We start from the raw sequence: 139,666 nt of genomic DNA on the forward strand, positions 1-139,666 counted from the left end.
ATTACTGAGCCTGAGGGTGGCTTTGGGAATGCCCCTATCTGGCAGTTGGAAGGTGGTCTTGACATTGTGGTGGTCATTAACTTTGAAGTTGGCTCTAAACTTCTCACAGATGTTGATGCCTGGCGCTCTCATTTTAGACACTCCTATTTAATTGGTATGGAGTGTGACCCAGGCATTGGGAGTTGTAAATATTTCTGGGTGATGTATGGCAAAACTGGGGAGTCACTGATTATTACAGTCAACTGGTACACCATTGCTCAAAGCCACACAAACATGCTACAATAGTTTGATAAAGGATTAAGTTAAAAACAGAAGTTGATTGTAAATACATCTTCTAATGAGATGGATTTGCAGAGGCGGCAGTTTATGGTGCCTCGATAGAAAGTACATTTGGGAGACTTCCCTGGCGGTCCAGTGGTTAAGACTCTACACTCCCAATGCAGGGGGCCCGGGTTCAATCCCTGGTGAGGGAACTAGACCCCGGATGCCTCAACTAAAGATCCTGCACGCAGCAACGAAGATCCCGTGTGCTGCAACTAAGACCTGGCACAGCCAAATAAATAAATATTTAATAAATAAATAAACAAACAAACACCTGGGTTTCCAAATTCCTCATCCCTCATTATCAGGTTGGGCAGAGAATGTACCATTTTTAAAAAAAAGTTAATGTGGTAAGGCCAAAATTTCAAAGGGTCACTTTGCCTGTCTCTCAAGTAGTCTTTCCCTCTGGGAACCACACAACACAGTGAGGGGCTTTCTTTTTCTGCAAAACTGGAGCGTTACGAGATAGCATTTGGGAAGAATAACCAGTGATACTTCCACCATAGATGTGATCTGTAGCTGATTAATTTGAGAACAGGGAACATAAAAGAGTAGAGAATTTAAAATTATCCGGGTCTTGGAAAGTCTTCATGGACCCCAGTTTCAAGGCCATCACTACTGAGCATGAGTTCTGGAGTCAGACATGTATGAACCCCATGCCAGTTCCTGCCAAGCCCTAGCTGTGCCACCAGGGGACGTCACCTCCCCTTTCTGAACTTCGCAATTTGATGTTTCAAAACACACTTTCCCACAGGATCAAGGATCATGAAGGGTGCTGAAAGAGCTCACACTTCAAAGTACTGGCTAGGTACCTGACATATAACCCAATCTTACAAAGATAGGGAAACTGAGGCACACTGTGATTTGCCCAAGCCCTCAAAGCTGGGAAGCCAGGGTTTGAACTTGGGAGGTTCTGGCTCCAGAATCTGACCTCTTAGCCCACTCTCTCCTATCTTGCCTCCTCCTAAACCAAGGGGCATCTCATTTACAGAGTTGGGCTCAAGTCCTCTGTATAGGATCCAACCTGGCATCTTCCAATCCAGTTCCCTTTGCAGGTTAGGAGAGGGTTCAGGGAGTGTACTCTGCTGGGTACTAAAGCTCTGATGGTGGTGAAGTCATTTCCTACCTGCTTTATCCTAAGGGGTTGTTAGGAGGCCTAAATGAGGTCACCCATGCCAACATCAGCGCTCAGCAAAAGGGCTGTTTTATCATCACACTCACCAGTCAGAGACACAAACCTCCATCTTTCCACTATCCAGGAGTTCTGGCCAAAATCCCTCCTTCTCCAGGTCCAACACTTGCTTCTTTTTGTGACACCACCTAGGAAAGAGGGAGAAAGGTCAAGAGAACAGGGAAGTACTCACCACCGCCCTGGCCCTTGGGGAAGAGGGACTTTCACCTGTAGGCAGACTGGAAGCAGATCTGCAAAGGGGCCCTAGGCATGGCCTCCCAGTTTTCCTCCATAGCCAGGGCACCACAACCGTGCACAACCATCGATTTCTGGAGGACTTCTGTTAGAGAAAAAACGTTTGTGACCAAGTTCCTGGCCAGCCCGCCAGCCCACGGAGAGAACCCATGGGTTTCCCATGAGGCCACGCCACTCCAGACCCTCCCACAGGTTCCCTTGAGGACCCCTTTCCTGGGCTCCCCACCTAGGCCCTTGGGGTTCAGGAGGAGATTGCGTCCTATGGGTCTGCGCTCGCAGAAGCGGCCCAGGATGCAGGGCCTGGGGTCGTTGGCAGGGGGCAGGCAGGTGCTGACGATGGGCCACAGGGCGGCGTGGTCTCAGGCCAGGATGCTCAGTCACAGGGCCTGGCAGTCCACCAGGGCGCGCCAGCGCCAGCACACCCGGCGGCAGCGCCCGAGCATGTGTGAGGGCGTGTCGTGGCTCAGCACCATCTCGAGCAGCTCCGTGGGCAGTTGGCTCAGACCCAGCAGCTCCTCGGTTTCGGGCCCCCAAGCGGGGACTCGGGCGGGCAGGCCCCCAGAGGTCGAGTTGTCCATGGTCTTCTCACCAGGCCCAGCTGCAACGCGGGAGAGCCAGTGTCATACTTCAGGGTGTCAGGGACCTGCAGCCTCTACCAGCCCCGCCCCTGCCAGCCACCCCCAAGACTGTCACCCCCTAAGCCCCCTCAGCCGCCTCCCCATCCTCACCACCCCCAGCCCCATCCTCAAGGCCCCAAACTCCCAACCCGTCCTTGCCAGCAGGTGATCTAAGCCCCTCTCTACCATTTGCATCACAGCCCCCGGCAGCCAACCTCCTCTGCAACCTTGCAGACCCCCGAGTCCTACCCTGCATCTCAGCCAGTGCTCCTCGCAGGCAAGCCTTCATCTAGCTTCATCTACCTCTGCCCTTTTTATTTGCCCGCCCCTCCCTTCTTAATACCCAACACCACCGCAGGCCACCTCCCCTGCCCCATGCTCTTTCTGACTCCACAGTCTCTGTCTGCCCCTCCTTTCTTACTGTCATGCCCCCTCCTCCCTCTGCCTTGCCCCGACTTGCTAGCCAGCCCCTCCTGTGCCCATCTCCTGTATTCTCCAGACCCCCGCCTCCTTCAGGCTGTATTTGGACTGAGGTGGAACTGCCCAACCAAACCTCCCAGCGTAGGGGCTGCCAGGAGCCAGAGTCTGTCGCTCCTTGTGCACACCAGTGGCCCCTTGGAGTCTCCCTAACCAGGCTGTAAGGCCCTTGGTGCTGAACAACTGCTGCTGTTTGGGTCAGACACCTGGGCAGGAGGCTTTGTATTCATTAGGTCGTATAAAATTCTCATCACCTTTAAGGATCCAGCCTCACTAGCTTGGAGATCATTGCACAGGAGAAAACAGGCTCCAGCAGGAGCCAAATGCATTTCTATCTGACTCCCTAAATGAGTGCTGTAACCAGTAATAACCCCAGCCAAACTTCATGGAGCCTCTTACTACCAGTCAGGGTAGCAACCCCCTGAGATAGGTATGGCTATGTCCCCACTTCCCAGGTGAGAAAACTGAGGCCAAGTGACCTGCCCAAATCAAACAGCTAGTAGGTGACAGAGCTGGGATTTGAACCTAGCCAGGGTAGCTCTAGAATTCTTGCTTTTAACCTCTATACCAACTCTGTCCAAGAAAAATAAAAGGGGAGCTACACATACAATTTTCAATATCAGCAAGTAAAACCATCATTGATTTTTGCCCACATGGAACTTACTTTCTAAGGGAGAGAGATATGGTGAACAGGAGACAGATTAAGCAAATTAGATACTGTTAGGAAATCATTAAAAATAAAATCTCCTGCCAACCCCCAACATCCTCTTCAAAAATGCAGAAAAGATGCAAACAGTTTTTTTATGGAGTAAGCATTAAATCAGACTGTAATTCACATGGGCCATGATGAGCAGTAGATGTGACATGGAAATTGTGTAGTATGTTAGAAGGTGATCAGTGCTCTGGGAAATAGAGCAGGGAAGGGGAAAAGGGCCATAAGCAGTTTGGGTGGGGAGACCCTGAATTCTGAGAGATGGATTGAATATTATATGGGTCAAATTTCTTTTCGATACATACACTGTCAACACAATTTTTACCGTTGAAGTTTTCCAACATATCCCAAAGTGGAAGAGTATAACGAGCTCCAGCAGTTAACTCGTGACCAATCTGGTTTCATCTCTACTCCCACCCACTTGCTCCCCCAGGCAATTTAAAGCAAATCTTAGAAACCACACCCTTATGCCCATAGCAATACATTATCTTAATGTAATTTGTAAACTGGGGGAATCAGTTTGATAATGAGATTATGAAAATTGATGATGACCCAATCAGGATTTCAAAAAGTGGTTAAAAAAAAAGTTTGAAAACTTTAAGTAAGATAAAAGAGCAGAGACTGACAAGTCAGTTTCCATTCTTCAATTTCCTCCTCAGACACAATCTCTGTTAATTCCTGGAATTACACCCCATGGTGTACTCCAGTTAAAAAGAAAAATAGGGACTTCCAGGGTGGCGCAATGATTAAGAATCCGCCTGCCAGTGCAGGGGACATGGGTTCGAGCCCTGATCCAGGAAGATCGCACATGCCGCAGAGCAACTAAGCCCATGTGCCACAACTACTGACCCTGCGCTCTAGAGCCCCCGAGCCATAACTACTGAGCCCGCGTGCCACAACTACTGAAGCCCGCACTCCTAGAGCCCGTGCTCCGCAACAAGAGAAGCCCGCACACCACAACGAAGAGTAGCCCCCTCTCGCCACAGCTAGAGAAAGCCCACACACAGCAATGAAGACCCAACACAGCCAAAAAAAATTAAATAAATAAAAGAAAAATATAATTGGGTTCCAAAGGCTTACTGCCTAGAAGAAAAGGATTAGAGAATAATGGCTCCCAGGAGACGAGGGTGTACAAGGCACCCCAGTGGCCTTTTGGGAAAGTTGTGGGTGCATTTTGGTGTCACGGTAATGAGAGTGCTGTTGGGAAGCCATGCACAGGACAGCGCCACCCAGGGGAGAACTGTCCTGGACTCCGCCTCCTAGCCAATGTCCTGTGTGTTTTATGTAGGAGGAAAGCCTGTTAATCTGAGCCTAGAACCCAAATTAGTTTGCCTGTAAATGTAAAGAGTATTAATAGACACTGAATGGTCCAGGAACGCAACTTCTGAGTCAATTGGAAGAGTTTCCTCGGCTTTGTTGGCACTTTACTAGTTGTTACGATCCAGTTCAGGAAACTGCAAAATCTCTTCATCTAGGCAGTGCCAGCTGTGGGTTTTATGGAGCTTTAGGGATCCACAGAGAGTTCTGAACATCCTGGGGATTTTTCAGATACACTGGGGAGGTTTTAAAATCCAACTCTGAATCAGGTCTGCATTTGTAACAAATTCCCAAGGGATGTTGATGGCTGCCCTCCATGGACCACACTAGCTGGATCTTCTTGGGAGCAAGCCCAAGTATCATTTGCATATTGAAATATGTATTCTTTTACTTATAAATTTCTCTCCGTTTATTTCACCTTTACACTATACATATATATTTGGGACATTTTATTAACATTTAAAGATTTCTCTGTGGAGGTAGGTTTCATCAAGTATTTCATTTCAAGGTGGTAAAGGCTGAATGAGAAATTCTTCGCCATAAATGGAGGAAGGTTGTGGTTGGCTCTGACCGAGTGAAGCAACAAGGATGGGCAGGGAAGTGCTGAGTGGGGATGCAGGTGCCTCTCTCTGCTGGAGGAGGAGTGGTTGGGAAGTTGGGGGGAAACCTGCCAGCCTGGTTTGCAGAAGTAGAAAATTCCTGGACCTCAGAGCACTGGAGGCAGGTTGCACGAATATCCCAAGGATATCAGAAGTTCCACCAACTTGGCTTCCCTGCCCCTGGTTCTCCTATCCTGTTAACAGGAGTGGAGTAGCAAGCCTGGGGGTATTTTGATTCCAGGAAAAGAACTGGACTGGGGATGGGCCTTTTGTGTGGATGGAGGGTCTGAGGGATCTTAGGAGGAAGGAGGTAAGTAGTTAACAAAATCTCTCTCAGAAGGGTGGGAGGGATTTGAAGAGAGCCCAGCTCCCTAGCGGTAGGGTTGAGTGCGTCCAGCCCTGGGTGTCGGGTTCAAGCTCCTTCCTCAAGGTGATTCAGCCCCTGAAGGCCTTTCTTTCCTGGAGTAGGGAGGATGTGGGTGGGGAGATGGGATTTCAGGTAAAACCTTCTCAGCTCTCCACCCAACCCAGCCTCTAGGGGGTCAAGAGCAGAAAAGAGCCACAAAACCCACAAAATTTCTTTGCTCTAAAGAAGAAATTCCGGGGCTTCCCTGGTGGCGCAGTGGTTAAGAATCTGCCTGCCAATGCAGGGGACACGGGTTCGAGCCCTGTTCCGGGAAGATCCCACATGCCGCGGAGCAACTAAACCCATGCACCACAACTACTGAGCCCACGCGCCACAACTACTGAAGCCCGTGCGCCTAGAGCCCGTGCTCCACAACAAGAGAAGCCACTGCAATGAGAAGCCTGTGCACTGCAACGAAGAGTAGCCCCCGCTCACCACAACTAGAGGAAGCCCACGCACGGCAACGAAGACCCAACGCAGCCAAAAAAATAATAATAATTTAAAAAAAGTTCTGCCTAGGGCCAGTTTTCTAAGCTCTACAACAAACTAAGAGTCTTTAAATATCAAAGCACCAACCTATCTAGAGAGGACACACACCTAGGGAGTTGTGAAAAGAAAGTCCTGGGCAGGGCAAGGAGTGGGACAGGCCAGGGAGGGCCTGAAGGGAGAGCCCTGGTATGGAAGGTCTGCAGAAGGCAGGGAGTGAGGAGGAGGAGGGCTCCAGCCTGAGGGGAGATGGGCCTGGAGGGTGTGGAGGGGCTGGCCTCCTTCCAGAGGAATCTACCCTACCTGCCTGCCTCTCAGGGGACTGTCTAGCCAGAATGTCCAAAATCGCAGACCATGTGAACATTCCTAATAAGGGTTCAGCCAGAGCTGCCTGCACCTCTGGTGTACCACACCTGGTAGCATTACTGCATGCTGGCAACTGCCCATTTAGAAAATGTAATTAATAGGTGATTCCATATATTTAAAAAGACATTAATAATTCCTTATGTATGACACTGGTATTGCGGTTCCATTTACCTGTTGTATTTACTGCTGTGTCTCCGTGCCTAGCCCGGGGCCTGGCAAACAGTAGGAGCTCGATAAATGCTTGTGGAATTTATGAGTGAATTGCGGCAGTTTCTCACAGGGTTACGGTTCCACTTTAACTAGATTCTTCTGCATGGGGCTCCTGACTGAGGGCAGGCATGGGCCACGTCAGGAAATCGTTATCCACCTCCAGGAACAAAGGTGACGGCCCACATTTAATTCAGGAAGAAACTGAGCTTCTGACAGAAGACAAGTGACTTGCCCAGCTCAGGAGGGGTGGTGCTGGCCACCCTGTGGAGGGGATGGTGTTAGCAGGGATGCGGTGGTTGCCATAGCCCTGTAGAAGTTGTCTCTGCATGGGATGGAGAGGTCATGGGCTATGGGGATTCTCCTTGGATGATGGCCAACCTTTCTTGACCTTTCACCCAGGGAGCATAATGATAATAATAACATCAATAATAACTGTGCCCTCTCCCCATCCCAGGCAATTTGCTGCACGTCTTAGGAGCACTATTTCATCAACTCCTCTCAACTCGCCCTTGATTTAGGCCTCGCTACAAAATGAGAAAATGAAGTTTGGGGAGGGCAGCAGCCTGCCCAAAGTCACACAGCTGAACCTCGGTCCACAGGGAGGAGGCTCCTGAGCCCGCCTCTAACCTGCTGTGCGGGGCATCTGATCAGGGCAGTGACTGGAGGCAGCCAGTATCAGCCAGGAGCCTGGCTCTCGGGGGTCAGGTAGAGGCAGGTGCCCTGAGCCCCAGGCCCTTCTCCACCAGCAGTCCGTGAACTTGGCATGGAGCCTAGAGGAACCGTTAACATCAGTTCTGAAGCTGAGACTGCCAGGTCTCAAGCCTTAGCGGGGACAAACCAAACACTCCATATCTGTCCCCTCCCTCCAATGCCACTCCCCACTCCCAGCCACCGTCCTGGGAAGGCACACGCTTTGGGTTACGTTCTCCTTTTTTCTACATATGTTTGGCCCACAATTATTATATAGCATTTTTTTATGTGTTCTTAAGTTTTATGGAAATCATATATTGTACTCACCAACCCACAGCTTCCTGTTTGCCCTGAGGATGTGTTTTTGGATTAGTCCATATTGTTACCTGGAGCTCTTATCATCTTGTGTGTCAATATTTAACTCTTTTTAAATGTCCTTCAATAACGTTTTATAGATTTTTAAAAATTTTTACTTATTTTAACAAATATTTATTTATTTTTATTTTTGGCTGTGTCGAGTCTTAGTTGTGGCACACAGGATCTTTCATTGCGGTGCGCAGGCTTCTCTCTAGTTGTGACGCCAGAGCACGTGGGCTCAGTAGTTGTGGCGTGTGGGCTTAGTTGCCCCGTGGCATGTGGGATCTTAGTTCCCCCACCAGGGACTGAACCCACGTCCCTGCATTGGGAGGCAGATTCTTAATTACTGGACCACCAGGGAAGTCCCTAGGTTTTTTTCATAAAGTATTGTATGTCTTTTGTTGGATTTATTCTGAGCCACTTTAAGGTTTTGTAAATGGAATTAAAAATTTTTTCATAAAAAATTCTTAATTCATAACCATTTTTGCATTTAGTAATGTTAAGGATATTCACATTGCTGTGGAACCAATCTCCAGAACACTTTTCATCTTGTGAAACTGATATTCTGTACCCACTAATCAGTAACTCCCTGGTCCCTCCACCTCAACCCCCGGCAACCACCATTCTTCTTGCTCTCTATCAATTTCCCTATTCTAGGAACCTCCTATAGGTGGAATCATACAGTTTCTGTCCTTCTGTGTCTGGCTTATTTCCCTGAGAATAATGTCCTCAAGGTCCATGTTGCAGCATGTATCAGAATTTCTTTCCTTTTTGAGGCTGAATAATATTCCACTGTTGGTTTACACTACCCTCTGTTTATCCAGTCATCTGTCAAGGGACACATGGGTTACTTCCACCTTTTAGCTGTTGTGAATATTTCTATGAAGATGGGTGTACAAATATGCAAATACCTTGCATCTCTGGCAGGATGTGACACTACTTTACTACAGCCAGCAGGAGGAAGAAAGATTTTCTCCTTGGCTGGCAAGAGCTCAGCCAATGAGAGGCTGTCACAACTCAGCCAATGAAAAAGTCTCTATACTTAGAATATCTCATTTCCTCCAATGGACTTTTTGTTTATAACAGACCCTCTAAACATGCCCTTTCCTCCATAAAAGAAAAATAAACAAATGGGACCTAATCAAACGTATAAGTTTTTGCACAGCAAAGGAAACCATAAGCAAAACAAAAAGACAACCCAGAGAGTGGGAGAAAATATTTACAAATGAAGTGACCGACAAGGGATTAATCTCCAAAATATACAAACAGCTCATGCAGTGCAATAAAAAAAAAAAACAAAAAAAACCCATACAAAAAATAGGCAGAAGATCTAAATAGACATTTCTCCTAAGAAAACATACAGATGGCCAAAAAGCACAGGAAAAGATGCTCAGCATCACAAATTACTAGAGAAATGCGAATCAAAACTATAATGAGGTATCACCTCACACCAGTCAGAATGGTCAGCATCAAAAAGTCTACAAACAATAAATGCTGGAGAGCATGTGGAGAAAAGGGAACCCTCTTACACTGTTGGTAGGAAGGTAAATTGGTACAATCATTATGGAGAACAGCAAGGAGGTTCCTTAAAAAACTAAAAATAGAACTACCTTATGATCCAGCAATCCCAGTCCTGGGCATATATCCAAAAAAACCCATAATTCGAAAAGATACATGCACCCCAATGTTCACTGCAGCACTATTTACAATAGCCAAGACATGGAAGCAACCAAATGTCCATTGACAGATGAATGGATACAGAAGATGTGGTACATATATACAATGGAATACTACTCAGCCATAAAAAAGAATGAAATAATGCCATTTGCAACAACATGGATGGACCTAGAGATCATCATCCTAAGTGAAGTAAGTCAGACAGAGAAAGACAAACATCATATGATATCACTTATATGTGGAATCTAAGAAAATGATACAAATGAATTTATTTACAAAATAGAAACAGACTCACAGACTTTGGAAACAAACTTATGGTTACCAAGGGGGAAAGGTGGGGGGAAGGATAAATTAGGAGTTTGGGATTAACATATACACTCTACTATATATAAAATAGATAATCAACAAGGACCTACTGTATAGCACAGGGAACTCTACTCAATAATCTGTAATAACCTATATGGGAAAAGAATCCGAAAAAGAATGAAGGGACTTCCCTGGTGGCACAGTAGTTAAGAATATGCCTGCCAATGCAGGGGACACAGGTTTGAGCCCTGGTCCAGGAAGATCCCACATGCCGTGGAGCAACTAAGCCCGTGAGCCACAACTACTGAAGCCCGCGCACCACAACAAAGAGTAGCCTCCGCTCGCTGCAACTAGAGAAAGCCTGAGCACAGCAACGAAGACTCAACGCAGCCAAAAATAAATAAATAAGAATAAATAAATTTATTAAAAAAAGAATGGATATATGTATATGTACAACCGAATCACTTTGCTGTACACCTGAAACTAACACAACATTGTAAATCAACTATACTCTAATATAAAATAAAAATTAAATTAAAAAATAAAACTGCATCTTTTCTACATTTGTGAAGAGGATTTTGGGGGTTGGCAGGGGATTTTATTTTTAATGATTTCCCCAACAGTATCTAATTTGCTTACTATGCCTCCTGTTCACCATGTCTCTCTCCCTTAGAAGGTTAAGTCCCACGTGGGCAAGAATCCATTTCTGGTTTTATTTGCTAATACTGAAAATTATATGTGTAGCTTCCCTTTTATTTTTCTTGGATAGAGTTGGTATAGGGGTTATAAATTTATTTATTTATTTTTATTTATTTTATTTTTGGCTGTGTTGGGTCTTTGTTGCTGCGCGTGGGCTTTCTCTAGTTGCGGCGAGCAGGGGCTACCCTTCGTTGCAGTGCACAGGCTTCTCACTGCAGTGGCTTCTCTTGTTGTGGAGCATGGACTATAGGCGCGCAGGCTTCAGTAGTTGTGGCACGCGGGTTTCAGTAGTTGTGGCTTGTGGGCTCTAGAGCGCAGGCTCAGTAGCTGTGGCGCACGGGCTTTGCTACTCCGCGGCATGTGGGATCTTCCTGGACCACGGCTCGAACCCATGTCCCCTGCATTGGCAGGCGGATTCTTAACCACTGTGCCACGAGGAAAGCCCTGGTATAGAGGTTAAAAGCAAGAATTCTAGAGCTACCCTGGCTAGGTTCAAATCCCAGCTCTGTCACCTACCAGCTGTTTGATTTGGGCAGGTCACTTGGCCTCAGTTTTCTCACCTGGGAAGTGAGGACATAGCCATACCTATCTCAGGGGGTTGCTACCCTGACTGGTAGTAAAAGGCGCCATGAAGTTTGGCTGGGGTTATTACTGGTTACAGCACTCATTTAGGGAGTCAGATAGAAACGCATTTGGCTTCTGCTGGAGCCTGTTTTCTCCTGTGCAATGATCTCCATGCTAGTGATGCTGGATCCTTAAAGGTGATGAGAATTTTATACGACCTAATGAACACGAAGCCTCCCGCCCAGGTGTCTGACCCAAATAGCAGCAGTTGTTCAGCACCAAGGGCCTTACAGCCTGGTTAGGGAGACTCCAAGGGGCCACTGGTGTGCACGAGGAGCGACAGACTCTGGCTCCCGGCGGCCCCTTCCCCCTCCCTCTTTGCTGATTCTGTTTGGACATTGTTGCAGCCACCTATGGAAAATACCACTGTCAGTAGGCCCCCAACTCAACTTTTGAAGGCACAATGGGTCTTACCTCTTTTCCTTCCTACAGGTCAGCCGTGTGTTCTCCAACCTCAAGAAGGGCGTTCGCTTTGTGTCTTTTGAGCAGTGCATCTGGGACCTGGAGTTCAGGAATGAGCAATATGGATTCTCTCTGTCCCACTCCAGTGTGATTGTTTGGGTTTGCCTGTCCTAGTCAAGGACTGTCCTTGCAAACAATCTGACAGTGCCTTCCAGGAGCTGGGACCATTGGCAGGACCATCTCAGTAATCAAGGGCTTGTAGCTCCCTGGCATCCTGGGATCTCCCGGGTCCAGTCGAAATCTTCCTGGGCCCTGTCTTCAGGTTCTGGAAGCTACTACAAGAAAGTTCCTGCATCAGATTTACCAGCTTCTGCTTCTCCAAGGCAGCCCCTGTTCTACTGAGTGGAGACGCAGGGGTGAACACAGGGAAATCCTGGATCGGGAGAGGGCTCCTCACCTTTCCCCGATGTCAGGACCCTCTTGTTCAGCCCCAGTGCCCCCTGCCCTTGTCTCCTCCTGGATCTGCTGCAGAGGCTTTATTGGTCCCTTCCAGGAAGCCCTCTCTTCACCTCTGAACTAGAACCTTATCCCTATGGCTGAGAGAATTCCAGCCCTCTTGGGGTTTTAAGACTGGGACCAAGACTCACAGCAGAACGTCAACTAGCTCAAAAAAACGTTTGGAGACAGAGGGTTCTGCCCACCCTGTGAACGATGAAGTGGTCCCCTGAGCCCAACTCTGCTTTGAATTGTATGGCGTATAAAATTATTTTGTTATTTTTAAATTCTTTTCAAACACGGAGAGGATATTGAGCAATACATCTGCCGATCATAGGTAATAAATGTATTATTTTGCCAAAAGTGTCTCAGCTCTTTTTAATAGAAATACAATGTTACAGCCTTGGTGAATACTTGGTTCAGAGTAAGGAGTTGTTCCAGTTGATGAGGGAAAACTGTACAGAAGAAAACACCAATAGAAGGTGTTCTCCAGTCGAGAGAATGGAAGTGTTAGCACCCTATTTCCCAAGCCCTAAGGAAATCATGGGTCAAAGATTATCAATTAGGGTTAAGAGCATTAGGTGGTGGATGTGGGTACAGTGTCACAGTGACACCACATCTGTGACATTCTTGTCATGAGGCTGAGAGAGAACCATGCAATAGCAGAATTCGACTGTCCTCACCCCAGTCCAGGGGTCGTGGCTAGCCTCACTGCTGCAGGATCCCTAAGGAGTTCCAGTCTCCTGATGTAATGCAGATGAAGCCTGCTGCTGCCTTTGATGTATCCACCCTGAACTGCCCCACCCACCTGGCAGGGAGACACAGCTAGAGGGGTTAGCGTTTTTCCAGTATCCTCAAAAGGGGAGTGTGACAGATTGAAACAGACCTAAGAGTCATGACCACATGTAGTGTGTGGTCCTGGAGTAGATACTGGTTTGAACAATTCAACTCCGGAGGATAATTTTGGGTCAACTGGAGGAATTTTGATAGGAGGAATATGAGACAGTCATGTTCAGGAAGAGAAAGGTGGAGACCATTGGCTCAAAAAAAAAAAAAAAAACCCATATAATTTAATTAGACAACCTAGAAGAAATGGACAAGTTTCTAGAAACATACAGCCCACCAAAACTGAATCAGGATGACATAGATAATTTGAACAAACCTATCACTCTAGAAGTGAAATAGACTGTGTAATTTTAAAATTCCCTACAAACAAAAGTCCAGGGCAGGATGCCTTCACAGGGGAATTCTACCAAACATATCCATCCTTCTCAAACTCTTCCAAAAGATTGAAGAGGAGGGAACACTCCCAAAGTTGTTCTCACAGTTGTCGTTTGTTTGGTCTACACAATAATAATAATAACAAATATACTCTTACAAGTGATCAGGTGGAAAACTCATTTAACTTCTTATTGGACCTTAAGCTGTAGGTACTATTGTTCCTTCCATTTACAAAAGAGTAAATTGAGGCTCAAAGAGATGAAGAGTCTGACCTCAGGTCACACAGTCTGGGATTTGAAACCAGGCAGGCTGGCTGAAAAACCCTTGATATTTTTTTTAGAACTTTAAATTTTGTACTAATTTTAGACTTAGCAGAAAATTTGCAGATATATTACAAAGTTCCTCTGTCCCCCTCACTCTGTTTCTCCTAATGTTAACATCTTGACATTTTAGAGTCCTGAGCCGTTGTTTTTTTGTAGGATATCACTCCTTTGGGGTTTACCTGATGTTTTCTCATGATTGGAATTAAGTGAATTGGATTCTGGATTTTTCTGGCAAGACTATCCTAGTGGGATGTAGTGTCCTTCTCAGTGCATGGTATCAGAGGGTTTATGACACTGACATGGCTTATTGCTCTCACTGGTGATGTTAACCTTCATTGCTTGGTTAAAGTGGTGCCTGCTGGGTTTCTCCACTGTAAAGCTTTTATTCTTTCCTTTGTAGTTAATAAATATCTCGGGGGGTGGGGGGTGGATTCCTTAAGGCTATGCAAATCAGGTTTCTCCTGAAATTTTCGCCCACTAATTTTAGCATTCATTGGTGGATCTCGTCTGCAAGAATTATTAGCATGGGGTTTGCCTAATGGTGATTTTGTTATTTTCTAATTCTCTTTCTTGTCTAATTGAAATTTTACTGTAAGGAAGGGCTGTTCCTCCCCACTCCATTTATTTATTTATTTATTTACTCAATTATTTCTTTATATCAGTATGGAGTTACTGATATATATTTTGTCCCCCCAATTAAATCCAATACTATTGCTATTCATTTTGTGACTCAGGTTGTCCCTGATTTGGTCTTTTGATTTTCTTCAGATGGGCTTCTGGGTTCTTTCAACTCCCCCCGCATCCCCACTCCAACATCATGTCTTTTTTTTTTTTTTTTTTAAAGGGACGACATTTATTCCTTTTCCAAATGTTGCAGTAAAACCAGGTGGAAAAGAATGGTTTTAGCAGTTAGAAAAAAAAAATGTACAAATCTGGGGTTTGGCCATTAAAAGTTATTTACAACAATGGGAGGGGGGAAAAAAAAGACAACAAGAAGTTATTTCACATTACATACCTCCCCTCCCTCACCCCAGAGCTTCATACTTGCTCACCAAGTCAAAAAAGAGACACAGCTGATTCACAAGCTGGAGGTTTGAACTTGAGTTAAGACATTTATAAAAACCTAGACAGGGGCAGTGTCCTCTCCAGCCCAGGTCCCACTAGACACAGCACAAGGGACTACAAACTCAACAGGGGAAGGTTGGACACTCAGGGTGTGGGAGTAGGCACCACCACATCTGGCTCAGGGATTTGGGGAGTAAACAAAGCCTACTTGGAAAAGAATTGGGGAAGAAAACCAGCAACTGCCTTCTGCACAGGTGGGGACAGGGAAGGAGGTAGGGACAGGGGCAGGAGTATTTCACATCACTAACCTAACTTGGGAAACTGCAAGGGACCATCTTCAACTGGCCTTAAGAGGAAGACCAGAAGGATGATGGGAGAATCCACCGGGGGGAGAGGAGGAGAGGGAACGTGGCTAGTGGACAACAGCCCCTTCCTTTCTGGGCACAGGAAGGCAGCCAGGGCACCAGGTCCAGGCAGTGACCACAAGGACAGCACAGTTTTTGCAGCTTAGGGATCACCCACCTGCCCCCACTCATTCTGCTCGCTCGCTGGTGTAGGGCCACTCTCTGGCCCGAGGGAGTGGATGGCTGTGCGCCTGGGGCCCTGCCTCTTCTGTGTCTCCGCCCTTGGAGGCAGCACCGGCCTCTGCCTCTTTGGCCTGGGGCTCCTGGCTCTCAGGGGTGGCGGCAGCCTTCCCTCCCTGGGCAGTGCCTTCCTCGCTCCAGGCACCGACCTCCCCCGCTCCTGCTCTTCCTCTGTGGGTGACGAGGCAGACGGATCACCCCACCCTCCTTCCGATTTCTCTTGAAGGACAGGCCACTCAATTTGAAAGTCTTTTTAAAAAATATTAATTTATTTATTTTTGGCTGCGTTGCATCTTCGCTGCTGCACGCGGGCTTTCTCTAGTTGCGGTGAGAGGGGATTCCTCGTCATTGCGGTGCACAGGCTTTTCATCGCGGTGGCTTCTCTTGTTGCGGAGCACGGGCTCTAGGCACGCGGGCTTCAATAGTTGTGGCTCACGGGCTCTAGAGCGCAGCCTCAGTAGTTGTGGTGCCTAGCCTTAGTTGTCCCACAGCATGCGAGATCTTCCGTGACCAGGGCTCGAACCCGTGTCCCCTGCATTGGCAGGCGGATTCTTAACCACTGCGCCACCAGGGAAGCCCCACACTCCCCTTTTGATGATACTGGCAAAACACTGTCCCCAGTGGGTGTGTCCCATGCTTGTACTGCAGGTGGGTGGGGCAGTTCAGGGTAGTTACATCAAAGGCAGCAGCAGGCTTCATCTGCATTACATCAGGAGACTGGAACTCCTTAGGGATCCTGCAGCAGTGAGGCTAGCCACGACCCCTGGACTGGGGTGAGGACAGCCGGATCCTGCTATTGCGTGGTCCTCTCTCACCCTCATCATGACTAGAATGTCACCAATGTGGTGTCACTGTGACACTGTACCCACATCCACCACCTGCCTAATGCTTTTAACCCTGATTGATCATCTTTGACTCCATGATTTCCTTAGGGCTTGGGAAATGGGGTGCTAACACTTCCATGCTCTTGAGTGGAGAACACCTTCTATTGTGTTTTCTTCTGTACAGTTTTCCCTCCTCACCTGGGACAGCTCCTTACTGTGAACTAAGTAGTCACCAAGGCTGTAGCACTGTATTTCTATTAAAAAGAGCTGAGACACTTTTGGCAAAATGATACATTTATTACCTATGATCGGCAGATATATTGCTCATTTAGTCTCTCCATGTTTGAAAAGAATTTCAAAATAAAATAATTTTATACGCCATACAATTCAGAGCAGAGTTGGGCTCAGGGGACTGCTTCACCGTTCACAGGGTGGGCAGAACCCTCTGTCTCCAAACATTTTTTATGCTTGTTTGACCTTCTGCTGTGAGTTCTGGTCCCAGTCTTGCTTGAAACCCCATGAGGTTAAGTTCACCACCCAAGGGGGCTGGAATTTTCCCAGCCATAGGGATGAGCTTCTAGCTCAGAGGTGAAAGAGGGCCTCCTGGAAAGGACGAATAAAGCCTCTGCAGGAGAAACAGGAGGAGACGAGGGCAGAGGGCACGGGGGCTGAACCAGAGGGCCCCTGGGGGATGGTGGAGTTCTCAGGATCCAGCATTTCCCTGTGCTCAACTGTGGGTTTCCACTCAGTAGAACAGGGTCTGCCTTAGAAAGCAGCAGAAACTTTCTTCTAGCAGTTTTCAAAACCTGAAGACAGGGCCCAGCAAGAACTTCGACTGGACCCAGGAGATCCCAGGATGCCAGGGAGCTACAAGCCTTTGATTATCGAGGTGGCCCAGCCAATGGGCCCAGCTCCTGGAAGGCACGGTCAGGTAGTTTTGCAAGGACAGCCCACGACTAGGACAGACAGACCCGCACAAACACACTGGAGTTGGTAAAAGGGACTCCATATTGCTCATTCCCGAGCTCCAGGTTCGACACGCATTGTTCAAAAGACACAAAGCGAACGCCCTTCTTGAGGTTGGAGAACACGTGGCTGGCCTACAGACAGAAAAAAGTAAGCCTCATTGTGACATAGCCTTCCCCTCAAAAGCTGAGTTGGGGGCCTTCTGACAGGTGTATTTTCCATAGATGGCTGCAACAATGTCTCCAGTTCCACATGTACTTCTAGAATCATGCCACTCCTCACCCAGGAGTGGAGTCTAATTTCTGTCCCCTTGAATCTGGGTGGATTTCCTTGTAACCAAGAGTGTGGTGGAAGTGATGCTGAGTGACTTTTGCCAAGTGATTTCCGAGGCTGGGTCAGAAAGGCAATACAGCTTCTGCTGGTTTCTCCCGAAGCCTCATGGTGGAGGCTTGAGCCACCAAGAAGCAATCTGAATGCCCTGAAACCGCCATGCTATGAGGAAGCCCAAACTACACCAAGCAGAGAGATCCCAAGGCCAAGCTCTGAGACTAAACCAAGAGCTGCTTGGCCAGCTACCAGCTGCTGTACACACACTCACACCCCAACATGCCTTCAGCTCCAGCCTGTGTCTGAAATGCAACTACATGAGAGACCAGAGCCAGAAACTCCCAGCAGAGCCCTACTCATAGAACCCATGAGAGGTGAGAAAATGACTGCTGTCAATATTAACCAACTAAATTTGGGGGCAGTTTGTTATGCAGCAATAGATCAGCATAGGCCCCACTGTCCTTTCCCCAAACCCCTTTCCCCACAGAGACTGACCTCAAAGGGGACTCTCCTCCACCGCCGGATGGGAAAAGGATTCGAAGAGAAGTGATGCAGGACAGCCTGGCTGACGTCTAGAATTTGCACAATTAGCTGATATATACGTATACGGTTAGTGCCTCTTTGTTCCATCCAGCTGTGGGAGAAGGGAAACCTTAAAGGCTGGATTTGCCACCCATTCTCTTTGGGGGTCTGCCTCCCCCACCTGAGTGGCCTTCCCATGTATACAAACCCAAAATGGTGCTGTGGTCCCCAGAACTAGCACCACCAGTGTCACTTGGGAGCTTGGCCCCTCTGCATACCCAATGACTCCATCTGTGCTAAATGTGCTCCCCAGCTGGTCTGCATGAACATTCAGAAGTAATGACCTAGAGCTGTGCTCTTCAACGTACCTCCTCCCATATTATTTCTCATTCCATATTTCACTGGTAGCAAAAGATGTCATTTCCAATGTGTACAATGGTGATGTTTTAAGATACAGTTTTCTTATCAGTCGTTTAAAAGGATCCAGGGGAATCTATCTATGGTAACAGAATTCTGGATGGTGGTACCCTTGTGTTGGAAGTGATGGGGAATGGGGCATGAGGGATGCTGAGGGTGGGGATTGCTGGCAACATCCTGTTCTTGGTGTAAGTGAAAGTGTTCAATTTGTCATAATTCACTGAATTGTACACCCAAGATACGTGCATTTTTGATATTAGAAATTAAAATTTTAAAAACAAGAGTAATTGGCTATATAAATACACAAAGAAGTAACTTCCTTTACAGAGACTTCACATCACTCCACTTCTTAGACTTAGATGTCCATTCTACTTCTCCCAGATTTTGTTCTTATATAATAATATTATGTTCTTTGGACTTATCTTTCATGCTGTTCTGTGCCAACCACACACACACAAAGAATATAATTAGAAATTTAAAATTTTCTTGTGACCATAAAGCTCTAGGTGTCAACATCTTTTCTTTTAGATTCTTACCTACTAGAGGTTCCAGTTATAGCTGCAGATTGGAATCATCTTCATTCTTGAAAAGATATCGTGTAGAAAAAAATTTTGGCTTGCCCAAAGCTGTGGTCTTTGCCCTCTGCTACTGGGATGTAATCTCTGGACCCTTGGAATGTTATGTCTGACAGGAATAACCTTGTTTACCTGCAGACTTGGGTCATAGCGGACAGCCTGCCAGTGTGATTTGGTGGGAGCTGGCCACATCCATATAGATAGTCTATAATGGGGGCTAGCCGCTCCAGGAAGACCAACAATATGACTTAGGATGAATCACACAGTATCGGTTGACCTGGAGGCTGAGATGATACACATGATAAAGCTCCTATAAACTCAGGCGAGCTTCCCTGGTTGGCAATATTCCATGCCTACTGTCACCCATGGAGGCCAGGAGAGTCAGGTGTCCTGACTCCACAGAGAGAGGGCAATGGAAGTCTGGTGTTGGATACTTCTCCTGGATGCTGCCCTGTGATCTTCCCATGGCTAATTTTAGTCTGTATCTTTTCCCTGTAATAAGAGTTTTCATTCAGTTCTGTATATTTCTAGTCAATTACTGAGTCTGAGGGTGGTTTTGGAATTGTGCCCTCTAACCTTGCAGTTGGCTCTAAACTTCTCAAAGATGTTGATGCCTGACTCTCTCACCCCAGACACTCCGATTTAATGAATATGATGTGTGACTCAGGCATCAAGAGTTTTCAGTGTTCCTGGGTGATGTATGGCAAAATTGGGAATCGCAGATTATTACAATGAAAAGCTACACCATTGCTCTAAGCAACACAAATGTGCTCCAATAATTTATAAATGATTAAGTGAAAAACAGAAGTTTATTGTAAATACAACTCCTAATGAGATGGGTTTTCGGGGCGGGGGTGGGGGGGGTTTAAGATGTCTTGATTAAGGCTGAAATTTCAAATGGTCACTTTGCCTGTCTCCCCAGAGGTCTTTACATCTGTGGACCATACATCTTAGTGAGGGGCTTTTTTTTTTTTTTTTTTTTTCTGTAAAACTGGAGGGCTGAGAGATAGGAATTGGGAAAGCATAACCAATGATACTTCCACCATAGATGTGATCTGTAGCTGATGAATTTGAAAACAGGGAAAATAAAAGTGTAGAGAATTTGTAATTTGCCTCCCTTAAAATTATCTGGGCCATGTATCCCTTGGAAAGTCTTCATGGACCTCAGTTTCAAGACCATCATACAGCGCACAAGGGTCAGACAAGTATGAGCCTCATGCCAGGTCCTGCCATCCCTAGCTGTGCCACCAGGGGAAGTCACCTCCCTTTCTGAACTTCTCAATTTGAGGTCTCAAAATACACTTTCCCACAGGATCAAGGATCACGAAGGATGCTGAAACAGCTCAAACTTCAGAGCACTGGCTTTGTGCTCGCCGTCAGTCAGCGCTCAGCCAAAGGGCAGTTTTTATCATCACACTCACCAGGCAGAGACACAAATCTCAATCTTTCCACTATCCAGGAGTTCTGGCCAGAAACCCTCCTCCTCCAGGTCCAACACTTCCTTCTTTTGAAACCACCTAAGAAAGAGGGAGAAAGGTCAAGAGAACAGGGAAGTACTCACCCCCACACCCCTGTCCTCGGGGAATGGGGAGGGACATTTACCTGTAACCAGGTAGGTAGTAGGTAGGAAGTGGACATCACAAGGAGCTGCAGGCATGCCCTTGCATTTTCCCTCCTTTGTCCAGCCGTCCCCACCGCTCAGCATAGGCTGTTTCTGGAAGCCATCTGTTAAATAACAAAATTTTGTGCCCAAGTTCTTCCTCCACCTGTCAGCTCAGGTATAAGTCCCAGGGGTTTCCCCTGTGGTCCATCGCCGCCCCGCCCTCCAAACCCTAGAGGTTGGTCGCAGGCCTCCGCACCCTCCCACCGGGTCACAGGAGGACCCCTTTCCTGGGCTCCCCACCTAGGCCCCTGGGGCTCCGGAGGAGGTTGCGTCCTATGGGTCTGCGCTCGCAGAAGCGGCCTAGGACGCAGGGCCTGGGGTCGTCGGCGGCGGGCAGGTAGGTGCTGACGATGGGCCACAGGGCGGCGTGTTTCCGGGGCAGGATGCTCAACCACAGGGCCTGGCAGTCCACCAGGGCGCGCCAGCGCCGGCACACCCGGCGGCAGCGCCCGAGCAGCACGTGAGGGGGCACGTGGCTCAGCACCATCTCGAGCAGCTCGGCTGGCAGTCGGTTCAGGCCCAGCGCCTCCTCGGGTTCCCGCTCTAGCAAGGGGATCCCGACAGGCTGGCCCCTGGAGGAGGTCTTCTCGCCAGGCTCCGCTGCGACTGCGGGACAGCCAGTGCCAAGATGTCAGAGACCTGCAGCCTCCATCAGCCCCGCCCCTGCCAGCCACACCCCAAGACTGTCAGCCCCCAGACCCCGTCAGCCGCCTCCCCATCTTCACCACCCCCAGTCTTGTCCTCAAGTCCCCAAACTCCCAACCTGTCCTTGCCGGGCTCCCATCCCCTCCCCTCTCCACCATGCGCCCCACAGCCCTGGACAGCCAACCGGCTCTGGGGCCGCGCGGACCCCCGAGTCCTACCCTGCATCTCAGCCAGCGCTCCTCCTGGGTGGGCCATCACCTTGCTTCACGTGCCCTTATCTCTTCCTCCCCCGCTTTTAATTCACCCGCCCCTCCCTTCTTAATAGTCAGCACCACCCTGCGGCCCCATCCTCCCTCTAACTGCCAGTCTCTGCGCGCCACTCCCTTCTCACTGACCTGCACCCTCCTCCCTCTGCTTCGCCGCGATTTACGGGCCAGCACCTCCCGTCCCCGCCTCCTGTAATCTCCAGACACGCTCTCCTCTGGGCTGTATTCAAACGCCAGGAAACTACCGAACAGAATCCGCAGAAGAGGGAGGGGGTAGGAACGCCAGGATGCAGAGTCTCTCGCTCTTCGTCCGCCCCAGTGGCCCCTTGGAGTGTACCTAACCAGGCTGTAAGGCCCTTGGTGCTGAACAACTCCTGTTATTCAGTCAGGCCTCCGGACGGGAGGCCTCATATTGTTGCCGAAATATCGGCTTGCCTGTGCACCGAGGCCGAACGGAAATACGGAGACAGGGATTTTGGAGGAAGACAGGGATAGCTTTATTTTTCGGCCAGGCAGAAGGGAAGACACAGCAGGCTAGCGCCTCAAGAACTGTGGGAATCCTTGGGAATCGGGGAAGATTTTATATGTGGGACTCAAAGTCCGGGGTATATGATAAGGATCAAAGCAGTGAAGGTCTGGCATTCTTCCTTTCCTTTGCATTATTTCAAAACAGTCAGAGCTGGCATCAGGCCGCCCGGTAATTGGGGTCCCGCAGCCTGGTAATTGCGTCCGTTTGCCTCCGGTTTATCGGCTGCTGACCTTGTCTCTGAAATGCAAAAACTATAAGAGGTGATTTGTTACAAGGGGCGTATAGAATATAAGTGCCGCGACATAATAAGGTTAGGGAGTGAGAGGCGGGATGTAACTCACAGCGTTAGGGGTGATAGGTGCCGAATGTAAATTACATAGTGTCAGGGAGTGAGGTTCGCTTTGTAAAGTACAAATCTAGTTACTACAAATTAGTGACAGTTAAAGTAAAACAAGGAGTGATTAACTCTTCCAGGCCAGGTTTTGTTTCTTCTCTAGCCTGTTCGCTGTTCCCTTTGTTTTCCTTGCTCTCAGGAGAAGAAGAAAGAAAACTCTCACTTCTATTTACATTGCAACATGATTAACTCTTTCAGGCCAGGTTATGTTTCTTCTCTAGCCTGTTCACTGTTCCCTTTATTTTCCTTGTTCTCAGGGGAGGGAAAACTTCATTTCTATTTTTGCTGCAACAATATTCCTTAGTTCCTGTAAAAATTCCTATCACATTTAAGGATCCAGCATCACTAACTCAGAGATCATTGCACAGGAGAAAGCAGGCTCCAGCAGGAGCCAAATGCATTTCTATCTGACTCCCTAAATGAGTGCTGTAACCAGTAATAACCCCAGTCAAACTTCATGGAGCCTCTTACTACCAGTCAGGGTAGCAACCCCCTGAGGGAGATATTGCTGTGTCCCTACTTCCCAGGTGAGAAAACTGAGGTCAAGTGACCTGCCCAAGCTCACACAGCTAGCAGGTGACAGAGCTGGGATTTGAACCTAACCAGGCTGCATCTAGAATCCTTGCTTTTAATCTGTATACCAACTCTACCCAATAAAAATAAAATGTGTGCTACACATATAATTCTTCAATATCAGCAAGTAAAACCAGACATGGTTTCTTGCCCACATGGAACTTACCTTCAAGGGGGAGAGACATGGTAAACAGGAGACAGAATAAGCAAGTTATATACTGTTGGGGAAATCATTAAAAATAAAATCTGCCAACCCCCCAAATCCTCTTCACAACTGTAGAAAAGATTCAAAGAGTTTTATTATGGAATAAACATTAAATCAGACTGTAATTCATATGGGCCATGATGAGCAGTGGACGTGACATGGAAATTGAGTAGTGTGTAGTGTAGGTGATCAGTGCCATGGGAAACAGAGCAGGGAAGGGGAAAAGGGCCATAAGCAATCTGGGTGGGGAGATCCTGAATTCTGAGAGATGGCTTGACTATTATATGGGCCAAATTTCTTTTCGATACATACACTGTCAATGAAATTATTACTATTGAGGTTTTCCAACATATCCCAAAGTGGAAGAGTATAACGAGCTCCAGCAGTTAACTCCTGACCAATCTGGTTTCATCTCTACTCCCACCCACTTGCTCCTCCAGGCAATTTGAAGCAAATCTTAGAAACCACACCCTGCTGCCCATAGCAGTACAATTTTTTTTTTTTTTTTTTTTGGCCGTGCTGCAGAATGTAAATTGGTGCAGCCACTATGGAAAACATTATGAAGGTTCTTCAAAAACTAAAAATAGAGTTGCCATATGATCCTGCAATCCCACTCCTGGGCATATATCCAGAGAAAACTATAATTCCAAAAGATACATGCACCCCAATGTTCATTGCAGCACTATTTACAATAGCCAAGACATGGAACCAACCTAAATGTCCGTCCACAGATGGACGGATAAAGGATAAAGATGTGGTACGTATATACGATGGAATACTACTCAGCCATAAAAAAAAGAAATAATGCCATTTACAGCAACATGGATGGACCTAGAGATTATCATACTAAGTGAAGTAAGTCAGAAAGAGAAAGATAAATACCATATGATATCAGTTATATATGGAATCTAAAATATGACACAAATGAACTTATCTATGAAGTAGAAACAGACTCACAGATATAGAGAACCGACTTGTGGTTGCCAAGGGGGAGGGGGTTAGGGGAGGGAAGGATTGGGAGTTTGAGATTAGCAAATGCAAACTATTTTATCTAGAATGGGTAAACAACAAAGTCCTACTGTATAGCCCAGAGAACTGTACTTAGTGTCCTGTGATAAGCCATATGGCTAAACAAACAAACAATAAAACCCCAAGAAGAAACCAGTAACAATCACAATAAATCCGTGTTAGTGAGATTGTGGAGTGATGAAATAAAATGTATATTTTGAGGCAGGACAAGAGAAAATTAAAAATAAAATTCTCTCCGTGTGCTTTTTTGGGCCTCCTCTGTCCCTCCCTAATGTAACGTGCGCCTGCATTATGCAATCAACCAGAGCTCCTCAGAGATGGCAGTGCCTGCTCAATTGTAAAGATCATTTTTTCCCCTTTCTTCTGACGTTCGCAATGTACCTTCCTGAAGAATAGAATTCTTTCCCAGCTCTGTGGGGGTCATGGTGACTTGCTGCTCGTTTTGTACGTTCTTACCTGGACTAGGTATCCTTGGTGAACTTTATGTAAAATATCAGATGTCATTTTGTTGTACAATCCTTTGTCTAGAAAATGTAAATGACTGTACCTTCGACTTCTAACAGGCAGAAGAGTTCTCAGAGCTTTCTGAGAATCTGCTTCCAGCATTATAACCCTGTTTGGCTTGAAGAAAATTCCCTTTTTTTTTTCTTTTTTAACTTGAGAGTTTATTGAATTTTCATCGACATTTTCTTGGCGTAGTCTGCAGGATATCAGAGACACCCACCAAAGGACACCAGGAGGCCCCCACCCTGAAACTCTGAGCCCCACCAGCTTCTTGGTATTCCTCAGGTGCTTCTCCAAGTTCTCCTGATATCCGGACATCATTGCTTAAATGCTGTCCTGGATTTTACTCCATCTCTTTTTCTAGGGACTTGGAGTCCTGAAAGGGTTCAGGTACATTTCCTAGGCAAGGACCTAGGGGGAAATCTGGAGCGAATTGGGTTGTCTTGTCCTTTTTTAAAATTTGGCTTAAATTGGAAAGATTATGTGTATATGGTCTGAACAAACTGTTTGCTAGTGAAATGAGAAACTGAGCCAGCTCAGCTCTGAAGGAAAAGGGACAACTGTTCCTGCTGGCCACGAGGTGGTCTGAGGTGACTGAGAACCTAGGGGAAGTGTCTGAGAATCAATCCTCGTGACCTGTAGCAGCCCCACAGAGGATCCCACTACAATCATTAAGTAAATTCTGCTTGTCATCGGGGCATAATAAAGGCTGATCATGTAGTGCCCTGAGCACCCCTGGCAGTTTTAGACCACTGGAGGGAGAAACTGAGACACGTAAGAGAGTCGAACCAACCCAAGGATAGAACTCCCTTGGTAAACAAGACTCAGAGGCAGCACGCATTCGCCCCATCACAACCGCCCTCAGAAAGTTGTTCAGATCATATCTGAATTAGGCTGCCAAATTAATAATGGGAAACTATGCCTCAAAGGCCAAACACCTCCTGGATGGGCAGCCACTGGCGGGAACTCTGCCTGGCTTCATGTACTATTGGAACAAAGCCAATGCTCGAAAGCACTTATCTTAACTCTTAAATGGCCAGGAGGGAGCTCTTTTCACATTTTAGAGAAAGTCAGCTTGATAAAACACCTTTTCAAAATTCTGACTCCAAGAGAATAAAAGTATTCCTAGGAGGGACTTCCCTGTTGGTCCAGTGGTTAAGACTCCACGCTCCCACTGCTTGGGGGCACAGGTTCGATCCCTGGTTGGGGAACTAAGATCCCGCATGCCGTGAGGTGGAGCCAGTTAAAAAAAAAAAAAAGTATTCCTAGGAGAAAGCTTGAAGTTATAACGTTTATTACATCCTTGAAATGTAAACACAGCCCACATCATCTGAGAATACAGCCTTAGCTCAGTTAGTAGAACTTAAAACTGAAAGGAAGGAAAAAAAGGGAAAGAGGCTTTTTAAGTTCAAGCAGGAAAATTATGAGGTCTCTGTGTCTGTCTGGATGTATCTATGTCTGTGTGTATGTTATAAATATGCTATGTCCCTACCTCCAGACGGTGTTATCAGAATTAATTTGTAAAAGAGCTCTGTTTAACGGACTTAAAAGCAAGTGCTTACAAATCAAATATTTCTAAATGTTACCAAAAACTAACCCAAATTTTTAAAAGATCACGTGATCTAGAATTAATCTTTAATGACCAAAAACAAGTTTAAATTGATGGTTTAATTAATATAGACATGTCTTTAGAGTCATCAACATTAAGTATAATACTTTTATTGTACCTAGGGTTACTGAAAGTCAATAAGCTCATGTTATTTATGTTATAAAATTTGTCAACAAATAATTAATGGTATGATGATATTTTCACAAGTAATAAAATAGAGATAAATGGGATAAAAGCTTTTGGGTGATGCTTTAAGAATAATATGTTTTATTGTATGTCTACCTGCAAACAGTTTCTCCAGATTTTTGGCAGCTTGAAACTTTAGAGTTCTGCTAACTCAAATTAAACGTTGGAAATTCATTGAATGTCTAGATCATTTTTAATAAGATAAAATACTAAAACGTTAATTGCTAAAGAAGTCTCTGTTTACCTACTCTTGACCTCTTATTACAGAGAGACTAAATATGTTTGAAACTATTAATAGATATGTTTTGTGCTTTATTGAAAGATTGTACTATGAAATGGCATATATTTCTAGAAATTAATTTTTAAAAGGGAATACTGAGAAGAGAGTTTTATGCATGATCAAGACTAAGTTTAGATTGAATTTAATTAAATAAATGAATTTTAATATTAAAGGTAAAATGATGTAAAACTAGAATTTGGTTTTTTCTCTGTTGAGAGGACAAAGTTTTCTTGAAATATGGATCTGCTTTTGATAACAGATTGTAAAGTTTCTTTACCAGTGACTTCCTGCACTTGCCTTTGAGATCTTTTATTGACAGTTTGGTTATATGTATCAGTATTGCCTCACAGTGACTTCTGATTCTATTTGACCAAATTTAAAACATTTTGATATCTTTGACAAACTTTCTCAAATCAAATTCTAAATGAAGTTCTTTTGACCTCCAGCTAACTCTGGGATGCTTCAGAGGGCCCCTGAACATCCCAAAGAGAGGTATTAAACTAGTTAGTATATTTGGTATATTAAATGACCTGGAAAACAATGTCAAATGAGTAATAATAAATCTTAAGTTACATTGTAAAGGTAAATGTTATTAATATAAATGTTCTAGAAATTATATGAAGTTCTTAAAATTTCAAGTGTCCTGGTATGATGTCAGTCATCATTCTAGCTGTTATCTTAAAATGTTGTATGTCACAACAAATTTCTTTTTCAGTCTTTTGCATATATAGACAATTATAGTCTTACACTGATGCTTTTACAAAAATGCTGGTAGATGACTTGCTTTTTTCTTTTTAAGGTTTTTGCTTAAATTATTTATTTATTTATTTATTTATTTATTTGGCCATGCTTTCAGGATCTTCCCTGACCAGGGATCAAACCCGGGCCCCCGCAGTGAAAGGGCCAAGTCCTAACCACTGGACTGCCAGGAAATTCCCAGATGACTTGCTTTTATGCTTCAAAACTAAATTAGACTCAGTAGCAAAGGGATTTCCACCTTGTATGATGGTTATTTCAGAAAAGGCTCTCTTCTGGAGGGGTCCTGTAGAGTAAGCTACAGCCATGTGCAACAACATGGACGGACTTTAGAAGGCTATGGATAAGGGAAATAAACCAGACGAAAAGGAGTAAGTGCCTTTTCTCACTCTGTGGCTGGTTATAGACGGAGTCGGGTTACACTTTTCTGTGTGTACATTATACTTCAATAAAAAGGTAAAACAAATATATAAACAAAAAATGAGATTGGCCCCAAGCTGGTAATTGCTGAATCTGGGCAATGAGGACATGAGGTTTGATTATGCCATTTTCTCTCCTTGTGTGTGTGTGTGTTAAAGTTCAAAGTTCAAAAAAATTAAATTCCATATACAATGCAGCAATTCCACTTCTGAGTACATACCCAAGAGAATTGAAAGCAAGGTCTTGAAGAGATAGTTGTACACCCATGTTCATAGAATTATTCACAACAGCCAAAAGGCAGAAGTAACCCACATGTCCCTCGACAGATGACTGGATAAACAGAATGTGGTGTTTACACACAGTGGAATATTACTCAGCCTTAAAAAGGAAAGAAATTTCAATGCATGCTACAGCATGGACCTTGAGGACATTAGAGAAATAAGCCAGGCACAAAAAGACAAAAACTGTATGATTCCACTTATATAAGGTTCTTAGAGTAGGGAAACTCATAGAGGCCAAGTAGAATGGTGGTTGCTGGGGGTTGCAGTGGGGAGACTGATTAATGGGTCCAGAGTTTCAATTGTACAAGTTGAAAAGAGTTCTGGAGATGGGTTACACAACAATGTGAATGTACTTAACATTATTAAACTCAAAAATGGTTAAGATGGTGAAATGTGACATTTTATTACTTAAGAATATTTTTTATTAAAAAAATTTTAAAATTCGGTTTACAAAATCTTAAGGTGGCTCAGAATAAATCCAACAAAAGATATGCAATACTTCATGAAAAATTTAAAAACTGTTATTGAAGAGCATCAAAGAAGAGTTAAGTATTGACACACAAGGGACAAGATCTCCAGGTAACAATATGGACTAATCCAAAAGCACATCCTCAGGGCAAACATGAAGCTGTGGGTTGGTGAGTACAATATATCATTTCCATAAAACTTAAAAAATAAAACAATGGTATATAACAATTGTGGGCCAGGTACTTCCTTGGTGGCGCAGTGGTTAGGAATCCGCCTCCCAATGCGGGGGACGCGGGTTCGAGCCCTGGTCCGGGAAGGTCCCACATGTGGCGGAGCAACTAAGCTCGTGCGCCACAACTACTGAGCCTGCGCTCTAGAGCCCATGCTTCGCAACAAGAGAAGCCACCGCAATGAGAAGCCCGCGCACCGCAACGAAGAGTAGCCCCCGCTCGCCGCAACTAGAGAAAGCCCACGTGCAGCAACGAAGACCCAACGCAGCCAAAAAATAAATAATTAATTTTTTAAAAAGATTTAAAAAAAATAATAACTGTGGGCCAAACATATGTAGAAAAAGGAGAACGTAACCCAAAGCGTGTGCCTTCCCAGGACGGTGGCTGGGAGTGGGGAGTGGCATTGGAGGGAGGGGGCAGATATGGAGTGTTTGGTTTGTCCCAGCTAAGGTTTGAGACCTGGCAGTCTCGGCTTCAGAACTGATGCTAACGGTTCCTCTAGGCTCCATGCCAAGTTCACGGACTGCTGGTGGAGAAGGGCCTGGGGCTCAGGGCCTGAGACCTGCCTCTACTTGCCCCCGGAGAGCCAGGCTGCCTCCAGTCACTGCCCTGATCAGATGCCCCGCACAGCAGGTTAGAGGCGGGCTCAGGAGCCTCCTCCCTGTGGACCGAGGTTCAGCTGTGTGACTTTGGGCAGGCTGCTGCCCTCCCCAAGCTTCATTTTCTCATTTTGAAAATTGGGATGGTAGCAAGGCCTACATCAAGGGCGAGTTGAGAGGGGTTGATGAAATAGTGCTCCTGAGGTAAAGGGATGCCACCTGACTCAGACGTTCACAGGTGTCCTCTGCTGCTCGTAGGAACAGACCTTGGAGGCAGGAGGAGAGAGAGAGATGATACAAGTGTCAGGAGAAGCAGGTGGACTGGACCAGGGCAGGGTCACTGGGGAAGGGCCAAGTGGACGGGTTCTGAAAAGATCGGTAATCGGAGCTGATGGGATTTGTGGAGAAATGGGTGTGGGTTGCAGAGCCACCCTGAGGGTGTGTGGACTCTCAGGCTAATATTTTTTTCTATGGAGTCCCTGTCTATCGGATGATTTGATGGAAAAATGTGTTACAAAATTCATGGACCCATGTGAGGTATAGTGGTTTACCAATGAAGATTTAGAATAATAGGTAGAGAAGAGGTACTTAGGTATTTGCTTATCTTTCAACCCCTGCCAGTGAGATTCTTTGGGACGTCCAAGCACCTATTGCCAGATGTGTCCTGTCTGGCTAATTTAACAGACCTCATCATCACCCGAAAGAGGCAGTGATGTTGTTATTACTCACTGTCCTTGCCTCTGCTGATCTCAAAGGCCATTTACTTAGCTCTGCTGACATTGGTACTCATGACACTGCCTCATCCATTGGGCCATCGTGACCACCAGCTACTGGTGACTCTCAAAGGTTTGACTGAGCTTCGTTGATCATGACCACAAATGCAATTCTTAACCAGAGAATGCAGGAAAGTGTGAGCAGGAATTTCTCTGCTTGTGTTAAAGGATCATGTGTGGGATTAATAGGGTGGATGTAGGACTTGTCTTCTGACCAGCTCTTTCTTACACTCTTTAGGCCAGAATCCCTGCATTCCTAGAGCCTTTCAACCCTGACCATGTCCTTGCTTCCATAGGAGGCAGGAAGGAGGCAGGAGGGAGTTTGTGGAAACCTGGGAAGATTTGTATCCTCACCTGGGTGGTGGGTACACAAGTGTGTTTGTCATAATTCATTAAGTGGAACATTTATGTTTCAGGTACTTTTCTATATGTATGTCATATTTCATAATAAAAAAAAGTTTAAATAGTTAAAAATGACTTGGAAAAGTAGGTTCATCATAGCCTTATCTTACAAACTGGGCAGACTGGAGGTCTAGGGTATAATAGTAATTGGAAGGGATGTGTGTGGCACTTGCTCTGTGCTGGGCACTGTTCTAAGTGGTTTATATCTATTACCTGGTTTAATCCTCACAACAACCCTTTAAGACAGTTACTATTAATATCCCCATTTAACAGATGGAGAAACTGAGACGCGGTGAGGCTCAATAATTTCCCTAAGCTGGTCAATGCTTGAGCTAGATCTAAATGCAGGCCATCTGGCCCCAGAGTAGATGCTCTGTTCACCACACAAGATTCTTCTCTCCGAGGAGGGAATAAGAAATAGGGAAATGGGAGTATATTTCTCAAAACACAAATGTATCTAAAAAGAGAAACTAGAAATGATTCTATGGCTGTCCCGAGAGTAGGGGAGGGCCATGTTTATGATCAGGACAGGGGAAAGGGGCCATAAGCGAGCTATGACTCCTCTTCCACTACATCAGGGACAAAAAGGTACAATTCCAGTAGGGTTTTTTTTTTTTTTTAAATATTTTGTCCAGGCAGCGAAGCATGCAGGATCTTAGTTCCCCGACCAGGGATCGAACCTGCACCCCCTGCAGTGGAAGCGCAGAGTCTTAATCACTGGACAGCCAGGGCAGTCCCCCAGTGGGATTTTTTAACCTGAGTTGGCAGATGGAATTCAGGGGCTGCATGAACTTCGATTGGAAAAACAATTTTCCTTTGACAACCCTTCAACTCAATGGTCCTCAAAACGTGGTTTGGGACCCAAACTATTTTTATAATAATACTAGTATGTGTTCCTCCTTTTCACTCTTTGGAGGCTACCTGACCTGTGATGACATCATCACTGTGATGGCTAATGAAATGTATGCACGTGTATTCTTGTGTTTTAAAAATTTCCCAGTTTGGACTTCCCTGGTGGGGCAGTGGTTAAGAATCCACCTGCCAATGCAGGGGACACGGGTTTGAGCCCTGGTCCGGGAGGATCCCACATGCCGCAGAGCAACTAATCCCATGCGCCACAACTACTGAGCCTGTGCTCTAGAGCCCGTGCTCCGCAACAAGAGAAGCCACCTCAATGAGAAGCCCGCGCACTGCAATGAAGAGTAGCCCCTGCTCGCCAGAACTAGAGAAAGCCCGTGTGCAGCAACAAAGACCCAACGCAGCCAGAGATAAATAAATAAATAAATAAATAAATACTTCCCAATTTTGGGAATTTCCTGGTGGTCCAGTGATTAGGACTCAGTGCTTTCACTGCCGAGGGCCCAGGTTCAATCCCTGGTCGGGGAACTAAGATGCCACAAGCCGTGCAGCACAGCCAAAAAAAAAGAAAAAAGAAAAAAACACTTCCCAGTTTTATTTTCTTACACGGTAAATATTAAAAGATATAACCCACACATACCAAAGCTCTCTGGGGTCCTCAAAAATTTTCAAGAGAGTAATGTTTATGAACTGTTGCTGTAATTGAAATTTACCAGGTCCTTCTGCCATGGTGGGTGGGGGCGAGTGTTGGAAGGGCCAACCACAGGACAGTTAGCAGATTTCTGGCTTTGTCATGAGAAGAAATTACAGCTGTTTTCAAACCCCACTGTAGTCGTCACAAGACTCTCAAACATCGTCTATACACTCAACAAAATTTCTAAATTACTATAATTTTTGGACCTGTCCCTAGATCTTGAAATTTAATGCACTGATAAAGAAGTACATATATTACTGTATTACATATCCAAAATAAATCGTGTATCTGTAATTCAATAGCATCCGTTTCCTTTGTATCCTGTGGTTTTGTTTTTTGTTTTTTTTTTCTTTTTAATGCATGTAAAAACATGATTTGGAGAAGGGCTTCACCAGCCTGCCACAGGTGACTTTAGCAAAAAAAACGTTTGTAACCACAGCTCCTGGAAGACCACCAGAAAAACTAGAACTAAAGGGAAGTTAAAATTGCTGAGGGTGAGCAGGGTCTTGAGGGTATTTGAGTATGGCCAAGAGAGTTGCTTTTTATTACATTTTAAGCTGTAATGGAGACTCCAGGAGGTGGGGAAAAAAATCCAAACAATGCAAAAGCCCATCTTGAACCACCCTTACACCCTCAGTGTCAGTCTATGGAATCAGGGTCCCCCATCTGCAGGCACTGCTATACCTGAATTGACAAAGCCAAACCGTGGAGTCATTTTATCTGCAGACAGGAAGACGAAACAACTAAAACCTGGACCCTCTGACTTTTCCTGCTGCTCTGGGAAAATACCCAAGGGTATTTTGCAGCAAGCCACTCACAACCTTTAAACAGCTCACAAAGGTTTACAGAGAAAATTCTCACTTGCTCCCACCTAGACCCCAGGGCAATTTCTGGAACTCATGCATTAATAATAATAAAAATAACAGCTGATTCTTATCCAGCCCTTACTCTGGGCCAGTCCCTGTTCTCAGCGTGAAATTTCATGTGTCAACTGGTTTAATCCTCACAATGGCCCATAGTGTCCATACTGTTATCACCCTCATTTCACAGGTGAAGAAACCAAGGCCCAGCGAGGTCGAGTAACCGGCCTAGGGCGCACAACTCAGGAGCAGCACTGTCATTCGCTGCACTCTGATTTTCTGTTTTCTGCATGCCCGGGGGCCTGAGGAGGAACCGGCGGGGACTAAGCTTGCAGGGTGAGGAAGGCGGAAGCAACTGCCAAGAATACATAGCAGGCGCCGCGGGAAGGGATGGGAGAATGTCCCCACACCCACCTCGGTCGCAGGCGCAGGTGCCAGCACACCTGGGTACCTCGGGATCCGGCAGGGCCAGAGCTGGGGGCCGGTGTCAGTGCCCTGGGGGCTCCGTAGCTGCGGGGTGGGGCTCCTGGGGGACTAGCATAGACCTCCTGTCCGGGCGCTCACCTGGAGGCCGGCTTGGAGTTGGCGGCAGCAGCTTATCAAATGCACCTAGGTCCCCCTTCCCTCGTCCAGCCCGGGGAGGCGGGGGGTGGGGGTGGGGGGGGTGGGGGGAGGGAGGTGGGCGCGTGGGCATGGGCCGCCCAAGACCGGCCGGACCTGTGGAACCCGGAGCTCCAGCTGTCTGGGGAGGCCGTCACCTGGAGAAGGCAGGCTCTTCCGGGGCTGGGACAGCTGTGGGTGGCGGGATGTCTCAGCACCTACAAACTCATAAAATACTGCTGTCGCACTGGTGCCCGGAGACGCGCATGCTGGGAGTTGGCGCCCCAGAGGGTGAGCCAGGGACCTGGAGGGAACCTCCAGCCCCAGCTCCTGGCCCCTGGACTGACGGTCCCGGCCTGGCTCTGCCCCGGCAGGCAGGCAGGTCCTCGATGAGCTGGAGACCGGACTGGAGCGGGAGGGGAAGGGCTGGGGAGAAGGAGGGTGGGTATACAGGTGCAGGGCCAGGGGAGACAGGTGGAGATGGGGAGGAATTGGGGTCACTAAAGGCAGAATGGGATGCTGGGTAGGGGACAAGGAGGACGGGGCTGCTCCAGGTGGGGTGGAATTCTTGGGCGGTCTGGGGATGGAGGGGGAGGATTGGGGTTACTACGATGGAAATGGAAGGTTGGAGGATGGAGTAGAGGGCGATGACGTCTCTGAGGGCAGGGTGGAATGCTGGGGATGGGGTTGCCAAAGGCGACTTCCTACACTGAGACACCCCAGCCCCACTCCCAAACCTCTTGCATTGAGAGTGAGAGGTGGATAAGAGCAAGGGCTCTGGAGCCAGGACCCCTGGGTTCCAATCCCCGCTCCATCACACCTGAGCCATGCAACTGAATCACTCCATTGCTCAGCTTCCTCACCTGTGATATGGGGCGGATGGTCACAGTGGCCACCACACAGAGGAATGTCGTCAGGTTCCCATGAGTTAATCTATGTAAAGTGCTTAGCAGCCAGGGAGGCTCAGAGGGCATTTGCCTCTCAGTAGTGATGATTGTTTTTGTTTTTTCTCCGGCATCTGGATAACCATCCCTGTGAAGACCTCCCTGCCGTCCTCCCTCCCTCCGTGTGACTTTGCCTGATCCGCCTTCTTTCCCCATCCTCCCCAGCCGCTCCTGCTGTTCTGAAGGGATCTGATACACTTTACACCCTTTCCCTTCCCCTTTCTTTTCCCCACCTTCCCTCTACCATGTGCTCCCTTCGTCCCTGCTGGTCCTGCTGCTATCTGCTCCTCTTTTTCTCCCTGGGGGTCCAGGGGTCCCCAAAGGCTCCCAGCACTGCCCCTGTCCTACCCAGGTAAATGTCTGCGACCTCTCCCTGGGCATTTCCCAGTGAGGCTCAGGAATCCCACACTGATTGCTATGGGAGTCTAGGCTGGTGGTTCTTCCTGAGCCTCATCTGTCCACCTCTGTTAAATGGGGATTATAAGCAGCGGCGCATCTGGCTGTGTGGGAAATGATTCCGGAGCCCAGCCTATAGTAAGCGCTCTCCTAAGGGGGCTGCTGTTGTCCTCGATCATTGGGTGAGTGCTCATTGTGTTCCCACAAAGCTCCCTCCTGGTCCTTGATCTTAGGGTGGAGGTGCAAGGAGGTAGTAAGACCTTGGACTCTGGACCCTCTGCACCCAGACTTCCTGGGTTTTAACCCCAGCTTTGCTGCTTACCTGCCGTGTGAACTTGGGCAATGACTTAACCTCTCTGGCCTCAGCCTCCTCATCTGGAAAATGGGGTAATATTAGTGCGACCTCACAGTGAGGAGTAAGTGAAATATCACCTGCGAAGCAGCAAAAGGGAACTTGGCGTGTGGCAGTGGTTGTCACACGTTTTTGTCTCAGGACGCTTTGGCACAGCTAAAAAAATTATAAGAACCTTAGAGAGCTTCAGTTTATGTGAGTTATATCCATAATAGTTGCCATAACAGAAACTAAAATGGAGGCATTTAAAAATATTGGTTCAATCATTAAAAATGAGCAATAATAAACCCATTCAGTAGTAAGGTAGATGACATTTTTCATGAAAAATAACTACACCTTAAAAAAGAAAAGGAATATAGTGAAGAGAGGCGTTGATTTATATCTTTTTAAGTCTCCTTAATTACTCCTCCTATCTGTGACAATTCCTCAGTCTTTGCTTATTTTTTTGTGTCCTTGACACTTTTAAGGTCGTTTCTTAAGGGTTAGTTGCAATGAGAATCTGAAACCACATGAATGAACTGGTTTTGGCATTTGCTGGCTAAGTGACCTTGGACAAGGCACTTTGCCTGGAGGCCTCTGTAAAATGGAACAAAAATAAAACCCATCTCACTGTGAAAACCCAGTGAGATCACAGCTGTCCTTTGTTTGGCCTACACAATAATGATAATAATAACAAATATACTCTTACAAGTGATTCAGATGGAAGACTCATTTAACCTCTTATTGGACCTTAAGCTGTAAGTACTATTGTTCCTCCCATTTTACAAAAGAGTAAACTGAGGCTCAAAGAGATGAAGAGTCTGACCGCAGGTCACATAGTCTGGAATTTGAACCCAGGCAGGCTGGCTCAAAAGCCTGTCATATTTGTTTTTAAAACTGTAAATTTTGTACTAATTTTAGATTTAACAGAAATTTTGCAAAAATATTACAGAGTTCTTATATCCCCCTCACCCAGTTTCTCCTAATGTTAACATCTTGACATTTTGGAGTACTGAGCTGTTGTCTTTCTGATTTTGTTTGGGTTTTGTAGGATAGTCCTCACTTGGGGGTTATCTGCTATTTTCTCATGATTGGAATTAAGCGTATTGAATTACGTATTTTTCTGGCAAGACTGTCCTAGTGGGATGTAGTGCCCTTCTCAGTGCCTGGTATCAGAGTGTTCATGACACTGACATGTCTTATTGCTGTCACTGGTAAAGTGAACCTTCATTGCTTGGTTAAAGTGCTGCCTGCTGGGTTTCCCCACTGTAAAGCTTTTATTCTTTCCTTTGTATAAATATCTTTGTAATAAATATCTAAGGGAAGATTCCTTAAGACTGTGGAAATCAGGTTTCTCCTGAAATTTTTGTGCACTAATTTTAGCATTCATTGGTGGCTCTTGTCTGCAACAATCATTAGCATGGGGTGTGCCTAATTGTGATTTTGTAACTAATTCCCTCTCTCTGTCTAATTGAAATTTTACTGTAAGGAAGGGCTATCCCCCCCCCCTATTTATTTATTTGTTTGTTTGTTTTGATTATTTATTTTATCCCATGAGTTAAACTCAGTACTATTGCTATTTATTTTGTGGCTCAAATTGTCTCTGATTTGGTCTTTTGGAATTCCTCCAGCTTGACTTCTGTGTTCTTTCCACAACCCCACTCCCATCATGTCTTGAGCACTGCCTCACCTTCTGGCACCACCAATTATTCCAGACTCATCTTGTATATTTCCTACCCGATCTCTGGAATCAACTACTTCTCCAAGGAGCCCTGGTTCCTTTGATGGGAGAATGGGTATTTAGAAACTAAGATCTGAGCACTAGGTGTGCTCACTGCTACTGAGGCATCGCTGCTCCTAGGCCCTCTCACAAACAGAGCTTGACAATATATGTGGGTATGTTGATATGCATATGTACACACCTATATTTCTGTATATATATGAATGTATATATATATATTTATATATAAAATACCATGAGATCATACTGATACATCTGATTTCAGTCCACCATCAAGGGTTTATTTTAGCCTTCTTTCCTTATTTGTAACTTCTTTCTCCACCATTGAGAAACCAAGCTCCCCCTATCTACAATAGACTTATTTATTCGTTCAGTGCTAGAATAAGCATCAAGTGGGTTCAGAATTGTTTGCCTGTATCCCTGTGAGGAACAATTACTAGATGATGGCATTTATGTGCAGTCCTTTTTCTCTGTAGCCTTACTGTCCAGTCAAAACACTAATGCTCACTGTGACTTTTCTTCCCCAACACTTCAGTGTGATTATTTGTTTTTTAATATAGTTACAGCCATTTGTTAGTGTTTATGTTCCATATTGGCTTTCCCCACAACCTGGGTGGCTTTAATTGTTAGTTAATTTTTTGGGGTGTGTGGAGGAACTATGAAACAAGACTATAGCTCTGGGACTCAGGATTATAAGAAAAAGACAGACTCAGAGAAGTGTCCTCCCTCTGCATCCCGACTACCTACTCCATTCCCATTCCCCCTTTTTTCTACCCATCCCCCATCCATCTCATGTAATCCATCTCTTAAGTTTCTGGTGTATTCTTCCCGTATTTCTTCTGTACAAATAAATAAGCAGGTACTTGTGTATTTTCTTATATCCTCTTACGTGAGGAGTAGCTGACTATAGATACTCTTGTGTACTTTGCTTCTTTTAACATTATGTCCTGGGCGTCATTCACCCGTTCCTAGAACTTGTCCTCTTTCTTTTTGACAGCTGCGAAGTGCTCCACGGTATGAACGTTACATAGTTTGCTCAGTCATTCTCTTATGTATGGGCATTTCCGTGGTTTCCAATATTTTGCAATTACAAACAGTGCTGCAACGAATACCCTGTGCACGTGCATTTTTGTATGCATGTTGCAGGAGGAAGACCTCAGGCTCTTTTTTTTTTTTTTAATAAATTTATTTATTTATTTTTGGCTGCTTTGGGTCTTCATTGCTGCGCGCGGACTTTCTCTAGTTTTGGCGAGCGGTGGCTTCTCTTGCTGCAGAGCACGGGCTCTAGGTGCGCGGGCTTCAGTAGCTGCGGCGCGTGGGCTCAGTAGTTGTGGCTCGCGGGCTCTAGAGCGCAAGCTCAGTAGTTGTGGCACACGGGCTTAGTTGCTCCGCGGCCTGTGGGATCTTCCGGGACCAGGGATCGAACCCCTGCCCCCTGCAATGGCAGGTGGATTCTTAACCACTGCACCACCAGGGAAGCCCACTCATGCTCTTAACGTCATCCTATACCACACGGTATTTTTAAAACCTTGATTTGGTTGCTAACGTTTAAGAATTAGGAGCTATCACTTAAAAGTTTGTATATCTACTCTTACATGCTTTGGGGATATAAAAACCACCGTATAAAGATTTGCTCTAGAAGTTGACAGATTGAGTGGTACCGGGCCTGCTTCATTCACAGCAGCCGTCCCCGCTTCATTCACAGCAGCCGTCCCCAGAGCTGAACGATGGCTCCTCTCTGAGACAGGGCAGGCTCTACGCTTTGCCACATACCCCACGTCTCCCTGCTGCCTTCGTCCTTACAGCTGGCCCCTGTTCCCATGTATATTACCTAGCTGGCCTCTAGACATCTGAGTTTACAACCCCTAAACTATGTCATGTGTAAAATATGTGGAACAGACCTGCACACGGTAACGATATTAATAATAATATTCATTCACTCATGTAACCCTGACTGTACTAGACACTGTTCCAAGTACTTTACTTTTATTTATTCATCTAAGCCTCACAGAACCCAATAGGGAAGATACTATTATTATTCCATTTTACTGTGAAGGAAACTGAGGCTCAGAGAGGTGAAGTGACTTGCCCAAGGAAAGCACAGCTTGGAAATGGTGGAGCGGGGATTGAACTTGGAAAGCTCCAGAACCTGTGATCTTAACTACTAAATGTTCAAGAGCCCCTCAGTCTCTCGTTATTGCCCCTCACTCTCCGCACATCCCTCCCCACCCCTGCCCAGGCCTCACCGGCCGACCCCCATTTCCTTTCTCTCCAGGTGAGCCAGGCTGCATGACGGTAACTTGGACCACATGGGTCCCAACCCCCTCGGAAGTGCAGTTTGGGCTGCAGCTATGGGGGCCCCTGCCCATCCGGGCTCAGGGCACCTTCAGCCCCTTTGTGGATGGGGGCATTCTCCGGCGGAAGCTCTACATACACCGAGTCACACTGCAGGGGCTGCTGCCCGGGGTCCAGTATGGTGAGAGGGGCCCGGGGCCCAGGTGTTATGGGGGGAATGGGAAGAGAAGCTACTATTGGGCTAGGGGCTAGAAGCTACTATTGGCAGGTGGCTCAGGTGGGCTGGTACCCCTTCTGCTTATCTGCAAGCCTACTGTATAAGACCCTGGGATGAAAATGGAAGGCTGGGGACCTGGGGTGAGGTGGACAGAAGGGGCGTAGGGCAGACCCATTCAATCCCCACACCAGTTGAAGACAGATGGGGGTGAAGGAGACGTCCTGGGGCGCCCCCCACCCCACTCCCCAGCCGACTGTGACCTTTTTCTTTCCCCTCAGTTTACCGCTGTGGCAGTACTCAGAGCTGGAGCCGTCGGTTCCTCTTCGGAGCCCTGAAGAATGGGCCCCACTGGAGCGCCTGTCTGGCTGTGTTTGGGGACACAGGGACTGACAATCCTAGGGCCCTACTTCGACTGTGCAGGGGCACCCAGCAGGGCAAGTACGACGCCGTTCTTCATGTGGGTGAGGCATCGGCCAGGGTGCGCCTGGAGGTATGGGGTCGGGGAGGGGGAGCTTGGGTGGGAGGCAATGCCAGGACCGCGGAGGGGACCTGGGCCAGGGCTAGCGTGGCTCTGAAGGATGGGGGGTGAGACTGGCCACAGAGACGGTGCTGTGGTCAACCAGGCTGCCCAGGTTAAACTCAGTCTTGACGCTTCAAGCTATGTGCGTTGGTTTTCTCCTCTGTATTATTGTTATAAGGGCTAAGACTGGGTTAGAATTCATAGGGCTCTTGTGATGACTAAATAGGTCGATATTGCCTGTCCTGTTGTAAGTGCTACATAAGTGTTTATTGTCATGATCATTTCTGTTGTGATTTGAGAGGACGGGAACCAGATGGGAGATGGAGATTGGGGCCGATATGGTTCAAAGCCACAGTAGACTCTGGAATTAAGCTCCCAGGGTTCGATTCCTGGATCCTCACTAACCAGCTCTGTGACTTTAAACGAGCACTTAACCCCTCTGGGCCTGTTTCCCCATCTGAAATGGGGATGATAATAACATCCACCTCAGAGGGTGTTTTGAAGATTCAGGTGATCGAGCATGTAAAGCATTTGAAAATGTGCCTGGTACAAAACCAGTACCTGACTAGACTATGTCAGTCTGTTTTTTTTTTTTTTAAGTCACCCTTATATTTTTTTTATTTGTTTATTTTGGCCCCTCTGAGTGGCATGCGGGATCTTAGTTCCCTGACCAGGTATCGAACTCGTGCCCCCTGCAGTGGAAGCACCGAGTCTTAAACCACTGGACCACCAGGGAAGTTCCCAGACTATGTCAGTCTTAACGTTGTGATTACTCTGAGAAGGGATGAGATGGCGGCTGGTGTGCTCAGAGCACAGGAGACCGGCAAGGTCCTGCAGGGGTCCTCAGGGACCAGAGACTCAGGAAATGGTTCCAAGCGCACATGCAGGTGGGTGTGAGGTAGGGATCGGAGAACCAGGATGCCTCACGGTGGGGGCGACCGGGACTTGCACAGCCCGCACGTGACCAACCACGTGTCTCAAATCTGGAGAAAGCAGAGCCAGGTCTGGGTCCTCATTCTCTCCTCCACCCCCCAGGAGACTTTGCCTACAACATGGATCAGGAAAACGCTCGCGTCAGGGACAAGTTCATGAATCTCATTGAACCTGTGGCCGCCAGCCTGCCATACGTGACGTGTCCTGGGAATCACGAAGAACGCTAGTGAGGCCTGAGGGCTTCGGGGTGGGCAAGGACCTGGCCAAAGAAAACAGTCCTTCCTAGTGTCTCACCTTAGTCTCTCGTACTGCAGCAGCTCATTTGTGGAAGTGAGAGGAAAGGAGACGAGGGCTGGGCTGGGAGCCGGGCCTGGCCTGACAGTGGGAGGTGTGGGTGGGCGGGGGCACCCAGACCCTCCCCCCACCGTTTTACTTCCTTTTATCCAGCAACTTCTCCAACTACAAAGCTCGCTTCAGCATGCCAGGGAACAGCGAAGGCCTGTGGTACAGGTAACCTGGAGGGAGCTGGGGGACTGGCCTCCCTCCCCTGAAGGATGGGAGATGCAGGAGAGACCCCAACTTTGACCCCTGCCCTTTGACCCTTCCAGCTGGGATCTGGGCCCGGCACACATCATTTCCTTCTCCACCGAGGTATATTTCTTTCTCCATTGCGGCACCACCTGGTAGAGAGACAGTTTCGCTGGCTGGAGAGCGACCTCCAGGTAACCTGTGGATGTCCCCCCCTTGGACCTGCCTCGCCTCCCCCTCCTGCAATCCCTGCCCCTCACACTGCGCCCTTCTCTGCAGAAAGCCAATAAGAACCGGACAGCCCCGCCGTGGATCATTACCATGGGTCACCGGCCCATGTACTGTTCCAGTGCTGATTTGGATGACTGCACCTGGCATGAAAGCAAGGTGAGGACCCCCTCCCTGGGGAAAAGGTGCTGAAATCCGGGGGCGGGGGTTGGCCCGAGTCACCCCTCACCTCCTTGCTCATCCGGCCCAGGTTCGCAAAGGCCTCCTCGGCAAGTTCTATGGGTTGGAGAATCTTTTCTATAAATACGGTGAGCGACCCCAGGGGACTCCCCAGCCCCAAGCCCCACCTCCCATCTCTCCTGGATTCAGGGACCTGACCCCCCTCTTGCTTTGCATCAGGGGTCGACCTGCAGCTGTGGGCTCACGAACGCTCCTATGAACGCCTGTGGCCAATTTACAACTACCATGTGAGGCCTGGGGTGGGCTGAGACCCATGTGGCTGGTGTCAGTGAACCGCCCCCTCAACGTCAGACCCCCGGGGCCTGGCTGGGTATGACAGGCCCCTCCCCTTTATCCCTTCTCCAGGTATTTAACGGCAGCCAAGAGATGCCCTACACCCACCCTCGAGGCCCGGTCCACAACATCACCGGATCTGCCGTGAGCAGGGTGGGGGAAGGGGGGGTGCTGCCTTTGGCCTCTGATCTATTGACGGCTGCACTTGTACCAGCCTGGGTGCCTCATCCTTTATACAGCTGCTATCTCTTAGGTGGTTAGATGCACCTAGTATCAATAGCATGCCCATTGCACAGATGTGGAAACAGAGGCTCAGAAAGTAAAATACTCCTTCAGAATCACAGGATCAATAAGTGGTGGGGGCAGGGGGTGCTTGCCCAGGTCTACTGGATGGATCCAGGGCAGAGGGCTTATTATTATCATTGTAACTGGACTCCAGAAGGAAGTGTCTGCTGGGTTCTTCCTCTGTAAAGTTGTTGTATTTCCCTTTTTAGTTGATAAACATCTTGAGGGAGAAGCTTTTAGACCCTGCAAATGTCCTGTTTCTCCTCCAACTTTCACCTGCTAATTTTTGAACCCATCAGTGGGTCTTGTCTGTTACAGTGATTACTGGGGTGTTCTACTGGGGATCTTCTATTTCCCTCATTCCTCCTCGATTTATTAATTAGCATCCTCCTATGAGGAAGAGTTGTCCCTTCTGCCCCATTTATTTGGTTAGTTAGTTATGGATTTATACTAGTATGGACTCATGGGTAATTATCTTCTCCCGTGGGCTCTAATCCAGTACTGCCCGCTGTTCATGCTGCTGCCTAGATTGCTCTAACTTTGGCCACTGGGAACTCTTCAGATCAGGCCCTGTGTCCTTTCGATGTGTCCCTGTCGTTTTGCGGGCTCTCTCTTAGTTTTTGGCACTACAGGGCGCTCCAGCATCATCTTCTGTCCCCCTACCCCCACCCGCCGAGCCTTGGAATCAGTCACTTCCACAAGAAGCAAGGGCTTATCTTTTAAGCTGTTTCTTACAAATTAGTGAGATCAAAGTAAGAACCTCTCATGATAAAAATTCAAACAGAACAGAGGGCAGGAGGTAAAACTCTCCACACCCTTCTTAGTCCCACTCTCAATGGTTACATACATCTCGGGTGGCATTTGAGAATATTTTCCATGTATACAAATGAGTCATTGTCTCAATAGAGATGTGTTATGGCATCACCCACTTTTTATAAACAGCTTGGATCATGCTTCATACCCTAGCAATTCTCAGCCTTGGTGCACGTTAGAATTACCTGGGGAGGTTTTAAAACTCCAATGCCTGGGTCCCACCCCAGAACAAACACCAGAATCTCCGAGGGGTCGGCCCTGGCATTGCCACCCCTGTGCGGCCACCACCTGCAGCAGGAAATAGAATGTTATCAGTACAGGTGGCTCCTCATAGCTGTAGGTGATCACTATTCTGACCTTAATCAGTGCAGATTAGCTTTTTTCTTTCATTTTAAATTTTGAAATTATTTTAGACTTATAGAAAAGTAGCAAAAATAATACAAAGACTTTCCATATCCCCTTTACGAAGATTTCCCAAATGTGAACATTTAACCACACTTGTTTCAATCTCTATTTTTGTCTCTTTGTCTCTCTAAGTGTGTGTGTGTGTGTGTGTATACATTTTACTATTATTTTCAGATCCGATGAAGAGTACGTTGCAGAAATGATGCCCCTTTATCTTTCTATCTGTATTTCCTAAGAAAACGAGGACATTCTCTTACATCAGTACAGTATAATAATCAGATTCAAGTAGTTAACATTGATAATATACCATTATCTAATCTCATTCAAATTTAGCCAATTGTCCTATTCATGTCCTTTAAATTAAAGAATTTTTTTTTTCTGGTCCAGAATCTAGTCTAAGGTCATACATTCTACTTCCATGTCTTATCTCTCTCCCTTCCTTTAATCAGAAACATTTCCCCACTCTTTCTTCATTCTTCATGACTTTGAAAAATTTGAAGAGCATAGCAAAGCTGTTTTGTAGGCTATCCCTCAGTTTGGGTTTGTCTGATGTTTGCTGGTGATTAGATTGAAGTTACACATTTTTGGTAAGAATAGACAAAAGCGATACTGTGTTCTTTTCAGTGCACCCTGTGAGGAGGTGCGTGGTATCTCTTTAGCCCCTTTAAGTCTCAGTTTACACATCTTCTCCACCATAGTTACGATTTTCCCCTTTAAAATTAACAAGTGTCTCCTGGAGATGCTTTGAGACTACACAAATATACTGATATTCCTCAAATTTTCACCACTTTGACCATCCATTGATGGTTCTGGCTTCAATCAGTTATTACGATGATGGCTGCAAAATGGTGATTTTTTTTTGTTTTTGAGGGTGGTGGTCCCTCATCCTTTCTGCTCACATTACCTGGCTTTCTACTGCAAGGATAAGCACTTCCTCTCTCCCAGGCAATGATGATTTTAATAGCTTTCGTGGAGGGTCTACTGTGCAGCAAGGGTTGAGAGCCACCAATTTCTTCTATTCTGTGAATTGCATTTTCCCCTTAACCATACGTCTTGGCCATTTTTCTATACCGCCCCACTTTGTGATGGCTACCCTATAATTTATTTAACTGACCCCCACTGATGGCCATTTGGCTGGCTTCCAGATCAGGGCTTTTAGAGAAAATGCTGCAGTGGACAGTCTTGTACAGCCATGCACTGTTCTAGAAGTCAAAGAACCAGGAAGCCTGGTTGGGTCAAAACACTCAACTGTGAGCATTATCAAGGTCAAGTCTTAACTGACTTTGTCTTCCTTGGGGGTGGCAGGGTCCCGGCCTGGCAGGTCTTTTCTGCTCCCCAGTGGGTACTCCACCTGCGCCAGCCCTGGGTCTAAATGATTCTCTCCGGCAGGGTTGTGAGGAGTGGCTGACCCCCTTAACCCTCTTCCCGCGGCCCTGGAGCGCCGTTCGCATCAAAGAGTACGGGTACACACAGCTACACAACCTCAATGGGACCCATGTCCACATCCAGCAGGTGTCTGATGACCAGGTCAGTGAGCAGTGGCCCAGTCACCTGCCTGAGTAACCAGATCTAGCATGCTCTGGAGCCAAGTGGTTTCAAAAGTGGACGTGAGAGCTGGAAATCCTGGGTTCAAATCCTGACTCTGCTATTTACCAGCTGGATGACCTCAAGCAACTTTGAGTCACAGTTTTCCCATCTGAAAAATGGGGATGTTAATAGTTTCTACCTCACAGGATTGAATGGGGGTTGAATGACTTATTATATATAAAGTGCTTAGAACAGTTTCTAAAACACGGTCGATTCTATAGGTATTTATCAACATGAAGCAGGGGAAGAAAAAGGTAGGTTGTGGGAGACAGGTAGAGGGAAAACAATATGATGTGTGTGTGGTAGGGATGGCTTAAGGTTAGATGGACCCAAATAATCATAGCTCACCTTTCTTTATTTCTGCCATTGTAGTTTTATAAAGGTGCTAATAACTATGATTGATTGAACGCCTGTTGTGTTCCGGACTCTGAACTAGATGCCTTATATTTAGTCCCTTTAATCACCACAACAATACCATGCGACAAATTTTCTTTCCATTTTACAGCTCAGAAAGGGGAGGTAATTTTCCCAGGGTCACACAGCCAGAGGGTGCAGAACTAAGATCTGACCCCGAAGACCATATTCTTTTTATGATAAATAACTACTATTTACTGTGTAGCCCATACACCACAGGCAGGCTCTTGTGTATGTTATCTATTCAGTTCTCCCCATTTTATGGAATATGGAAGTTAGGCTCAGAGTAGGGTCATGTGCTGAAGGCCACATAGGGAGTGGCTTTGTTGGGATATAAAGTGAGTTTTGTCTGACTCCAGGGTTTGTGCTCTAATAATAATAGCCTACACTTACCCAGTCCTTGCCTTGTGCCAGGTTCCCTTTTCAGCCTTTTCCAAATATCTCACTTAATTCTCACGATATCTATGATGTAGGTACTATTACTATCATCCTCACTTTCCAGTTGAGGAAAACTGACACCGAGAGAGGTCTAACAGCTCACCCAAGGTCACACAGACTATCAGAGGCAGAGCTGGGATTTGAACTCAGGCCACTCGGCCCCAGAATCTGGGCTTCAGCCTTCATTACCTCCTTTTTTTTTTTTTTTTTTTTTTTGTCCCTTGCAGGATGGGAAGATTGTGGACGATGTCTGGGTGGTGAGACCCCTGCTTGGCCGGATGATGTACCTCTGGGGATGGAGACAGCTCTCATCCGGAACCCTGGGCCTTGCTACCTTAGCTGGGGTACCCAGGCCCGGGAGGGTGTCAGGGAGGTCCTCGACTCCTCTACCTTCCTAGGCCCCATGCGGGGTGGATGCAGCCCCAAGGGAGCTGGAGCAGCTCTCCCCTCCCCGAGAAGTGGGGGTTCCCAACCGGCTGTGTTGGGAGAGCAGCTGTACAGGCAAAGTGAAGCAAGACAGGTCTTGGGTGACACAACCCTGCCCTCCTGCATAGCACTGACTGGGCGGAGTGTCCACAGGGCCTCAGGAATAAAGAAGCTTATGGCTGTGTCTCCGTGGACTCTGAACTTCTGCTGGGGATGCCCCACTGTGCCGACTCCTCTCCTGTCCACCGAGCAAGGGCCATCACCGGCCCCAAGTCAGCAGGGTGGGCATGGCTGTCATGACACCACTGTCCAGCAGGTGGCGTCGGTGACTTTCTCCTCCAGGCCGGCCCTTAGTGCCAATCAGAGGCCTGTCTCCAATGGCCCAAGGAGCGCTAACCAGTGTCCTTCATGCCTCAGTTTCCCAGCCTGGCACTGACTTACCCTGGAAGGGGGGAAGGGTTAACACTCCTAACTTCCAACTGGGGCAGCTGACAAGCTTAGGAGCTCACGGAGCTGCCATTTTCCTCCCTTTTTAAATTTTTCCCCCTCCCCCTGTTTCCCTTCTTCCTTTCCTGTATTCAATCAGTATTTATTGAGCACCTGTCATGTGCCAGGACCTGTTCTCCGTGCTGTGAACAACACAGATATGTCTGCCCTCATGGAGCCGACATTCTATCCAGTGTGTCGGACAGCAAACACAATAAATAAGTAAAACATATAATGGTAAATAGTGATAAATGCACAGAAAAGCAGGAAGGGGGATAGAGAGTGTTGGGGGGCAGTGGCAGTTTTCACGAGGGTGGTCAGGGAGACCTCACCGAGAGGGTGATGTTTAGATCTGAAGGAATCTGAAGGAAGAGCCATGTGAGCAGAGCAATTCAGGCAGAGGAACCGCTAATGCACAGGCCCTGAGACAGACGCACGCCTGTCCTGTCAGAGGGGCAGAGGGAGTGAGAGGAAGAGTGGGGATGAGGGCAGGGAGGTGACTGGGGCAGATCGTGTGGGGCCTCGTGGGTCACAGGGAGGACTCTGTCCTTTATCCTGAGTGACATGGAACCAGGGGAGGGCTCTGAGCTGGGGATGGACAGGATCAGACTCCAGAGGTCCTAGGCAAAGGCTGGGCTCTGGCCCCAGGCCTGAGGGCTCCCCCGAGAGAAGCCTGTGAGCCCCTAGCTCTGCAGGCTGATGGCACACGTATTCCTCCATTGTGCCATGCAGTTTCAGCCTCCTCACATCTTATTCCCGCCCAGGCTCCACTAGGCCCAAGGCTCCTTGCAGTTTCTTTTTTTTTTTTTTTTTATTTACTTGGTTGTGCCTGGTCTTAGTTGCAGCAGTCGGGTTCCTTAGTTGCAGCAGGCAGTTTCCTTAGTTGCGGCTCACCGGCTCCTTAGTTGTGGCACATGGGCTCCTTAGTTGTGGCTTGAGAGCTCCTTAGTTGCAGTTCACTGGCTCCTTAGTTGTGGCATGTGAACTCTTATCTGTGGCATGTGGGATCTACTTCCCTGACCAGGGATTGAACCTGGGCCCCCTGCATTGGGAGTGTGGAGTCTTAACCACTGGACCACAAATTTGTAAATGCTCTTTACATATAAAGGACAGGAAGCTTTGCTTGCCATCTATATATTGCCACTGATCTTTTTCTTTGAGGTATTGAAATTTATCATTTTTATGAGGCCAAATCCTCACTCTCCTCACCTGTTTCCATCTATTGGGGTTCACCTCCTCACCAACCCCTCCAGGAAGCCCACTATAGGAGCCTCTTCAGGCCCGATTTCCTCTCCCAGGGCCCTGAAGTAGAAGGGCCTGATTGCGCATCCTGAGGAAACCCTTGGAGCAGATCTGCCACTGGGCTTGTTCCAGGGCTCTGATCTCTGACTGAGATCCCCAACTAAGTTACAAGAGGGCTTCCCCAAACATGGGTTCTAGAGCCTGATGCCCTGCAATGTGTGCAGGGCATTAAAGAGGCAAAGACTAGATATATGTATATGTGTAAGTGAATCACTTTGCTGTACACCTGAAACTAACACAACACTGTAAATCAACTATAGTCCAATATAAAATAAAAATTTAAAAAAAAAGAGAGAGACAAAGGCTGTACCCGGCCATCCTCCCATCACTGTGACTTGAATAAAGTGCTATCGTCTCAGCTACTAGACTTGCTTGTTTTTGGGGGGGGAGGGTGAGGTGGGGTTGCAGGGTCTGAGTTCCCCGCCCAGGGACCAGGGATCGAACCTGTGTCCCCTGCAGTGGAAGGGCGGAGTCCTAACCTCTGGACCGCCAGGGAACTCCCAAGACTTGTTTTTTTTTAAAACGGAGACTCAGTAAGGCATAAAGACTTCAAAAGAGCACAAGAACAAGATTGTTTAATGCTGGCAAGGGTACTTTAAAGGGCATATTCCCTCTGAACACTGGCGGGTGTGTGAATTGGATCCCTGCAGCACAACTTGGCAATGTGTGTCCCAGGCCGTGGGGAGGCAGCAGAGGGCAGTTAGCGAGAGCCTTACTTGGGCATCAAAGCTAGGGATGAGCCCAGTGTGTGGTTTCGAGCAAATGAAGTTACTTCTCTAAGCCTCAGTTTCCTCCTCTGTGAAGCAGGGATAATCACAGCCCCTGCTGATTAAATTACGCAACTTAGCACCATGTATAGTGCACAGAAATGTTTGAAGCATGGGAACTGTTACTATTATTAAATCTTAAAGATGTACATTTCCTTTGACCCAGCAGTTGCATCTGTGGTAATCTATTCAAAGGAAATAATTAAAGATGTGCACAAATATTTAACTGCTTGGATTTTTGGGGTGGGATAAATTATTTATAATAGCAAAATATTTATCACAGTTTAGATGTTCAACAAGAAAGAGTGGTTCAGACAAATTAGCGTTCACTGATAGAATGGCATCTTATGCAGCCATTAAAACAAATGTTCTTGAAGAATATTTAATGACCTGGAAAGATACTGGTGATATTTATAATCTTGTTTTAAAAAGATACAAAATTCTTTATAAATGTGTTTCCAATTCTGTTTTAAAAGGTAAGTAGGGGGCTTCCCTGGTGGCGCAGTGCTTAAGAATCCACCTGCCAATGCAGGGGACACAGGTTCGAGCACTGGTCCAGGAAGATACCACGTGCCGCGGAGCAGCTAGGCCCAGGCGCCACAACTGCTGAGCCTGTGCTCTAGAGCCTGCAAGCCACAACTACTGAAGCCCACGCGCCTAGAGCCCGTGCTCTGCAACAATAGAAGCCACGGCAATGAGAAGCCCGCGCACCGCAACGAAGAGTAGCACCCGCTCGCCGCAACTAGAGAAAGCCTGCGCGCAGCAACGAAGACACAACACAGCCAAAATTAAAAATAAATAAAAGGTAGGTAAATGCACAGGAAAAAAAGGCATTATGCAATCACTCATTCATTGCTTCTGCAGATATTAATTAAATGCCTACTATGTGCTAGACACTGTGCTGGGGCAAGGGAGATGCACTAAATATTTAAAAGTACCTCTGAGGAGGTGGACTTACAACTCATCCAACCATCCATTCAACAAATGTTTATTCAACAAATGGGCAAGTACAGTGAACAAAACAGACAAAAATCAATGCTCTCATGGTGCTGACACGACAGCAGGGGAGACAGCCAAAAAACAGTAACTATGATTATCTAATCATCTAGTATGTTAGAAGGTGATTTGAGCAACAGAAAATAAGAAAAAGCAGACAAGGTAAGGGGTTTAGTAGCATGTGAGAGGGATGTTTGCTGCATTAGTCAGGATGGGCAGGAACAGTCCCACTGATAAGATGACATTTGAGTAAAACCCTGAAGGACAGAAGGGAGGTAGCCATGACGATACCTGGGGGAAGAGTCTATTCCAGACAGAAGGAAAAGGCAATGCAATGACCTTGAAGTGGGAGAGCACCTGATTTTTTTTTTTTTTTTTTTGGAAGAGCAAACTGGCTGGAGCTCAGTGAGTGCAATCACAGAAAAAAATGTCCGAGTTTAGATTACGGGGTTTTTTTTTTTTCCAAAAAATTTTTTACAAATAAATACTAAAAACAAGCAAACAACAAAACAAAAACAAACAAAAATACCTTATAAAAAGATTAAATCAAACTGTGCCTTGATTCCGGGCCAAGTTCCCGGACTCAGACAGACTGACAGACGTCGTCCAAAACTCATTATTTACTTCCTGTGATCCCGAACCAGCTCGTTCGCCCCTCTAAACCTCAGTTTTATCTGTAAAATGGGTATTAACATACAATACGGCTGTTGTGAGTATTCAGCGAGAAATTTCACTTGGCGGGGTGTCTGACACATAGTAAATGCTTACGAACTGTTTCTGGCCATTATTACCAGTACTGCCTTCCATCCCCTAACTCCTTTTTGAGGGAAGGTGGGAAGCTCTGTTACCAGAGGATAGCCATTTTCCCCTTTAAGAATCCAAGTGGGCTGGGAGCCAGCCTCTCCGCACCCTTTCCAAATTTTCCAATCCCTGCTTGGCATTTTCCGCCCGAAGGTCTCCGATTGGACTATCAGCACCAATCAGAGGCTGGAGCGGCGCTGCCCGGAGCCCAGCTCCGCCCCTGAGCGGGCCCTGCCCCCGGCCCAGTCAGCCCCGTTGCTATGGGGACTGGTGGACGGCGAGGGGGGGAAAGCCCCGGATGTTCGTTGGGGATTCAACATGGCGGCGGCAGTGGCCGTGGTGGCGGCGGCGCAAGAGAGCTGAGGGCGGCTTGAGGGCGCCGAGTTCCGGGCCGAGCAGCTAGGCCGGGAGCGACTGCGGTGCCGAGCCGGTAGGATAAGCGGTCTGGCCAGGGGATTGGGGTGCGCCGGGCGGTTGTAGAGCGTTTAGGCGAGTAGGGGGCGGGGCCGCTGGGGTCAAAGTTCACTTGTGGAGGGAAGGGTCGCGTCCGGGGGGTCGTGAGTCTACGCTGAGCGGGAGGGAGGGAGGTGTATAGGAGGTCAGAGGTCAAACTAACGAAGGGGGCGTGGCGAAGGGGGGCGCAAAATTCGAAATTTGAAGTGGGAGTTCGTTGGAGGGGCACGGGGTGAATGTCAAAAAAGGGGGGTCAAATTAATAATTTGATGGGAGGATGTGCCTACGAGGGCCAGAGGTCACAACCGTGGGGGGGGCGGGTTGGAGTTAAGGCAGCAGCCAGTGGAGCAATTGTAGGAGATTTAGGTTGGGGGGCATCTTTATGGGATCAAAGGTGGGGCGTGACCAAAGCGAGCAAAAATCAGAATCTGATGGCCCGACAGATGATGTTCCCAAGGGTCAAAACTTAAAACCCAAGTGGGACATATTGCTGGAGAGGAGGGGTAGGACATTCAAGAAAGAAATCAAAGGTGCTTTCTGGTGAGGGAGAAGAAAGCCCCCCTCCCGCAGATAGTGAAAAGAATTCCAAGCACTCATAAAGCACTATGTGTCAGACCCTGTTCTAAACGCTTTCCATGTATTTAATCCTGACCACAACCTTATGGGCTTGGTGCCATTATTAAGAGGCTAAGTGATTTGCCCAGGGCCACCTCATGAGTAAGTTTTGCAGCTGAGATTGGAACTCTGGAGTTCTGGGCCCAGAGTTCTATGCTCTGCTGCCTCTTAAATACTAATAATGTTGGTTAATACTTAATGAGGGCTGACACTGTGCTCAGCGCCTGGTCTTATTGTACTACAATCTAGATACACCCACTTTACAGCCACAAAAAGTGAGGCTCAAAGAGCTTCTGCTAAGTGACGGAGGCAGATTCCAGGCTGGATCTGAATGATTCCAGAGCTCCTGCCCCTGGTCGCCACACTGTAGATTGCCAGAGGTCTGTTCGTGGAAGCAGGGGGCTGGGCAAGGCTGGGCCGCTCCCTGGGCAGGAACAGATTGTCTGTTTGGCCTCCGTGGAAGGGTGTGATCTGGGAGGAGAGGGTCCCCTGGGCCAATGGGATGGGGTGTTTGTGGGTGGCCCGGAGTCCACGTGAGTCTGGCAGGCTCCTGTCTGGGGAGGGTGTTGTTGGGTGGTGCCCTGTACAAAGTTGGGTGTTCTCTGTCCTTAAAACCTCAACCTCTCCTCACGATCCTCAGTCACTGCCACCTCCTTTCCTCCTCTCCCGCATCCCTCCCCGAGGTCCAACCACACTGGCCTGTTTGCTGTTCTTCAACTCTGTAGGCTTATGCCTGCCTCCCAGTCTTTGACCTTCGTGTTCCCTCTGCTTGGAATCCCTTCCCCACTCTGCACCCTCTCACGCACGAGCCACTCACTCACAGCCTGACCAGGACCACCCTGCCCCCCAGACACTGTTTTGTGGTATTTTGGCTGTGCTGTGTGGCATGTGGGATGGTTCCCGGACCAGGGATTGAACCCAGACCTCTACAGTGAAAGCGCTGAATCCTAACCACTAGGCCACCAGGGAACTCCCAGCCGCCCTCCACACACACTCTTTATCTCACTATTGTTCTCTCCCAGCCCTTCGCTCGGTCTTTAACTTATTTATCAACACGCAGTTTATTGTCTGCCTCCCACTAGAATGTGGGCCCCTCACAGGCAGGAATTTCTCCATGTTGTTCCTTCCGTGAATCCCCACTTGAAGCACTGCCTGGTCCACGGAGGGTGCTCGGTTGTTGGTGGTTGAATGTTGGGCGTGGTGCTGGGTGCTGGGTCTGCAGCAGCGGACAAGACACACAGAGCCCCTGGCCCCTGAGGGCCCTCAGTGTCCCTTGGTGGGAGCAGACTGGAACCAGACCCCTAGCCAGTAATACATGGCTACATCTCTACCAGCAGTGACGTGGCCTGCGAGGACATGCTCAGAGGACCAGGAGAGTGCCCAGACCCTGGGCCTGGTACTCTGTCCCTTGGAAAGTCCCCTGGGCAAGCTCTGAAGGATGAGTAGGAGGAATGGGAAAGGGTGCGCCAGGCAGAAGAAAAGGCGTGAGTGGAGGTCAGAGATGCAGAGTTGGGGGCTTGTCGGCAGCATGTAGCCTGTGTGAGACCCCTAGGGTTCCTGGCCTTGGAGGAGGGTGGGCAGTGGAGCAGGGGCAGATGAGTAGCTGCCCTGTGTGTGTGGAGCTCCGAGACACTACTGGGGAGTGGTTCAGAGAGCGGACGCTGGAGCAAGGATGCCTGGCTCACATCCATCACTCACAGGCTGTGTGACCGTTGGGCAAGTCGCTTAACTTTTCTGGGCCTCAGTTTCCTCCTCTGCAAAATGGGCATAATGATAGTGACTACTTCATAGAACTGCTGTGGGGATGCAGAGCATAAAGCGCTTGGCCCAAGGCCTAGCACACAGTAGGTGCTGTGTAAGCACTGGTCTTGAGGCCGCTGCTGCTACTGCTACCTGAGGAGGGCCTCAGAGGTGGTGGCCGGGCCTCTCTCCACCTGCCTCCTGGCTTACTCTGGCAGCTACCCCTCCCCCACCTGGCTCTGGCAGGGTCACTGGGTGGGTACAGGGCCAGGCAGCCCTATGAGGCCAGCCAGCCTCAGGCCCTCACGGCGGCAGCTCGCTCAGCATCTCAGGGCTTGGCACAGATAATGGGGGAATGATAGGGCTTTGGCACTAGACACCCACATTTGGGTTCCTGCCCCATCACTTACCAGCCATGGGACCTTGGGCAAGTGATTTCTTATTTGCCAGTTTTGTTCCTGTGATACATTTTAGACTCGGGGAAAAAAGTAGAGCTTTCAATGTAGCAGAACACCCACGCTTCCAGTGTTCAGCCTGGGACAGAGCACACAGTGGATACAGTTAAAGGCCCCTCTTCTCTGCCCCGCCCTCCCCGCCCGTCCTCCCTCCCAGCGGTAGCCACTGGGCTGGATTTGGTGTCCAGCCTTCCTCTGCAGGTTTTCCTACTGTTCCTGCCCTCCGATGGATTCACAAACAATAGAGTAATAGCTCTCAACCCTGGCTACATATTGCAGTCACCTGGAGAGCTTTCAAAAATACTGCTGCCCAGGCTCACCCTAGAGATTCTGGCTTGGTCTGGGGTGGGCCAGCATCGGTACGTGGTTCTGATGGTGAGCCAGCGTTGCCCACTGTTTTACAGTTTCACAGATCATATAAATGGTACCACAGTAAACAGCCTGCCTCTTCTGCTCTGTGTTAGTTTGGCTTTTTCTCCACGTGGACGTGTGTCGGTCTAGAGCAGGTCATTCGTTTTCCCTTTCTGCGTTTCTTTTTGTATTGGTGACACACAGGAGTTACCCGTTCACCTTTCGGTGGCCATTTAGGTGGTTCCCACTGGGACTGTAACGAACAGCACTGCAATGAACATTCTAGACATGTTTCCTTGTGTACCACGGCCAGAGTCTCTCTTAGGCATATGTCTCGCAGTGGAAATGCTGGACCTTCCAAATTGCTCCCCTAAGCGTTTGTACCAATGTGCTTCCCAGCAGTGCTTGAGGGTTCCCTTGCCTCCGTGTCCTGCTTCGGGCAAGTCTGCGACCCTTGCTGAAACAATTTACTCAGCCATGAGGTGGTAGGTTTTATGCCACCTGCCTGCCCCCCTCACCCCAGGCTAGTTGGAAACAGGGGGATGGTTCATGTGACGGGCTTAGCTGGGGCCTGACACCTGCTGAGCCCTCATACCCAGAGGAGAAGGCAGGTTGGGCTTTGACCTTCGCCCTCTAGGGTATCCAGGACAGTGGCTGAAACTTTGACCCAACTCTTCTTGGGGATCATCTCCCAGGGCTGACATTTGGGAAGGGAAACGGTACTGACTTAAACCTTCTCAGGAGGAAGGCAAAGAGGAAGGAGGTGCAGCTCGGAAAGGGATGGGCAAAGCCTTGATACACTCGTGTGTGTCAGATCACTGGTCCCAGTGGTGACCAACACAGTCCAAGCCCGGCCCTCATGGGTTACAGGACAGTGAAGGAGACAGACCTGTCCCCAGACAGTGCCAGCCCACAGCGGTTGGGCTGGGATGGGGATGCACAAGCAGACCGGTTGGGGCTGGGATGGGGGACGCACAGGGACGGTAGGAATCTGGAGGAGGCGTCTGACCCAGCCTGGGGAGCCAGCACAAGGGCTTTCTGGAGAAGGAGACATCTGATTGATGAGAGGGAGCCAGGCCCTGGAAGAGCTGGAAAGAAACAGAACAGGTAGTGGGTATGGAAAGTGCAAAGGCCCTGAGGTCCAAAGGAGCTTGGGATGTTCAGGTCCCACCAAGGAAGCCAGTGTGGCAGAGCTGGCAGTGAGATCAAGGAGGTGGGGAGGTGTGGCAGATACAGCAGGGGGTGACAGGCTAGGGTGAGGAGTGTGGACTTCATTCTGTGTGTAATGGGAGTCATCGGAGGGCTTTAAGCAACATCTGCTTTGCCTTTTATAAAGATTGCTCAGGCTGCCATGTGGGGAGCAGATCAGGGAGGGTGGGGCCCGGGAGACCTGAGGGGAGGCTGCTGGGATAGTCCAAGCAGAAGAGAGTGGGTAGGGCTTCCCTGGTGGCGCAGTGGTTGAGAATCTGCCTGCTAATGCAGGGGACACGGGTTCGAGCCCTGGTCTGGGAAGATCCCACATGCCGCGGAGCAACTAGGCCCGTGAGCCACAACTACTGAGCCTGCGCGTCTGGAGCCTGTGCTCCGCAACAAGAGAGGCCACGATAGTGAGAGGCCCGTGCAGGCCCGCGCACCGCGATGAAGAGTGGCCCCCACTTGCTGCAACTAGAGAAAGCCCTAGCACAGAAACGAAGACCCAACATAGCAATCAATCAATCAATCAATCAATCTTTAAAAAAAAAAAAAAAGAGAGTGGGTAGCATGCGGGTGGCGGTGTTGGAGGAGGGTCCCGTGTGCTGGCCAAGATTGTGAGTCCTATACCCATATGGACTCATTTGATCTTCACAGCAACCTACGAGGTAGGTACTGTTATCAACCCCTTTTTAGAGATGAGAGAATTGAGACCCAGAGAGGTATGTGACCTGCCTAGGGTCACACAGCAGGCTAGTGGCAGAGGCAGGACTTGAACTCCAGGCCTTCGGGCTCCAGAGTCACTGCTTGTTGCAGTTGCCCTGCAGTGTTTTGGAAGTGGTCTTGATAAGACAAGGCTACTTCCTGTTCTTCCAGGCTCCTGTTTAGATAGAAACTCTTCGGGGGCCTGTTCAGCCTGGGTGGTTTCTGGGCACTGGGTCCCTACTTCCCTCAGGACCTCCCACAGCCCCCTTCCCTTTCTTGTCCACTGCCTCACCCTTCCTTGTCCTGCTGGCTCACAGTGAACCAGACTTCCTGGCCAGACGCCGGTAGGGGTGTCCCCAGCAGCTGTTTCTCCCATCACCCAAGCCGGGCGGCCACAGATGCTGCCAGCAGGAAGCAGTCTCCTTCCAAGTCACAGCCAGGGAAATGGGACCCTTCCCGGCCCAGCCACCCATCCGGGGCTGGGGCTTATTGTCTGCCAGCTGCCTTGGCCCACAGGAACGCTGGTGGAGGGGGGCAGGGAGGGTCAGAAGGGGAGCTTTCCTAGGTCCCAGGGGAGCCAGCTACGGCAGATGTGTCAGAAGCTACCACTCACTGCAGCCTGTCTCACGGGACCCTCTGATCCTGCCCAATGGCACCTTCCCTGCCAGGGCCACACATTCCGCTCACACGTCCCTCAGCCCGACCCCCTACTGGAAGAGCCAGAGCGTCCCCGGGCCTCACCTTCCTCACCTGTTAAATGGGCTGTCGGGAAGATTGGAGGAGACCGTGCTGTCGAGTGCTTAGCACATTACCTGGTACATAGTAAGCTCATGGTACGTGTTCCCCTCTGGGCTGCAGCCTCCTCTTCGCCTGCTCCCAGCCCCTCGTGATTCTGTGCTAGCCGCCAGCTCCCTGAGTGCCAGGCGCCAGATGTGTGCTTTATGAGCATCCCGCCGTGGCTCGGCCCGGAGCCCTGAGGAGGAGGTGCTATTAACCTCATTTCTCTTTTCCTGCATTTTAATTTTAAGAAGGCCCATTTTTGCCCTGTCTGCAGGTATTACCTATTTGCCGTCGAGAAACCACGCACAGCGCAGAAGGGTATACAGCGATAAGGTCTCTTTCCCACCCCAGTGGTCGGGCCCCTTCCCATAGACAGCATTGTTCCCGGTTTCTTTTCTTTCTTGGGTGTTTGTTCCTGCACATGTTCTCCCCCGCTTTTGTTTTTGCTCACATGGAGCCGACTTCCCATGTTTGTATTCTGTCCTGCCCCTTGCATTTTTCACTCTTAAGTTGTGTCAGGATGTAGAGGGCTTCCTCGTGCTTTCTGTGGCTGTGTGAGGTTCCATGGCATGGTGTCCCCCCCCGCGCGTGTGAGCTGTGGGCGCACCTCTGGAGGTGCTTGGGGGTCTGAGATGTGTGCCCCGGTGGCTCTGCTGGCAGTGTCGCGGCCTGCCTGAGAGCATGCTCCTGTTCGCACCCCACTCCCAGAGTCTGGTGGCGCCAGGGTCTCCTCGCGTTCTCACCATGTGGATGGGTGTTACCTGATACTTTGACCTCTGCCAGTCAGGCAGGTGCCAAGTGGTCCTTATCGTGGTTCTGATTTTTTAAAAATTATTCTTGTTATTTATTTTATTTTAATTTTGGCCGTACCACATGGCATGTGGGATCTCAGTTCCCCGACCATGCCCCCTGCAGTGGAAGCGCAGAGTCTTAATCACTGGACCACCAGGGAAGTCCCCTGATTTTAATATGAGTAAAGGGGAGCATCTTTGTGTTTGTTGAAAGCCACCTGGACTTCCTTTCCTGTCTATTTGTGATATTTTTGCTTTCCCTAAGAAGAGGAAACTGAGGTATAGGCTGGAAACCCCACAGCGAGTGAGTGGTAGATTTGGGACTCAAATCCAGGCCTGCCTGGCTCCAATCTGGAGCTCTTAACCTGTCGGATGCAGTGGAGATTGAGGGCATAGACTCTGGAGCCAACTTTGCCACTCTTGGCTGTGTGATCCCAGGCAAGTCAGTTCACCTCTCTGTGCCTCCGCGTCCTCATCTATAAAATGGGGATGATAATGATACCTCCTTTATAGGGTTGTTTTGAGGATATAAATGCATACTCATCAGACAAAATGCATGGTAAGTGTTCAAAGACGGATAGCTGCTAGTATTAGTACTCATAGTATTACTCTATATTATTAGTATTAGCAGGCACTGTTTTGTGTGCTTTGAGTGAACGAACTTTTCACATCCTCCTAGCAACCCCAAGATGTAGATGTTCTTGTTTTTTTGGTGGTGGTTGTTTTTTGTTAGCGGCATGTGGGATCTTAGTTCCCGGGCCCCCTGCAGTGGAAGCCCAGAGTCTTACCCACTGGACCACCAGGGAAGTCCTATATGTAGATGTTCTTATTATCCCTCTTTTAAGGGGAGGAAATGGAGAACCTGGGAGACCAGCCTGGTGTCAGAGCCAGCAGGGCTGGGGTTTGGCCTGAGCGGAGGGATTAGAAGGCTCCTCCCTTCCCAGCCGGCTGCAGCGGAGCTCTGGAGGGCACACCTTGGCAGGTGGGGACGCCGGGCAGGGGCCCCACATAGAGAGCCTCCCTCCTGGGCCCTCTGCTCCCGCCCTGGCGCCCCAGCCCGGCCCTGGAAACTCCTGATAAAGCGGCATTGTGTGGCAGTTTCGGCTTGCTTCCCCTGGCGGCTTTCAGCCACTCCCACACATGGGGAAGCCGCCTGGGCCTCCTCCCCCTCCCCCGCCCCTCCTGCCAGCCCTCCACGCGAGTGCTGGGAATGGGGAGGAAGTAGGGCATTGCGGGAGGGCTGGGCTCCTACCGTCCCCCAGGTGAGGACAACCCCCCAAGTCCTGTGCGTACGCATGCGCGCTCTTTCTCGCGCTTTCTTTCTCCCTAGGGACCCCGCCTCTGCTGCCTACAGCCACCTCCCCAGCTCCCTTCTCCCTCCCTCCAAATCTGGCCCCAGATTATTTGTGTATTTATGTACCTTGATAATTCCACCTCTTTAAACCTTCCACAGTAGTGAAGGGTAACATGCCTATAGAAAAGTGCATCAGTGCCCATGTCAGTTTAACAGGTAATTATAAGGTGAGCAGCATTTCACCACACCTAGGCGAAGACTGCGAACACAGCACCCCAGGAGCCTCCCATGCCCTCTTGACCACAACCCCAGTAGAGGCCACCTCCCTGACCTTGGGGGTCACCAGGCCCCTGCTTTTCCAGAGGTTTTACCAGGTGTGCATCCTGAGTTATAGCCTGCCACCTCGCCTGCCTGGGGACTCCACATAAATGGACTCCTGCAGCACATCCTCGTCTGGGTCTGTCCTCCCTCATCCATGGTCTGTGAGGCACAGCCATGTGGTTGTGGGTGTGGGTGGTTCGTTCGCCCTCGTTGCTGGGCAGCCTTCTAACCATAACTTACTTCTCCGCCCCTGCTGCGCGGGGGTAACCGTGCTCTTTGAACGCATCTGCTGGGACCTGTGTGCACGCACTTCTCCAGGGATCACGTCCAGGCTGCGGTGCTCAGCTCAGAGGGTCGAGTCTCACCCGCTTAGCAGAGCCCGCCACGCAGCTGTCCAGAGTGGCCGTGACTGCGCGCCCGCCCAGCAGCGTCTGCTCCTCCTCCCCTGCACTGGGTCTCTCAGACTTTGTAACTGACCTTGGAACATTTTATATTCTCTTCTCCTACAGAAGTAACATGTGTGCTTCTTATCGCTGAGATGAGTCCTCTTGTCCTTTTCTCCTCCCCGGGTTCCTATCCATGCCAGCTCTTACCCATCCCACCTATGAGAATCAAGTGCTTACTCCTTGATAAGCCCTGTGCTGGGGCCCCGGGCTCCAGGACCCGGAGGTGAACACAGCAGGCTCCCTCACTGGGCTCAGTCTGGCAGGCGACCCAGACCTTGACCAAAGAGTGACACGGAGACAGGTAAAGTAGACCAGACTCCCAAGCCCCATCTTCTCCCAGCACCCCTGCCTCCTTCATGGGCACCCCACCCGTCCTCTCGATGGGGCCGGGAATCTGGCGTCATCCTGGCTCCCCTTGTCCTCGTCCTCCACATCCATGACATCAAGAAAGCCAGCTGTTCTGCCTTCAAATTAGAACCTGGCGCCTCCCACTCCTTGTTGTCACCGCCTGGTTCCAGCCACCCTCCCCTCCTGCCTGGACCGTGCTGGCAGCCTCCTCGCTCCCCCGCTGCCCCCACAGTCTGTCCCCATGCCCAGCCAGGGGCTCCCTGCCCTGCTGGGCGCCCTCCCGTGGCTTCATCTCTTTTGGGAAATGCCTCCAAGGCCCCGCAAGATCCTGGCCCAGGTTCCCTGCTCGCCTTCACTCCTCTCCTGCCGCCCTATTCCTGGAACATTCCAGGCTGGTCCTGCCTCAGGCCCTCTGTTCATGCTGCTGCCTTGTGTTTGCAGCACCTCGCATCCCTACATCCAGGCAGATCTCCCTGACTCCCGTCTACAGTAGCGCCGTCACTCTCTCTCCCCACCTTCCCCTGCTTGGTTCTCCGGGTCCACTCAGCATCACTGCCATTCCCTTATGACTGTGGGCGTGTGGGTTAGTGTCCTCTCAGCCCGCCCCCCGCCCCGCCCCGAATAACTTAGCTTCATGGCAGTGGGGGGCGATTCTTGTGTCCCTTGTTGTGTCTCAGGGCTTGACTTATAGTAGTCGCTCAATAAACACTGGTGGGCCGAATGAATGAACAAGCCGTAATAAGCGGAGAGTGTCACTGCCAGAGTGTATGATGTGGGGTGGGGGTGTGTGCTTCCCCCACCCGCCCGCCCTGCCCCCAACGTGAGAATTACAGGGCAGGCTTTCCTAAGGAGGAATTGCCGCATGAAGAATGAACTCAGGGAGGAGGAGGGTGAACAGCAGTTGAGGCTGAGGGAGCTGCCTGTGCAGAGGTCCCAGGCGGGAGAGCGCAAGGCGCCTTCCAGGAGTCGCAGGAAGACTGGCATCCTCCCACTGCTCTGGATTCGAATCTTGACAGCCACGCGGGCCTCTTCATGTCTCAGTTTCTTCCTCTAGAACTGAGGCTCCTCTGGGTGTCCTAGGGCATGTGTAAAGTTCTGCTCCTAACACACTTATCCTAGTGCCTGGCATAGAAATATGAAGGTGATTGGTTTATTACCTTTTTTTTCCAACAAATACTCTGGAGTGCCTGGCCCTTTGTGGCCTCCAGGGACACTGTGGTAGATAAACAGACCCAGTTGCTACCCAGATGGAGCCTGTCTCTTGGACTCTCAACCTTCTGGCCACACCCCCGACCTCCCAGCTCAGAGGCAGGAGAAGGCCTGAAAAGACCTTGGGCCTGGGGAGTCCTTATTCCTGAGGCTGATAATAGGGAGAACTAATCGCGGGTTTGCACATGCCAGGCCCAGTGCCCGCACACAACTCCCATGCTGTTTCTACTCAGTCCTTCCTGGAAGGATTCGACCCATTTCAGAGATGAGGGAGGTGAGGGTGGCACCAGTGGTGAGTGCTGGGTCCATCCTGCCGGCTGGTGCTAACCTGATGTGGTAGTATCTCCTTGGGGTGTTGGAGCAGCTTTTCACATGCTCCTCAAACATCTGGAGTGCCCTTCCTATGAAGGGCCTATTCGGGTCACTTGCCTCTTTTTCCTCTAGCTGGCTGTACTTTTTTTTTAACCACTAGACCGCCAGGGAATTCCCTGTCTGCATTTTTATTTAGAATTTCTGTGAGTTGAATTCTAGATTCTGGTCAAGAACATGTGTTTCCTAGATGGTACTCCTGCCTTCTCTCAGTCCATGGCCTGTCTTTTCACTTTTTTTAAAAAATATTTATTTATTCATTTGGCTGCATCAGGTCTTACTTGCAGCACACGGGCTCTTCATTGCAGCAGTCAGGCTTCTCTCTAGTTGTGGCACGTGGGCTCTCTAGTTGCAGCCACGGGCTCAGTAGTTGTGGCATGCGGGCTTAGTTGTCCCACGGCGTGTGGGATCTTAGTTCCCTGACCAGGGATCGAACCCGCGTCCCCTGCATTGGAAGGCAGATTCTTAACCACTGGACCACCAGGGAAGTCCATTCACTTTTTTTATTGTGTCTTTTGATGAACAGAAGCCTTTAATTTTAATGCAGTCAGTTATCACCCATTTCCTTTATAGTTTTATAGTTCTACTTTTCACATTTAGTCTTCCTTTGTGCTGGAATTGGAGTGTGTATGTGTGTGTATGTGTGTGTGCGTGTGTGTGGTGTGAGATAGGCACCCAGTTTCACATTTTCCATCTGGATCCCCAGTCATCCATGTACCATTTATTACAAACCAGCATATCTCCCCTGCCACCTGTGTCATAAATTCTCTCTCTGTATAAGTGGGCCTGTTTCTGGGTACTTTCTTCCTTTCTCATGCTTGGTTTGCCTATTCCTGTGTCAGTACCCCACTGTCCTAATTTCTATAGTTGATAGTAAGTCTCGATGGTGTGGAGAGCAAGCCCTTCCACATGTCCTTCTTCCCGAGTGTCTCGGCCATTTGACTTTTCATAATTCCATTTAGATATGAGACAAGCATCTTGCCACACACACAGACGTGACATTGAGTCTCCCAGTCCATGAACGTGGTCTGTCTCTCCATTTATTTATGTCTTCTCTGATGTCTTTCAGCAAAGTATCACACTTTTCCGGCCTGGGCCTTGCCCACTGCTTGCTGGATTTATTCCAAGGCACTTCGTGATGTGGCAGGGGGAGCCTGTGGCCTCCTCTCCCACGAGGCGCCTTGTTCACTGGGCTTGGCTTTGCTGGGTGAGGCTCTCACAGCAGAGGCAGGAGCCCACCTCCCCCATTCCCTGCTTTCTCCCTGGCACCGCCCCTGGGCCCTGGCAGAGGGCAGGCAGGGTGCCAGAGAGTAAGTTGTAATTTTCCTGAATGATTTCAAGGGCTAATTAAAGGTCTTCCTTGACTAATCAGCTTACGGTTTAATTATCGGGAAACAGGCTCAGGGATGCAGGAAGCAGCACTGCTGGGGTCTCCTTACAGCGTGGCGGGAAGGAGCCAGGGCCCAGCCCTTACCCCGTGGCCATGGCAGGATCTGGGGATACCCCGGCACCCCCAGGAGGCCAGCTGCGGTTCTCCATCCCTGGGAGAGAGCGGGGTGGAGGGCAGCAGATGCCGGTGAGGTCAGAGTAGGTCCCCGCCCTGCTTAAAATCCTTCTATGGTTCCCACTGCTGGGGTGGTGGGGGACCCAGTCCCGCCTCTGGTCAGCAAGGCCCTGCCCCCCTCCCTTGCCAGCTGCACTTCAGCCTCGCTGGCCTTTTTTTAGTGCTCTCACCTCATTTATTCTTTGGGTCCTGGCCTAAAGGTCACCACCTCTGGGAAGCCTTCTCAGGCCACTCCTGCCTCCAGAGCAGGTGATAAACTCTGCCAGCCACAGGCTGGCTGTCAGCATCACTCCCTCCACCACTGATAAGTGCTTCGCGCCTGGGCTGCGCCCTGTGGTCCAGCATTGGGGTTGCGGAGGAGAAGGGGTTCAGGATGGGCGCTCTGAGGAGAGGGCTGGGCGCGGGCTTCAGGCCCGGAGGACTGAGTGATTGCTGAGGCCTTCCCGGGGGAGGTGGTTGGCAATCTGGCCAGTGACCTGACCAAGGAAGGGCTCTTGGGAGTTTGTGAAGGGGGAGGGGACCTGGAGATGGCCGTGCCAGGCCTGGCTTCATTCCTTGCATTCTTCAGCAGGCCCCAGACTCCCGGTGGCTAAGGTGGGGGAGGGTGGGCAGGCAGAGAGTGGGGCCTCCTGGGCGCTCACCCTGCCCCTCCCTTTCCCTTTCAGCCCCTCAGGCCTACACCCCCATCAGTCTGTCTCACTTTACACCACCCGTCGAGGACGCAGGCCTGGGACTGTGTGTCCAGGCCCCCCACCCCTACTCCCGTGCTCACCCCTGGCCACACATTAGGGTTACCTGGTGCAGGCATCCATGTGGGGGTCCAGGGTCAGACCATTTGAATCCGAATCTCTGGCTGTGGGGCCTGAGCATTGGGTTTTGTGAGGTTTTTCAAAGCTCCCTGGGTGACTCTAGTGCAATTCTGAACTGAGATGAGAGCCACTGGCTTACAGAATGATAGAAAACATGTACTAGCTTTTGCGATGTTTGGGCACTTTCCTGGGTTTCTGACGTGGCGTGATTAAGTCATGTCACCTCCATAAGCACACTATAGGAAGATATGATTATTATTCCCATGTTACTGACAAGGGAGCTGAGGCCCAAAGAAGGCATCCGTGCCTGGCGGTGCAGCCTCTGTCGCTGTCCTGTCTTCCCATCCCTGGGCCCTCCAGGCCCCTGTCTGAGTAGCTCTCTCCTGTCCCCGCCCCGCTCCTGTCTTTCTCTACCTGTGTCTCTGCCTCCTCTCTCTCCCTCTTTCCCTCAATTTCTGCTTCTCTCCTCCCCTGAAGAGGCTTCCTTAGCTTCCCTGTTTAGAGCCAGGATCCTGCTGAAGCCACAGAGGGGAGATGGTTTCTACAGGCCCAGGACAAGGACGGGAAGGATGCTGACGTCACCACACTCCAGCCTCCCTTGCTGCTCCTGGCACCCGGCGTGGGAGAGGGTGGGAGGCAGGGCACCCATCCCACTGATGGTCAGGGGCGGGGGGTACTGGGGCTGGCTCTGCAACCTTGCTGGGAGGACCATCCAGGGGGGTGGAGCCTAACAAATCCCATGGGCCCCAGATCTGGTGTTGTCATCTGTTGCTGGTTACCATTTCAGGCTCCCGGGGGGTGGCTCATGGTTTAATTTCAGGAAAGGTTTGTGCTAAGATGTGAATATTGCATTGCAGGAGCCGTTATTATTTGATGGGAACGAGGGGGACCAAGATTCCAGTGCCCCTGTGTGTCCCCAGTCACCAAGGGCTCCCTGGCCTCCTCTCCCCGACCCCATCCTGGCAAGGGCTGGGCATCCAGCTCCCCCGCCGGCCTCACCCACCTCCAGCAGAGCTTCCTCTGTGACCTGAGGCCAGGCCCTGAGCCCTGGGTATCTCTGCACTGGTTCCCATTTGGAGCAGGAGGAGAAGGATTCTTGTTGCCTCCCAAGGTAGCTGGGAGAATTAAGTGAGTCAGCGTGTGTGTAACGCTCAGCACAGGGCTGTCATCATTATGTCATTCTGGTTACTGGTGCCGTGGTTACTGTTACAGTTATTAGAGGCAGGATATGTGTTTGGATTTAGTAATTAAGGTTCACGGGGTGAGCGATCCATAATTCTTCACTGTTATGACTAGGTCACATTTCCCTTTGCAAAACATTTAAAACCTTTGTATAATTGAAGTGTCCACACATGCTCTGAAGAATGGTCTGATGCCCTCCCTACTTCCCCGTCCCCGTCCCCAGCTTCAGCAGTTATCAGTCACCACCAGCTTTTTCATCTGTACCCCATCCCCACCTCCCTGATTCTTTTGAAGCAATTCTCAAACATCATAGACTTCAGCCATAAATATCTCAGATTTTTTTGCCTATGAGAGATAAGGAATCTTTAAAACACACACACACACACACACAATACCATTGTCACAGGAGAAAAAGAACCAATACTTCCTTAATATCCTCACATTTCCCCAGTTGTCTTATCATCCTTTTCAATGTGTTTGTTTGACTTGGCATCCAGACAAGGTCTGCTTTGCGTTTGGTTGATAGGCCCCTTAAGTCTTCTGTAGTCTATAGGGTTTCCCCTGTCGGCTCTTTCCTGTGCTTGCTTATTGGGTCCTTGATCCATCCAAAACCCTGGTCCTCTCTCCTCTGGAAGTTTCCACACTCTGGATCTCACTGATGCATCCTTGTGGTGTCATTTCACATGTTCCTTTGTCCCCTGTACTTCCTGTATATTGGGCCTTAGGCCTAGAGGCGCTATTGGATTCAGGTTCCCTTATTTCATAGGTGGTGATCTGTAGGAACATCAGGCCAACATTTGTGTCTGAGTGACTATTTTAAAATAAATTAAGTTTTGGTTTTTTTTTTTTTTAAATATAAATTTTATTTATTTATTTATTTATTTATTTTTGGCTGTGTTGGGTCTTCGTTTCTGTGCGAGGGCTTTCTCCAGTTGCGGCAAGCGGGGGCCACTCTTCATCGCGGTGCGCGGGCCTCTCACTGTCACGGCCTCTCCCGTTGCGGAGCACAGGCTCCAGATGCACAGGCTCAGTAGTTGTGGCTCACGGGCTTAGTTGCTCTGCGGCATGTGGGATCTTCCCAGACCAGGGCTCGAACCCGTGTCCCCTGCATTGGCAGGCAGATTCTTAACCACTGCACTACCAGGGAAGCCCGTGGTTTTTTTTTTTAAGTGAGTGGTTTGAAAAAAAAAAAAATGCTTAAGTCACTCCTAGTAAGGCTGGTACCCAGCTACAGCAGAGCAGAGCAGGAGGAACCCAAAGGCCTGACTTTCAGAACGACCGGGGCCTGGGAGCAAAGGGCTGTGTGTGAGCCCCTGGCTTCCAGTGAACCATCGTCATAAGTGCACAGCTTTGGGCTCCTGCTTTGCTGGGACCAGAGGCCCCCAGCTGAGAGCCATCCCTGACCCCGAGCCGCACCCCCATCCTTCAGCCTGGCCTGGTGGTTAAGCTTTAGGGACTCCTGCCCCAGCTCTGCCCTTGGCCAGCAGGGCCACCCTGGGAAGCTTTCCCATCCCCCACCTGCTTCCTCCTCTGTAACATGATGCTGGTAGGGGGACCACACCTCCCTTGGAGGGCTGTGGTCAAGAGGCTTGGGCTCCAGGAGCTGCTGTTCTTCTGCATTTAGTGTAGACTCTCTTTGACCTCAGCCGGGCCACTCTCCCCTTCCACCCTCCCTCCCTTCCTGCCACGCCAGCCTCCTTGGCTGGCCTCCTCGGGCATTCTGGAATGTGCCAGGCAGGCTTCAGTCCTCGGGCCTTTGCAGTTGTGGTTCCTTCCACCCTGAAAGCTCTTCCCTAGATCCGCACGTGGCTCCCTCACTTCCCCTGCTCTTGCTCAAATGCCGCCCCCTCAGACACCCCTCCGCCCACTGTCCCCTCTCCCACTTGTTACGTACTTCTTTGTTTACTTTTGTGTTGTCTCAACTCCGTCACTCACTAGGATGTCACCTCTGGGAAGGAGGGACTAGCTTACTCACTGCTGTATCCCCAGTGCTTAAAACAATGCCTGGCACATACTGAGTGCATAATAAAGAATTGTTGAGTACGGGACCGAATAAGAGCCTGAACGTGGTTAAGTGAGTGGACTCTGGCCTGGGTCAGACCTGCCATGGAATCCTGGCTCTGATACATGCTGTGTGACCTTGGGCCAGCACCTCCCCTCTCTGAGCCTCACTTTCCTCCTCTGCAACATGGAGGCATTCACAGCACCCTGCTCACTGCCTTGTCTTGCACTAGTGTGGTGCGCGCACGTAAGGCTCTGTAGCTGGCCTCGCTGGTGTCCTGTGTCTCCAGCGTCGGGCACAGGTGAGCCAGCTAGGGCTGTCCCCACCCTGGGGACTCTACCAAATCTTAACTAACTCCTTCCACTCTGGGTGACCGGCTGTGGCACCCCAGGGTAGGGATGCCGTGGATAGATACGTCCCCGTGGCCAGAAAGGCTCCACGGGGAGTGTGATCCACGCAGGACACCAGAGTGCTGGGCATGTGGAGAGACCTGGGTGTTGGGGCTGAGGCTGAGTCTGGCTGCTTCCAGGCCTTTGTCTCCTTTGCAGGAAACAGGCCAAGAGCTGCAAGGGGCCAAGGAGGGCTACTGCTCTGATCGCGGCAGCAGTTATAGCCTTGGGAGTGTGTGTGTGTGTGTGCGTGTGTGTGTGTGAGAGAGAGAGGGAGAGAGATGGACAGAGAGAGAGCAAAAGAGACTGTCTGTGGACACCTGCAGGTATGGAGGAAGCTTCCAGCTGTCAGAATTGCTACCCCTGGTGTTTCCTGCACCAGAGTGTAAAAATATGACACATGTACAGAAAACTGCGTAAGACCTCCCCGTTCAGTCTAGTGAATAATTATAAAGCACACGCCTTTCTAACGACCACCCAGATCAAGAACACAAGCGTTGCCAGCACCCTAGAAGCCCCCTCCTTCGTGTGCTCTTTCCAGGTTTATCAAACAAATTCGGCCCTGTTTTCTTCCTTTTAATTGTTGCCTGTTCGTTTGTGAATCATGAAAGATTACAGTTGCCCTCAAGAGATCAGAGAATCACCTGAGGGACTCCCTTGGGCCTGTTGCCCAACTCAGAGAGAAAAACGCTTGCCACGGTTCAAGTCCCCTGGGTCCCCTCCCGCAGGTACTCGCTGTGCTTCCTTGTTGCTTCCATAAACAGTATCCCGTATCGTTCTGCAGGTTTTAAAACTGTATGTAAATGGTTCCAGACCGCCAGCACTCAGCTGCAGCTCGCTCTCAATAGGGTGGATAAGTGAAGTCGCATGCCAGTGGGGATGCTCCCCAGCATGGGTCAGATGGAAGCCCCTCCCCATAGCCAGATGAAAGCAGCCCTGCCCCGCTGGAGCCGCAGGAGGGCGCTCTGGGGCTCCTGTCGGCTTGCCACCCCCTGCTCTAGCTGGGTGTGACACCACTGCCTCACATGAAGGTGGGTTCTCCCTGTCCGTAGAGGGCACTGCCAGCTTCCCAGGTTGACAACTGGGGTTCAGCTATAGGCCCTTGACCTGTAAGGGGCCTTCCCTGACACCTGTTAAGGTGTGAAGGGGGTTCTGGTACCATCCAAGTTCTGTCAGTTCCACGGAGGGGGCTTCCCTGGAGAAGGGTGAGACCCCCCCCAACGTGGGAATGGATTGGGGGCTGGGTGCAGGGAGGGTCTCTTCTCTTCCCCTGCCTCCTCTGCCCCTCTGCTTCCCCTGTTAGCCAGTCTCATCCAGCCTTTCATGGAGAAGCCCTGTGGGGTGGAGATGACTATCAAAGGCTCTGGATCTGAAGGCCTGGGTTTGCTACCCAGCTCCGCCACCTACTAGCTGGGTGACCTTGGGCTCGTGGCTCCCCTCCAGCCCCCTCTCGGCCTCATTTTCCCCATTTGTAAAATGAGATTGTTATAAAGGTTATTTTATCCATGTAAAGCACTCAAAAGAGAGCTAGCACATAGAAACCTCTTAACAAGTGTTAGCTGAGAGTATTATTGTCATTATTGTCCCTCACTCTTTCACTGTGTGCCTCCTCTGAGTCCAGCCCTGTGCTGGCTGATGCCTGGGACAGGATGGTGGCCTGTCTGTCTGAGGCCCTGCCCTCATGTCCAGTGATGGGAGAAAGACACAGCGCTAAGCAGTGACAGCCCAGAGTGACCCTGAGGAAAGCACAGGCCTGAGTGTCATGGCTTTGGCGGAGGAAGCCCCGAGAACTTGAAGCAAGCCCTGGCTCCACCCTAGGAAATCAGGGAAGGCTTCCTGGAGGAGGAGACATCTGAGCTGAGGGCTGTAAGAGGAGTAGGAGTTAGTGTGTGGAAAGCTGTGCGTTCCAAGGAGAATGAATAGCATCTTCTAAGGTGGGAAAGGGTCTGGCATTTTCAATAAATTATTAATATTTTTAATTAAGCTTTTCATTGTGAGATCATTGTAGATTAACTTGGAGGTGTAAGAAATAACACAGAGAGAGCCCCTGTACCCTTTACCAAGTTCCCCCAATAGTAACATCTTGCAAAATTATGGTTAGTACAAGACCACAACCAGGATATTGACACAGATACAGTCAAGATATAGAACATTCCATCACAAGGATCCCCCCTGATGCCTTTTTATAGCCACATCCCCTCCCTGGCCTGTCCCTAACTCCTGGCAACCACTCATCTCTCTGTTCCCCATTTTAATAATTCTGTCATTTCAACGTTATGTAAATGGGATCATACTGTACGTCACCTTTTGGTGTTGGCTTTTTTTCACTCAGCATAGTTCTCTGGAGATTCATCCAGGTTGTTGCCTGTGTCAATAGTTCATTCCTTTTTCTTGCTCAGCAGTGGATGTGCCATAGTTTATTGAACCATTCACCCACTGAGGGACATCTGGGTTGTTTCCAGTTTGGGGCTATTAGAAATAAAGCTGCCATAAACAGTCTCATACAGGTTTTTGTGTGAATGTAAATTTTCGTTTTTCTGGGGCAAATACCCATAAGTGCAACTGCTGGAAAGTAAGGTAGATGCAAAACTGCCAAACTGTTTTCCAGAATGACTGTTCCATTCTACATTCCCACCAGCAGTGTATGAGTGATCAGTTTTTCTGTGTCCTCACCAGCATTTGGTGTTATCACTATTTTTTATTTTGGCTGTTCTAATAGGCATGTAATGATAACTCATTGTGGCTTTAATTTGCATTTCTCTAATGGCTAATGATGTTGAACATCCTTTCATGAGCTTATCTGCCATCTGTGTATCCTCTTTGGTGAAATGTGTCATGTCTCCTGCCCATTTTCTAATTGGATTGTTTGGTTTTTTTTACTGTTGAGTATCGAGAGTTCTTTATCACTTCTAGATATTAATCGCTTGTCAGATATGTGGCTTGCAAATATTTTCTCCCAATCTGTGGCTTTTTATCCTCTTCACGTGGACTTTTGCAGAGCAGAAGTTTTTAATTTTGATGAGGTCTACTTTATTAATTTTTCCTTTTATGGGTCATGCTTTTGGTATCAAGTCTAAGAACTCTGTGCTTAGCCCTAGATCCTGAAGATTTGTTTGTTTTCTAAAAGTTTTATAGTTTTACATTTTATGTTTAAGCCTGTGATCCATTATGAATTAAGGTTTGTGCGAGTGTGAGGTTTAGGTGAAGGTTCATTTTTTAGCATATGGATGTCTGATTGTTCCTGTACCATTTGTTGAAAATGCTGTCTTTCCTCCATTGAATTGCTTATGCTTCTTTGTCAAAAATAAGTTACCACAGTGAGATACCACTTCACACCTACCAGGATGGCTATTATCAAAAGAAAAAAGGAAAATAACATGTATTGGTGAGGATGCAGAGAAATTGGATCCCTTATGGATTGCTGGTGGGGATGTAAAATGGTGCGGCTGCCGTGGGAAACAGTTTGGTGGTTTCTCAAAAGGTTAAATATAGAACTACCATATGACCCAGCAATTCGACTGCTAGGTACATATCCAAAAGAATTGAAAGCAGAGACTTGAACAGATATTTGTATACTTTAATGTTCATAGATGCATTATTAACCATACCTAAAAAGTGGAAACGATCCAAGTGTCTATCAACAGATGAATGGATAAACAAAATTTGTTGCATACACACAATGGAATATTATTTAGCCATGAAAAGGAATGGAGTTTTAATTTATGCTACAATGTGGGTGGACCTTGGAAACATGCTTAGTGAAATAAGCCAGACATAGGAGAAATATTGTGAGATTCCACTTACGTATTCCACCTAGCATAGGCAGATTCATAGAGAAAGAAAGTAGAGTAGAGGTTACCAGAGGCTGGGGGGAAGGAGGGAGTGGGGAGCTATTGTTTAATGGGTACAGGGTCTTTGTTGGGGATAATGAAAAAGTTTGAGGCATAGGCCTTGAAGGTGGTTACACAACATTGTGAATGTATTTAATGCCACTGAAGTGTACACTTTACAAATGGTTAAAAGATAAATATTATGTATATTTTACCACAGTGAAAAAAATCAGTGTCTTAAAAACCAGTTGGGTGTATTTGTAAGGGTCTGTCTCTGGGTTCTCTATTCCGTTCACCGGGCTCTGTGTTTATCCCTACTGTCTTGAATACTGTGTTTATCCCCACTGTCTTGATTACTGTGCCTGTACAGCTGGTCTTAAACTATCGGGGAAACTACTGGGGAAAGTGAGTCTTCCCATTTTATTCACCTTTTTCACAATTGAGTTCTTCTAGGGCCTGGGCCTGGCATTTTTGGAGACCCTCTCGCACTCCCTTGCGTGGAAGATGGCACCAGGGCTTACCTACTTTCAAAGTCACCCTTGGCACCTGCCTTGCCCTCAGCCCCCATATCTGACTCATCAACAACCGTTGCTTTTTTGGGGGCAGACATAGCTCTGGTCTGTGCTCCTCTCTCCGTGTCCAGCCATCCTGGCTGCTTTCATCAGTCTCCTGGAGCACTGCTTCCGTCTCGTCACTTGTCCGCACACCCGCTCAGGCCCCCTTGATCCCATCCTCCACAGACAAGGCAGCCAGAGTTACATCTCCCAAATGCCAGCCCGTCCTCAGCGCCTGCCTCTGCTCCCCCGCCTCCCGCCCTGCTCCAGCCTGGCTCCCCCGCACTCTCCGCCCTCCAGCCACCCGTCTCCGCTGGAATTTCACACTTCATCAGGCGATGCTGGACTGCGGGCCTCAGTGGGCAGGGACCATGCTGCACCATCACACCAGCCGGGACTGGACTTGGTGGACGCACATTGGATTTCTATTGACAAACTCCACGAATGTGGGAAGGAGCCCATGGTTGGGGGTGGTGGTGGGGAGATGAGGCTGGAGATGTGGGGATAGCTGGGGTGAGTTTACAGAGGTCTCCCTGACCCTTGCAGAAAAATAGGCAAAGGCTTTTTTTTTTTTTTTTTTTTGGCCATGCCACATGGCATGTGTGATCTTAGTTCCCCGACCAGGGATCAGACCCGCGCCCCCTGCATTGGAAGCACGGACCCAGAAAGTTCCAAAATCAAACTTTTTTTTTTTTTGGCCACCCCGCACGACATGCAGGAGGCAAAGGCTTTGAAGAGACACTTAGCAGAAAAGGAATTGTGGTGCTTTTATAAATGTTAAAGGATGCGCAATTACTAAGTAGAAAAACGCAAATGAAAACTAGGCCGAGAGGGGCCAGACTTCACCTGTCTGAGTGGGGAAGATGGGAGAGTTTGACAACACCCTGGGCGTGAGGCCGAGGGAGGGGCTGAGAACGGGCAACTTGGCAGTGCTGAGCTTTGCCCGGCAATCCCACTTGTAGGCATTTGGCCCACAGACATGCTGGCACACCTGTGAAATGACATCTGCACACGGATATCATTGCTGCACCCTTTGTAAGAGCAAATGCCTGGAAACCACTGACCTGGCCCCATGGGGCCTGGCTCAAGACATCGTGGCCCTTCCACACAGCTGCTAAAGCAACAAGGCTGTGCTTTGCAGAGATGGAAGCATGGAAAGATCACTAGACATATATATTTTTTTAATTTAAAATCCTAATTTTAAATTATTAGCCTACATAGGGCATAAATGTATAGTATGACCAGTTACTTTAAAGGGAAGAGCCACGTAACCCCCGCCTCCAGTTGAAGACACAGATGGTGCCAGCCCCCCAGAAGCCTGTCCCAAGCCCTCTCGCCCCCCGGAGGCAGCTTCTCCCCTGATTTTTGAGGCAGTCGCTGCCTTGCTTTTCTCTTTGGTTTTGCTACCTCTGTATGTATCCCTAAAGAGCATATTTCATTTTGTCTGGTTTTAAACTATTTTTGAACGAAGTCCTAGGATGTATCGGTTTTTGTTTTGCTTCTTCTGTTTAATATTGTTTATGATATCCATCCACACGTAGCTGTGGGTCATTTATTCTCACTGTCGTGTACTGTTCCGTGGGGCTAGTAGATTACAGTTCATCGTCCGTCTCCTGTAGACGAGCATTTGTGTTGTTTCCAGTCCCTCGCCGATTCAGACTGTGCTGTGTGAACCTTCTCACGTGTGTCCCTGGGAGCAGACGTGGGAGAGCACTTGCCAGGTCCCCAGTGTGTCTTCACCTCGACTGGATACTGCCAAACTCCTCCTGGTGCCAGCGGCGCAGAGGAGCCAAGGAATGCTGTTGGCAAAAGCAAGGTGCAGAATCGTATGTGTGGTGTGCTACCATTTATGGCTTTTTAAAAAGTGTGTAAGCATCTCTGTGCGCGCGCGTGTGCGCACACACGTGTGCATAAGCTCTCTCAGAGAGAAAACAAAGAAACTCTAGTAGAGGTGGCTCCAGGGCTGAGCTGGGGTGGGGCAGGGCAGGAGGGCATCGTCCTGTCACTGTTTACCCTTTGGTGCCATTGGCTTTCGAACTATGTTCCATATTATAAAGGGACAGAGACTGAGACGGAGAGAAGGAAAGGAAAGGGAGGGGATAGATGAAGCCTAAATGTGGCAGAATGTTAATAGTTGAGAATCCGAACGATGGATTTTATGGGGGTTCATTGGTTTAGTCTCTAGCTTGGGGTGTGTTTATAAAGTTTGATAATGAAGATCTGTTCCGGTGTGAGCGGCTCTTGAACCGACCTCTCCTTGCCCCTGAGGCCTGTCCCCAGGAGGACCCCTTGTTTCCAGTGAGACTTCCTCCTGGAGGAGGGGTGCTCCCTCCTTTCTCCCCCCCTCCCCTGTCCCTTCCCTTGGGACCTAGTTTCCCTGGCTGGTCAGAACTGCCCAGTCCTGACCGCCTCCCTCACCAGAGCCCAAACCAGCCGGTCCGGTTTGGGGAGCCTGCCCCATTTGGCTCCTCTCTGGGTGGTTGCCTGACAGGTGCTCCACCCTGACGGGGGAGGGGCTGGCCTGGGATCTGGGGCGTGGGGGGGGGGGGCGGGAGGGGCCAGACCTGCCCTGCCGTGGCCCCAGGCCTGGCTGGAAGCCCCTGGCTTAGTGAGCAGGTGGTAGACAGAAGGGGGTAGATGGGATTTCCAGGCGCTTGGAGCCAGTGAGTCCTCCTGGTCCCCGTGATGAAGCCCTGGAGGAGTCGGCATGGGGCAGCAGCCATGGTAGGGTGCCGGAGCAGGGGAGTGGGAAGGACCCAGGCACCTCTGTCCACCTGCCACCCGGGCCACCTGCTCACTCACTGTTCTCCCTGGGCTCCCCATCAGCGGAGTACCTGCCCAGGGCCCAGGACCCTGCTTGAATCCGGTCATTGCCGCTGCTCACACGACCACCCGCCCCCCACCCAAGTCAGGGAGCAGTCCTACTCTTCCGTCCGCCCCCAGGGCAGGGAGTTTTGTCTGGTTTGTTCACTGCTGAATTGCCAGGGCCTCCGACAGGCTTGCCTGGTATGTGCCAGGAGTGGGGCAAACGTGTGAACCAATGGGGGAGACAGACAGGTCAGGGACGGTGACAGCCTGAGGGTCGGCGCGGGGATGGAGCCCGGGGTGTCAGGGAAGGCTTCCTGCAGGAGGGGCCGCAGTAAAGGGATGAACTGGGCAGCCCCGGCCCCTGACCCCCACAGGGGAGACAGAAAGAAACAGATTTCGTGCCAGGAGCTGTGCCCCAGGCCAAGGAAGGCTTCTCAGAGAAAGTGAGATCTGAAGGGGGGAGAAGATGTGAGGCAGAGGTGGGGTGGGGCCCGCACAACCCCTTCTAGATTCCCTTTCTCTGAGCGTCCTTTTCTCCTGTTCTGCGATAGGGGTTCTGGGCCCCCTAGCCTCCTGCTCAGAGCGGCTGGTCTAGGACACAGGCGCTGGGACAGACGGCCCACTTGGGCAAGTCACTCAGCCTCTCCAGGCTTCAGTTTCCTCTGTTGTAAAATGGGCCTGATAAAGTACCTGCCCATTTAGGGCAGTGGTGAGCTAAAATGACTTAATGTGTGTCGATGCTGAGAGCAGGACCTGGCCCAGAGGAAGTTCTCTGGCAAGTTGGGCCACTTATTTTCAGAAGGGTTAGTTACATCCTGGCAAGACAGCCAGCACAGCGACACGGGAGTCCCAGCCGTCCCCACCCTTCCCTCTCCGCATTCCCGCCATCCAGCCCGGCTCTCACGCCTAGCTATGGCCAGGGCGTGGGGCTGGCGGCTGTTCACCGTGCTCTCCCCTGGTGAGGCCGCAAGTCTCGGGTTCATCCTGATGGGTGAGTGGGGCGGAGCAGGAGGGGCCCCCTTCGTTGCACCCTCTGGGGCTCTTGCTGGCATCGCAGCCTGGGTGTGCGGGGAGAGGGGGACACAGCGAGCCCCAGATCTCCAGCCACCCTCCCCGTCAAAGAGGCCACTCATCCCCCGTCTCTGTGTCCTGCACCACAGCCCCAGCCAGTGTTTCACACCTGGCTGCCCCGCCAGCCACTCTCGGGCACTCAGCCCCAAGCTGAGCCACTGCTTCCCTGGCCCCTGGCCCCTGGCACCTGGCCTGGCATAGGGAGTGAGATGGGGGTGTGCGTGTGTGGTGGGAGACTGACCCTGCCGAAGCAGGGGCTGTAGTTGGGTCCCCTGCTCCTGTGTCCCTGCCCAGCCCCTCCCTCTGCTGGGACAGTTGTGGGCCCTGTGGCCCAGGCTTTCCAGGCTCAGCCCCGCCTCCCTCCGTCCCTCCCTCCACCCTCCACCCTTCCCCTCCCCCTCCCATGGGCTGGAGCCACAGCCAAGCTCAACTCCTGCCAGGGCAGGGCCGCGTCGCCAGCCACTGCCAGGGAGGCCGGGACGCAGGGCCCAGCCAGCTCTCCTCCGTGGGCCAGGGGAACCCCTTGATCCCAGCTCCCTGGTCTTTCAGGTGGAAGCCTCTGTCTGCTGGCCTGCCCCACTGCGGGTGGCCCAGGACAGAGGGAAGAGGATGGTGGAGGTGAGCTGGCCCAGGCCTTGGGGAGGAGTGGAGGAGGGGGAGGGCTGCCTGGGTTGAGGGAGGGCAGTCCGGACACACGGCCACCTGAGCCAGCGTAAGCACGTGCGCCAGGGGCCACACCTTTCTTGGGGCCGGGGGCGGGGTGGCCGTGTGTGTGTCCGTGTTGGCGGTGGCAGGTGTCTATCTGCTGGGGCTTAGCCCACAGCTCGGCGCAGGTCCCCCCGAGCATCTCTGTGGGAGCGCATTCCTGGGGTCTGGTCTGCGTGGAGGTGTTTCCAAGGGGCTGTGCCTCCCTGCCTGGGCCACTGGTGACCCTGGAGTTGGCTGTGGGCATGCCTGGGTCTGTGTGCGGATCTCATGGTTTAACTCTGTCTCAGGAGGGTTTCTAGGTGTGTGGAGGGTCTTGGGGTCTGCCTTCCTAGTGAGTCCAGCCATAACGGAGCATTTGTGGGATTATGTGTATGCAAGCATGTGACTGTGTTTCTAGGTGGTGGCTAAAGTCCGTATCGTTGTGTCATTTGGTTCCCCCAGGATCCTTGTATGTGCCTCTGGGTCTCTCCAGAGTCCCTCCATCTCTGGGGTGTACGGGTCTTTACATTGTTTGTGGAGGGGCTTCTGGGTCCTTGACTTCTTGGGGTCCCAGCCATGGGTCCCCAGTGTTGCGGCCCTTCCGTTCTGAGAACTTCCTCTGAGCCAGGCCCCTCTTAAGACTGCTTTCCCCACCTTCTCCCATTGCCACCTCACAGTTGCCTCCAGCCCACTTGCTGGGGCCTGTGTTCCTGAGGCGGGAGCTGAGGCTCGGGGTGGGATGTTCCTTTCTGCGCCCAGACCCCTGTACAGCCGCCAGCAGGGTGCCCGGGTAGTGTGGGGCAAGCGGCTGCTCCATCTCAGGCTGCGTGGGGACTTTTCCGTGCAACCAGTGTGTGTGTTCTTGTGTGTCTGTGGTTGTGTGGCTGGACGTTTGTGTTACATGTCTGTGTCAGTCTCTGTGTACAGCTGTGCACTGTGGAACGACTTCATTTGCTTCTGTGTCTCGGGCGTGTGTGTGTGTGTGTGTGTGTGTGGAGGGGAAGGACTTAGGTTGGAGGGGACTGGGAGGCCACTGGAGCCTCTTTTCTGCCTGTTGCCCCCTCCCTCCTTCCTGCCCCACCTCAGGGGAGGAATGAATGAAGTCTAATCTGATTTCCCCAGTCCCTGGGGGCTCGCCCACACTCTCAGGTTTGTTGTGGCATCCATCCCCACCCTGGGCACCTCCGGGGGGTGAGGGACACCAGCAGTGCCCTTTGTGTCTGTGCCCTATTGAGCCTGGCCAGGCGGGGAGGGGGGCACCCAAGCCTGGGGCTGCCACAGGAGCCGCCTGGCCTCCCTGGGGGCTTAGAGCACCTCGGGGTAAAGGAAGCACCATCTCTGCATTCAGCCACACTCTCTGAGCTGTGCCTCGCCCTGTGCTGGGCAGGGCTGGGGACACAGGGTGGCTGAGAGGGCCCCAGGCCCTGTCCTTTGGGAGGGCAGGGGTCATCAGAGCATAACGGGGACCCATTATGCTCCCCCATCCCAGCCCTGGAGAAGGAAAATCCTAAGCAGAGATAGTCAGACTGGCACATTTGCTCTGGGAGACCGTACTCAGCATCCTCTGTCCTCTATTTGTTCCTTCCTTTATTCGTTCAGCAGCAACAACAACAGCAGTGCCAGTAATAATAACAGCAGCTAGCCTGTAGTAGTGAGGACCCACTTGGCGGCAGGCACTGTTCTAAGCGCTTTGCATGGGTCATCTTGTTCGATCGTCCAAACACTCCCAGGAGATAGGGACCATCGTTACCCCCAGTTTGCAGATGAGGACACGGAGGCCCAGAGTCACCTGCTCACGGGCACTGCTCACGGGCTTGGCAGTGGTGGAGCGGGCACGAGCCTGGGCCGTCCGCTCTTACTCATCGGCTGCCTTCTGAGTCCTTGTCCGGCACACTCAGTGCAGAGCCCTGCTGAGGGGGGGATGGCACTTATGTGGCCAGAGCACGGAGAGCAGGCCGCTCCTCACTTCCCACGTGGCCGACTCCAGGCCCTGCTCCCCAAGGCTGGGGTGGCCCTCGATCTGTGTCTTTTAATGGGATCTCACCCATCGTGGGGAACGCGGATCTCTGGCGGCACACCCCCGTATGATGTTCTTCCTGCTTCTGGCCAAAATGTACCACCCCTTCCTCCCATTCCCAGCCTAGGCCATGTGGCGGGGAGGGCCTGGGGAAGTGGGCTCACAGCCGGCGCTCCTTGTGTTTGGAACACACACCAGGTCATTCACGAAATAGCCGGATTCAGTCTCTAAAGAGGCTCAGTTCCTTCACAGGCATCAAGGTCAGACTTCCAGGCAGTGTGGACAGGCCTTGGGGACTCCTGGCTGCCCTCTGCCCCACCACCCTTCCCTGCTCCTCCTCAGGGTCCAGCCTCATCACTTTGGCAATGGCATCACTCATTCGTTGCACAGATATTTTCCAGGTAGCTGCTGTGTGCCAGGCCCTGCTCTAGCTGCCAGGGGTACGACAAGAATGAGACAGAAAAAGACCCCTGTTCCTGGGGAGCCCATACTCTGCTGGGGGGAGGGGAAGGAGGGGGGACCAACAGTCAACAGGTATATAATGCCAGATGATAATAAATGCCACGGAGAAGTATAAAGCAGGAGTGCAAATTTTGTCAGGGGGTCAGGGAAGGCCTCTCAGAGGAGGTTGTCTTTGCACTGAGACCTGAAGATCAAGAAAGGGGAGCCATGCAGCTCTGGGCAGAGGGAACAGTGGGTGCAAAGGCTCTGAGGCTGGAACAAGCTTGATGTGTCCAAGACTGAAAAGGAGGAGGCCAGCATGGCTGGAGTGAAGTGCAGGGAGGAGATGGGGCCCCTTGGTGGCAGGGCCCAACTGGGCAGGGCCTTGCTAAGTCACAGTGGGGAGTTTCATTCAGGTGGGAAGCCCTGCAGAGTTTTGTTTAACATTTCTTCAGATTCCCTGCTAACCACAGCAGCCTTTCTGATCTTGGTTTTGGTCATCGGAAGTAGAGTTGTCTCTGTTCATGTTCCTGTCCCATAAACCTCTGAGGTCCTTTGTCTGGAGTTGAAGCTTTGTCTGGAGCCGGGGCTGCTGGGAAGCAGGAGGCTTAAGGGGGCAGTGACAGGCCTTCTCTGTGGGTCAGAGTCGACGCTTTTGTGCCCTGGCGCTGGGCAGCCCTGGGCAGTGACTTCCCCTCTCTGGGCCTCAGTTTCCTCTTTTGGGAAACAGGAGGGAAGAGGACTCTCCACCCACACACCCAAGAACCACTGGGAGGGTTCACTGCGGCCTGGTCCGCATGCCTGGTTCAGGCATAGGCCAGAGTCAGCGCTGAAACACGTGCGTCCCCTCCATCCACCCAGCAGCCACTGAGGGGAGACCTGGGATCCAGCCTGTAACCAACCAGAGCATTGCTCCTGCCTGCGCCGAGCCACCGGCTTAGCAGGGAGACAGCAGACACAATCATAACCATATAACATGTTAGGTGATGCTAAGGGCTGGGAGAGAATGGACTGGATGCCAGGATGCCAGGCTCTGGGGGATGCGGCGATGGGCAAGACCAGACCAAGCCCCTGCCCCCGTGGAGCTCACACTCCAGCTGTTGCAAAAGGTGGTGTCAGTCCTCAGCAATCCTGCCGTCTCAACCTCTACAGGGTGCCCAGAACCTGCCTATTCCTTCCGCCTCCACAGGCTCCACGTGGTCCCGTCCCCCCTCTTCTCCTGCTGGACTGTCGCATCCTCCTCCTCCCAGGTGTCCCTGCTCCTGTCCTGCCCCCACACGCAGCCACCGGGAGCCTGTGCACACCTGCGTCTGGCCACACCCCTCCCCTGCTCAGAACCTTCCTGGTGCTCCGTCTCACTCAGGTAAACGCTGGAGTCCTGGGGACTTCCATGGTGATCCAGTGGTTAAGGCTTCGCCTTCCAATGCAGGGGGTGCAGGTTTGATCCCTGGTCGATCCCTGGTCGGGGAGCTAAGATCTCACATGGCTCACAGCCAAAAACCCAAAACATAAAACAGAAGGAATATTGTAACAAATTCAATAAAGACTTTAAAAATGATCCACATAAAAAAATTTTTAAAAATAAAGCCAGAGTCCTACCCATGGCCCACAAGTGCCTACACAGTCTGCCCTCCTCTCTCACCTCGCTCACCCTGCCCCAGCCACTCGGCCTCCTCTCTGCTCTTTGACCACATCAGGCATGTTCCTGCCTCAGGACATTTGCACTGGCTGTTCCTACTGCCTGGGTGCTCCTCCTCCAGCTGCCCACAGGGCTCCCTCTCCTCTCTCCACTTGGGTCCCTGTTCAAGTGTCACCTCCTCAGCAGGGCCCTCCCTGACCACTTCATTGAAAATTCCCACCTCCCCTCGCCCTCCACACTCTCCTGCTCCCTGCTGTATTTTTCTCCTCAGCACTTACCACCTGACTTACTAGCTATTTTTCTGATTTATCTCATTTATTGACTGTCTCCTTTCCCCTAGGATGTGAGCTCTGCAAGGGCGGGGATATTCCTGACGCTCCTGGCCTCTGCTGTCGGCCCTGCCCCGGGCCTGGCAGAGATCAGTCCTCGGTAGACATTGATGATTGGATAGAGAGGTGGGGGGCTGAGTGTGATGGATCATTTGTGGGTAGAGTAGGTGTTTGCCAAGGAGGGGGCTTGAGCACGTGTCAGTCCCAAAGCGTGAGGCAGGGTCTGGGGACAAGGTGCCAGAGGGTTCCTTGGTGGAACTAGGCTCAGGGCAGGAGGAGAATGCGGGGGCGGGGGGGGGTGGAGGGGACACGCAGGTGGGCAGCAAGAGCTGAGCAAAGGTTTGAAGGAGGAACGGTGTGGGGTTTCAGGGGGCAGTGAGAGCCTGCCGTGGGCCGCCACGTTAAGACAGACTCCCCCTCCATCATCAGAGCACAGCCCAGGGAGGTAGGCGGTAAACTGAGGCAGGGAGGGGGCTTCTGGAGCTGGTGGGTGAAGATCATGGCAGAAGGGTGGGCGGGAACCAGTGGTGGAAGCGCTGAGTGCAGGTGGGGGCCAGTGAGCCCTTCTTCATCGTCCCCTTCCTGCTTTAGTTTCATTTTGGTGACTAGGAAGGGGTGGCCGTGACCCCTGCCGCATCCTCTGCTCTGCCCCTGCGCCCTGGGGCCCTGGCTGAGTCAGCTCCCTCCACTGCCGGGGTGGTGAGGGGGGCAGCTTTATTCAGGGCTGCCGGGGCAGGTGGAGGGCAGGAGGGAAGGAGTTCTCTACACGCGCACGCACACATATACGTGCACGCGCACACACACTCCCTTGACCGTGTTATCACACTAGCAGATCTGGCTCTTTCCACGCGCGCTGATTTCCTTGGTGGGGAGAGTGGTGCCGTTTTTTTCTCATGAAAGGTCAGGTGGTAGAACACTTGAGCATAGGGGGTGACTGGAAAATGTGAAGCTTTTGCTAGGACAGGTCGGAAACTGCCCGTCCCACATGTGAAATAATTCAAAAACTTTTTTTTGATTGAAATAAACATTTTAGAGTAGGATGGAAATGTGCCTGCATTTGAGGGATCAAACACTGGGCTTCAGAGGCATCTATGTCCCGGCTGGTGGCTGCAGGCTGCACCCTGTCCTCCTTTGTTCCGTGTCACTGGGGTCACTGCTTCACCCTCTGCCTCTGAGTTCCAGGGGTTTCTCTGCCAGAGTTTCACAGGTACTGCCTGGGCAGAGTCTGAGGTGTCTGAGCAGGGGTGTAGCATAGCGAGTACAGGCGAATGTGTTCATTCACCAAGTGTTCCTTGAGTGCCTGCCACGCAGTGTTGTAGGCATTGGGGTACAGTGGGGAGCAAGACAGAGGACAGGCCCTGCCCTGGTGGAGCTGACATTCTGGTGGGAGAAGCAGACACTAAAGAATCTCACACACACAAACACATAACATACACAGTATATGGTGAGTGCAATGAGGAAAAATAAAGCAAGGAAAGGGACATAGAGGGTGGTAGGACAGGAACAGGGACATTTGTGCGCAGATGTGGGTGGAGGGAAGGAGGGAGGGAGCCATATGGAGATCATTGAGAAGAGAGTTCCAGCAGGGGGGGTGGGGGGGGCGGTTGTAAGCTGCCAGTGCAAAGGCCCTGAGGTGGGGGCATGTCTGACGTTTGAAGAACAGTGAAGAGGCCAGAGTGGCTGGGGTAGAGTGAGCGAGGGGCCGTGTGGGAGGAGAGCTGATGGGCAGATCTCTCAGGACCTCGTGGGCCACGGGGAGGAGTTTAAGGATGTTGACTCTAGTGGATCAGACTGTCTTCCAGGCCCACCTCTGCTTGGTGACCTTAGTGAGAGATTTCACCTTTGTGAGCCTCAGTTTCCACATCTGCAAAATGGGAGTGAGAATAGCCACTCCACCTAAGTGCCGGGGAGTCGGTGAGCTCAGCATGGGCGTCTGCGCAGGGTCATGGGTCCCCCATGGTGGTGGTGATGGTGGTGGTGGTAGGGGTGTGAGTACTGGGGCTGAGCCTCAGTAAACCACATTTGGTGGTGGGGACTGGCTCTTGGACAGCTTTTCTGCTGCAGACCGACAGGCCAAAGGCCCGTGGAAAAGGCGGTGGTCGGAGCCCCACTTTGTGCTGCCTCCCACACTACCGCTGGGGGCCTGGGCAGGTCAGAGGAGCTGGGGACCCTCACCCCCAGGTGGGGTCAGGGCAGGAGAGGAAGAGCAAGGTCTGGGTGTGGATAGAGAGGGTGGAGAAGGAGTGAGGAGGGGTTGGAGGCCAGGACCTTGATAGTAATGACAAAAACAAGCACCACCGCAGGACAGGTGGGTAAGAGCCTGGACTTTGGTCCCCGACTGCCAGGGTTCAAATTCTAGGTGCCCTGGACAAAGGATCTCCCCTCTCTGAGCCTCAGTCTCCCCACCCGTGAACTGGGGATGAGCGTGCCTGTCTCACAGGTTAGCGGTGAGGGTGGAATGCGATTAGACACAGAACACCAGGCAGGCCCGGGCACACACGAGTCTCCGAGGACGCACCGGCCGTGATTCCGAGAACTGGCGGGGCCCGGGCTCTGTGTTAGACAGGCCTGGAGTCTTGTGTCCACTCTGCTCCCCAAGCTGTGTGACCTGGGCAAGTGGGCACGTGCTCTCTCTGTGCCTCGTCTTCCTTGTCTGTAGCACAAGGCCCAAAACGGCCCCTTTGGGGTCGGGCGTGCAGATTAAATGAGGGACTCCGGGTCCAGTGCTTAGGAGAGGGGCCGGCACGGTAGGTGCTCCCTAAGTGTTGGCTGCTGCTGGGATGGTGACCGACATTCACCGTGTGCTTCCTTGCTGTGTGCGCTTGGCCTTGGGGCCAGGCCATCAGTGCCTGGGTTCTCTGTGACTCCTTATAAGAACTCCAGGAAGCAGGTACTGTCATGGTCCTCTTTTAACAGAGGAGGAAACTGGGGCGCAGAGCAGCTGAGCTGCTAGCCCAGGGCCACGCAGTGAGCACCCACGGTGGGTCAGCTCACCCACACTTCACAGGCAGAGAGCTGGGCTCTTGGCCCTGGGCTGTCTGACTCCTAAATTCTGGGCTTGCCTGGGAACCCCAGCGCCTACTCTGCCCGCCCCCTCTGCTGCTGGCGTAGGCCCCTTTACATGTAGCAGCTCCTCTCCCTTCCCTGTGTGGCCCCCATAAAGTCAGCAGCTCGGGGACTTGGTGGGAAGGGGGGGTTCTGGTCGGGGGAGCCGGCAGTGCTTGGCGCTGCCCCAGGGTGGGGCTCCCGCCTGATCATTATAAACACGGTTGGTTCCTCTGTTTGTCCTCCACGCAGCGCCCAGAGGGAAGGGCTGGCCCCAGGCAAATATCCGGAGGTGTGCCCCTCTGTCCCCTTCCCCTGCAGGTCACACAGGCAGCTGGGGGCGGGGCCGGGGGCGGTGGGCAGAGGCGGCTTGGGGGTTTACGGCAGGGGTTCTGGCTTGGCTGCCCCGTCTTCCAGGCTGCCTCCTGCCCACCCCGTCTGGATCCTGAGCTTCTCCCTCTCCTGGGTTTAGTGGGGGGTCCTGTGGCTAACCCTGTTCGTGCAGAGGGCTTGGAGCTGACTTGGGGCCCGCAGGTCCTGGGCTGGGGGGCGGAGGATGGGCAGGCAGAGTGAGAGAGGCCAAGGTGAGGAGTGAGGCTGGGCCCGGGGCCAAACGGGGGCAAATCTAGGAAGACAGTGAGGAGGTGGTGGGAAATGGGGTACACATCTGGAGTGACGGAGCGGAGCGGGGAAGATGGGGGAAGGCCCCTCAGCGTGTAGGGATGAGGCTAGGAGCTGGAACTGGGAGAGAGTCGAGGGCAGAGAAGCCTGGAGAGAGGACAGGATAGGTCAGGGCCTCTGGCAGGTGGGCCAGGAATGGAGGCCTGGGCGGGCGGGATACGCAGCGTCCTGGGGGCTGGAATGCGGGAGCGACGCTGAAGGGGCTCCTGGCTTGGGGGGTAGAGAAGGGGCTGGGCAGAGGGCCCCCCACCCTGGCCAGGCCTGTTCCACCCCAGAGCAGGCAGGGAAACTGGACCCCTGGGGGAGCCCTGGCTCTGGTCACCTGCTGGCCAGGAGGCCCAGGCCAGTTGAGGCAGGTTGGCTGCTGGGTCCCCACCCGCCTCCCACTGGGCGGCTCCTGCTGCCAAACCGGTTCCCCTGGATCGCTGCCCACTGATGGCCCTACCTCTGGCCTGGGGATGGCGGCCTCTTCGTCCTTACCTCACAGAGCTGCTCCGCGAAAGGAGCCAGGAGTGGAACCAGGGGCTGCAGGGGCCGCATCCCAGACACACGCAGGCATCCTTGCTAGGTCACGAGACTTACTGAGCTTGGGGCCGACCCTGTGCTGGGCACTGTGCCAGGCTCTGGGGAGCCAGCCATGAACCAGACAGAAATCCCCACCCAGTGCATTTCCCCTAGTTCTTTGGGTCTTAGTTCACACGGACCCTCTACTGGGAAACCTCCCTTATCCCCAGCCTGCCATCCCTCCAGGCTGGGTCTGGCGCTCTGTGACCCCAGCGCCGACCACTCTGGGCTGTCAGAGGCTGTCTCAGTCACCGCAGTATCCCTAGCACCAACCAGCACAAGGCTGGGCACAAAGGAGTGAGTTATTGCTGAACGAATGAACGAACAAATGAATGGACAAATGATGTTTTCTTCCCACTTTACAGATGAGTAACCCGAAGCCCCAAGAGGAGACATCTCATGCCCAAGGGCACTTCTAGCACAGCCAGCATCAAACCAGGTCTGTGGGGCTTAGGGCCCGTGTGCGGGTTCGGGGGCAGCACCTGGGCCCCCCTTCCCCAGACATGGCTAGGAGTCATCCTAATCATCAGAAGAGCAAATGCCGACGGGGCCCTCCCTCCGTGTCCCAGCCCTGCACCCAGCTCTGCTCGTATTAACTCATTAATCCTCCCGGCAGCCCTGTGGGGGCTGATCCGAGGCACAGACAGGTTAAGTCACTTGCCCAAGGTCACACGTAGTAGGCAACAGAGAGAGATTTGCACTCTGGCCATCTGGCTCCCCTGCCCATCATTTCTCTGGTCCCCCTATGGGACACCACCATCACACATGTCCTCTTCGGCCCCTTTGGTTTTTAAATCAGCTTTCATTGAGCATTTACTCTGTGCTGGTACTGTTCTGAGTACAGGACTGGAGACCACAGGCCCTAAAGACAGGGACTGTTTAGTCTGTTAGTAACTGTTATGAAGTGGCTCTTTCCCCGCTCTGTGATCTTGGTGAGGAACTTCCCTCCTCTGAGCCTCAGTCTCCTCATCTGTAAAGTGGGCATATAGCAGTGAGGCTGCCTAGGGGTCACGCATAGGACAGGGGCTTGGTAACCATTTGTTGAACAAGTAACCAAAGGTATGTGGTGCTTCCAGCCCAGAGTGCAGGCTGGCAAAGCAGGGATAGTGTCGGCGGGCCTTTAGGAACCAGTCACTGAGCCCATACTGTGTGCTGGGCGTGGCCGAGACAAGGGAGTGGGACGCCAGGAACCTGGGCAGGTGAGACCTGGCCTGGGGCACTGAAAGTCTAGTGATGGGGGTTGTAAACATTGAACTAGTAAACACAAGACCGAGCAGCAGAATTTCCAGAAGTTAAACATGCTACAAAATGTGATGGAAGGACAGTGGGGAATGGGGGCTCTTTTTCTTGGGGTGTTCAGGAAAGGAGTCACCAACGACTCTGACACCTGAAGGAAGGGAGGGAGGGGACCATGTGTGTGGATACTGGGGAAGAGTGTTCCCCACAGAGGGAACAGCCAGTGCAAGTCCCTGAGGTTTGGAAGCCAGTGTGAGTGAGAGGGAGAGATGAGAGCAGAGAAGTGATGGGGCAGGTCGTGTGGGGCGGGCCACCGGAGGACTGAGCTTCTCTCCTGAGTGAGGTGGAGCCACGGGAGGGCTCTGAGCAAGGGGCCTGACTCTGGTGTTCATGGGGTCCCTTGGGCTGCATGTGGGGGACAGACTGGGGAGGGGGCTGAGGGGAGTGGGGAGACCAGGGAGGAGAGGAGGATGGATAGGACCAGGGCGGGGCCAGAGGATCGAGGAGAAATAGCAGGTTCTGGCGAGCCGTCCCCTCCCACAGGCCTGCCGGCAGGAGCCCAAGTCTGCGCCCTCACCACGCTGAGAGCCTGGCGCCATGTTTGGGAAGAAGAAGAAGCGGGTCGAGATCTCGGCACCGTCTAACTTCGAGCACCGCGTGCATACGGGCTTCGACCAGCACGAGCAGAAGTTCACGGGGCTGCCCCGCCAGTGGCAGAGCCTGATCGAGGAGTCAGCTCGCCGGCCCAAGCCCCTCGTCGACCCCGCCTGCATCACCTCCATCCAGCCTGGGGCCCCCAAGGTATGCTGGTGCCCACCACCGCCTCTCCTGACCCACGCCAACCCCCTCGGGGTGACCCCAGCCCTCAACCCCACACTTGACCCTGCGGCCAACACCTCCGCCTCCCTTGCTGACCTCCACACAGACACGGCCCAATCCTCACCTTTCACTCACCCCTCCACCCACTGATCCCTCACTTGGCCTCAGCGCTGACCCCCACCCCCTTACCTTGCTGAGAACCCTACACTGACCTTGACCCTCCGACAGTCCCCCACACCAGCCCCAAGTCGTGCTCCTGTCCTGGAGCCTTGCGCCCTGAGCTCTGTGCTCTGGTCCCCAGCACCACAGACTTGTCCTGGGCCTTCACCGGGCTCCCATCTCAGGGCGAGGGACAGACTCGTTCCCTCATGGCGACTGCCCCAAGTGCTCAGGGCTGGGCTGGGGGAGCCCAGAGGGGGCTCCTGACCAGCCCCAGGGTCCAGGCCAGCCTCTTGGAGTCGGGGACACTGGAGCTGAGCCCCGAGGGCCAAGGACGAGGAGGAGTCATTCGGGCAAATGGTGGAGAGGCAGGGCTTTTAGTGGAGGAAGCGGCCCACATGAAGCATTGGGGGTTTTTTGGTTTGGGTTTTTTCCCTGCCATCTGAGCAAAAGGGCAGAGTTGGGATCTGAATCAAGGTCCGTTTCCAAGGCCCATGTTCTTAACCCCCTTCCTGTCTCCGTGGTCCCAGTGCCGGGCGTGACCTATGGTGAGGCTGGTCTGGGGGCAGGGGGTGCAGCACCCCGCAGCCTGCGAAGCCGGCCTTGGAGCACGGACTTTATCCGAAGGGCAGTGGGAACCGGGAAGGGCCACGGGCCACGGGCACACAACCCGGGTTGTTCGGAGGGGTGGAGATGGGCAGGCTGGTCAGCAGGCTCAGCGCCCGGGGGCAGGCCCAGGGCTGACTCATCCTGCCCCGCCCCGGGCGGGCGCAAGCTCTCCCCCAGGGTCTCCAGCTGGCGGCCCACTGAGGCGTTCATGTGCCCCAGGCAGGGGGCTTTTGGATACTTTGAATTCTCTGCCACTGCCTAAAAAAGCAAGAGACTTCACATCCAAATCTCTATTTCTGGCTTCTCCTGACAGTTCGGCTGGGGCCACTGGAGGGGCAGCTGCCGCCGCAGGCAGGGTGCCAGCTCTTCTGGGCCTGCAGGCCCCACCCAGCCCACTTCAGTTCCATCCCCTACCCGGCCCTGTGGCTGCTTGTCTGCTGGTTATGCCCGCACTAGGGCGCTTCCTAAAATCTAGCCCCTGCTTGTCCTGCCAGCCATGAGCGCTACCTGGGACTGTGTCTGCCAGGAGGAAGGGGCACCTTAAGTCACACAAAGGTGCCACACAGGCTGGCACTGTCCTGGGGCCCCTGTGGGCACTTGTGTTTGCTACCCTCGGCTGGAAAACTCCCTAGTCCTCCCAGACCCTCCCCCAACCCCCAGGGACTTCTCGACCTCTTATTCCAGCACCAAAGCCTGACCAGGTGTCTCCCTTGCTTCGCTGGGCCCCTGGGCAAGGCCAGGCCTCCAGGCTGGCAGCCAAGCCCAGGAGAGGCAGGGGGCAGGGGCTGGCCCCACAGGGGTACGGTGGCCTGTAGGTGGGTTTTGTGGGATCTGTGTTTCTGCACATTTGAGGTGGTTCTGGCTTTAGGATGTCTGGCAGCCCATGTCCCTGCCTGCCAGTGATTGACAGCACAGGGCTGAGGGGCATGGGCTCTGCTCCCCTCAGCCTCCTCCCAGCCTGCCTGCCTTACTCACTCACTCACGGGTTCAGCAAATGCTTATTGCGCACCTTCTGCATACCAGCCACTGTTCTAGGTGCTAGATGCAGCCAGAACGGTAACAGACAGGAGGAAACCATGGCCTCCCTCACCATCATTGCACTGGGGGAGCAGGCCATGGACAGATGTGCGCATGCTTTATGTCAGCTGGTTGTAAGTGCTCTAGAGAAAAGGAAAGCAGAGGAGGGGGATAGGGAGTGTTAGGGGCTGGCGTTTCAGACTGCGGGTGGTCAGCGAAAGCCTCCAGCAAAGACCTGAAAGGGGGGTGCACTGGGGAGGAGAGCTCAGGGCAAACTTGGGGGAAGATGTTCCAGGCAACGTGAACAGCCAGTGCCTGAGGTTGGTGTGTGTCCGGTGTGTTTTAGGAGCAGTTAGGAGGCCCATGTGCCTGGAGCTGAGTCGGGGGCAGGGGGAACCCTGGAGGCTGTGACCTGGATCAGGATGGTGGCCATGGCGGGTGAGGGTGGATTCAGGACAGGCTTTACATGGGCATTCGCATTTGCCAGCCCTGCTCCTGGGGCACTCCTGCCCTCTACTTTGGGCCCAAACCTTTCTGACTCTCCCTTTAACCCACCCTCAGCCTCCAGAGGAACAGAGAGCGTGGTTTGGAGTTAACAGCCCTGGCGGGCTGCAGGGGAGGAAGTGCCAAGCTGGGCCCTGGCCCCAGCATCCTGTAATTTGCAGCTCTCCAGGGCTGATTATGGGGTGGGGTGGTCTCTGCCCTTCTTCCCCTGCACCCCACAGGGCAGGGACCGCCCCCCAGTCTGGAGAGCAAGGAAAAGACAGGGGTGCATCCAGCTGGGGGGCAACAGCCTGACCAATGGGCAGGTTCTCCTTCCGCTCCCCTCCTGCCACCCATGGCTGGGTGCTGGGGGAGGGGCAGCAGGGGCCTCCCTGGTCCTGCCCCCACCCCCCCCCACCCCACCCCCACCCCCGCCCAGCCCTGTCATCATCCCATGGCATTTCTTCATTCCGTCTCTGTCTTGTCTCTGTGTGTGTCGTGTTGTCCTGTCCTCGTGTGTCGGATACACGTCCTGTGTCCCCCTCGTCCTTGCCCGGCCCCCACCCTGCCATTGCCCCGGACCCCAGACCATCGTGCGGGGCAGCAAAGGCGCCAAGGATGGGGCCCTCACGCTGCTGCTCGACGAGTTTGAGAACATGTCGGTGACGCGCTCCAACTCCCTGCGGAGAGACAGCCCGCCGCCACCCGCCCGTGCCCGCCAGGAAAACGGGATGCCCGTGGAGCAGGCCGCCACGGCCAGAGGGGGCCCAGAGAAGGCAGGCGGTCAAGGCCGGGTCGCCGGTCGCAGCGAGGCGGGTGGCAGCAGTGGAGACAGGCGGCGGGTGGGGCCGGACAAGAGGCCCAAGTCTTCCAGGGAGGGCTCAGGGGGGCCCCAGGAGTCCTCCCGGGACAAGCGCCCCCTCTCTGGGCCCGACGTCGGCACCCCCCACCAGCCTGCCGGTCTGCCCAGCGGGGCGAAAGTGGCAGCTGGCCGGCCCTTTAACACGTACCCGCGGGCCGACACGGACCACCCATCCCGGGGCGCCCAGGTAACTGCTCCCCCTGCCCCAGGACCGCCCCACTGTCCCCTTGCCCGGAGCTTCCCCGTTGCCACCCACCGACTCCAACCCGTGCCCAGCCCACCGTCCATCTCCATCCTGACCACCATGTGTCTGTCCCACAGCTGGGGTCCCTGTCCCTCTGGCCCCTCCACTGACAGCCGCCTCTCTTTTCTGTTGCAGGGGGAACCTCACAACGTGGCCCCCAATGGGCCATCGGTGGGGGGCCTGGCCGTCCCCCAGTCCTCCTCCGCCTCCCGGCCCCCCGCTCGAGCCCACGGCCCACCCAGCCCTGGAGTGCTGGGCCCCCACGCCTCCGAGCCCCAGCTGGCCCCTCCAACCCGCACCCTCGCCGCACCCCCCGCACCCCCCGCCCCCGGGCCCCCCGGCCCCCGCTCGCCACAGCGGGAACCCCAGCGAGTGTCCCACGAGCAGTTCCGGGCTGCCCTGCAACTGGTGGTGGACCCCGGCGACCCTCGCTCCTACCTGGACAACTTCATCAAGATCGGCGAGGGCTCCACGGGCATCGTGTGCATCGCCACCGTGCGCAGCTCGGGCAGGCTGGTGGCCGTCAAGAAGATGGACCTCCGCAAGCAGCAGAGGCGCGAGCTGCTCTTCAATGAGGTGGGCCTGCTGCCCCCGCCCCCGCCCTTCACCTCTCCTCCTGGGGCTCCTCCGCCCCGTGGTTTTTGAGGGCACATAGGGGTGAGGATGGGAGAGGGCCTTCGGGGATGGGGTTCCCCAGGGCTGGGTTCTGGGCCCGGCTCCTGTCCTCACTCATCACACCTCCCACCTCCCCAGGCTGTCTCCTCTGTCCCCACGATACCCATGGCCACGGCTGTCCTGTTCCTGGCCAGGCCCTGAGCCCCAGCTCCAGGCTCCCTCAGCCCCCTGAGCCCCACCCTCTGCGTGCCTTCCAGGCCCCTCATACCCACCAAGTCCCATTCTGGCCCCAAAGCGTGTACTCCAAACCTGCCTCTCCTGGTTCCCTGTCTCAGAGAGGCCCCGCCACGCCTGTCCCCAGGCCAGAGCTCTGGACCTCCCTGGCCCCCACCCCGGCTTGTCAGCCCTGAGCCTGTCACTCCTTCCCCGTCCCCATCCCCTTGTAGCCCATTTGCTGCTCGGCCCTGCCCCCTGGGCATTCCCCACACCGCAGCCAAAGGACTGCCACACACCCCTTTACTGCCCTTTGCAGCGCCCCCTGGTGCCCTCAGGACAAAGGCCTGGCCTCTTGGCCGTGCATCTGCGATCCGCCCCCATCTAGGCCTCGCTTCTGTCTGACCTCAGGCTTTGGCCCTTGGGGGCTCACTACCAGTGAGCGTGTTGCAAAGGCAGACCCCTGGCTGCTTCCCGAGAGGAATCTGTGTTGGGAGCAGCCCCCAGCCTCTGATGCAGGAGTCCCAGGAGGATGTCAGGTCCGGGGTCATCCGACTCTAGCTCTTGCCTCCTGACCTCTCCACACTCCTCAGCTGTGCCCCAGTGTAACGTGGCCCCTGTGAGCATCGTGTTCCCCCAGCTCCGTGAGGCTTTGCCTTGCTAGGCCTTCCTGCCCCTGAAATCTCTTCCCCCACCCCCGCCCCCGCCTTTTATCTGACCTGCCTAATACCTGCTTGGCCTTCTGGTCTCAGCCCTGTGCTTAGACGCTCTCGTCCCAGCTCCCTCTCCCAACACCAGCCTGGCCATCAGAGCCGCTCGCGGACCAGCTCAGGGCTGGTCAGAGACCAACATCAGAAGTGTGGGGTGTGTGCGGGGCGGGAGCACCCCTGGAATAGAGTGCAGACGTCAGGCCCACGCTGCCTTTGAGGTCTCTTGACTTTGGCCGTGGGAGGACAGCCCAGGGGGACCCCGATGAGCAGGAGTGATGGGTGGAACCGGACCCGCAGTGTGGCAGGGCCCACACCCAAGCTGAGAGGGAGGCGCGAGGGCTCCGGTGGCGGGGGCTGGCGGTCCTCCCTCCGCCGCGCCGACCCGGCCTCCCACGCCCAGGTGGTGATCATGAGGGACTACCAGCATGAGAACGTGGTGGAGATGTACAACAGCTACCTGGTCGGGGACGAGCTCTGGGTGGTGATGGAGTTCCTGGAGGGAGGCGCCCTCACCGACATCGTCACCCACACCAGGTACTGCTGGACAGCTGGACCCTGTGACAGCCAGCCTGCTGTCTCCCCCGGCTCCCCAGGGTGGACCTGGGTCCCCTCAGACCTCTCCCACGATAGGACTGGCCCCCTCCAGACCCCTTGGGGTGGGGCCATGTCTCAGAGCCAACAGGCTCTGTCCCCATCCGGCCCCCAGGGTGGGGCTATGTCCCCCTCAAACCCCAGGGCAGTGTTGTGTCCCCCTTAAACCCCAGGGCAGGGCCCTGTCTGTCCCCGTCACTCACCCACCCACCCCCGCAGGATGAACGAGGAGCAGATCGCCGCCGTGTGCCTGGCCGTGCTGCAGGCCTTGTCCGTGCTCCACGCCCAGGGGGTCATCCACCGGGACATCAAGAGCGACTCCATCTTGCTGACCCACGATGGCAGGGTGAGGAATGGGGTGGCTTGGCCTTCCCCCGCCTCTCCCCAACTCTCCCTCTGCTGGTAGGGTGTGCTCTGACCCCCTAGTTCAGTCGCGTGCGGAGCAGTAAGTTCATTCGTTCCTCGTGCAGCAGTCCAGAGTCAGGGGTCCACGTGAGTGGGGCCTCTCCCCCTGTGGTCAGGGGGCTCAGGCTGGCGGGGGCTCTGCCGTCAGCACAGGCCGTTGGGAACTGTAGTCTAGCCCTGGGCCCAGAGAGGGGAGGCTCCATTTGGGTGGCCAGCCTCAGCTCTCGGCCACGTGAGAACCTGCTCCTAGCCTGGCATCCAGGCGTGGGCTGTGGACTCCAGTCCTGTCTCCCATCTTCTGGACTGAAGTTCTGAGTCTGAGGTCCATGGATGAGCCTCACAGTGAGCGGAACCTGCATTTATATTCCAAGAGTGAACGTGATTTTCAGTGGGAGGGGGCCCTTGACTTTCACCGAATTCTTGTTGGTGATTTGCCCGCCCTCCCCCAGGAAAGTTAAGCCAGTCAGCAGAGGCAGGGGGTGGGGGGAAGGCTCAGTTTCACCGGGAGTCTCAGTTGGGGTCCACGAACACTGAAAGATGTCTGCAGATGTGTTTGGGGGACATGTGTGAGCATGCTCTCTGCGGGTAGGAGGATCCATAGACATCCTTAAGAGTCCGAATAGCGCCCACGGTTCCAAAAAAGGTATAAATCCTTGGTCTGGGGACGTAGCTGTTGCAGAGGCAGGCTGTGTCCCCTTGTACCCGCCTTGGACAGGGTTGCATCCCTCTCACACCTGCCAGCTGAAGGTGTGCTTCCTGCCGGGAAGCAGGGGCCCAGGGCACAGCGTTGGGAGCCAGCCCCAGTCTGAGCCCCCGCCCAGCCTTTGGTACCCCTGGGACTCGGGCCACTTCCCCCGAGAGCCCCAGCGCAGACCCTGTCACGGAGGCAGATGGTGCGATCTTGGGCAGGTGACACGGCTGAGGGCCCCAGCCAGGAGACGGCAGAGCTCCCCAGAGGCTCTAACCTCTGGGCAGCATCGTGGAGACCCAGCACGTCCGAGGCCAAGGAATCAAATAGGTAGATGCCTCTGCTCACCCTGCCCCCACCAGCACCTCTGACCCTACTGCCTACATCCTACTGCAGGTGAAGCTGTCGGACTTTGGGTTCTGTGCCCAGGTGAGCAAGGAGGTGCCGCGGAGGAAGTCCCTGGTCGGCACGCCCTACTGGATGGCCCCGGAGCTCATCTCCCGCCTCCCCTACGGGCCAGAGGTGAGCCAGAGGCGGCCGGTCATCCCGCTCTCGGCACTGGTTTACGCTGTGACAGTCCGGAACAGCCAGAGTGCTGGGGGTGAGGGGGCTCAGTCCCTGGGGACAGTTTTGGGGGAGAAGTAGGCATGCCTGCGTGCACTCATTGCTGACTGGGTTCTAGTTTGGAGCCAGGCCAGTGCTTAGCAATGGGAACGGAAGGCTGAGCAGAGGTGGCCGTGGCCCTGCCTGTCAGCCTGGGGCAGAGGCCGCAAACTGGCCAATGTGCTCTGAAGACGCCCTTGCAAGCATTTTAAAAAGAGAGCTCTCACGTGAAAGTCTGAATTTTATCCTCTGTCAGAAAACCAAGAGCTCTGGCCACGGGGAGGCCGAATTCCCACACAGCAACAATCAGCAGGTGCTGAGGGCTGCTCCACATTAGAAAGTGCAGGGCGCCTTCATCTTGGCCATAGTCCCCACCCATCCCTATTGCCTACACTGACCTGCTTCACTCCCTGCCGTTACCTGCCTGGTCTTTGAGCTGTGACCTGTGGCCCTGAGGATTCCTCCACAGTCCGTCAACAAGGCTTGACCCAGGGCCTGGCCAGGGTGCCCTTGGAAGCATATCTTGGGGGAACCTCAGGCAGGAGTGGGATCACACTGTGAGGGGAGGCTGGGAGGAGATTCTGAGGGACCATCTCAGTCACAACTGCCTGTGAGTGACAAAACCATCTCGAACGGATTTAGCAAAATGGAAAGCTGTGGGTCCCTAGAATCTTCCCCTTGTAGTCTTCACTCAGGCAGGTGCTCCCCTGGTCAGAGCAGACATGACCCTGGCAACTCCAGGACACATCTCCCTGCCTATGAGCCCTACTGTTTTCCTGAATATCTTGGTTGAAGTCTCAGGGTTGACTGTGACTGGCTCAGCTTGGGTCCTGTGCCCTTTCCTGAACCAATTACTGTGTCCGGACTCTGCTGATTAGGCTACCTGGTCATGCTCCATGGACTGAAGTAGGGGAGAGGGGGTTCTCCAGAGGAACCCAGGGGGAGGAGGGGGGTTAGCAAAAAAGAAGGGGATAGATGCTGGGTGGGCAGAACCCTTCAGAGGGCTCCCTGGGTGAGGAGTGCATAGGGTCCGGCAGGCTGGGTATCAGCGAGGATGTTCAGGGCCCAAGGATTCCAGGAGCGAAGAGGCAAAGACAGAACCAGGGCCATCCCTCTGTGGGTGTCCCTCGAGCACTGGCCATGCCTGCACAGCTCAGCCCTGCTGCCCCATTCCCACCGCAGGTGGACATCTGGTCTCTGGGAGTGATGGTGATCGAGATGGTGGATGGGGAGCCCCCCTACTTCAATGAGCCACCCCTCAAAGCCATGAAGATGATTCGGGACAACCTGCCACCCCGACTGAAGAACCTGCACAAGGTGGGCCCCTCCCGCAGGCGGCAGGCAGGTTGGGGTGGGGGGACAGGGCTCCACCCAGCCCCGAACCCAAGCAGAGCGTTGGGTGCGGGCAGCACTGGGGTATGGATGGCTCCCTCCCAAGGTGGCGCTTACTGTGTGCTGGGTCACCCCCGTGTCCCCCAGGCCTCAAGTGTCTGTGTAAACTCTGTGCCCTCACCACCCCACATCCCAGAGATTGTGCTTAGGCTGGCCTGGCTAGACGCACACAGCATAGCCAGATCCAGGAGAGGGGCCTTCCTGGTGGAGGAATTGCCTGGTGAGAAAGGGGTGCCTCCAGGGCCCAGCTGCTGCCAGGTCCTGCCGAACCTTGTAAATGGGGAGGGAATGAGCCCCTGGGGCCAAGCTCCTGGGACCTCTTTGCCCCCTCCCTAGGCAGTAGATGTTGTCAGCCCATTTGACAGAGGAGGAAACTGAGGCCCCGCAGCGAGTGAGCAGTGGAGCTGGCTCTCAGACCCCCTGACCCTCTCGCCCACCTCCTGACAGGTGTCGCCATCCCTGAAGGGCTTCCTGGACCGCCTGCTGGTGCGTGACCCGGCACAGCGGGCCACGGCGGCTGAGCTGCTCAAGCACCCATTCCTGGCCAAAGCGGGCCCGCCCGCCAGCATCGTGCCCCTCATGCGCCAGAACCGCACCAGATGAGGCCCAGCGCCCTGACCCTGAACCAAAGAGCCCCTTGGGTCACCCCTGCCCTGCCAGAGGCCAGTGGAGGGCCAGCCCCTGCCCCTCCCAGCCCAGGAGACACTCTGTATGGCACTGCCCTCCTTGCTGGGGGGTGTGCGGGACCCTACTACTGAACTGCCGTTTTGATTTTGTGACTTTTAAAAAAACGCAGGGACTTGTGGGAGCACACGAGGCTCCCAGGACCCGCCAACCCTCTGGGACAGGCCCGCCCCAGTGTTGTCCTGTCTCCAGGAAGGACGGGCGGCCTTCCCATCACTGGAAGTCTGCAGTGGGGGCCGCCAGGGGTGGAGACAACACTACGAAAGAGGTGTGTGTGTGTGTGTGTGTGTGTGCGCACGCGCGCACGTGTGTGTGTGTACACGCGTGTGTGCATGTAGAAGGTCCAGCTCCTCTGTCCTCCAGCCTGCGAGTGCGTGTCTCTGAGACCTCGCCTGACCCACAGCCCCTCCCCCCTGAGCCATTGCGGGGGTCGATCATGAATGTCTGAAGAGTGGCCTTTTCCCTTTGCCCCACACCCCTCTCTGTGGCTGGACGCGGAGACAGGAGTCAGGGCTTCCCACCCACCCCCAGCCTCTGCAGAACATGACTACTGCACCTGGGACAGCCTCCTCTTTTCTAGAAGTCTATTTATATTGTCATTTTATAACACTCTAGCCCCCATCTGGGGACAGATGGTCCCTGTCCCGCGGGGTGGCACTGGGGACAGGACCACTGCTTGAAGAATCAGGTTCCTGCCCCCTCAGCGCAGCCCCGCCCGCCCCTCCCTCAACTTAGTTTTACAATTAAACCAGTTTCTTGTTTTGTGTGTGTGCAGTGTGCATAGAGGCCCCCCCACCCCCGTCCAGGCCGCCTTGGGGAGAGAATTGATGGGGAGGGGCTCTAGGGTTGGGAGGGAGGCCTAGCTGACCCCAGGATTCCAGCCCAGTTCAGGGCCAGGGCCGTGTCTGTGGGTGGGCGGGAGCTCCAGGTCCAAGCAGCTGGTTACAGGGCTGGATTGATGCCCCACCAGGCTTGGAAGCAGCCAGTTTACCAGTCCATGTGCCATGATGACCAGTTTGCCAAATCTGCCATTTGCTGGAAACCTATTTTAAAGGTGGTCTGGAGTGCGTTCAGTGGGTAGGAACATCCTTGGTGAGCTGATGTTAGGAAACCGGTCAACAGGCAGATGGGCTGCTGGGGCGTCGGCTAAGACAGATGCACCTGGAGCTGCCAGCCTCAGAAATATGCCATTGGCCGTGTCCTGCCCTCCAGGCTGAGGCTGGGTCTCAGGGAGAGGAGAAAATCTGGCCGACAGGAGACGGCGCTGCTTCTGCATTTTGGGCAGTGAGTGCCCCAGGCCAGTGTGGGCTCGTGTGTGTCCTTCCCAGCACCCTGGGAGGTGTCGGGGCAGCAGCGGCCTCCTGGGGACACTGAGAGACCAAGGAGGGAACCCCCTTCCCAGAGCCCTCCAGGCGTCACCGGCACCAGGGACCTCAGCCTGGTTTGTGGGCTGGAAGTGTGTGGAGAGGAGCCAGAGAATCCGACCTAGTCCTGCCTCACCCCCACTGTCAGCCCCCACCCCCACAGGACCCCTCTCCACAGGCCCTGAGTCCCCCAGGAATCCGGGCACTGTTTCTGTGACAGCCTGGCCAAGTACACGCATGATCTAGATGGATAAACACAGATTTAAAGCATAGTGCAGGACGTCCCTGGTGGCACAGTGGTTAAGAATCCGCCTGCCAATGCAGGGGACACGGGTTCGAGCCCTGGTCCAGGAAGATCCCACATGCCGCAGAGCAACTAAGCCCGTGCACCACAACTACTGAGCCTGCACTCTAGAGCCCGCGAGCCACAGCTACTGAGCCCGTGCACCTAGAGCCCGTGCTCGGCAACAAGAGAAGCCGCTGCAGTGAGAAGCCTGATTCTGATGCCCCCTCAAGTTTGAGAACCACTGAGATCTACAGTTGCTCTTAGTAAGAGGCCAAGGAGTGGGACTCAGTCCTGCCCAGTCAGCAAGGTCCCAGCTTCCTTCCAACTTGCTGCTCCTCCATCCTAGGATTGTTACCTCTCCCACGTGAATAGGAGGGCACACCCCTTCCTTTTAAAGGACGTGACCCAAAGCTTTCACCATTGCCTCTTTGGCCTGAGCTTAGTCACGTGGCCATACCCAGCAGCAAGGGAGGTTGGGAAATGTAGTCTTTATTCTGGGTGACTGTGTGTCTAATTAAAACCTCTATTACTGGGACTTACCTGGCGGTCCAGTGGTTAAGACTCTACGCTCCCAATGCAGGGGACACGGGTTCAATCCCTGGTCGGGGAACTAAGATCCTACATGCCGCATGGAAAAGCCAAAAAAAACAAAAAAAACACTTCTATAGAATCGTGATCCTCTATCCCTGCTATTCACTACATTCGCCAGGCTTCACCCCAGAGAACCCAGAGGCAGACCCAAGTGTATGCAGGAGCAAATCGATGGGGGGAAATAGATTGTTTAATAATAGTGTTGAGGAAATTGGTTCATTTTATGAAGAAAAAGAAAACTGAATCCCTACCGAATACAATGAAAGGGAACCCGAGATCGGTGCTGTGCAGGGCAGTAGCCACGAGCCACGTGTGCCTATTTACTTTTAAATTAAATGAAATAAAATTAAGCATTCGGTCCCTCGGGTGCACTAGCCACATTTCACACGTTCAATTGCTGCTTCTGGCCAGCGGCTGAGGATTAGACAGTAGAAATGCGAAAACCTTCTATTAGCTCAGTTCTGTTTCGACTGTTTTTCTCTAGCTGGATTAAATATCACCGTGGGGACTTCCCTGGTGGTCCAGTGGTCAAGAATCCGCCTTCCAATGCAGGGGTCGTGGGTTCCATGGTTGGGGAACTAAGATCCCACATGCCACAGGGCAACTGAGCCTGCACGCCGCAACTTAGGATCCCATATGCTACAACGAAGATCCCGCGTGCCGCAACTAAGACCTGACGCAGCCAAATAAATAAATAAATAAATATTTAAAAAAAAACAAAACAAAACACCATGAAAGGTAAACTATAAAGTTGATAGAGGAAAATAATTGATGAGCTAGGGGCAGAGAAGGACTTCTGAAAACTCCCCAAAGAAACAAATTATGAAGAAAAAAATCAATTTGATTATACCAAATTAAAAGGCCAACAGGGATGTGCGCAGGTGCTCAAATCCATTAGTAATCAGAGAAAAGCAAATTCAGCGATGAGCTGTCATTTTAACAGTACGAATCTGGTAAAAATTAAAGTCTGGCTTAGTCAGATGAAGTGCTGCACATACGTACCTCCCAGTAATTCCGCTCCTGGGTGACTTCCCAAAGAAATTCTCCCTTGGGACCATGCAGTATTTATGCAGGATCTGAGGGTGCAAGGCAAGGGCTCCTGTGAAGTCATCAGAAGCTAGGGACCAAGTGTGCCCATGGGAATGGGGAACCAAGCCAACCAAGTCTGTAAATCAAAAATTGTGGACATAAAAGAATAGTCCTCATTTGGCAAGACCCAAAAAAGAGACTCATTTACGGAACAGAATGGCTCCCAGTGAGGAGAATGGAAGAAGGAGTGGGATAAAGGGAAAGAATGAATGAATGAGAGAGGGGTCTTGGGAGGAATAAAGGCCTTGAAGGCCATGCTGAAGGTCTGTTCTGTAAGCAAAGGGCAACCCCCTTTGGTGCGGATTGGAGTCTGGTCATAGGCATATAAAATGAGAATTATCCAGGCAATTCTAACGTGCAGCCAGGATTGAGAATGGCAGTTTATCTGCAACAGTAAGTCATTGGTGACCTCAAACTTGTGCCTGCCTCCTGCCAACGCCCCACAACGAGAAGGGCCCAGGAATCATCTCACACCTTCCCCCATTTCACAGATGTGGAGACTGAGGTCCATGGAGAGGAAGGGCCTGCTCAGGGTCACACATCCTACAAGGTCCATGCCTGAAGTCTTGGGTCCCTCACTGGCTTTCTGAGCCAGGCCTCAGGCTGGGCGGTGGGGCTGCAACAGTGAGCAGGACAGATCTGGTCCAGGAGGCTCCAACTCTGATGCCCCAGGGCCAAGCAGGTGACACTGGGGACTGGGGAAGTGGTCACACACACGCCCCTTCGAAGGTCAGTCACTTCTCAGGGCTCTTTGGCCTTGCGGGGGTTTGGTCCAATGATGCAAAATGTTCTGATTTTCCTCAAGAAATCCTCATTTTCATGTGAAAGCTCTTGAATCTCAAAGGTAGGCAACTTATGAAAAACATTTAACAATATCATGTGGGCCAAGCAAAATCAAGGGAATAGTTAACATTCATCAAAACCTTACTGTTTTTAGGAGCTTTGCTGAGCTCCTAGTTTTACCTCATCTAACCCTGTAGTGGGTTAAATAGTGTCCCCTCCTCACCCCCACCCCCCAAAAAAACCAGACGTGTCCCTGTGGAACCTGTAAGTGTGACCTTATTTGGAAAAAGGGTCTTTGCAGATGTGATTAAGGACCTTGAGGTGAGGTCATCCTGGCTTATCTGGGTGGGCCCTAAATCCAGTGACAAATGTCCTTATAAGAGAAAAGCAGAGGTAGACTTGAGACACCCAGAGAAGACCTTGTGAAGACAGGCAGAGATTAGAGTCCTGTGGCCACAAGCAAAACCGCACTGGGAGCCACTAGAAGCAGGAAGAGGCAAAGAAGTCTTCTCCCTCTAAAGCTCTAGAGGGAACAAGTCCTTGCTGACACCTTGATTTCAGACTTCAGCTTCCGGAACTGTGAGAGAATACATTTCTGCTGTTTTAAGCAACCCAGTGTGTGACAATTCATTGTGGCAGCCCCAGAAAACTAACACAACCCTCCTAGCAGCCCTCCGAGGAAGTACCTTCCTTGTCCCATTTTATAGCTGGGAGACTGAGGAACAGAGACTCGAAGTCACCAGCCTGAGGTCACACAGCAAGAAAGTGGTAGAGGCAGGGTTCAAAGCCATCACCATGCCACAGCCTCCTGAAGACTGAGCAGGACCTCCCTTTCCAACCACAACTGAGGGACCACAGGTCTAAACAGGAAAGGGTCAACCTCTGTCTTCCAGGGCCGCCAGTCAACTCAACTAGGCCAGACCCCAAAAAAGGAGACTCCGGAAGAGAGATGGCCTCCAGGAGAAGACTGAGAGGTGTTAGGCCTGGGGGGACAAAATGGGGCAGCAAATAGGGTCCTGGCCTGTCATTTGGGGAGGTGGGGACCCCTCACAGCCTTTCTCCGGATGACCAAAGGCATCTACAGAAGTTTGGGGACCACTGGATTAAACAGAGTTAAACTCTCTCTCCCTTTCTTCCTCCATCCCTCTCTTCCCCACAGCTTTATCCCCGACTTTCTCTCTCCCTCTGTCTTTCTTATTCTATCATTTAATCTTATTTAGTGTTTGAACAGGTAACTGAAGCCCATGGTACAAAATATAGAAGATTCCAAAGGGAATAAATTGCAAAGTCAACCTCCCTTCCTCTGCATCCCCAGCCTCTCGGTCCCCGTCCCCAGAGGCAGCCACTGAGGCAAGTTTCTTGTATCTGCTTTCAGAAATGTATGCATATACCAGGAAATACCTACGTGCATATACTGATATATGTTCCACTTTGCGCAAATGTTAGCATACTGTACACATCCTTCTACACCTTGCTTTTTCGCGACCTAACAGTGTATTCTAGTGGTTGATCCCAGTTGGTACATAAAAAGCAGCCTTGCTCCTGTTAATGGCTGGGTAGTATTCTGTGATGCATATGAACCTTGATTCACTGAAACAGCCTCTGCTGATGGACCTTCAGGACGTTCAGCCTGCGGCTGTTTGCTGTTCTAAACAATGCCACAGGAGAGACCTTGCACGTACGTTCTATCTGGCAAATTTAACTGGTGTGCATACACCTCGCCTCCCCTGCCTGCCCCTGGACTCCCACCTGCCCTCTGTCCCAGGTAATGCCTTGTGGGTATCTCTGACCCTCTGGATCCTTCCCTGGATCCGATCAACTCCGTCCCAGTCCCCATAAGCATCTCTCTTTTTGCCTGTCTGCTTCAGCCTCTCTAGATCTCTCTACCTCTCTTTCCTTCTGTCTTCATCTTCATCACTCTGTCTCGAAGTCTCTTCGTTTTCCTCCTTACCAGCGTCCCTCCTCCTCCTCCTCTCCTCCCACCCCTTCTCATTTCCTTCCTTCTACCCCAACTCATCCCCACCTCTCTGTCGCCCCCTACAGGGTGAAGCTGGCTCAACACATATCCCCACCTCAGAGCCACCTGGCTGGGCTCTCCCATACCCTGCAGCCCTGGTGGAGAAGCCATCTGCTCCTCCAAGCCCTGATGCCCGCCCTCCAGGACATCCCACCCCTTTCTTTCTCTGTACCAGCAGGATTGGGCCCTGGGACGCGCCGATGCTCTGGGGGTGATACTGGTTTTGCAGCAGGAGCCGTGGGAGCTAGACTTGCGCAGGTTGCATGTGGTTCTTGGGCTGGACAGAGCCTCATCCTCCTGTTCGGGACCGGCCTTCTTGCCCTCCCTGCTCAGCAAATAGAGCAACCAGTCAGTGTCAACCCTGAGCTGAGGACAAATAATAAACAAACCCACCCAAGGCCCTGCCCTGGTGAGGTTGACATTCTCACCGGGTGACACAGTTCATGACCAAGTGAACATACCCATGTACTCACAGGTATTTACAAACCACACTCAGTTCAAGAAAGAAAGAACAGGGTGTGGCAGGGGGTGGGAAATTGACCTGGTGGGGGAGGGCCCAAGTTGCTTTATATGAACCAATAGGGAACAATCACCGAGATGTATTGTTAGGTAGAATAAAGCAGGAAGGGTGTGTGCCTTATGAAGAGATGACATCTGAATGGAGATGAAGGCATCCATTGGAGGTGTGGAGTGGAAGGCCTTGTAGGCGGAAGGGGAAGCATGTGCAAAGGTCCTGAGGTGAGAAGGAAGTTGGAGGGTCAAGGCCCAGCAAAAATATGGGACTCACAGTGGGTGAGGAGGAATGCGTGGACCACCTCAAGTGCACTGTGGGGAGGAGAAGATAGCCCCATTTTATAGACTAAGCTTTGGAAAGAAGGAAAGTCCTTTGCCCAAGGAGACATGGAGTAAGGGTGAGGACTGTTGAGCTCAGGCAGCCTCCTGCTCCTCACCACCAAGATCCCAGATCTGCAGCAGCATCACCTCGCGGGTGGGCGCAGGGGTGTGGAGCCCAGAAGCCTGCATTTAACAAGTCCTCCAGAGGATTCCAACACACGATCTTTTTTTTTTTTTTTTTTTTCCTGTTCTAACACACAAACTTGAGAACCACTGAACCAGGCTCTCCTGCCTCCCCCAATTTTGCTCTTGCCCTATGAGGGATCCCTGTCCATTGTGGGTTAACTGATGGTCCCCCCAAAAGATATGTTCACATCCTAATCCCCGGAACCTGTGAGTGCTACCTTTTTTGGAAAGAGGGTCTTTGTAGCTATAATTAGGTTGGGGACCTTGAGATGAGAAGATCATCCTGGATTATCTGGAAGAGCCCTAAATTCAATGTGTCCTTATAAGAGTGAGACAGAGGTAAATTTGAGAGCAAGGAGGCAATGTGACCACGGAGGCAGAGACTGGAGTGATTCGACCACAAACCAAGGAATGCCGGCTGCCACCAGGAGCTGGGAGAGGCGAGGAAGGCTTCTCTCCTAGAGCCTCTGGCGTGAGTGCTGCCTGCCAACTTGATTTCAGACTTTTGGCTTCTAGAACCATGAGAGAATACATTTCTGTTGTTTAAGCCACCAAGCGTGTGCTAATTCGTCACAGCAGCCCTAGGAGATGAATCCACTGTGCAATGGGGCAGACCGAGCAGCAGACTCCAGCCTGACTTCCCACCTCGGGCGGAAGACCGAGCCCACCCAGGCTTCCCTGTCACCGTGCCCGGCACTGGCTTCATCCTGTCATTTTCCCGAGAGCTCTGAGTCTTCTTATGAGTGGAATTCAGAGCTGCTGGGATGTAAAGAGAGGAGCAGGGGTGGGGTTGAGGTGCACTGGGACCAACTCGATGACTTAGAAATGGGGCTGCAAACTAGAATCTTATCTGGGTGGGGGTGGGGGGTCTGAGGAGCCGGGAAGGGTTTCAGGGAGAGCAGAGCCATGGTCAGATGGCTGCTGAAAAGGATCATGATGCTGGGAGTTGGACACTAGCATGAGGAGCTTGGACCCTAACCTGGGCCACCCTCCCCTCCCTGGGGATGCAGACTCTGGGGCCAGACAGCGGGGGTTCAAATCCCAGCTCTGCCACTTTCTGGCTGTGTGACCTTGGGCAGGACACGTCACTTCTCTGTGCCTCAGTTTCTTCATCTGTGAAATAGGTTTAATGATAATACCTACCTTAGAGGGTGCATTTGATTAACAGACATAGACCACATAGTGCCAGGCACACAGTAAGTGGTCCATTATTGCTATTGTTTGTTTTGTTTAGTTGCGGCTTGTGGGATCTTTGTTTCGCAACCAGGGATTGAACCCCAGCCCTCGGCAGTGAGAGCTCGGAGTCCTAACCACTGGACTGCCAGGGAATTCCCATCACCCCTTTAGATGTCCAGTACTGACACCTGAGATAGAATACTTGATTTCCTGCCCACTCTTCGCCCTCAATCTGTTCTGACCTCGTTTTCCCCTCTCTGCAAATGGTGCCACCTTCTTCTGCCCATTGCTCAACCCTCAAGTCCAATCAAGCCTTTCCTCTCTGTCAAATCAGCAAAGATATTAAATCTGTCCTCGACCAGTCACTCTATGGCCCCACCCTGGTCCTGCCCACCCCCATCTTCTTCCTCATTGTTTCCTTGCCCCCTCCCTGCCCTCACTCAGCCAGAGATCAATTCATCACTTCCCAGCTAAAAACTTCCCCATAGTTTCACTTTGCATTTATTACACTTAGATAAATCCTACAGAGCTGACCCCCCCATCCTCTCTCTGATCTCATCTCCCCTGCATTCCCTCCATTCCAGCCACACTGGCCTCCCTCCTGTTCCCCAAACGCACCATGCCTGGTCCCACCTCAGGGCCTTTGCACTTGCTGTTCCCTCTTCTTCAGGTCTCTGCTCAAATGTCACCTCCTCTGAGAAGCCCTCCCTGACCACCTCAGCTAAAACAGGCTTCCCACCCGCTGCTATTCCCTGTCATCACAACCTTTTTTCACCATCAAAGCATTTCATGCTGCTTGTCAATTAGTTACTTGTTGAACTCTTGAAGCCTGTCCCTCCTCCCACGAGGAAGCCCCATGGGGACAGGAATCTGTCTGTTCTTTCACCATTATATCCCCAATGCAGAGGCCTTGGCCACTGTGGATGCTTAATAAGTATTTGTTAAAAGAATAAAAGGTAGAAAGGGCAATGGGAAGTTATGGATCCTTGTTTTCTTCATATATATTTTTTGTTCACACAAATAGTAGCCTATGAGGCCCACTATTCTAGATCTGGCCTTTTTCACTCAATAGGCTTGTTGCTATTTCCTTATTTGTACGTGGAGAGAGTTACCATATCCTTTTTGCTTTGTTTCTTATTGAGGTATAATTTACACACAAGAAAATACACCCATTTTAAAGGTACAGTTTGATGAGTTTTGGCAAATGTATACACCCATATAACTACCACCACAATTAAGATAGAACTTTTGGGAACCTCCCTGGTGGTCCAGTGGTTACAACTCTGCGCCTCCACTGCAGGGGGCATGGGTTCAATCCCTGGTTGGGGAACTAAGATCCCTCATGCCCTGAGGTGCCACCAAAAAAAATTAAAAATAAAAATAAATAAATAAATACACACACACAAAAGAAAGATAGAGCTTTTTTTCTCACTCCAGAAAGTCCACGCCCCTGCCCCGCAGCCCAGGAAACCACCAACCTGTTTCTCTGATTCTAGATTACTGTTGCCTTGTCCAGAATTTTCTAGAAATGGAATCACACAGTACGTGCTCATTTCTGCGGGGCTTTTGTCACTCTGTGTGAGGATTTTTAGGTTCATCCATGTGGCTGCATGTTTGGCTAGTCATTCCATTTTCTTACTGAGAGCATCCCACAGTGTGGACATAGCACGGCTGGTTTATCCACTCGCCTGTCGACGGGCACTTGGGTGGGCTTGCTCTGGAGTCATCATGGGAAAGCTGCATTGGGTGTGGGTCTTTTGGTGGCCATGGCTAAATCCCCAGAAGTGGGATGGCTTGGTTGTAGGGTGGGAGCATATCTGGTTTTATAAGAGATTGTCAATTTGTTTTCCAAAGTGGTCACACCATTGCTCGTACTTTTTAATGTTTCACGACACATGAGAGGTGGCTTGTGGGGAGGCGTGCTGTGTTGGTCATCCAGGCCTTGGCCCTTTTGAAAAACAGCCTTTCAGAGCTTGAGTCTCCACAATGGGACCTTTACCGCTCAAAAGGTGGAGAAAGGAGACGTTTCAGATCTAATGTTGACGACACTTGGCTTTGTATGGCCCTGGTTGTGCCCCTGGATCCCTCAGATTTAAGTAAAAATGTTTCTCATAGTATGGAATGATGGGGTGGGTGCTTCTAAAATTTTAGATTCTGGGGCCCAGAGGGACTGAATTAGACTCCTGGGAGTGGGGCTTGAAAATACACATTTAAAATAAGCTCCCTGGGTGAATCTAATGAGCCCTAAAGTTTGGGAACCACTGAGTATGGGGATATGGGTGAGAGGGAAGGGCATTCTGTGTGGAAAGAACTTTCTGAGCAAAGTCCCTAAGATGGGAGAGATCAGGGAGCAGAAACCTAGGGTCTCTAATGCTGGCAAAGAGCTGGGATTTTTCTCCTGCACTGGGGAGCCATGGCAGGTTTAAGAGGGGGAGTGACTGCCTGGGTTTAACCTTTCGTAAGACCCCTCTGGCTGTGGCGTGTGTGTGTGTGTGTGTGTGTGTGTGTGTGTGTAAGAGAAGGGGGTGAGGACCCCAGGAGGGAGATAATGTGGACACCATGGCAGGAGAGGGGCAGACAGAGGAGGGGTGTTGATCCCCATTCTATAGACTTGCTGCGCTTTTTTTTAGGTTTCTGGCTCCGAGCCACTCCCTGCCCTGGATTCTGACCAGGGGACAGCTCTGAGTCCACTAGACAGACACTCCTTCTCTCTCTGTCCTTTCCTCCTCCTCCTCCCCCTCTTTTCCCCCTCCCCCTCCTCCTCCTCATCCTCCTCCTCCAATGAAGACAGGTGGGCAGGCAGCCAGACAAGGGTGTGGGTTTGTGTGCTTGTAGTGGCCAAGGGAGTATTTCCGGTTGTGCGTGTGTTGTGGGCTCTGCGAGTGTTTGTCTGCGAATTTCCTGGAGACTTCCAGGTGCAGCGGGGCTATTGCACATTAGTTGGTTTGCCCGCTTCCATGGGCCCTCCCTCCTCCCAGGGCCCTGGCTAATTCCCAAGTTTCCCAGGACAGGTCACTTCACCTCTCTTGCCTCAGTTCCCCAATCTGTCAATGGAGGTACTATTACCAGTTCCCACCTCCCAGGGTTGTAAGATTTAATGAGTTAAAGACAGACAATAAATGTAACCATTTTCTCCTGTCTGTTTCTGTGTTGAGGCAGTGTTTCTCTCTAGGGGCAGTTTGAATCTGAATCCCTGTGTATCTCACTGAGACTCTGTGCCAACTCGCCACATACCAGCTGTGCAACCTTGGGTGAGTTACTAGACCTCTCTGAGTCTCAGTTTCCTCAAGCATCATCATTCCGGTGTGAGCTCAATTCTGTATGTCTGCAGTATGTGTCTCTCAGGGTCTTGTGGGAATCTGAGGCAGGAAGCACCCGTGGAAGCATATGGGGTTATCTGGGGCAGTATGGGACCAGGCCTGTGAGGTGGGACTCTGTTTCCTCATCCGTGAAATGGGGATAACAACAGTTCCCCACTCAGGGTTGGTGTGCAGGCGGATGCTGGAGCGCTTGGGCCGGCATGCAGCTCCACACACGTTCTCTATTCTTTCTTTTACCTATAAAATGCCCACAATAGTAGCACCTACGTCGTTAGAGGATGAAATGAACTTGTAAGTGCTTAGGGACAGCACCTAGCAAGCAGAAAGCGCTCACTGTGGCACTTGTTACTGGTAACCTGTGTGGGACTCTGAGCCTGTGCTTACCGGGGCCGGGTGTGGGATGTAGCACGGGCAGAAAGTGGCTGTGGGCATCTGGCCCTACAGGTTCCTCTGCCACCCCACTTCCTCCGCACCCCGACCTCCTGCCCCTACCATCACTCCAGCCCTCACTCCAAACTCCCTATGACCTCCGAGGGAGAAGGCTTTGGCAGCTGTGCCACCTGCCCCAGCCCCAGGAAGGGATGCAAGGCACCCTGATACCCAGGAGGGGTTGCTGCTTCCCCCTCTGGCGCTATCTCAGTGTCTCCCTGATGTTCCCCATCTCTGTGACTCCCCATCTCAGGCTCCAGGTCTCTCTCTGACCTCCACTGCACCCCCACTATGTTTCCAGAACAGGAAATGTCAGGTCCCAAGGTTGTGTCCCATGTCAGGGCAGAGGAGGAACCGGCAGAGGCAGGACCTACCCTCCCACCCCCCACCCCCCACCCCCCACCCCTTACTGCCTAGCTGAGGCGGGTGGGAAGAGGGGGGCTTCATTAATTAACCTCTAATCCTGCCATGTGGGATCTTTTTTTTTTTTTTTTTTTTATAATGAGAGCCTCTGGGAACTACAGTTTTGTCTTTTATTTTATTTTATTTATTTATTTATTATTTATGGCTGTGTTGGGTCTTTGTTTCTGTGCGAGGGCTTTCTCTAGTTGCGGCAAGTGGGGGCCACTCTTCATCGCGGTGCGCGGGCCTCTCATTATCGTGGTCTCTCTTGTTGCGGAGCACAGGCTCCAGACGCGCAGGCTCAGTAATTGTGGCTCACGGGCCTAGTTGCTCCGCGGCATATGGGATCTTCCCAGACCAGGGCTCGAACCCGTGTCCCCTGCATTGGCAGGCAGATTCTCAACCACTGCGCCACCAGGGAAGCCCGCCATGCGGGATCTTAAAGAGGTAGATGTGCCCCGGAGCCCTGGCATTAGCGCCTTGGTCCCACCCCTCTCCCAGGGCTGGTGTCTGGGTCCTCAGCTGGCCCTGGGGAAACTGGGGCAGGAGGCTTGGGAAACGGAGCAGGGCCGGGACCCGGACTTCTACAGTCTGGGAAAAGGAGGCGCTGTGACCTCGACTGTTGGATCTGAGGGAGGAGGGCCTGGGGCCCCAGATCCTTCCCCCAACACACCCTTCGCTTAAATGCCAGCCGAGGCGCTCCGCCCTCTCCCGCCCTGGGTTAACCCCGAGCCCTGCAGAGGAGCCGGGACAGTCGCCCAGACCCGACGGATGGAGGACGTGCGGGAAGGACCGGCGCTCGGTGGCGGGATGGAGGAACCCGCGAGCCCCCAGGAGCCGCCGTCGCCGCCCCGCCCCCGTCGCCGCCGTCGCCCGCGGCCCCCGAGACCCCCGGGCTCCCCGCGCCTGAGCAGCCGACCGAGGCCTACGCACAGCAGCTGCTGCTACAGGAGTGGGCGCCGCCGGGCGGGAGCCTGGAGCTGCCCCCGCGCCTCACCTGGAAGCTGCTCTTCCTGCAGCGGCCGCTCTACCGCAACCTGCTCCGCTCTCCCAACCCCGAAGGTGCGGGACAGAAGTCCGCGCGGGACTGGAGACATCTCCGTCTTCTTCCCCCAGGCTCGCTCACCCAGACCGTCTGTCTCTTCTTCTTTCCGTCTGTTTGCTTGTCTCTCTACTCTGTTTCTCCGTCTTTGTCTATTAGTGTCCCTCTGTCTTTTTATTCCTCTACATCCGTCTCTGTCCCTTTTTGTCATTGTGCCTCTCTCTGTCTCCTTGTGTCTCTTTGTCCCACCTGCATCTCTGTTTCTTTCTAAGTCATGTGTCTCCGTCTATCTCTCCCTGTGTTTCTTTGTCTCACCCTGTATCTCTCCCTCCCTCCCTCCGCCCATATTCTATCTCTTTTTCTTGGTGCCTCTCTCTCTGTCCCTCTGTCTCACCACAACGCCCTCCCTCTCCGAGCATTGTCCCTCTGCCCCCAGGACATTCTCAGGGCTCTCCCAGGGCCATGACTCACCACTCACCCCTGCCTGGCTGGTCTGGTCTGGCAGGCAGGGCACTGATTCCTGCTCTTCCAGCCCGCCCTGGGGTTAGAAACTGGGGAGCATTCGGAAGAGGGGCAGCTTCAGCGCGCCTGAGGCTCTGCTTCCCTGCGCATTTCAGGCATCAACATTTATGAGCCAGCGCCCCCTACTGGTCCCACACAGCAACCCCTGGAGACTCTGGGTAAGCGCTTTGTGGCTAGCCCGGTGCTGAGGGGGTGGCCCTGGAGAATGGGCACATTCTAATCCTTTGCTCGTCCACCCGCCAGGCAATTTCCGCGGCTGGGACATTAAGACGGAGAAGCTCCAGGAGGGCCTCAGGTGAGTGGCCAGGACCCACGGTGGCCTGCCTGTGATTCCTTGTTCCGGCCTTCCTCGCTGTGGGACCTGGAGAAACGGTCTTTGCCTCTCTGGGCCTTAGTCTCCTGCTCTGTAAACAGGGTTAGTCATAAGAGCGTGCCCATAAAACACACGCCATAGGGTCTGGCTGGGAGTAGCCTGCATATAGTAGGTGTTAAATAAATAACAGTTAATATCGTTCCTATGCTCAGCCTCTTTCCGTGGGAGGGGGAGGGTCACCCAGGCCACCAGCTATCTGCCATTAAACCAGGCCCTGCTTCTGAACGGTGGGTGGGATGGTGCAACTCAGAGGCTCAGAGTCACAGGCACCTGGGTTGGGATCCCAGCTCTGCCACTTCTTTGCTGCTCGATCTTGACAAGTCACTTCCCTTTGTGAGCCTCGGTTTCCCCATCTGCAACACGGGGCTCAGGATGCATTACCCTCAGAGGAGTTCATGGGAACTGAGATCGTGAGGTAGGCTGAGTGAGCTCTCAGTGCCCTTATGCCAGTGCCCTTGACATCACTTCCAGGGTGCAATGGTCAGGCTGTCCTGCTTGCTGGGGCCAGGCTGACCTGGGAGAATCCCGGCAGATGGCAGACCCCGCCTCCCCCGTGCTGTCTCTCACAGCTGGACCGTGAAGCAGCAGGGTGTGGACCTTCTGGCGGAGGGCTTGTGGGAGGAGCTGCTTGATGTTGAGCAGCCACACGTCACGGTCATGGATTGGTACGTGCCTCTGCCCCACCGGCCTGCCCAGCCAGCTCGCACACAGGGGCTCCCCGAAGCGCAAGCCTCACGCCATCCTCCCAGAGACCCTCCTGCCACTGCAGGACCCAGCCCTGCCCACCTCTGTGGCCCCTTCTCTCTGAGTCTGTCCGTTCTTGCAGTGTGCCAGCCCAGAGGCTGTTCCTTCTTCCTTGAGATGCTGGCCACCCTCTTTTCTCGAGGCGAAGTCCCCTCTCTCCTTCAGGAGTCGGTACATGTGGCTCCACCAGGAAGCCTTCCCCTGGCCGCCCCCAGGTTGGGTCAGATGCATTATCCTCCAGTGGCCCAGATTTCCCCCATCCCGGCGCTGACCATTCCTGTTTGTCACTGCCTGATGACATGTCCACCTCCCCCACTGGACCATGAATCCCATGAGGGCGGGGTGTGGGGCTGTCTTGGTCACTGCTGTGGTGCCAGCACCACCCAGCCCCGGCACACAAAGCGGGTGCCAGTGAGTGTGTGTTAACTGGCGACTGAGCCAGGGTTTGGGGCTGGGAGGTAGGGGCAGTGGAGGCAGCTGAAGGCCTGGCCCCCACCCCCAGGTATGAGGACAGCCGACTGGACGTGTGTGTGTATGAGCTGCACGTCTGGCTGCTGGCAGCTGACCGCCACACAGTCATCGCCCAGCACCACGTGGCCCCCCGGACCTCTGGGAGAGGCCCCCCCGGCCATTGGGTCCAGGTGAGACTCCCTAACCCGTCTGCCACCCGCACACATGCTTTCGTGTCCCAAGACCTCACAGAGGGAGGAGAGCAGCGTTTATGGGAACTTCTTCGTGACCCCGGTGCTGCCCCAGGTGTCCCACGTATTCCGCCAGTACAGTCCTGGCGTCCGCTTTGTCCGCTTCCTGCACAAGACCAAGAACCAGATGAAGCGCGGTGGGCTGCTGCGGACGAGGGTGACCAACTCCTCCGTGTCTGTGCAGTTCAGGGAGTGACTGGCTGGCTCCGGGCCCGTCCTGACCCCTCGTCACATCCATCCACCCCTTGACACCTCCCTGAGCCCTTAGCATCTTCTTGTTCCTTTATCACTTCTGGCGTCTTAGCATCTCTCTGACCCCATAGCAGCTCCCTGACCCTTAGAAGTCCCTAACCCTTAGCACCTCCTTGACCCTTAAGCTTCACCATGTTCCCTGAGCGCCTCCCTGCTCCCTCTAAACCTTCATGACCCCTCAGCTGCTCCTGGATCACGTGCCACCTCCTATGCCCCCGTAATCCTGCCTGACCCTTGGTTTCTCATTTGACATCTTCACACATCTTTGAATGTCTGACTCTCTGGCGTTTTCCATGAGGGCAGTGGCCACTTCTTCCTGAGTCAGTGCTTGACAGATAGTAGGGGCTCAATAAATCTTTGCTGACTGAATGAATAAATACATGTGCCCAAGGATGCTGATTATTTCCGTGGTGTTTGATCCTTAGAACTTCACCAAGGGACTTCCCTGGCGGTCCCGTGTTTAAGACTCTGCACTTCCACTGCAGGGGGCGCAGGTTCGAGCCCTGGTAGGGGAACTAAGATACCGCATACCGTGCGTGGTGGCCAGAAAAAAAAAAAAAAGAACTTCACTGCGTTCATTTCCCACTTTCCAACTTGCACATCCTCTAATCCTTGATCCTCCAGTACCTCCCTTGACCTCTGATCTCTTCACGTATCCCCAATTTACGGCCTCGTAGCCTCTCCACTTACCTCTTCTCCCATGTCTCTTAACTCAGAATCCCCCCAGATTCCCTTCCTCCTCCAATCCCAAGTTATCATCCCCCAGAGCTGTCCCCCTACTTCTTCTCCCCCCAAGACCCCTCATTTCTCTTCTCTCACTCCTCCAGAGCCCCCAAACCCAGGTACCCATCAAGGGCCCTTATCCTTGGGAGTAGTAAATTGCAAATTCGAATTTTCAAAAATATACAAATTAGAACTAAAGTGTTCTCCATGTGTTGGGTAGAGGGGCACTGAAAGCACTTCACAACCCATAAGTCCTGGGCTGTGGCCAGATTGCAAAACAGACCCTGGCCCTAGCCTGGAGCAGGGTCCTTGAAGGCCTCCTACTGTCCTATTCATAAATCCTGAGGGAGTCTGGAGGTCCTGGCAGGCCTGAACAGCTGGGGGGCATTCAGAGAAGGGCTATCCACCAAAAAGTGTGGGAAGCATTTCAATGTTTAACAATCAACCGGCAGTACCATGGCATGTCCCCCAGATGTCCTGTGTGGGGGTGTATGTCCACACCTAAATCCATGTCGGAATCTATGGGTGTGTCCCCACCCACGGCATTGTCCCAAGTATGGGCTGATCCAGGCCTGACCACCCTGCTGTCTCCTCCATCCCGACCCGCATCTGCATGGGCTTGGGTCCCAGGCACAAATAGATGGCAGACAGGGACAAGTTCATAACAGTTGTATTACAGGGAAGGCAGGGTGGTGGAGGCAGGCGGTGAGCTCTCTTCTGGGTCTTGCGGACTTCAGCAGACCCCACAGACAAGGCCAGGTGAGGGGCTCAGCACTTTGCGGGGGATGGAGATGAGGAACTGCTAAGGTATCAGTAGCACCTGCCACAGAATCAAAAATTATTACCAGGGGGTGCCAGGTGGGAGGGGTTCTAAGAAGCCTGAGATGAGGGGGGGGGGTCCCGGGCTGGACTCCAAGTTCAGGAGCGAGGCATCCTGGCCTGGGAGTTTGGGACTGGGGGCTCTTGGAGTTCTTGGGGGTAGAGGGACAGGTGGGGTGGTTTTAGAGGGTGCCCTGGCTACATTTAGGGCCTCCGGGTCTGTGAGCTTGGATATGTGAGTCCAGGGTGGGCTCAGGGGCCTCCAAAGTTGGGTCTGGGGGCTTCAGAACCTTAACAGGGGCTCTGGAACTGGTTTCTGGGGCCAAGGCTGATCTAGAGGGTCTAGGAGGGTGGAGCATGAGGGCTAGATAGGGTATTCCTAGAATTGGGTCTGGGATCTTGAGGTCTGGGTCAGGTTTGGAATCTGGGAGTCCCAGAGTTGGGTCTGAGAGCTCTGGGATCTGAGGTTGGAGAAGGTGCTCCCAGAATGGAGGCTGGATTACTGAGTCAGCTTCTAAGCCTGGGAATCCCAGAGTTGGGTCTGGGAGATCCAAGGGGCATGGGCTTGGGGGAGGGGGCGTGGGTGAGGAGAAGGGGGACCTCCGGGACTGGTTCTAAGGACGCCCAATTTGGGTTAGAGGCTCAGCGGTCTGGATGATGGGGCTGGAGCCCGGGTGCTCGGTTGGGAGCTAGGCAGGTGGATGTGCGGACTGGAGGGCCGGGTCCCTACGGGCGCGGGCCAGCGGGCGGGCACCTGCAGTAGAGCGAGGAGATGGAGTTGGACCAGTCCCCGAAGAGGCCGCGGCGGTACTCTTCCAGGCGCGGGTAGGTGCCGGTCGAGAATTTGTGCTTCTTGCCGGCCTTGCCGCGAGAGGACCACACGACGAGGTCGCAGCGCTGGCCCACCACGAGGGACGAGGCGACGTTCCCCCAGCCAGAGGGCAGGTAGGGCATGTCGGTGCCCGGCTGCACCGACAGCTCGGCGCCGCCGCAGCAGCGCTCGTAGTAGGGGTCGCTCTTGTCGTAGAGCTTGGCGCACATGCGCGTCCCGTTGGCGTTCTTGAGGTCGGCGGGCTGCGGGCAGGCGCCTCGGATGCCGGGGACGGCCGCCAGGGCCAAGGCCAGCAACAGTGAGCACAGAGGGGACATGTTGACACTGCAGGGCAGCGCCCTCCCGTCCTTTTATGATCCTGACCCGTGGGAAAGGAAAAGCTGCGAGATAAGGACTTAGGGAGGGAAGAGGAGGGCGCTTAGGAGCGGGGAGTCTTCCCAACCTAGGTCGGAAACCCACAACAGATGAATACAAGACGGACTTATTTGTATAAAACTCAGCAGCTTAAGATTTAATGTGGCAAATGACAGGACCAGTGGCTTGTAATACAGAGGGTAGCATAGGGTTAATAGTTATAGGGAGGAGGAGCTCTTAAAAATTGACAAGGAATGGACAACCCCCTTCCAAATACCAAGAGGCCCAAAGAGGGGGAGGGGAGCTGGGCCTCCGCGCTGGGCAGGTCCCCTTCCCGGGAGGCAGGCGCTTGGGAATGGAGAAGCTGGAGATAAGGAGAGAGAGACCCTGGAGGGGAAGGAAGAGGGGGGAGAGAGGAGATGGGGAGGGAGATCCCCCCCCCCACCTCCCCAGGAGCAGGAGATCTTCCTAACCAATCTTAAGATATTAGACATATTTGCATAACAAAAACCATTGCAAGGCAATGTACAAAAGGCTTGGGGAAAACTCTGCAACACTTGGGACAGCGTAGAATTAGTAGCTATAATATATGAAGAGGGCTTATAAATTGACAAGGAGATATCAAACAACCCTGCCCCCAGTCCCCACTCCAAGAAGGACAAGCCAAGGAGGGGCAGAGAGAAGGAAGAAGAGGCTGCCTCCCCCCACACCCCACTGCCCGGCATTCCCACTCCCAAGGAGCTAGGAGATTTTCTTAACCAAGATTGGAAATCTTGCATCTATAATATAAACAAAGGACCTGTTGAACTGTATAAAACTTAAACCTTTTGTATAGCAACAAACAAATAAAAACCTAATCTGGGGGAAAATAGACAATTTTTGTAACATGACTGCTTACTAATCAGCAAGCTGAAATGGCACAAGCCAAAGGCAAAATTAAGGAGCTGCACAGGAAGGTTAGGGAGTCTGAGACCTCAGGGAGAGACAGGGCCCCTGGCACCTGGGAGTCTGGCCAAGGCCCTTCAGAGGCTCTTTGGAGTTCCTGGCCTCCCACCAGACAGGAACAGGGTCAGGTGTGTGGATGAGCTGATCAGACAGACAGTGGTTCAAGTCTGTGGCTCTGTGGGTGAGTCCAAGTCTGGGCCTCAGTTTCCTCATCTGTAAAGTGGGTGATATTTCTTCCTACACTATAGGATTGTTGTGAAGATTACAAGGGATAATAGAAAGTATGGGGGCTAAAGGAACAGCCTATGGAGCCAGGCTGCCTGGAGCCAGATCCCAGCTCCTCCACAAGCTTTCACACATGATTCCACCTCAGGGCCTCATGGAGACAAGGACAGTATCCACCTCAGGATGCTGGTATAAGGAGTAAATGAATTAATCCACATAACAGTACTTAGAGTAGGGCCCTTGCTAAATGCCATATGAGCATTTGCCATATTCTTATTGTGAAAGCCTTTAGCACGGTGCCTGGCACACGATAAAGGCTCAATAAACACACACCAGCACAATGCGACACCGACAACAATCTGCTATTATGCATGGCCACCCAGCTAACACTGCTCCTTCCTGGTCCCCCAGATGCTGTCTTCCGCCTTTACCAGGGTAATGCAATGGTTACGAGCCAAAGGCTGGAAACACTTGGAACTAGGTTCAAATTTTGACTCTGTCACCTTGCTGAGTGACCTCGGGCAAGTGAACTCACCTCTCTGAACTTTTCTTCCTACCTTCAATGGGATAATAGAAAATGATAATAGAAAATGATAATTAAAAATTACTATGTAATTTATAACTAATAGAATATTATTCAAAAACATTAGGAACAATTCACATAATTATTTATAAATATAATATAAATACTTAATTGTGATATTGAATAAATACAACAGTATAAATATAAATATAGTTATATTTATAAATGACAGTGTCAATATAATATAAAAACAGTATAACTATAAAGCATGAAGTACAGTGCCTGGCACATGGTATGTGCACAATTAACGGGAGCTATTAGAACTATACCTTTTTTTTTTTTTTGGCCGCACTGCATGGCATGTGGGATCTTAGTTCCTTGAACCAGGGATCGAACCCACACCCCCTGCAGTGGAAGCTCGGAGTATTAACCACTGGACTGCCAGGGAAGTCCCTAGAACTATTCTTATAATGATTCTGAGACCCTGGACTCTGGCCTGGCCCTGCCCCAGACCAAATCTGGATCCTTCTCCCTCCTTTCCTCTCATGACTGTGAAATCTTATCTCCAGCTGCTAACTTCCCAGCGGGCGTCCTTAACTTCAGAGACACAGAGTCCCCTCCCTCCCAGCTCTGCAAGGGCCACCAGACTTGGGGATGGACACAATCACCTAGAGCCCCAGCCACCCAGGAGGGCCATGAGCTTCAGACACAGAGAGCAACATGGAATGGTGAGGAGACCCTGACACGGAGGCAGACCAGGGACAGGAACGCAGGACCCACTGAGCCACAGCACACAGCCAGCGTCAGAGAGAACCCACGGAGATCTGGGGCATGGGCACAGCATCCGCAGTCCAGAGATGCACACATGGGTTCGGGGGGGTAGGGACACCCCTTCACATAGTCAGCCACTGATGGTCACTGATTCTCACTGGTGGATCCTAGAGGATTACAGCAAGTGTAGACACATGCTTGATACCACAGTGCCAGAGAAACACGGTCCCAGACAATATCCTGCCAACAGAATCACACGCCCACCATCATCAACAGAACCCCAGTTCTCAACTGCTCCCACCCTACGCCCCATGAAATCTCAAAATCACAAAATTCCATGCACACATCAAACATGCCCACGTGAGCGCCTACCAGGCATCTTCCTCCAGAAACAGTTTCCTCGCTGTTGATAACACATAGTGGACAAATAGTAGAAAAATAAACATCTCCTTATTGCACATTTTTTTTTCTTCAAATGGAAGAATGTCCTGCCCTTGAGAAACCCATGAGCCCTTCAGAAAGTTAGACGGTAAATCAATAATTCGAATACAATGTGAAAAGAGCTATTACAGGGGCGTTGCAAAGGACTCTGGGAATGCAGTGGGAAGAACAGCAGGTTTTTTAAAAAAACATCCACCGATGTATTTTGATTCGTACAATGTGGGGGGAAAAAAAATCCCCTTTTTAGATCTCACGCCTTGATTTGACATTTTTCATCAGACCATAAAAGAAGGAGGTGGGTATACACTTGAAAGTGCCACTAGAAGAAAAAAGAAAGTTTTTGTCTCAATCAGGGTAGAACCTGAACATAAATAACATTATAGGTGACACATAATTTAAATGAAAATGCTAAATCTGTGCATAAATACAGGAAAATATTCAGATCAGTACTTAAATTTACACTGGATCATTGGAATGAATTACTCTTCTGTAATGACAGGTCACTGACTGGGGTCATTTCTATATAATTCTCAAGGGCTAATACAACCCTCCAAAGCAGCCCTGACTCTCTGGTTTGGAAACAGTGGTTCTCCAAGCATGGTCTCTGGACTAACAGCATCAGCATCCCCTGGGAACTTGTGAGAAATGCAGATTCTCAGGCCCACTCCAGTTCTATGAATCAGAAACTCTAGGGGTGGGGCCCAAGAGTCTGAGTTTTAAACGCCCTCCTGGTGACTTGATGCTAGAGTTTGAGAACCACTGGGTTAGGGCTTTGGTCTTCTAAGACTTCATATGTCACTGATTGTTTATCACATCTAGAATTTTCTTTATTGATACCTCAATTTGCTCAGCTCCTATAAAGTTTATTTCATATAATTTTCCAAACAAATTAAACAAAATTCCATTAGCAATAGAAAAAGGAGCATGTCTTGGGGTCCACGACGGAGCCTCGTAAGACAGTGCCTGGAACCCAGATGCCTGGAATGCACTTGAATCTTCTCCAGCGCAGACACAAAATCAGTCATCATCTAACTTCAGGACGTGGCTGAAGACCATTTTCTCAGCTACACCTGCTCCAGGTGAGGGGCCTATCTGGAAGGCTCCCTGGGTCCCACGGTCCCCTTGTGGTCTAGGCCAGAGCTACTCAGCCTTCACTGTGCTGCAAATTACTTGGGGGACGAGGTGGGGTGGGGAGGGTCAAGATACTGATCCCGATTCAGCAAGTCTGGGGTAGGATTTCGTTTCTGCATTTCCTACCAGCTCCCAGGTGATGTCAGGCTGCTGGGGGCCCTTGAGCAAGGCTGACACTCCCATCTGAGACAGATATAGCAATAATTCGGCTCCAAATAGGCAACCTGCCACCAGGAGGGCGTGGCAGGAATTCAGAGGTGATCAAGGCTGCAGGGTGGGGGCCACTGCAGGGGAGTGATTGAAACTGAAGGAGAAAATCCAATGAAATTTCAGAAGGAAGCCTGTGGAGTAAGCGGAGTCTGAACCTCCTAAGGGCTGCAACAACTTTGACCCGAGATTCCCGGCAGGTGGGCGGTGGAAACCCTAAACTAAATCCGGGGAGTGGGCGGAGTTTCGCGGGCTGCCGGCTGGGATGGGGAGGCTGGGCATTCTCGCGAGGTGGCGCCAAAGCACAGAGATTCGTGTAGCGGGCAGGTGAGTGCTAGAGCCTCAGGTTCAAATCCCGACGCTGCCACTTACCTGCTGCGTGAACTAGGAAAGATACTCAACCTCTGTGAACTTCAGTTTCCTCGTGTGTGAAGTGGAGACAATACACACAAAAGCTAGTTACCTCTTCCAGTTTTGAGACTTGTAAGGAACGTTTCCTTTCCTTTTATTTTATTTTTTATACAATTTTTAAAAGTTACACTCCTTGGGCTTCCCTGGTGGCGCAGTGGTTAAGAATCTGCCTGCCAATGCAGGGGACACGGGTTCGAGCCCTGGTCTGGGAAGATCCCACATGCCGCGGAGCAACTAGGCCCGTGAGCCACAACTACTGAGCCTGCGCGTCTGGAGGCTGTGCTCCGCAACGGGAGAGGCCGCGACAGTAAGAGGCCCGCGCACCGCGATGAAGAGTGGCCCCCGCTCGCCGCAAGTGGAAAAAGCCGTAGCACAGAAACGAAGACCCAACACAGCCCAAAATAAATAAATTAATTAATTAATTTAAAAAAAAGAAAGAATGTATCAAGCGTTCAGCAAAGTGCTTGCCACTCAATAAATATTTGTAAAAAAAAAAAAAAAAAAGTTACACTCCTTTTACAGTTACTATAAAATATTGGCAATATTCCCCGTGTTGTACAATACATCCTTGTAGCCTACTTTACACCTCCCACTTTCCCACCTCTACATTGTCCCTCCCCACTGGTAACCACTAGTTTGTTCTCTATATCTGTGTCTACTTTATTTTTATTTTTTATTTTTTGGCTCCCAGGCTTGCGGGATCTTAGTTCCCCGACCAGGGATTGAACTCGATCTCGGACCACGGCAGTGAAAACACTGAATCCTAACCACTGGACGGCCAGGGAATTCCCTGCTTCTTACTTGTTATACTCACTAGTTTGTTGTACTTTTTAGATTCCACATGTAAGTGATACCATACAGTATATGTCTTTCTCTGTCTGACTTATTTCACTGAGCATAATACCCTCTAGGTCCACCCATGTTGCTGCAAATGGCAAAATTTCGGAAGGTTTCCTTTTCTGTTGCTTATATTGGTCATTGATATATTCTCTATCTCTTTTTTTTTTCTTTTTCCTTCTCTTTTCCAGTTTTATTGAGATATAATTGACATATAGTATTGTATATGTTTAAGGTGTACAACATAATGATATATGCATATATTGCGAAATGATGACCACAGCAAGTTTAGTAAACATGCATCCCCTCGAATAATTGCATTTTTTTCCCTGTGGTGAGAACCTTTAAGATGTCCTCTCTTAGCAACTTTCAAATATACAATACAGTATTGTTCACTATAGTCACCATGCTGTACATTATATCCCCAGGACTTATCTATCTTATAACTGGAAGTGTGTACGTTTTGACCACCTTCATCCATCCACCAATCTGTTCTCTTTTTCTATGAGTTCAGTTTTTCATTTGTTTTTGGTTTTGTTTTTTTAGATTCCACATATAGCGAGATCACACAGTATTTGTTTCTCTGTCTGACTTATTTCACTTAGCATAATGCCATCCATGCTGTCGCAAATTGCAAGATTTCCTTCTTTTTTTTAATGGCTGAATCTTTTTTTTTTATCAATTTTGAGATATAATTGCAAGGGTTTTATTAGTCTTTTCAAATTACTAGTGATAACCAACATTTAGCTTTGTAGATCCTCTCTATTGCATATTTGGGTTTTTTCTTTCGTTTGATCTTATTTCATTAATAATAATAAATAGCATTAGTTTCTATTGTGCATTTGGTTTTCATTCTTTCTTTGAGTTTATTGTGTTGTTCTTATCCTAACATTTGAGATTGATGTTTAGCTTGCTAATTTTCAGCCTTTTTTCTTCTTTTCCCACATTTGTATTTAAGGCTTTCTACTTCCTTTGTAGGATTGTTGTGAGGCTTACATAAGATAATAAGTGTCATGTGCTGAGATTGTGTCAGGCACAGGAAAATGCTCAGTATGTTAACTATTAATGTTGGTGTTGGTTTTGATTATTATTTCTTTAAATTTGTTTTTATTTATTTGGCTGCGTCGGGTCTTAGCTGTGGCACTCAGGATCTTCATTGCAGCATGCAGGATTGTTCACTGAGGTGTGCAGGCTCTTCGTTGTGGCACATGGGCTTCTCTCTAGTTGTGGCACACGGACTCAGTAGTTGCGGCACGCAGGCATAGTTGCCCCATGGCATTTGGGATCTTAGTTCCCCGACCAGGGATCGAGCCAGCGCCCCCTGCACTGGAAGGTGGATTCTTAACCACTGGACCACCAGGGAAGTCCCTTGATTATTACTATTAGTGATGGGCCTTAAAGACAGAGAAAGATTCAGGGGAAGAAGGCTGGATCAATTATATATTAGTTTTCTATTGCTGCCATAACAAATGATTACAAACTTAGTAGTTTAAAACAACACAGACGTTATCTGACAGATCTGAAGGTCAGAAGTCTAAAGTGGATCTCATTGGGCTAAAATCAAGGTGTTGGCAGGGCTGCATTCCTTCTGGAGGCTCTAGGGGACAATCCATTTCCTTGCATTTTCTAGTTTCTAGAGGCTGCCTACATTCCTTAGCTTGTGGCCCCCTCCTTCTTCAAAGCCAGCAACATAGCATCTTCAAATCCCTCTCTGACTCTGACCTCCTCTTCTGCCCCTCTTCCATATTAAAGGATCTTTGTGATCACATTGGACTCACCCAGATAATGCAGGATAATTTCCTTATTTTAAGGTCAGCTGATTAACAGCTTTTATTCCATCTGCCACCTTATCTCCCCCTTGTCATAACTGGGGATTAGGACAGGGACATCTTTGGGGGGGCCATTATTCTGCTTATCACTAATTTGTATTTGATTTTACTGCAAATGAGGAGTATTCTTCTCTCCTTCATGAAGAGAGGTGCCACCCAAGCTGTCTGGGGCTCCAGTGTCAGACTGTCTGGGGTTCCACAGTGCGAGAACCCAAGCTCCTTCCATACTGTTGCTCCATCGTCAATATGTGGCTTCCTCTTCATGGTCCAAGATGATTGCTTGAACTCCATCCTTTGCATCCATATCCCATATCCCATATCCCCACCCTTTAAGAGCTCTTTCTGTCAGAACTTAGTTACAGGTGAGCATATGATGCCATAAGAAGCTGAGTCATGACTCAGGTTAGCCATATGCCTGGTAAAAAATCAAGTTTCCTATTAATAAAGGAAGAATAGATATTAAGGTATTATCACAAAGCTTGGGTAAGAGGCAGGTTGAGGGATGATCAGAGAGTCAGATAGGACACAGATCTCCAGGGGAAAATAAAGGGAATTCAGTCTTTCCACAACCTGGGTACAGTAGAGGGAAGGCTGACTGTGGTAGGCTGATTGATAATGGCCTCCTAAGATATCCAGGTCCTAATCCTGGAATCTATGAATGTGACCTTTTTTTGGCAGAAGAGACTTTGCAGATGTAATTGAATTAAGGATCTTGAGATGGGGAGATTGTCCTGGATTATCTGGATGAACCGTAAATGGAGACACAAGTGTCCTTATGAGAGGGAGATTTGACTGCAGATGAGAAGGAGATGTGATAATAGGAGCAGAGACTGGGGTGATGTTCTATGAAGCTAGAGGAAGGGGCCGCAAGCCCAGGAATCCAGGTGGCCACTAGAAGTTGAAAAAGGCAAGGAATCGTATTCTTCCCAGGATCCTCCCTAAGGAATCAGCCCTGCTGACACCTTGATTTTAGCCCTGTAAGACTCATTTTGATGCAAATGACCAATAAGCACATGAAAATATGTTCACTGATCATTAAGGAAATGCAAATCCATTCCATTTCTTTCTTAGATCGACTGTTCAATTTTTCTTTGACATATATATCATTATTTTGTTTATTCATTCATTGGTCAACGGACACTTACTGTGAGTGAGATGGAGCCAGGAGAGCACTCTGGGCAGGGGAGGGGCCTGACCTGACTCAGGTGTTCACAGAGTCCCTCTGGCTGCATGTGGGGAACAGACTGTGGGCTCAGAGCAGGACTGGGGAGCACAGGGAAGAGGCTGCTGCCATGGTCCAGCTGGGAGAGGGTGGGGCCAGAGAGGGAGTGAGCAATGGTCCAATGCAGCATATTCTTTCAAGTAGCGTCCACTGGACTTACTAACTGGATGTGGGAGATGACAAAAAGAGAGAAGCCAAGGATGATTCCAAAGTCTTTGGCCTGTGGGTCTTGAAAGATGGAGCTGCCATTTACTAGGATGAGAAAAATAATAGAAGGAGAGGTTTAGGGTGGAGAAGGGCAGAAGTTACATTTCCGGCATGATAAGTTTGAGAAGCCCATTAGACATCCAAATGAAGTTGTTCAGTAGTCAGTTTGATGTATAAGCCTGGAGTTCAGGAGTGAGGTCTGAAGAGCTAAATTTGGAAGGTGTATCCGTTAGTGTGTGCTGTGACTGATAAACAACCACAAAAATTTCAAGACACAATAACCACTTACTTAGCCATCTGCAGATGAGCTGGGGATGGCTCTGCTGATCTCTGGGGCTGGGTGATGCAGGTCGGGTTCAGCTGGGTGGCTCTGATTCAAGCTGAGGGTCTGGCTGGCTCAGGTCTGAGGCCAGGCTGAAGGAGAGCAGCAAGCCAGGGAAGCTCTTCTCATTGTCATGACAAAATCCCAGGAGGGCACAGGAAACCCATGAGGCCTCTTGAGGACTAGACTGAGAACAGGCACATTATTGTGTATCCTTGCACATACATACCACTGGCTAAAAAAATGTCACATGGCTAGGTCCAGAATCAAGGGGCAGGGAAGTAAACTCTGCCTTCAGTGAGGCCATGGGAAAGGTATAGATGCAGGGAGGGGGAAGTTTTGCACCAAGAATTCAATCTGCCACAAGAGCCATGACTGTAGAGGTAGGGTTGGGTTCTAAGCCATGAGAAGAGATACATGCATCACTGATAGATGAGAGATAAGGGCCAGGATGAGCCCTGGTATATTCAGGGAGAAGCAAAATCAGAAAAGAGAATGAGAAGGAACCACCAGAGAGGGAGGAGGAAAACCAGGAAAGTGGGAGCCAGCGAAGAATGTGTTTCATGGAGCAGAGGATGAACACCCATGTCAACTACTCCTGACAGATCAGGAAACATTGGACTGAGACTCAACCGCTGGGTTTGGCAACATGGAGGTCATTGATGGTCTGAACAAGAGCTGAATGTGGAGTGGTTGGGACAAAAGCCTTACTCAAAGGAGACACAGGGGAAGAGGAGACAGTGACATAGACAACTCTTTTGACAAACGTTGCCGAAAAGGGAGTGTGATGGTCAACTTTATGTGTCAACTTGATTGGGCCATTGGGTGCCCAGACATTTGGTCAAACGTTGGTCAGGGTGTGTCTGTGAGGGTGTTTCTGGATTAGATTACATTTGAACTGGTAGACTGAGTAAAGTATATTGCCTTCCCTACTGTGGGTGGACCTCATCTAATCAATGACAGACCTGAATAGAAGGAAAAGGCTGAGTAAGAGAGAACGCCACCTGCCTGACTGCTTTGAGCTGAGACTGTGTTCTTTTCTGGCTTTCAGATTCGAGCTGAGACATTGGCCTTTCCTGGGTCTCAAGCATCCTGGATTTTGGACTGGAACTTACACCATAGGCTCTCCTGGCTCTCAGGGCTTTGGTATATATCTATATCTGTATCCTGTTGTTCTGTTTCTCTGGAGAAGCCTGACTAGTACAAGGAGGCAGAGAAATGGGGTGGTAACTGGAGGGGGTGTGGGATTGAGATAGAATTTCTTTATGTTTTTATTTTTATGTATTTATTTTTTGGCCACATCACTGCATGTGGGATCTTAGTTCCCTGACCAGGCATCAAACCTGTGCCCCTGGCAGTGGAAGCGTGGAGTCCTAACCACTGGACCACCAGGGAGTTCCCGAGATAGAATAAATAATAGAAATGATAGGAATAGACAGGGGAAAACTGATGATGCAGGATAAGCGGTGAGGGGAGAATTATGAGTAAGAAACAGGTAGGATCCAGGGTCCAAGTGGAGAAGTTGGGCTTAGAAAGGAGGACAGCAGAGCATCCAGGCCCCGATGCTGGTAGGTAAGTGGATGTGGTAGTGGGAGCATATGGGATTTCTCTCCTACTGCTTCCATATTTTCAGTGGAAGAAGCAAAGCCATCTGTGAGAGTGAGGTTGGGGGAGAGGAGTTGGAATTTTAAGGAGAGGGGAGAAAATATGAAATAAGTATTGGAGGCTTGTAATAGATTATGGAGGCCTGAAATAACCCCCGTTTTGATCAGAAATCTACCATCTTTGCTGTGACCTGAGCTTTCAGGAGAAGTGGGCCCCTACCCCACTCTACAAAGCCGACCATCTTTGGTCTGAGCCAATTATAGTTGTCTCATGTCCCTTTCCAGTGAATCATTTGGGCTGAGGCATGTGACATAATGTGACAGTCATCCATTCTTTCAATAAGTATTGACTGAGCACCTACTCTGTGCCTGTTTTGGGTGCTGGGGACAGAGGTGAACAAAACAGACAATAACCTCTGAGCTGGTGGAGCTTATATTGGGGGATCTTAGTTCCCAGACAAAGGATCGAACCGGCGCCCCCTGCAGTGCAAGCGCGAAGTCTTAACCACTGGACCGCCAGGGAAGTCCCAATAAGTAAGTACATTCTTGGGACTTCCCTGCTGGTCCAGTGGTTAAGACTCCACACTCCCAATACAGGGGACCTGGGGTCGATCCCTGGTCAGGGAAGTAACTAAATCCGGCACACAGCAACGAAGGTCCTGTGTGCCGCGACTAAGACCTGGCTCAGCCAAATAAATACATTTTTTTTTTTTAAGTAAGCACATTTATGGTGTGTTAGAAGGAGATATGTGCTATGGGGGGGAAAGTAGAGCACTAGGCTATCAGGAGCACTGGGGGGGTTGCAATTTTTAATGGGATGTTAGTGTGGGATTGAAGGAAAGTCTGCTAGGGGGCTCCTGGGAAAGGTTTTCCTCAGTGATAAGAAAGATACATGGAAATGCTGTCCCTTTTCTTCCTCTGGACATTGCTCAAAGGATTTAATATCCGGAACTGCGGTAGCCACCTTGTGACCTGAGGTGATCAAACTTGAGGATGAGTCTGAAATGCTGAGGACGGCAAGGCTGAAAGATGGAAAGGATTTGAATTATCAATAACATTAGTGTGATTTCCTAAATTAGCCAACTCCTTATCTATCTTACCCTCAGGCTTCTTGGTATATGAGATTACAAATTCCTGATTGTTTAAGCAAGTTGAGTTGAAGTTTTCTGTTATTTAAGAAAAAAAAATCCCACAACCATATGTGATGTGACAATATTTCATTTTAAAAATCTGTAAGTGCTGAAGAAGTTAACAGGCATCCACCAAGGTCCCAGGGATGAAAGAAACCACCCTCCTGTAGCCAACAGCGGTGTTCAGAACCATGGAGAGTGGACAGTGGCCCTGCCTTCTCAGCACTGTGGACTAGCTCTTCTTAATGGGGGTTTCCACCAGCAAATCCCTTTCTATGGATCATTAGTCAGAAAATGGCATGGGAACTTTTAGGATCAGAGTGTTCATTGCTACTGGCTTATCAGCTGGTCCAGTTTGGATCTGAACTTGAGCTGGTTTCTACACACAATAATAAAGCTAATTTGTCTTTGTCTTTAAAGTCAGAGTTGGAGGGACTTCCCTGGTGGTCCAGTGGTTGAGAATCCATCCTGCAATGCAGGGGATGCCGGTTCGATCCCTGGTCGGGGAACTAAGATCCCACATGCCGAGGGGCAACTAAGCCCACGTGCTGCGACTACTGAGCCCACGTGCTCTAGAGCCCGTGCACCACAACTAGAGAGAAGCCCACATGCTGCAACTAAAGAGAAGCCCGCACGCCGCAATGAAAGATCTCACGTGCCACAACTGAGACCCTATGCAGCCAAAAAATAAATAAATAATAAAGTCAGAGTTGGAGATAAGAACTTAGGATGTGTTATACTGCCTTATCATTCCAAATACCTTCTTCCTTTCCAAAGTGAGGAATCCATTTCTTGGGGAAAATTATTAATCTCTGCCTTATTGACCTCAGGCTTGGCTATGTCACTTGTTTGGGCCAATGAAATGGGGATGGAAGTGGTGTGTATCATTTCTGAGCAGAAGTTCTAAGAGCCAGTGCATAGTACACCATGTACTCTTTTTTGTGTTTTGTTTTGTTGGCTGAGCCTCAAGGCTTGTGGGGTCTTATTTCCCCAACCAGAGATTGAACCTGGGCCCCAGCAGTGAAAGCGCCGAGTCCAAACCAGGGGATTCCCTCCATCATGTACTCTTACCTCTCTACTCTAAGACCAGAAATGTCCCAGATACAACTGCACCTTCATCCTGAATCCCGGTGAGGAGCTGAGAGTCAGCCTACTCAAGATGGTTGTGTTGTGGACTTCCCCGGTGGCTCAGTGGTTAAGAATCCACCTGCCAATGCAGGAGCCATGGGTTCGAGCCCTGGTCCAGGAAGATCCCACATGCCACAGAGCAACTAAGCCTGTGCGCCACAACTACTGAGCCTGCGCTCTAGAGCCCACAAACCACAACTACTGAGCCCACGCGCCACAACTACTAAAGCCCGCATGCCTAGAGCCTGTGCTCCACAACAAGAGAAGCCACCACAATGAGAAGTCCGCGCACCACGATGAAGAGTAGCCCCCACTTACCACAACTAGAGAAAGCCCGCACGCAGCAACGAAGACCCAATGCAACCAAAAATATAATTAATTAATTATTTATTTTAAAAAAGATGGTTGTGTTGCATAAGTGAGCAATAAAGCTTTGTTGTTATAAGCCACTGTAATTTGAGGGTCATTTGTTACTAAAGCATAACCAGCCTAAGCAGACTGATACAAAAGTAGTCAGCAAGAAGGTAGTTGGTGAATCCATGAGGATGTGTGAGATGACCCCAGAGAGAGTATAAAGACAGAAGAGAAATGAGAGTCCAGGATAGGACCCTGAGACACTCCAGTATTCAAGAGGTGGGAAGAAGAAAGAGAACCAGAAAATATGACTGAGAAGAATCAGACAGAAATTGAAGGAAGACAAAGAGAGGGTGGTATCACTAAGGTCAAAGTAAGAGAGAGTTACAAGAAGGAGTTGGTGAGGAATGGGTTGGATGCTACTGAGAGGTCTTCTAGGGTGAGAACTGGAGAAGCAATTGCAGGATTTAGCTATAAGAAATTGTTGTTGTGGAGTGGAGTTCTGGGAACAGAAGCCAACTGTAAGGGCTATGGAGCCTGGATTAGGTAAGGAAATGGAGCCAGTGGAAAAGAGAGATGGAGAAATAGTTGAAGAGAAGAGGACAGATTAAGAAAGGGGTTTTATAAAAGGGGAGACCACTGATGGGCAGGTACTTGTAGAAAGGAAGTTTTGAAAAATGGAGGATAAGAGAAGGATAATTTATGGAGGAATGACATAAGAGGGGCCAGGATCAGGCACTGGCCCCTCTCATGTCATTAAGAGAAAGGCAGCTCATTGATCTTGACAGGGGAGCAAAAGGACGGTGGAGACAGGTAGGAGAGTGGTATAGATGATGTGGAATTTCTACCTGGTAGCTTCTATGAGGGAGAGGGCAAAGTAATCCATTTGGAGAGAGAGAGGACATGATGGAGTAGTGGATAAGAGGAAGCAGAGAAGATCTGAAAGAGTTGGAGTGAAACTTTCAAGAAACAGAGGTAAGAAATAGTAATGTCATAGAGACAGGAGTAGGCAGAAGAGCATGTTTCCCCAGATTGCAGCCCCAGATTATTCATCTTCTTGCCCCCCTTCCATGGATACTGAATACAAGGACTCTTTGCAGCTTTGTATCAATGACAGTCTTGGGGATGGCAGAGGCAGAACAATCCCATGCAGCCAGAATTCTTCAACTCTGAGAGAAACTCACCTTTCATTTCCATGTGTATCATTAAGGATGCTTTTGGCTGCAAGTAACAGTAAGTTTTAACTCAACTGGCTTAAAAAATAATGCGAACTTGTTATCTCACACAAAGTAAGGTAATGAATATAGACACAAAAATCCTTAACAAAATATTGGCATATAGAATTCAGCAGTAGATCAAAAAAATTATACACCATGACCTAAAGGATTCATTCCAAGGTTGCAAGGTTGGTTCGATATTTGAAAACCAATCAATACAATCCACCAAGACAGGCTAAAGAAAAAAAAAAATCACGTGATCATATCAATCAATGAAGAAAAACATTTGCCAAATTTCAACATCCATTCATGATTTTTTTTTTTTAATTGGGCTGCATCAGGTCTTAGTTGTGGCATGCGAGATCTTTCATTGCAGCACACGGGCTCTTCGTTGCAGTGTGCAGTCTTCTCTCTAGTTGTGGCATGCGGGCTCCAGAGCACACAGGCTTCTCTAGTTGCAGCGCACGGGCTCCAGAGTGCACAAGCTCAGTAGTTGCAGCACACGGGCTCTCTAGTTGTGGCACACAGGCTCAGTAGTTGCGGCACACGGGCTCTCTAGTTGTGACACACAGGCTCTAGAGCGCTCAGGCTCAGTAGTTGTGGTGCACGGGCTTAGTTGCCCCATGGCATGTGGGATCTTAGTTCCCTGACCGGGGATCTAACACATGCCCCCTGCATTGGAAGGCGGATTTTTAACCACTGGACCACCAGGGAAGTCCCCAATCATAATTTTTTAAAACTCTCAGAAAAATAGGAATGGAAAGGAACTTCCTCAACTTGAAAAAGAGCATCTACAAAAAACCTACAGCTGACATTTACACTTAATGGTGAAACTGAATGTTTTCCCCCTAAGATGAGGAAGAAGGCAAAGATGCCCTCTTTCACCCTTCTTATTCAACATAGTACTACAGTTCTATCCAGTGCAATAAGGCAAGAAAAGGAAATAAAAGACATACAGATCAGACAAGAAAATTATTTGCAGTCTACATAGAACAATGCCCACAGTGGAACTTAATGATTTTTTGGTGACAACTCTCTCTGTGATATTTCTCCCAGCACATCGCCACCCTGACAATAGTCATCCCAGGTTTAGAACCACAAGAAGTTGGGGTGAATGTAACACAAACACAATTTTAACACATATCTTTAGAAATACTAACAGATATAGACCGTAGGTCCATGATAAAGCCATGGTCCGGCTGATCTGCCCAGACACAGCCTCCTCTAGACATCTTATTACTTAATGTAATGATAGCTTGTGATGCAATGAAATCTTCCATTGTTGTGGCTGAAAACATCCTCGGTGATTCTTTCACTCCTCATTCATTTATTCTTTCATAGTCTCTTCATCTCTCACTTCGCCTTCCCACTGCAATACACGCACACTCAGAGGGCCACAGTCACATACGCAGTTGTGCAGTCACTTATACAGTCACATATAAACAAGGTCAATGTCATAGAAAAATTGTTTATTTTCACACATTTTACAAAAAGTACAAGAATAAATATCTTTTAAGGGCTTCAAAAACAAATAGGGATCTGGAAGCAATAATCCAGTGGAGGTAGTTTGTGCATAAATAATATCTAAGATGCTGAGACAGGGCTTCCCTGGTGGCGCAGTGCTTAAGAATCCACCTGCCAATGCAGGGGACACGGGTTAGAGCGCTGCTCCGGGAAGATCCCACATGCCGCGGAACAACTAAGCCCGTGCGCCACAACTACTGAGCCTGCGCTCTAGAGCCCGTGAGCCACAACTACTGAAGCCCGCACGCCTAGAGCCGGTGATCCGCAATAAGAGAAGCCACCGCAATGAGAAGCCCACGCACCGCACTGAAGAGTAGCCCGTGCTTGCCGCAACTAGAGAAAGCCCGTGCACAGCAACAAAGACCCAATGCAGCTAGAAATAAATTAATTAATTAAATTTAAAAAAAATAAAAAAGATGCTGAGACAGGTGCGTCTCCAGGGTCAGACACACTGCTCTCCACTGGCAACACATTTCAGGTCCCGGGTGAGGAGGCGGAAGAGGTTGAACATGACAGAGGCTTCGAGGCAGTCCCGGGACTCCTGGGGGGAGAGGGGGATGGCTCAGTAGCTCCCACGTCTGGGCTCGCAGCTGAGCCCAGCCATCGGTTTCCCCTCCCCGGTCGCTCACCTTCTTCGCGGCCTCCTGGAGCCGGTGCAGCCAGTGGTGGAGGCGGCCCCGGGGCCTGGGGCCGGCTGTGGGCTGAGCTGGGACCTGTGGGCAGAGGAGGGTGGTGTTGAGGGTGTGAGGCAGGGCCTGGGACAGAGGGGGACGTACAGGTGGCCAGAGCCCAGACACGGCCCGGGTGCCCCGAGCACTCACACAGGCCTGGAGCTTGGAGTGGATGTGGTGCAGCGTGTGAAGGGGCTGGTCCAGGATGTGGTCCAGGGATGAGTTAGCCGTGGCCTCCAGGACATTCAGTGTCACGGCCAGCTCAGCCTCCAACGCCACGGGGCGCTCCCACACCTGAGGAGGGACAGAAGACAGGTGAGAGTTGCACGTGAGAGAGAACAGGCAAGGAGGCACAGGTGAGGGGAACAGAGGAAGGGACAGTGGAAGGTGAAAGTCGGGGTCAGGTGAGAGCTGATGTGCTTGGCTGAGGGGAAGGGGTCAGGGGACGGGTGGGGAGGGCAGGGAGAGAAGGACGTGAGAGAAGAAGGAGGTGAGGGGCCACCTGCAGAGCCGGAGCGGGGCGGGCAGGTGAGGGCAGGCGGGCCTGACTCTCCCAACTCACCTGCAGCTGCCTCAGGTCCCGGGTCCTGGGGAAGAGGCGGGAGCTGCAGTTCCAGTCCTTCTGCAAGAGCGACTCTTCCTAGAGAGCAAGGGCAAGGTCAGCCCACAGGGGGAGGGACAGAGGGGAGACCCCAGGGAGACTGGAGGATGGCCAACAACAGGAGGACGGGAGGTGAACTTCCAAAAGGACCGCAGAGGCACATCCACCGCAGGAGGACAGGAGATCGCCCACCGCGGGGAGGGTGGAGGTCAGCCCAGTGTGGGGAGGGCAGGCCCACCTTCAGCCCAGGTAGCCGGGGAGCGCCCAGAGGGAGGGGTGGAGGGTCGCCCACTGCAGGAGGGGTCGGGGGAGACTCACAAAGGCGTCCTTGGCCCTCTTGAAGGCCTGCAGCTCTTGTGGGGACAGAGACTTGAACTGGGCCATGTGGCAGCCCCTTGCACCTGGGAGGGCCCCGAGGGGCGAGGGCACAGGAACTGCTCCTGTCCTGCTCGGCGCCACGGTCATCAGCATCAGCACCAGCGTGCAGCCCAGGGCCATGTCTGTGTTAAGGAAGGACAGAAAGATGAGGGGAGGGAGGGCGTCAGGGGGTGAGGGTGGAGGCTCTGGGGAGGTGAGGGTCCCAGACAATGATGTAGGGGCTGACCCAGCTTCATTCCTGCTCTCTGGTCTCTGTCAGCAGATGGGGGATCAAGTATCCACTCTGAGGCTGTCGCCTGGGGTCTCTCAGTCTCGTCTGGCGTCTCTGACTTCAGCCTCCTCTTCTGGATCTCAGCTCGTTGCTCTGTCCGTGTCTCTGAACTTCCAGCTCTGTCTGAGGTGCAATTCCTGCCTGAGTTCCATGGCGCAGCTTTTAGCCTGTGCAGCTGGGCAATCCCAGCTGATGTAGGAAAAGTGAAAACGCAGCTAGAGGCTGACACCGGCACCAGGGGAGGCTCAGGCTGGGAAAGCCCAGAGCAGGGTGGGGCCTGTGAGCCATGTGAGCTGCTGAGGGAAAGAGAAACTGACATCCATTCATGTCCCATTTCACTTCTAAGAAAGTGAGTAACAAAGTGAAAATCAGGGCTGGGGCAGCTTCAGCCCCACATGGCGGGTCTCCTGCGCCGGTGCCCAGGCTGATCTAGGACTGGGGTGGGGAGGGGACAGAGGGACTTCCTTTTTTGCAGAGGCCCCAGTACAAGGAGTAGAGGGAAAAGGCACCTGTAGGAGGTGTTGCCATGAAGAACCTGGAACTTCCAAGAGGGAGGCTGTTTAGGAGATGGCAGAAGGTCCAGGGGTGCTGCTGCGGGTGGGAGAGAGAGTGAGAAAGGCAAAACACTCGCGAATTAAGCGAGGACACCAGCTCCTCCCCACCCTTCCCCACCTGGTACCGATAGAGACAGAATGGGGGCGGCTGGGAGCCTGCACTAACCTGTTCTCTGACTGTCAGGCACAGAAGGACCCAGGAATACGAGGATGTGCTATGAAATTGAGCTGTGACCAGTACTTCAGGGAAATCAGGTGGGTTTGAGAAAAATGCCTTCATTCATTCACCAAGTACTTATTTGCCCTCCCACCCCCACTTTGGGTCAGACCCTGCTCAAGGTGCCAGGAAGAGAGCATTGAAAAAAGAAAAGACATGAAACAATCCTTCATGGGGCTTTTCACTAGAGAGAGGTACCAGATAGTACCTCTCTGGGACACGGGGATTAGGCATGTGGTATGTATTACGGTAGGTAAAGTCAGATCATGGAAAATGAAAGAAATGAAGCAGGGACGAGAGCAGAGTGCGAGAGGAAGTCTGTATTAAATAAGGTAATGAAATGACATTTGAGGGAAGACCTAAAGGAAGTGAGGGAGGGAGCCCTGTGGAGATCTGAGGGGGAGCCTTCCAGGAAAAGGGAACAGTCAGTGAAAAAGGAAAACAGAGACACCCCGCTCCTTCTGTGGGCCTGTGTATGTCTCACCCTGTTCACAGAGCCTCTGCCACAATGTGGTTTGTTTTCTTTGTTGTTGTTTCTGGCCATGCCGCTTGCAGGATCTCAGTTCCCCGACCAGGGATTGAACCAGGCCCTCAGCGGTGAAAGCGCAGCGTCCTGACCACTCGAATGGCAGGGAATTCCCTCACAATGTGCTATTGAATACTCATGGTAGCACCAAGGACATCCTGTGCTTTGCCTACATTTCAAATACAGAGGAGACTGCAGGGATTCAGAGGGGTTAAGAGACTTGTCCAAGGTCATACAGCAAATAAGTGGTGAGGGCAGGGTATTAACTGAGTTCTGTCTGACACCAGAGAGTACCCACTGCACTCAACAGCCCCAGTGTAGCTACATGTCCTGACTTGGAGGTAATGGACGTCTCGAACAGAAGGTGTGGAGTCCTTTTGACTATTACTGCCACCCCCTCTTTCCCTCATTCATAATTCCAGGGAGAGGGTGGACCAAAGTCCTCAGTTGGGAATATCTTTGAGCTCTGATACGTAACGTTTTTTAGAAATTTTTTTTATTGGAGTATAATTGCTTTACAATGTTGTATTAGTTTCTGCTGTACAATGAAGTGAATCAGCTATATGTATGCCTATATCCCCTCCCTCCTGGACCTCCTTCCCACCCCCAAATCCCACCCATCTAGGTCGTCACAGAGCACCGACCGAGCTGAGCTCCCTGTGCTTTATAGCACGTTCCCACTAGCTAGCTATTTTACACATGGTAGTGTATATATGTCAGTCCTAACCTCCCACTTCGTCCCACCCTCCCCTGCCCACACTCTGTCCACATGTCCATTCTCTAGGTCCACGTCTCTATTCCTGCCCTGCAGATAGGTTCATCTGTAACAGCAGGTGGACTTCCCTGGGGGTCCAGTGGGTAAGACTCTGTGCAGGGGGCCCGGGTTCGATCCCTGGTAGGGGAACTAGATCATGCATGCATGCCGCAACTCAGACCCAGAGCAGCCAAAATAAATAAACATTTTTTAAAAAAATAAAAGCAACAGCAGGGATGTGCCCAAGTCACCTACCAGTGTTCTGGTCAGTTTCTATTCATTGCATCGGCCTTACATCAGGGGAGGACACATTGCAACAACTGTGAATCCTGAAAATTGACAAATTATCTCAAAATCCCTCAACATCATACTGTTTCTCTTAGAAAGGAAGTTCAGGGGAGTGGTTAGGAGCATGGGAGCTGGAGCTAGACTCTGGGGCTCAAACCTGGCTCCGACCCTCTCTAGCTGTGTGACCTTGGGAAACAGGCTTTGCAGTTGGCCACGAAGATTGCCCATCCACAGATGTAGACAAATTTTAAAAGTACAATTGTTCTGCATTTATGTGTGTGATTATTTAATGGAGACCAATTATTAAGGCCATTCTGTGGCTTCAGCTGGAAGCTTCAGAAACATTATTTCAATGTATAGTACTCACTGCAAGGGAAGCATAACAATGCCATGGCATAAATGAGTAAACTGAGGCTCAGAGAGAAGTAATTTGCCCAGACACGCAACACTTAAGTGGCAGGGGCAGAAGTGAAACTCAGGTCACCTGATTTCCCTGTCTCAGCATTTTGTGCTGAACAGCCCCCCTCAAAATGATCGCGGAATAAACAACCCGCAGAAATGCAAAAATATTTAATAATTGGCAATAACTTAACAACAGAAGACAGAACAGCAAATACACACAGGAACTTCATAAATACAAAACACACTTAAGTAACGGAATTCAAAAAACTACTTATCCAGAAGACTTTTGGCCCTTTCACTACCCAGTCCCTCAGGGAATGAGGCCTCCCCAGCCGGGAGGTCCAAGAGTCACATATTCATGGAATCGCAAAGCGGGCATTGAAGGTTCAAGGCAGGGGGTGGGACCTGTCATGAGACAGGGCTGTTCCTGTAACCACAGAAGTAGAAACTGGTCCACGGTACGTGGTGGTCAGCGACCAAGGCGGACACGGACTCCAGTCTTTTCCTGCCAGCCCGGGCCCTGGAAGATCCTAGGGCAACGCATCCCGCGGAAATATCGCTGCTTCCGGGGGAACTCGTTCTGGTCTTTGGGAAAAGGGCGCCTCTGGCACCAGCGCCGGCGGGTCCAGGCTGAGAGACCCGCCTGGTCCGATGGGGCCACGGAGGAGGGCGGCGTCCGCAACCAGGCGCCCCCGGGGCTTCGGGTCCCAGGCGGAGCCGCGGCGGGATCACAGACAAGGACCCGAGTGCGCCACCAGCCGCAGGTCCCACGCGAGCAGGCGCAGGAGGTTGAAGATGACGGTGGCTTCGTGGCACCGAGGCGAACCCTGCAGCCCGGGAAGCAGGCGGAGCGGGGCTGAGTCAGGAATCTCCTTCCCCGAGAGACCCTCCTCCAGACCCGCACGGCTCCAAGCCGGCCTCCCGTCTAGCCGCTTTCCCGCCTGCTCCACTCACAGCTGTGCGAGTTTGGGGACGCCTCCCGGGCCGCCGCAGGGACTTCCTCCGGGAGCCTGGCCGGACCAGCTCGAGCTGGAGGGAGAACAGGAGGTCAATGCAGGCGGCGGGGAACCGAGCCTCCCCTCCCAGGTGACTCCGCCCCTCACCCTCCCAGCCGCAGACCAAAGCCCGGATCTGGGGACACCGAGAGGACGTGAATCGTGTCTGCGCCCGTTTCTGGCCTCACGGGACAGATTCGCAGTCGGGGGGGGCCTGGCCTTGAGACCAGGGGCGCAGAGCGAGCCGGGAGGGGTGCGGGGCCAGGGCGCGGCGCACTCACGCAGGCCGCCACGTCCCGCCCCGCGGCCGCCAGCAGCTCCAGGGTCGGGCCGACGCCGGGGAACAGCTCGGGGCTCGGCAGGCTGCTCAGCACGTCTTGGGCGTCGGCGAGGCCGCGGGCCACCTGGCGGAGCAGCGCACGGGACTGCGGGGACCCGGCGGGAGTTAGACGGGGCGGCGCGCCAGCCCGCGCTCCCCCCACCCCCCCCCCGCCCGCCGGCCTCGGGCCTCACGGAAGGCCGCGGAGGGTCCCTCCTCCGGCGGAACGAGCAGTTGCGCGGCCTCCAGCTCAGCGTCTCTTCCTCCTGCGGGACAAGGGCTGGGGTGACGCGGAGTCTCCTGGCAAGGGCCCCTGAAGCGCTGGGACGTCGGAGATTCCTGGACGTGGCTCGGGACTGGCCGGGACGGTTGTGCTTATCGTGTCCCGAACCAGGCAGCGCTCCGATGGCTGAGCGGGGCTGAAAGGCACCCGCGCTCCCCGTGCGGAGCCTGCGCCCCGATGTGGAGCCGAGTCCGCCTGGAGGGGGCGCCCCTCTGTGACCCGCACCAAGGCCGTGCCTGAGCTGACCACCGGGGCCTCCCGGAAGATGTCGTGGTCACAATTCTGGACGCTGAAATCTGAGATGTGCCTGCTGGACGCTAGGACGCGAGGGCCCCTCGGGACAAAGACTGATGTCTCCGAGCCCGGCGGGCCTGGGGTCCAGGGGGCGGGGGCGTCTGAGCATCACTCACATAGCGGTCCCTCAGTGCCTTGATGGCCAGCAGCGCCCGGGGGTCCAGGGAGCGGTAGTGTGAGAGGAGGCGGCGCGGAGGCTCCACCACTTCGGGGTCCGCCGCCACGCCCACCGTCACCAAGACCCACAGCCCCACGGCCACCGCGGCTGCGCCACTCGGCCCCATCTCTGCTCTTGCAGGACGCGACGGACGTCAGGGAGCTCAAGGAGAAGGCCCCGAGTCCAAGCCCCTGCCTGTGGTTAGACTTGCAGAGGGACTGACGCTCAGAGCGTGGGCTGTGGACACACGCAGGGGAAGAGAGAGGATGGGCCTCCTCCTACCCTCAGCCTCTCTCCTCTCACTCCTCACCTACAATGTGTCTCTGGTGCCTGGTGCTGCAGCAGGGCCTGCCTTCCACTGCCCTCTGGGTGGTGTCCAGAGTGGTGTCCACCTGGGACAGTGGTGCCTGCATCCTCCATGGTGGCTTTTAAGTGCCCAGCTGAGGATGGTGAGCAACCGGGCTTCCCCGTGCAGGGTAAGCTTTCCCAACGTCATTGCTGGCCATTGATCAGCCCAGAGGGTTGCAGGCAGGGGTTTGAGGACTTTACCCACCTGTGGGCCAGTGCCAGTGATGACTCTGCCCCAGCTCTCTGTCACCAGTTCTGGTCTCTCTCCCTTTCTGTAGCCTCTCACTTTCTTTTCATCACCCTGGGTGTCCCTATCTGTGTTCTATAATAACAACCAGCCCTTATACAGTGCTTAGTGTTACTGGGCCCTGTTCTAAGTAACTGATATGTACATGTCTCATTTAATGCTCAAAAAATGACACTGCAAGAATTGTTCCACCTCCAATTTATAGATGGGATAACCGAGGCACAGTAAAGTGAAGGAACTTTTCCAAGACACACAGTCAGTAATTGGCAGAGGCAGAATTTGA

General features: G+C 51.6%; 8 protein-coding genes across 10 annotated transcripts in view; 3 read left to right on the forward strand and 5 right to left on the reverse strand.

Annotated features, from left to right (window-relative positions):
• LOC133077681 (F-box only protein 27-like) overlaps positions 1-2,325 on the reverse strand; it is a 12,169-nt gene extending 9,844 nt beyond the window's left edge. The window contains exons 1-4 of the mRNA XM_061172462.1: positions 2,129-2,325; positions 1,974-2,077; positions 1,721-1,832; positions 1,543-1,641 (exon numbers count right to left, since the gene is read on the reverse strand). Coding sequence (XP_061028445.1) covers positions 1,543-1,641; positions 1,721-1,832; positions 1,974-2,077; positions 2,129-2,325 — 512 coding nt within the window. The remainder of the gene's footprint in view (positions 1-1,542; positions 1,642-1,720; positions 1,833-1,973; positions 2,078-2,128) is intronic.
• Positions 2,326-20,347: 18,022 nt separating this feature from the next.
• On the reverse strand, positions 20,348-21,574 carry LOC133077682 (F-box only protein 27-like). The gene is made up of 4 exons (XM_061172463.1): positions 21,538-21,574; positions 20,915-21,280; positions 20,614-20,736; positions 20,348-20,528 (listed from the first exon to the last, which is right to left on the reverse strand). Exons 1-4 carry the CDS (start codon positions 21,572-21,574, stop codon positions 20,392-20,394), a joined length of 663 nt encoding a protein of 220 aa, XP_061028446.1. The 3' UTR covers positions 20,348-20,391.
• Positions 21,575-35,024: 13,450 nt separating this feature from the next.
• ACP7 (acid phosphatase 7, tartrate resistant (putative)) lies at positions 35,025-51,564 on the forward strand. Its single transcript, XM_061172464.1, is given in 15 exon segments — positions 35,025-35,131; positions 38,245-38,261; positions 39,523-39,723; positions 40,038-40,220; positions 41,315-41,438; positions 41,660-41,722; positions 41,821-41,885; positions 41,888-41,934; positions 42,020-42,127; positions 42,219-42,276; positions 42,368-42,435; positions 42,554-42,625; positions 45,374-45,511; positions 46,651-46,767; positions 51,355-51,564. Coding segments are annotated over 15 exon segments (1,578 nt in total).
• On the forward strand, positions 51,474-97,973 carry PAK4 (p21 (RAC1) activated kinase 4). Of its 3 annotated transcripts, none has more exons than XM_061172680.1 (10): positions 51,474-51,631; positions 86,247-86,320; positions 87,661-87,918; positions 90,792-91,253; positions 91,446-91,886; positions 93,249-93,382; positions 93,659-93,785; positions 94,929-95,054; positions 96,318-96,452; positions 96,975-97,973. In XM_061172680.1, the coding sequence occupies exons 3-10, from the start codon at positions 87,715-87,717 to the stop codon at positions 97,128-97,130; spliced, it is 1,785 nt and encodes a 594-aa protein (XP_061028663.1). In that variant the 5' UTR covers positions 51,474-51,631; positions 86,247-86,320; positions 87,661-87,714; the 3' UTR covers positions 97,131-97,973. The 3 variants fall into 3 exon arrangements, with proteins under 3 accessions (XP_061028663.1, XP_061028665.1, XP_061028664.1); XM_061172681.1 differs by lacking the exon at positions 51,474-51,631 and adding an exon at positions 76,899-77,096; XM_061172682.1 differs by lacking the exon at positions 86,247-86,320.
• A 12,399-nt stretch (positions 97,974-110,372) lies between these two features.
• NCCRP1 (NCCRP1, F-box associated domain containing) lies at positions 110,373-113,266 on the forward strand. Its single transcript, XM_061172465.1, is given in 7 exon segments — positions 110,373-110,538; positions 110,541-110,750; positions 111,348-111,410; positions 111,496-111,547; positions 112,195-112,290; positions 112,872-113,010; positions 113,126-113,266. Coding segments are annotated over 7 exon segments (867 nt in total).
• Positions 113,267-115,590: 2,324 nt separating this feature from the next.
• SYCN (syncollin) lies at positions 115,591-116,013 on the reverse strand. Its single transcript, XM_061172466.1, has one exon. The coding sequence runs from the start codon at positions 116,011-116,013 to the stop codon at positions 115,591-115,593; it is 423 nt and encodes a 140-aa protein (XP_061028449.1).
• A 16,507-nt stretch (positions 116,014-132,520) lies between these two features.
• On the reverse strand, positions 132,521-133,848 carry LOC133078224 (interferon lambda-3-like). The gene is made up of 5 exons (XM_061173187.1): positions 133,669-133,848; positions 133,312-133,389; positions 132,900-133,043; positions 132,708-132,791; positions 132,521-132,619 (listed from the first exon to the last, which is right to left on the reverse strand). Exons 1-5 carry the CDS (start codon positions 133,846-133,848, stop codon positions 132,521-132,523), a joined length of 585 nt encoding a protein of 194 aa, XP_061029170.1.
• Positions 133,849-137,468: 3,620 nt separating this feature from the next.
• LOC133077687 (interferon lambda-4-like) lies at positions 137,469-138,915 on the reverse strand. The gene is made up of 5 exons (XM_061172467.1): positions 138,748-138,915; positions 138,249-138,320; positions 138,017-138,160; positions 137,695-137,871; positions 137,469-137,567 (listed from the first exon to the last, which is right to left on the reverse strand). Exons 1-5 carry the CDS (start codon positions 138,913-138,915, stop codon positions 137,469-137,471), a joined length of 660 nt encoding a protein of 219 aa, XP_061028450.1.
• Positions 138,916-139,666: the final 751 nt, after the last annotated feature.

The sequence above is a fragment of the Eubalaena glacialis genome, chromosome 18 (assembly GCF_028564815.1).
Source record: "Eubalaena glacialis isolate mEubGla1 chromosome 18, mEubGla1.1.hap2.+ XY, whole genome shotgun sequence".
Lineage (NCBI taxonomy): Eukaryota > Metazoa > Chordata > Mammalia > Artiodactyla > Balaenidae > Eubalaena > Eubalaena glacialis.

Excerpts from the sequence above, each read along its gene's own strand:
- LOC133077687 (XM_061172467.1), bottom strand. The coding sequence starts at position 138,915 with ATGGGGCCGAGTGGCGCAGCCGCGGTGGCCGTGGGGCTGTGGGTCTTG. Across the intron at positions 138,321-138,747 it reads AGGCACTGAGGGACCGCTAT|GAGGAAGAGACGCTGAGCTG; the intron begins GTGAGTGATGCT and ends CTTGTCCCGCAG. Across the intron at positions 137,568-137,694 it reads GTCCCCAAACTCGCACAGCT|GGTTCGCCTCGGTGCCACGA; the intron begins GTGAGTGGAGCA and ends CCCGGGCTGCAG.
- LOC133077682 (XM_061172463.1), bottom strand. The coding sequence starts at position 21,574 with ATGGCCCACCCAGGAGGAGCGCTGGCTGAGATGCAGG. Across the intron at positions 20,737-20,914 it reads CCGGAGCCCCAGGGGCCTAG|ATGGCTTCCAGAAACAGCCT; the intron begins GTGGGGAGCCCA and ends GTTATTTAACAG. Across the intron at positions 20,529-20,613 it reads TACTACCTACCTGGTTACAG|GTGGTTTCAAAAGAAGGAAG; the intron begins GTAAATGTCCCT and ends CCTCTTTCTTAG.
- PAK4 (XM_061172680.1), top strand. The coding sequence starts at position 87,715 with ATGTTTGGGAAGAAGAAGAAGCGGGTCGAGATCTCGGCACCGTCTAAC. Across the intron at positions 91,887-93,248 it reads GCGAGCTGCTCTTCAATGAG|GTGGTGATCATGAGGGACTA; the intron begins GTGGGCCTGCTG and ends TCCCACGCCCAG. Across the intron at positions 93,383-93,658 it reads GACATCGTCACCCACACCAG|GATGAACGAGGAGCAGATCG; the intron begins GTACTGCTGGAC and ends CCACCCCCGCAG.
- SYCN (XM_061172466.1), bottom strand. The coding sequence starts at position 116,013 with ATGTCCCCTCTGTGCTCACTGTTGCTGGCCTTGGCCCTGGCGGCCGTC.
- LOC133078224 (XM_061173187.1), bottom strand. The coding sequence starts at position 133,848 with ATGGCCCTGGGCTGCACGCTGGTGCTGATGCTGATGACCGTGGCGCCG. Across the intron at positions 133,390-133,668 it reads AGAGGGCCAAGGACGCCTTT|GAAGAGTCGCTCTTGCAGAA; the intron begins GTGAGTCTCCCC and ends CTTGCTCTCTAG. Across the intron at positions 133,044-133,311 it reads GGGACCTGAGGCAGCTGCAG|GTGTGGGAGCGCCCCGTGGC; the intron begins GTGAGTTGGGAG and ends GTCCCTCCTCAG.